Source organism: Coloeus monedula, assembly GCF_965178545.1.
Source record: "Coloeus monedula genome assembly, chromosome: 14".
NCBI classification, from domain to species: Eukaryota; Metazoa; Chordata; class Aves; order Passeriformes; family Corvidae; genus Coloeus; species Coloeus monedula.
Genome location: NC_138794.1, coordinates 1,631,142 through 1,775,320, shown reverse-complemented (window position 1 = coordinate 1,775,320; position 144,179 = coordinate 1,631,142). Strand labels below are relative to the sequence as shown.

Genomic DNA, 144,179 nt, shown 5'->3' with positions numbered 1-144,179 from the left:
GTTTTAGGGGGCGGGGAGCATTTTATAAATGTTAATGACAGTATATGCCATTAACAATCATCAAAGCTATTGTAGCCATAAATAATTTCCTCTCGGAGAGAAAGCAGCCTCAAGGGAAATAATGCCTTAGGAAGCAAAACTTGCATATCTGCAAAAAGAAATGCTTAGGGGGAAAGCCTGTCCAGTCAAAATGATCTGCTGGGCTGTGGGGAGGAAGTGACCCAGGGGACAATCTCACAGAGTATTTATGGTGCAAATATGCAGCTTGGTGTTTTTAAAGCAGTGGAGTTCTGCATATTAAACAACATGCAAATCACAGGCACTGTTTTCACAGCCTCCGAATTTTCAGACCTTCATCCTTAATAATCCCGATGAAGACCAGTGCCACAACCCAGCAACAACAGGTATGTCTAAGAATGAGCAAAGCTGCTCAGTGAGACCTCACCCATGGCGACAGCCAAGCTCAAACGTTCACCACTGTTGGTTGAGCAGCTAAAAGCACATGTCCCCTGTCAAGTGCCAGGCTGGCTCACACTGGAGCAAGGCAAAGAAATGGGCACAGGGAGCAGGAACAGGACCATCAGCTGGATTATCAGGCATTAAGCACAGAATATACCAAAAGAAATTCTCCTTCACGTGACATTCAACTGAACTGTGAAAAATTGCATCTGTGCCACAGGTGTTGCAAGGGCTAAACTATAAATGTCTTGGAAAAGGTTTAGACAAACTCCTGAAGGAGAGGTCTATCATTGGATATTTGATGTGACAGTTCGGATATAACTTTTGACTTAGAAGTCCTTAAACTATTGATTGCCATAAGCTGTAAGAATATAAAATGACCCTTTTCTCAAAAGGGTCTTCCAATACTTTTCTGTAAGAATCTGCTGCTGGACTAGATAGATCTGTGGTGTGACCTAGTGACATTTTTCTCATCTTACCCATCTTCTGTGAGAAATACTGGAATATCATTGAGAGCTTTTGATTTGCCACCTGCCATAATCACTTTAAGCTGAATTGAAGAGAATACTTACAAAGCCACAAGGTATATACATGCTCAATTACAGTACAGAAGCAGTAATTTTAAATTCTGACAAAGAAATAATTTTTGATGAAATAACTTACTAAACAATTCAGCTTGTACTGAGTTGTTTAAAGGAGTACTATGCATAGACTGTTCCTACTTACATATTTTCTTATGAAAATTTTCTTCTTCTTTATTTTCTTAAGAAAATAATTATTTCAACAATACTGTCTCCATACAAAGATTAAGAATTCAAATCTGATTTTTCTAATCACAAAGCTAGGATACTGGGGCTAGGCACAATTTAATCCTGGGAATGGTTAAATTTAAAGAAATCCACAATTGTGAATTCCCAGTTCTGGACTGAACAGACGCATCCATCATCCTGCTGACTGACACTGGACAGAGCAGTCCCAAAAGAGACCACACTAAGATACCCCACTCTTTACCACATTCACCTTTTATGTCTAAATTATGCAAATCAAGAAATTAAATAAGAAATGCCATCTCTCTTAGAATGGCATCAATTTGACCACACAACTTAATAAATGAGAAATACCATTTCTGCCTTCCTTTCATACCAGCATTAAATATTAACAAGAAAAAAATCAGTTCAATGCTAAGAATCACATTGGCATAAATCATGCCAGGAGAAACCTCTGTTAGTGTATAAATGTTTTGTGTAGGTAAAATCCTGGTTTACTTACAAAATTGCAGGAAAACAGCGTTGGGTTTAATGTGACCATGGCTGCTGACACACAACAGAACCCGTATTTCTGTGGACTTTGCTCTCATAAGAAATACATAAATATTTCTCTCACCACATCCTCCTTTAAGTAGCACCATAAGATCTGGTATGTGTGCAAGTTGTAAGAAAATGTCTCTTCTTCACGAATTCTTGACTGTTCAGTGAAATATCCATTCATCTCCACTACCGAGCATGGGAAAAGTATTTATTAGAGCATGACTGCTGGTATACTACAGCTAGTGTGAGGATGTGTCAGTAAACGTGAAATGGTACCTCCAGATGGATTTTGCCTCCCACAATACAGCACTTTCCCTTCTAATAAAGGGAATTGGTGACTGGGAATCTGATCCCAGAATCACAGAATATTCTTAGCAGGAGGGGATCCACAAGGATCATTGACTCCAACTCTCACAGGAATGGCCTTACAGGGATTGAATCCACACCCTTGATGTTATTAGCACCATGTTCTAATCAACTGAGCTCACACTGAAACCTCAGGAATAAAATCTACCATGGATGGAAAAACTATCCAACTTACAGTTTCTGTGCCTCAGAGTAGGCAGAATTCAAACTGATTTCAGGTTTGGTGGGTTTCGGGTTTTTTTGAAAGTTAATTTCCAGCACATACTGAAAATTACCTAAAAGTACAAAACAATAAAACTCCATTCTTCCATTAGGAGTGATTTCAAAGCGGATATTTCAAATACCCCAAGCTTCTTCCTTATTAGCAACATTAGGGCATCTAACACAAAAGTACAAGTCAGTGATCTGCTAGAGAAATACTGGTCAAGTGATTACAGTTCCCTTTATCTATATCTCATCTAAGGGAAGACAAAGGCTGAAATAAAATTCCATTTCTGACTGGGAGGTATTCCATAGCAATCTTTATCCACCTCCACTCTCTGAGCTGCTGAATTCTCCATATCCCACTGCAAAAATTGATTGCTGCCTTTGAATGCAGTTCCTTCCATGTGTATGTCCCTGTACGTGCAGAGACACGATTCCGAGTACAAAGCCTTATGCAATCTCGTCAGGGCAACATTTCCAGCCAGCCCTTTAAGTGAGCTTCCCATTGTACACTGCTGTGCTTGAGGACAGAAAGCAAAATAAAAGCACATCCATTTTGCCAGGGAAATGTTGCACTTCTACCATGTAGACACAGTGGGGTTACCAAAACATTATGAAAAAGAGTGCAAAACTGATTTACTACTTATTTTGTATTCTGAAAACTGGTAGATATTATTATATTAGAAACTGGAAGGGAAAGTTCAGTCCTTAAGCAGGTGATAACTGGGAATGGGGCTGGGGGACAGAGCAGCCTTTTACTTTGTATTAACAGAAATAAAGTATCAGAGGGAAATCTTTCCATCCCACATTTATAGTCCACATACTAAACAATACTAGTGTAAGATAACCCATCTGCAATTAACATGTAGACGTCACATATATGATACAGCTTAATGCCTTCTCAAATTCTCTAGCCTCGACATTTCAAATGCAGGGAACTGACATGAAGTGAATACTCTAGCATGCTTTCCTTTTGGAGGTGTAGGAGGTGTTATTCTGCTTTTTTTTTGGCTTTCCAATTTTCCTACAGGCTGAACTGGGCAAACATTTCGTGAGTTAACAGTGCCTCACTACACCATGTGGCTACTTGCACAGAGATACCCTTCCACTGATCAAACCTACTAAAGTGTTTGTTGACTGCCTCAACCTGCCAGACACACGACAGCTTCATGTGGGAGCCTAATACAAAGCAATTATCAGGTAGCAATTAAACAGCTATGTTAAATGTAAATTAAAGAAATCAGAAAACGTTCAGCACCGAGCAAGGGTGTTTGAACAATACACTTTTCTTGGCCAATCTCTTTTGAGCCACTGAGCCGAGCTCCTGGGCCTTTTAGGGCACAAACATGGCACGAACCCCTCAAAGCATCATCTGCAGGGGTGACACAATCCAGATGCTCAAGCAGAAGCAGCTTCAACATGAATGTGAATAATGCCATGGGAATTGCACTGAGCAGGGATACATCCCTCTGCACTACCCACATGCAGACCTTGCACAAAACAGGCCTAATAGCTGAGCATCACTCCAGCTTTAAACACTCCTTGCCCTGGGGCTCTCCGTAGTGTTTCATTTCTCGGGTATCAATAAACATTAGAGAAATAGCATGCTGAACAAGAACAGAACTCTGGTTTTGCATGCCAAAACAGTAGTTGAAAGCATAAATACATTTTGTTAAGAACATCTATTCCAAAGTTTCCTTACATGGTTTATAGATTACTATAGGAAAAAAAAAGATGACATCAGTAAAGGAATGTAAAATTTGACCTTCAGCTAGACAGTGATTGGCATTGACTGTAATTCTTCATGAGATTCCACATAATCAACATGCTGATGCATGCAGGGAGAGTACATAATCAGTTGCTCTTGATCACAGATCATTTTGCCTGAGAAAAAAATCCAGCACTGACTTTCAAAAGTGTAAGGTCTGTGACAATTGCAACTGGAAACTAAAGTTATGGGGAAAATATCAAAGGAAAGTTGGAAAATTACACTATTTGAGTTTGAAGAAAGCAATACAATCACACAAAGTTTATAAGCTTCAGACTGAGAAGAGATTATTGACTTCATTGGGTGGTTTGGTCTATGGGTGTTTGTTGCAAATTCACTGAATAGATTTATCATCTTTTCCTTTCACCAACATAGACAAATGCAGTCCTTTCCCTACTGACTCTTTGTTTTATTCAGCAGTTCTTGGGGACCCTACAAATATGATGTCAGAGCCACAGACAGACATCAGTTCCAGATGGTAACAGTCAGGCTGGGAAACAGTCCAGTTCCTTCTCCATCAAAGACTTTAAAAACTATATCCCAGTTAAAAAGATATCTACTTACCAATCATGTTTGAGAAGGATTTTACATCCTTGCAATGATATAGTCATTTATTCTGCACTAGTTCATGCAGTCTCTCCTATGATGCACATCACCAACAAATGTTACCTACATTACCAAAAGCAGGGTATTGCCTAACTGTACAATTGCACTTGTAAATTCAGTGGTTGCGTATAAGCAGTTAATAATTGACTTGGGTCATTTTTCAATATTCATGTGTATTTGCAATGACTGCACAGGCAAAGGGATACACAGAGTAGAATGAAACCTGGCCCTCAATAACAATACAGCAATCACTATGGTTAAACAGACATTTTTAGGACAGAAGAACAAGAAGTGTCACCAGGTTAAGTCAACTCCCAATACAAAAAAACTAAGTCTTCCACCTTTTATGGCAACTAACAAAGTTCCAGCGTTAATAGTTAAGGAGAAACAGAATTTTTTTAGTGCTGACTAGTTACAATTAAAATTTCCCCTTCAACAGATGAGAGTTTCAGGAGGAAAAAGTAGTAACACCTTAACAAATGAGGAAAGCCTGTGATTCTTCCATCTGTATAAATAAACTTCCCACTCTAAGTTTTACAAAGACTGCAGATGCTATGCCACACAGTTCAACACTCACAGGTGCAAGCTCAGAATCAGCATTATGAAAGTTTTACACTTATATACTAAATTTGGTGACTATGTTAAATGTGGAACTCAGCTGAGCTCAAGGTTCAATACAAACTGTTGACAAATTGAGAAGAATCTGTACAAATCAAAATAACTTTCCTCAGCAACAATATGTTCTTTATAAAATACTTGATATGAAGAAAGGGAAAGATGAAAATGTCTCCCTCACCACCCTGCAGTGTGTTGGATTTGTAAAAGAGTTGATCAGGTCATCAAAAACTGAAGAGCAGCTGTTCACACAGCAGTTAATCCAAAAAGGAAGGCAACTGTCAATTTAAATTCAAATAGGCTTTTTCTTCCTCTGGTCAACGAACAGGGGTTGTCAATCAAACCTCATTTACACTCGTAACAGTTTCAACCAACTCAGTCGTTGCTCTGATCTTACACGTACATATGTGCATTTTAATAAAACTCATGTCCCTGTTTCCTCTCTAGAATAAAAGAAATATAATTTGCCCCATGTTAAAAGAGCTCCTAATCAAATAATCTTCCTCAAAGAATTAAAGAAAAAAAGTGCAAAGGTCAACAGAAACTTCCACTTTACTAACCTCAGCTTATACTTCAGTATAAACTTAAAACGACCCATTTTCCAGCCTAGACATGTAATACCTTCATGTTCCCTGAGTGGAACTCCAAAAAGAGTAGATATAACTGTATGACAAAACAGTTTGGATAACAACTTCTGTGCTGAATGTGTAAACAGAAGCAACTTAGAAAACATAGTGAAATTGTGCACCTTTGCAAGGAAAAACAACATTCTTTCTTGGTTATACACACACATAGAAGGAAGGAGGGCACTTCAGCTGGCCCTTTTTTAAATTATTCATCGTTGCACACACATCTTTTTAGTTCTAGAAAAGGTCAGTCTTCTTCTGATTCCACAACACTTTCTTGTGGAGTAAAGAAGAGTCCCATGAATATGCAGACGCACACCCCTGTAACACTTCAGTCACTGTGCATTAATGTGTGTTCTCTGTATATTTCAAAGTCAAACAAATAATACCTGTCATGAACATGAATTTCTAATATCTTCTATATTTCATTTTAAATGAAATGTCAAAATGATGGAAAATATTTTCTAGAAAGTTGCAAAGGGCAGTGTCTAGTAAGAAGCTGCAATATGTAATTCTGCACTAGTGCAAAACATCGTTAAAGGGACACTGCCACAAATTGAATCAGATTTTTTAAATCATTATTTTACTTACCTTTGTCAATCCTTACACAAACATTTCTGAGAACAGAAATCTGTTTCTAATCCTGATTTGTCATTCTTCAATTACAATAGCCAGCTAGATTTCCCTACAGCTGAGAAAATGGATGCCAGTATATTATTTTTCCTTTGTTATGCAGTATCATGTTGACATAATATTTACAAAACCCACTGAGCTGGAAGCCAAATTTGGATGGGTGGTGTTTGCAAAGGATTGATTTTTCTGGCTCTGTCACCTGGCATGCATAAAAATGCTTTTATACATTTATTCACCAATATTGGTTCAGCTGATTAAGCACCAAGAAAGTCTTAATCAGTTTATGTGGGTATTCCAATCACTCACATTCAAAACATAAGCTGCCTTTTACATCCACGAGCCAGGCCCAGCCGCTCTCCTCAGCTCATTGACTTGACATCTTTCTCCTGTCCTTGGCATTCCCACCTTCCCCAGAGCACTCAGGTTGCATTTTTTGTAGTCTCTCCACACCCATCTGGTTCCTCTTTCAGCTCACACACAGCACACTGCGCTCTGTCAGGGGATCCTTGTTAACCCACTAAGTTCATCTTTCACTAGATTAGCTGTGTTCATAAAAAGAGAAGAAGTCATTAAGGCAAGTGACATAATTTTATCATCAGCCAAGGAATGAGGAGAGTGGGGTTTGGTGGTTTTCCTGGCGGTAGGGTATTGGTTTTTCAATGTTGGCACAGTCTTAATTTCTTTCACCATTGTTATTTCAGACTTGTGATCCATCCAAACACAGTTCACAGAGATGAAAAGATAAATCTTAGCAAAAAGAGAAAGCATTGATTTTCAGGCAGCAAATGAATCTCTAATGTCCATAGTACCTTCACTGTGATCTCTAGCAGATAAATTATTAATGCAAGTGTATGAACATCATTTTGTTGTGATTAGATTTCACTTAAATTTTAATTTAAAAAAAGTCACAGGGGATTGAAGAAGCAGTCACATAAGATAAGCGAGTCAGTCAAAGTTTTATTTTTCATGTTTGTGTGCTGGGATTATCTGGAATCTTATCATTCATGCAGCAAATTACCAAGAACTACATTAAAAATGTGTATAGCCATTTTCATTTTTGAAAGATTCAAGACTATAAATAATTAAATGGGTGAGACATCTGTTATTTATGAGCTGAAATGACAGTTTTAATTTAGTTCTTCGTTTAGCTGCGCCTGACGTATTGAGACTAAGTAAGAGAAAACAGGAAATATTTTTAAATGACATCTCTCCGACTTTAGAACTTCCAAGGGTGCAAATCACACACTTGGTTTTTTTGTTTGTTACATTTTCCTTCAAGACCCATCAGAAAACACTCTTCATTTATGACCTAGTATTGCATGTCCACGAGAATTCTGATGACAAGGTAGAGAAACCACAGTGGCTTCACAAAATAAATCAGCCCAGTTACTTCTCTGTAAACATTCAGGAGACAAATTGTTTATTTAACACATGGATACCAGTCAGACATGTTGCTTAAACCACAACACCATTTTGAAGCAGGTATTTCCCATGCTTTTCCCCTTTATTTCTCTCTACTACCGTACTAGTAGAACATTTATTGTTGTGAATCAAAATATTCCCTGTGAGAAAACAGAGAGCTCAGAGAACTCTGTAGCAAGGTTTGCACAGAGCTGGTTGTGTCAGATAAAAGGTGCCCATCTCCCCCTTGCCAACTTTGGTCTGAGGAAGAAAGGTCAGCTTGTTCTAAAACTTGCTTTTCTCTCTCTTTTTTTTTTTTTTTTTTTTTTTTTTTTGCTTGTTTTTGGTTTTGCTCTTGTTTTAATAAAACATTTACATACCATGAAATTATTCTTTAGGAGCAGACCTCTAATGATTCTCCCTCATCATTGACTGTTGAAACTACTATCTCATATGTCTGCTAACTTTGAAAGAAAAGAGATTGGGCACAAATTATAGATTTACTATTCAAAGGATTTTTGCAGGCTTCAGTAAACAAAAAAAAACAAAACCAAACAATTAGAATGTAAAAGCAATTACTTTTTTAGTAAAAAATAATTGGTTTTTTGTGATTGCAACTATTTTTGCATACCCCAGCTTCAAACAAGCCTCACGGCCCCCAAAGGACCCAGAAGTCAGAATGTGGAAAGTAAATACACTGAAAATAGATGCAACTATTTGTATAAATCTATCACTACAATTAACTTCAGCTCAAGTTTACCTGGGAAATTACTGTCCCCATTCTCTATATGGGAAAAGCAGGTTCATAGCTTGAGGGTAGCACAGGGGCTGGGGAGGTGTGTGAAACTCCTCTGAGATGGAAACTTTCCAATAGACAGGAATGTCATCATTCTTCTCAAAGCGAGGAGAATGAGCTCTGGGCTTCCATGTGATCAGTCTGGGACAGATGGGACAGAACTGCTTTTCAGAGGTGATGGACATGAAGAGTTTTCACTGAAATCCATGGGAGTCATCACAGCTTTTTCTCTGAAAAACACTGCTCTGAGAGAAAGGGTTCATGACACACATTGAATGACAGAGGTTGATGGAAAGAAATGGAAAAAGGCCTAAGTCTAGAGACTTGTAATAACAAGCTATCCTTTACTACATCAGTCAGGAGAGGCTGGAAAGGAGAATATTCTAGCTGATCTCATACAAGACTTTATCTGTCCCTATGAACTCTGCAATTCTTAAATCCTAGGCCATCACTGACACAACACCACTGCCGTGTCTAGAACCTGCAGTAACTTTCTTTTGATATCTTACTGTTCCACAGAGGAACATCTATATATTCAGAATCTCAGGGTATAACCCTCCCAATGTTACAGGACTGTATTGTTTAGTTTTGGTGAAGCAGATAGAAAACCAGTGCCTCAAGGTTTTGTTTCTTCACCTGCTGCAATGCAAGGAAAAAGGTATTTCAGAAACCTGTATATTTTACATCTGATCTCTTAAACAAGAAAAGGCAAAACAAAGTAATACTAACATTTCATTCCTGCAGAAGAAAGTAAAAGAGTCTTTCTCAGCATCTTATCTTATTTCTCATTGGTCATTTCCCATTTATTTACTAGGATAAAACCAGAAAGTGTTGGGTTTTTTCCACATACAGACAGGAAAGAAAAAAGAAAAAAAGAAAAAAAAAAACCCAGTGAAAATGAGGTGGGGAAGGAATCTATTCCTTTTCCACTGGAAGATTAGCCTGTCTATTTAAAAAATATCACAACTTTTCACATAACATAAAAACAATTACCTTACTCTCCCCTCCCCAGTACATAGCAGTTGAGATATGTATTAAAAGGGAATCACAAGAAGGTAGCAGGTGTGGAGGAGCATTCAGGCCAAAGGCACCTGCTGTAGATGTCAAGAAAATTGAGAGAAATTAGGGACATCTAAGAGGACAAACACAGGTGAAAGCTTGATAAGTAACAGGGTGCCAGGTGAAAAAATAAACAGTACTAATCAGACTGATGAAATTAAAAGCTTGCAGATAAGCACTGCTGAGATGCCCACCCCATGAGTATAACCATTTGTAGCCACAGAAATAAGCTTCAAAAGTTGCAGCCTGATGTAAATATCATCATATGCACCCTATAACATCCTAAAGAGCTGTAGGAGTTAATTTCAAATCCAGCCTTTTTCTCGATTTTTTTAAGAGGAAACTATTATATGTCCTGAAAACAGTGACTAAAAGATAAGAACATAGGCAGGACTGCACAAAAGAGACTGTTACAAGGTACCATTTAAGAGCATCTGGAAATCAGATGTCAAGTGGGTGGCTTTGAGTGATGAGACAAACACCTGCTCCAATCCCAGCAAGTGGCAGCTCTTTCAGCAGTAATCTGTGGACTCTGGTCTGCAGAAATGTACTGCATCTGGAAAACACTTTCTGTTTAGGTGTATTTGAAATGGAGATTCTTTTGAAGGTCACATATTAAAAACGTACAAGTTTACTTTTGTGAGTCAAATTTTATCAGGAAACCCTAAAAGATAAAGCAAGCAGGAATCACATATGAAACTGCCAATAGCATTTCTTCTCATAGTTCTGTAGCAAAAGAAGAAACATGCAAACACTCTGAATCAGCAGAACAGTTGTTTATCTGAGCTGAAGCCCAAAGCTAGCAGTGAGAAGGGACTGGCTCTCTTTTGAACAGGAAGGGGACCAACTCCACACTTGTTTTGTGTGGGCAGGGCCCAGTGTTTGTCCGTAACACTGGGCAGGTTGATGGAGGCACTGACAAAATGTGCCTTGCCAGTCAAGCATCCAGAGGCCTTTGGGCCACTCAGGGCTGAGCAGCACCGAGGGAGGAAAGCTCCTGCTCCCTCGGGAGTCCCAGCTGAGCCTCTGCACGTGGCCAGTACCGACTGCTTGGGCCACTGGGCAGATTTCTCCAGCAAGTTTGGGGGAAACCACTGCTGGCACTGAGGAAAGGATACAGAGCGAGTATTTGCTGTCACTTACCAGCCCAAGGACAGCAACTAATGAAAAGAGTTTTGAGAGGTTAGGGCACTGAAAATGGAAGGCAGGACCACGCTCAGATTAGTAAGAAAAATTGCCATCGCAGAAGATACCAACTGACCATGACACACAGCCAAGATAGAGGCAGATGGGTGCTGAAAAGGGATGAAAAGATCCTGAAAAGGATCTGCCCTGCAAACAGGTCCAGCATTCAGCACCTGGAGAAGGTGCCTCAGCTTATTGCTGTCCTGAGCTAGGTGTACGTCACACACTACAGAGATTCACACAGCTTCCTTCACTCTTTTGACTACCAGGCCATTCCTGCAGAAAAGCTTTTGGGCACCACAGAAAACACCGCCAGCTTTAAAAACAGCTGTATTTGTTATACAGGTACACATTATATATTAAAAGCATCACAAAAATGTTCAAGATGGACTAAAGGTTTTAATGCTTACTGCAAACTGGCTTTCTTAAAAAAAACCCAACAACTACAATAATGTAAATAGCATTAAAGCAAATAAATTGAATACTCCACTATCATTAACACTGATCTTATATTAAAAATTAAGGGAAAACATGTCAAAAAGATCATAAAGTTAATCAAGTTTTCACTTGTCTTCCTAATGTACCACTGAAAGAGCTTAAATACTAGTGTGACCTTTGTAAAACCAGGGATTATGAATTCTGTAGTTGTATTATAGGTAATTAAAACAAACTACAGAATACCTATTTTCTCCAGATTAGTGCTACAAAAAGAGTTCACCAAAACTTGCCAATTTTGCTTCCCCACCAAAAAAAGACAGAATTGAAAAAATTCCCAAACTAAAGTCTGGGGAAAAAAAATGCCATTTCCAAAATAAACTCAAAGATTAAGATTAATTAAATTGATGAATGAAAATGAATTAATATGAATTAGTCTTTTCAGGAAAATTTAAAAAAAACACCAAAAGTTTTCAAAAAATTTAGAATATTATGAGCTAACACAAAGGTTTTGAAGACAGCTTAGCCTCTAGTTTAGTTTCTATTTTCCCATCAAGTGTCAAAATATCAGATTTTGTCATTACAAATACAAATGTGAGACCTTGATTTTTAATTACAGGATGTTGCAGTGAGTGCTAAGATGGGGATATCAGAAAAAATAAATTAAAAATACAATACCTTGTCTGTTTCTTTGTCAGGAAATATCAGCAAAAGGACATACTATATCCCAGTGCAGTATCCCAGGTACATTTTCTCCTGTGCCAGTACCACTGACATGTCAGGAAATCACAGAAAACATAATGTGATCTCCTGTCCCAATAATACTAACTTAGTAGGATACCATGAAAAAATAAATTGATATACACCCGAATGCCTTTCTAATCCACCCATACAATCGAAAGAACAACACATTTCCCATTCCATAACAATGTTTCTAAAATGGGGGACAGCAGCTTGCTAGGATTTTAGGTTAGTTTAGTTTTTAATTATTGTGACAGGAAGAATGAAAATCCAACTATAAGCTTTGACAGGATGAACAGCTCTGCATGTGTAAATCCTGCTTCACCACAGTTTAAGCACGTAAGTAACTATTTCCAAGTGATTGTGTGCAAAACAAAAGTAATAGAAATTTTGTATTCTCCTCCCACTTGCATAATAGCTGACTGCATTTAATTGAAACCTTCCTTAAGACTTTTGAGCTGAGACTAATTATGGCAGTTTTGAGACAGCAGAATTTTTAAAAAATGTAGTTGGTGGAATAAAAAGAGGGCTTTAATAAAAGACTGTTTGCAACATTAACTAGGGTGTTTACTGGTGCAGAAATACCAGAAATTATCAACATACATCTTTGCTCAGGTAGGCTGCAGATAAAATTTATGTGGCAAAAAAGGAAATTCTTCACTGGATTTCCACAAGTACAAGGCACATTATCCCAAAAGCTGAGTGTGAAAGGAAAAAAAAAAAACCAACAACTTTGATTTCTACAAGCCACTTGCTTGAGTTCCCTGAAGCAGAGAAAAATGCCTGTAGATGTACAACAAAAAGTCAAGGGCAAATCTCAAACAAGTTAGAACTGTGTTAGCATTTCTCGTGTGAGTTGTCCCAGGCGTTGTTCAGGCATGAAATAAAGGCTTTGTTGAGCACAATAACAAGTGATACTTCATTATAGGGTACCAGAAACGAAAATTTCTGCATCGTTCAGATATTTACCATCATATCTGGCGGGGAAAAAACCCAACAGATATTTGATGGAGAGACAACCCATCTCTGAAATAATTCAGTAGTCTCTAAGTTAAGGGAAAAGGTACTGAAAATTACGGAATTTTCAGTATTCCCAGTGCATACAATTTACTGTTTGCAGGAGATGGAGGGCTAGATGCAGTAAAGGACATAAGCTCAGAAGCCAGATTTTAACTTAGTACATAACCCTGTAATAAATGGTCTTTCTGTTTTACTTAATGTTTTCAGCCCCAGTATCAGGGCACATGGGACATGGACCCGCTGCCTGCATGCCTAGAAGCCCTCTGAAACACAGAAATTAAGCATCCCTTTGTCTTAGGAAGCCACCAAGTGAGCAAATTTAGGAAGCCAGAGCTCTTGTTCTGTGAAGGCGTCATGCCCTCTATTGCCAGAAGTGTGATCTCAGCATTCCTGTTACCCAGCTGCACACACAGCACAGGCTGGCACTGGCAAACCTGAGTGTGACATCCTTGGGTGGGTTCTCAAATGGGCCCAGGAGTATCCGAGCATGAGCCCTGCTGCTGGGTGGAACAGACAGAGACACCAGCCAGAAGAGGAACTTTAACACACAACCAGCCACGCTGCAGGGAATAATGTGGGTCTCAGAAACGTCAAAAATGGCACCAAACAAAAATTGGCATTATTCCCACTTTTTGTACATCCAGCTCCTTACACTGATTCTATTTCATTTTAAATAACAGTCTTCCTGACTTTGACTATATAAAGCATAAATAACTGTCTAAAAGATGAATAAAAACACCCAGGCTCTCCTTATTTTTGGAAAAGAATTAATAAAAAAAAAGGCCCATCAAAAAACACCCACCAAAACCAACCAACAACCCCATCAAAAAAAAAAACAAAAACCAAAACCCCGAACTGCTTCAGTGTCTACAAATAAACCACACAGAAAAAATATCTGTTATTGTCAAGCTCCTTCCTTTGGATTTCTAGCTCCAAGAATCCACTTTAGAGGTATATTTCTGTAGTGCAATGATGCTCATTCACCTATTAAGTTAATCAGTGGTATTTGTTCCCGCCGGATATGTTTTTGAAAAATTCTTTTAATCCAAGCTTTCTTTTCAGAATTGCAGTCAAGACTGGAGGCAAAACAAAATTAACTCTAATTGTACTTGAGCTACCAAGTTGCATGACTCAGCACTTCAGATACTAAAAATGCACCCGTGGAAAAGCACAAAGCTCTTCCAAACGCCTGACAGGACCTGCTTTTCTTACTTGACAAGCTGAGTCTGAAAAGACTCTTAATGGACTCTCAGCAGTGAGGACAGGGAGTTAAGGATACGTTTGTATGGGAGCTGATCCAAGCAGCACTTCTGCCCAGTACAGCACAGTCCCACCCTGCACAAGAACCTCAGTGCAGTGCTGCACTCAGGGCAAGATGCATCACCTGCACAGCTCCCCACTGCAAGAGAAACCTGCTTCACACAGCCCAGAGATACTTGTCTAGCTTGGCTAAAGAGTATAAAAAAGCCATCCAAAAGTGTTGTGTCCCTGCTCTCATGGGATATGGAAACTACTGCACCCTCCAGAATTTCTGTCATCATGCCCCCTTTCCATCTTGGCACACGTGACCACAGAAGGATCAGCTTGGTTCCTCAGGGGATGGATACTCAAAAGAGTGCAGGGAAAACTGGACCTGCAGGTGCCCCCCACAGCTATGGGTTATTTAGCAGTGATTATATGCAGCTGGCAACAGACTGCTTCATGGCATTTCAGGGAGAGCACCTACCATATCAGCTTGTCATTCTGTCCAGATAATAAACTCTTTAATGCTAATCAGCTGAGTTTTGCTTTGTGTGTATACACAATTTCGCACACTGGATTCCTGATTTCATTTAAGTCCTCAGTGCTACTATGCATAATAAAGACTAGTAATAACAGTTAAAGACACACCAAATTTTTTTAAAAAATTTTTAAACAAGTGATGTCTTGAAGACATTTAACCTTTCCTGCTTATGAAGAAAAATTAAGAAAAAAAAACCCAGCCTAAGACTATTGATTTCATAGCTTGTGACTAACCAGGGAAGGGGAGTGGAAAGGATGTGCATGCTATGATTCTTTAAAAAACATGATCCAGGTCATAAACCTGCCTAGCCAGAAATGGGAATATACTGCACTCCGTAACTCCAAGGAGTAGCTGCCCACATTTAAAATCTTCGAGTGACACAGCAGTGTACAACAACTGAACTTCTGGAGCAGAAAGCCCCCCCAGGTCTGAGTGTCCATGATATGTGAAAACAAACAGCAAGGCATCTCCACAGAGAGGCCGAACTCCAGACTGCACAGGTCAGCCTGCTCTAGTCCCGAGTTCCATGACCTTACACAGCTTCTGTTCCATGGACAACTGCAAATCATTACAGCTTAATGGAGCTCTAACAGAAGGACCAGCTCTCTGCTCTGCTCCATGCAGCTCCAGAGAGAGTGAACTACACCCAATAGAATGGTAATCAATACATACCTGACACGAGCAATGTACATAAATTATAGATGAAGGATCATTTAAATACATTCAAGCAGCACAGTTAGCCCTTCAGATGCACTTGAAATGTAGATCTTGTTATATGAAAATTGGTTTGTAATACATAATTGTATGGGGAACCTTTTTTCAACAGAGGCAGGTCGCATTACAAGCTCTGGGACGAGCAAAAGACCAGCTGCTTCAGAGAGAATACCATCAGCCTAAAAACACTTCCAGGTATTTCCTGCATTTCCAGCTCCTTTACATTAACTATAATTTACCTGAAGGTATTGATTGCCTTCACCAAAGTGTTTCTTGCTTAGTGATTCTACCTCATTCATTGCCCGCTTCTACTTCCATGTTTCTGCTCGTTGGATCTCTTGCACCGCCTTTCATGCCAAGGAGTGCTGAAGGCATGGCTAAGACCATTATTCATCTGTTGTCCATCCCTCTGTTCAAAGACCTGATCTAAATAAAGGCACCCATCATTTTCATCTTACTTACACCACATATGCCCCAGAATAATTCCTCCCAGAGCAGTTCCTCAGCCACATCTCTCATCTTCAGCAGCGCTACGCTGATTTACATGAGTTAAGCATCCAGTCTGTGAACTCTATATAAGCCCAAGAGACAAATCAAGGCCCCAGGAGATCTGTTCTTTCTGAGGTGCCAGTGAGAAATGAACTGAAGCAGTCCATTTGTCATAAGCAAACTTTGTTTTTCATCTTTATTCACCTCTCTCACACATTTTTCCTTCAGTCATCACTTGTTTCTCTTTTCTTCTTTAAATGCTGACTGAGGAACGTGAGAAAGAGCAATCCAGTTTGATTCAGAGATACTCCCCCTCAGCTGAACAAGGATTGAGCACTCCCAAAAATAGGAAAAAATGTAAGTTCATTTTGCAACAAGTACCAGGGAGTAAGTTATTACTCCAGGGAGACAATTCAACCTAAATCCCAATAGCTGATATTTCAAACATAGATTGGTTTATCTCTATTTCATCATATGCAAGGTGTGGACAATTTCACATGGTAACTAGAGCACTAGACAACTGGTTAGCACTAATTTGCTCACTAACCAAAAGTGTTAGATCAGTGAGGGAAACACCAAAAAAAAAAGTTTCTAATATCTTTAAACTTATCTGGAATCTCTTTCCTTCTATTCCAAGTATATAATATACAATATAGTCACAGCTTGTATGAAGAAACTGCAGAAGGAGGCTGTTCCAGAGGTAATCCAGCACACTAAGGAGAAAAAACTTGCAGGAGTAACTGATACAGAAAGTTTTGCACCAGCAAACACATTTTTATCACTGAGATCATGCCCAGCTTTTCTCACAAAATTAATCCTTTTCTTGAGGAATACAACCTGATAGCCTACCTCTAATACAGCTCTTGCAGTCAAAATTACTTCATTCATACTTTAATACCCACCAGCTTTTAATACCTATTCATCCATATGCAAGAGTGAAATATCCCATTAAAAATATGATCAAGCAATTCTACTGAAAAACTTAACGTCGCCCTCACAGTAAAAATCTTGTCTAGCTTGAATTTAAGCTAAGAAAAATTGCTCTGCTCACAACAATGTAACAATGAGAGCCCGTGAGAACAAGACTCAATTGGTTTCAAGAGTTTTACCCTACACAAAATGGCAAAAAGCTGATAGAAATGTGCTCGATCTTCTCAACCCTGAGCATTCCTGTAGCACAGAGGAAATCCCTGGCTGGCATAGAGCTCCTTCTACAGCCAGCACATGTGGTAGCTTGGGAGATAACTGGAGTGCAGTTCCTGCAGCTGCCAAGAGCCTCAGTGCAAGGGCAGAATTAGGGCAAGAAAATGGGCTATTACAGTGGCTATGGAGCGTGTGGCCCATCCGGAGCTCTGTGCTGCCACACAGCTGTAACCGAGGTCATGCAGATGAATTAATACACACTGCAGTCACCACAGCCATACATAGACAAATTGGATCCTTTAGATCCCAAGTACCCACAAATGCATCAAATCGGGAGCTTTTTAATTGTTCAGAAGTCAGTCTAGACTAGCACATGGCATGAGCCCTTTCCAGTTCACATCTGGTCCTGTTAAGACACTCAGCACACAAGCGCAGAGGATGAGGTCTAAATAAAATAACATGGACTTCATGAAGTCTTCCAGCCCAGCATGACCTTACTCCATCTTTCCCAGAGGGAACAGGGGAGCATCTGTTCTAGCCAAGGACAGTCCACAAAATGACTTCTCTCATTGCCAACTGCCAGCCTTGGGTGCTGGGGTGGCAGCTCCTTCTGTCCAGCCATGTTGGCCACAGGAACCATTCATATTTCCCCATTCTGCAGCCCTATTCTTCACTTCCCCTCTGGGAGAGGGGAAAACTGTTGCCAGGATTATTTACAGAATTACTATATAACGTGCATTTTTAAAAGGAGGTGCCTGTGGGTGCATTTCCTTTGTGCAGGATGAGAAACCAGTTACATAACAGATACTCACGGAGCAGGGAAGGCACAAAGCATTAATAAAGCACGTTGAAGTTCACTCGAATTGAGGTGATGGGTTTGCACTGCCAGCTGGCAGTCAGACAGTCTGGCAATGTCAGAGGTCTTTGTGTCTCCTGATAACAGAGACAGCAAGGGCTACATGTAACCTCTCTGGAGCAGCATTTGATGTGACTGGTGGACATTTGGCTAAGTGCTCATTATGCCTTTTTAGCCAAGACTTCAAAATGCAAATGCCAGGTACTGTATCTCGCAGCAGATCAAGCTGGAAATTGTATCTCTCCATGTATTAAACAGCCAAAATACCTAAGAAAATTCTAGATCAGGCTACAATGTAGATTTACATGTACAGATGAAGCACATGAAACATGAGAACACATGCAGATGCTAACTAGAATAAAACTGCCAGAGTTTAATTGGTTGGCAGTCAGTATGACTCTAGGCAGAAATAGCTGCAGATTGTTCTATATTGTGCAAGAAATGAAAGCAGCAAAACCAAATATGTAAAAGCAGGTTCACAAAATGAAAGCAGAGCCACATTCCCAGCCACAACTGTAAATCTGGATACAGTAATTGATTAGTAGCAGTAAAGAAATTAACTGAATGATAAGAATTTTAATACCAATAATGACAATGTACTGAAAATTCAGAGGAAAGCAGGTAATGCCTAACATGGAACAAAACTTTGCCCAGACCAGTATTTTTCCCTCCCATAATACACCAGGGTAAGAGAGTGACAATGCAGTCACACCTTTACACACAACTTCCTGCCATGCATGCCAACATTTGCAGCACAGACGGGATTTTATTCCGGGTTTAGTGGAGCTGTGTGTAAGGAAAGAGAGAGATTGTGAGATCAAACGATGAGCTCAGCAAGCCCTGGCATGAGGTCCTGGGCTTAAAGAAAAGCTCAGAGGTCAGAGAAGAAAAGAGAAGAAGTTCAGAGAGGCAGGGCTATCCATCTCCTTCAAGTATTACCAAGGCATTCAGGCCACTTCTGCTTCCTGGCAAAGCCTACCAAATATTTAAGGAAGCACTAAGAATGTTAAAAGGGACATTTCTCCTTTACTTCCTTCCTTTCTTCCTGTTTTCCCGCAAATGATTGCTATTTCATTTTTTTCACCTTTTGTTTTACTTTCCCTTTAAATTTACAGTAGTGCAGACTGATCCTAAAGGGAACTGCCTTGCCAAAGAGCATTTAGGCCAAGCTTGACTATGCATGAGTCTGTCCTCTTGATGAGAAGGCTGAGTGAAACCAGAAAAAATACTCATTGCACAAAGAAAGAGAATCACTGGTAAAGGCAGTTTCAAGTCAATCAAAACTATTCATGAATAGAGCAAATATTTTTGGCCAAAGAAAGAAAAACATCTTGCATGGACTAAGAATGAAAATACTATGTCAAATATTTAGATTGATTAAGTATTTTAAACAGGGTTCCAAAGTTTAATTAAAAAAAACCAAAACACTGTTGTTGACTAAAGCAATTTTAAATCTTTCAGTTTTATACTCATCCACTATCAAAAAACCTCTACTTTCCACAAGAGAACATTGCAAGTCAATGCTGGAACATAGAACACAGAACCCCAAAAGCTGTACGACTTCTTTTATCAATCATATGAGCTGCCCACACACTGAGGGTGATGTTGTCACTAGAATTCAGTCAGCTGTTTCATTACATAAAACAATACAGGGAGGTTTTTTCTGAAATATGTTGGCAAACACTAGCAAGACTTCAAAGAGAAAGGGATTTTGGTACTGTACACATCCTACAGTTGGACTTCAGATATTGCTGGTCTAGTGCTACACTAAAACAAATTCTTAGGTTTTCCTGCCTTTCCCTCATCCTATTACAAGCTTGATTTTCACATAATTTCTACCTAAATAGAGTTTCTTTGGCTGAGATTAATAACCAATATTTCCTACAATTACCTCAACATCTACACGAACATTTTGCTTTAATTTTCGAAGATCATGGTCTGGCCAACACAATCTTCAAGCTAGTGCCTAACTACTTTGAGTGAAAATAAATGCAGCCCCAAGAATCACGAGCCTCTACTTATACCTACACATGCTCTGAGCATCACTCCCATTTGCCAAAGGGTGTCACAGCAGCTCTGCCTGCACAAATAGTCACAACAGTAATCCATGGATGACAAGAGGCCTTGAGCACAGCAAGCTGTGGTCAGCAGGACCTTCTGAAAATCAAGATTATTGTTGAAGTCTTGCACTACAGTTTCTTCCCAGTTTGGTGTGTGTAGCAAACGCTAACTCACTAGGGAAATTATTATCCAGGAAAATATTTCTGAAACACTGAGAAGCATGATCTGTTAGGTCTAGTCTGAGAATATATCTTGCAGTAAGCCTCAAAAGGCCCAAATGATGGCATGCCACAGTCGTAGGCACCAGACTGTTTTGCTTTATCAAGAACACTGAACTACAAACATGACCAAGGGATGTCGGAGAAACATTACTGAGAAAAATTGTATTTGTCTGGGTTTCAAGCAGACTGTTCCAAGCTTGGGAAGGAAATGAGATTTTTATTTTTTTAAGGACCACAGTTTAGGATTGGACTCCTAAATCCTTTTATGTATCCAGATTTTTATCTTATTTTGTTCGATCCCAGCCCTCAATATGATTTTAGGAGAGCTTTCCGTGTCCTCTAACAGACATCCAATACCTGCTCAGTGCTACTACACTCAGTATCAGCCAAAGCAGGCTATATCCCTGGAAAGGCCTGGAATCATCTAAACAGTTGTTATATGCAAATTCCTGGTAGAAGGGAAGCAGTGGGATATATTGCCATTTTGTATGAACAAGCAAGTTCACCTTACATAAACAAGAGCCTTACTAGAGAGCTACAGTACCCCCAGACTCAAAAAGCAAAACATCGGCCATATTCATAAATCCCAGCGAGCCTGTGAGTCCCAAGAGCTACTCTGAAATGAGTTTCCACCTTCACAGGAACTACATTATTCAAAGGACCTTGCACTCCTAATTTGTCATTGTAATGTGTTCTTCAATACCTTGCACTGACATTGTGTAATTTGACAGTGTTACATGAATTGCTCTCCAAGGACAAGTTATCCAGTAATATTCCCAGTGCGTTAGTTTCACTGCTGAACACGGCCACTTCCACAAGGAGGACAGAGGATGGAGTTATTGCGGAATAACTATTTCCATATTGGTTAATTTTGTTACAGAGAGTAAAAGCGGCCTCCATCACCCCCTCTCTCTCTGACAGTCTCTTAAAACAAAGCTGAAACTGCTGAGACAGCAGTGATCAAAATTTATCATGTTCTGCAACAGAATGTTCTATTGCTGAGAAGTCCTGGGGATGACACTACTCTTTCTCATAAAATAGCACCTAAAATGCTTCACGCGGTTGCTCCACAGACTACAACACATCCTTTAAACCACACACTGCCAACAAATCACCAAGCACCAGTAACAGCACATGGCTAAAGTGCTTCACTGAGCCAGGAGCACAGAAAAGAACCGATCTGAGGCCACTAAAGGAAGAAGAGTGATGACAAAACAATGCACCAAGTCGGGCACATCCAGGGCCTTGCTCTTCGTCTGGAACATGCTGCACTCTTCAGCCACATTTCTCTTCCAATAACACACTGTTCTAACACAGCTCTGGGTTTTGGTGGTTTGGGTTTTTTACAGCTGTTATCCATAGATTACTCTGATAATGACTAGGCAAACAATGTTATCACACATATGTCCCTTAATGCATATTTTAACATAGTTTAATTAAGAATTAAGAAACAGCTATCACTGCAATCAGTGAGAAGTACAACTCATTAGACCAGACTATTATGGATGTGGAAAAAACACTTATAAAACAGGCACTTAGATATTTGATTATGTTTTTTAAAATACCAAAACTATGATATATAAAAATTACTGATAACAAATTTGGCAGAAAGATATATTGACATTTCAAAATAACAGCAGTCAGAACAAATAGGTATGTCTCCTAAGCAAAGTATTAGGAATTTTCATCGAACTAGAGGTTGCAAAATTATAGCTCTGTTCCCAATAATACAGTATACTTCTCCCTCTGCTGGAAAATGCATCCTACTACACAATCCAAGACTGTATAAAGATGAAGTATTATTATAACATACTTCTCTGACTCCTCCTGCTGGGAGAGGTAAAGACTTTAATCTAAACACAGCCCAGTGTTTTTATAATGAATGCTGCATTGCCTCGATAATTTATTTATTTGGGTAAGTGCTTCATTTTTGTGCATGACTTGCAGTCTGAAGTCAAGGCATTGTAACTGTTACTACTCAAACTCTTACTTGATGACAACTTTAAAAATTATCATGCTTGAATTTTCATGGTTACATTTTCTCCTTCCAGACAGATTTTTTTCAGAAAGAAGGGAAGGAATTATTTGAGCAAAATTCTATAAACCCAAAATGAGTTGGTATGCAGTTACTTTCTAAGAATGTTCACACACAGACACACACTAGATGAACTCACAACTCTAGCTTCTAGAGATGCTGACACTAGTGCTTAGGTACCAGATAATGTTTGGAACAAGTAGTAAGTGCAGCAAGTAACAAAATTAATTTGGAGAAAACTGTTACTAAGATGGACAGGTGGAATTAGTTGCTCTGTGGAAATATTTCACAACTAGCATAACTCATGCCACTATTTAACAATGCAAAGAGGCTTCCCTAACTTATTAAAGTACAGAGGTTCTGGGTAAGCATGTGCAAGCAAACCTTGTAGCAGAGGAAATGCATATGCATACATTAATTTTTTAAGACACATCTATGCTGCTGGAAGTATCTGCTGCCAAAATCCAGATAGTGATGAATTTGGGTTGGATAGGCATCCAGATTTCAAACCATTCCAATGCTTCCAAAAAACAATTACAAAATTCTACTTGACTCATCAGGAGAGCAACCAGAGAAGGAAAAAACAACACGTCCAAAAGCAATTCCTTAAATGTGCATTTATTTTGTTTAATAGCTACATAACACAGTTTAGGATGACAGTCTTCAACTTAGTTATCTAAATGGCATCATGATTGAACCCATTTTCTGAAAAGAACAAACTGCAATGAGCTTCACAAAAGAGTAGCCTACTTGCAAGTCAAAAAGATAAGATCTTATTAAATGGAAGAGTAGTCCCCCATGAAATGCTGAGAATTGCTTTCAATTAGTGAGGCCCAATTCAGACACCCTCCTGTGTTATGTCTCTTGTGGAAAAAAAAAAAAACCACTAAGAGACAAAAAATTATTATCACTCCAGCTCTCCAGTCCTTTAAATCCTTTATTAGCAGCCATGGGTCACTGGTAGGCAGCTGGCTGAGATAAAGCCCACCTTCTACCAGGTCCGTTGCTGAGAGGTTTAAAGGACAGGAGGACTTTGGCCCTAAGAGACAAACATTTTCAAATATTTTCTGCTTTTTCATAAAAAGAAAATGAAAAAAAAAAAAAAAAGCTAGCCAGACACAAATTCCATCTGGATCAACACAAATCTTGTGACAATCTCAAGTCTCTGGTGTGGGGATATACATGAAAAACATTTATAAGACAAAACTATCATACTTTGGGAGGCCAAACCCCTTTGTGTCCCCAAGCATTGGTCAGTCTGTGAAACACCCAGCATGTACGAGGTGCTGTGCTCTTCAGCACAGCCCAGCCCGTGTCCCCCTGCTGGGCTTTGTCAGTGCTGCCCACTGGGACTGGCACTCCATGGCTGCCCCCGACCAGGGATGGGTCCAGCTGCCACAAACCATGGCAACAAGCAACAAAGAGCCTGACAGGATGGACTAACTGGGGTCAGTGTGCCAGCCCATGCTGACGGTTTCCTATTGCATGGACCATGAGGAATGACAACCAGCATTTAGTGTAGAAATCCTGTTCAACTGAAGCCTGGTAAAACACCTCATCTCTGCTCCAGAGGCCTTAAAAAGAAAAAGCTTGTAGTCTAGCAATAACCATTAAACACTACAAAATTACATTTTAAACCTGTCTGAATCACTAATTTTCTCTTGCAAGCAGAAGATCCTCACAAGGCACACAAAGTAAGCAGTTCTGAAGACTGGCAAGCAAGCTCCACCACAACGATCACAGGCAATGCTGTAGAAGTCCCTGAGAACATCCAAGAATGTTGGCATCTTTGCAATTTGTACTTTTGTGGTCCAGGCAACAGCTCTTAAGTATGAGTTTCAAACTGATGAATTTTATATGCGTGATAGACTGGAAACAAGAAACAACAACAAATGGAAAAGTGTTCACAGATACATTCAACTCAGAAGCAATAGGTAGAGGAACTTAAAAATTAATGAAGGAGATATGAGAACTGAGATAACATCAACAGAAATATGCAAAGTGAACCAAACCAGAGAGGAACAGGAAACAAATTACCCTGCAAGTTCCACACACAGCTGCCCAATGTTAAAAACAGAAACCTCTGAGCAGAGGATACTTCTGCAGAGCTGTTTCAGAGCAAGTCCCAGCTCTGAAATGCAGAAATTTGGGAGTTCGAATTTTACAGAATTAATTTAAAGAATATTAGAGAATGCAGTATTTTCTGCCACTTTAAAATGTGATCACAAAAGAAGTTTCCATGGCTGCTCCTCAGGGCAGTCTCCCTTTTTCCACAGCACCTCAGATTTGTTCAAGTAAGGTATTGGACCAGGAATCAAAACTCATTAAACAATGTAGGTGCTTTGACAGCCTGCATTAAACTGCCACAGGCCTTTGACCAAAATGTGAATAAACCTAAGACCAAAAAGGGTACTTAAAACAGTACCTGGGAGACAGGACTGGTCTAGGCATTGCCTACATTTCCCAATGAGTCACCATGTGCCAGCTACACTGACCTAACAATTTTCACAAGAAAAAAGCCAAAACCCAACAAGCTACTCCTTCAAATGAGCAACACTGATGATTTTAATTTCTTTGTCATTCCTCAGCTTGTTCCCATCAATTGCATCCAAGTTTTATCATTTTAAAAAATAAAATCAATTTTCCTTCAAACCGATCTTTTGCAGATTGCATAAATAGCACAGATGCCCACCCAAGTAATCTGAACATTTCCTGTAGACAACCCTTTCTTAAAGGGTTTTACCTTAAAGCATGGCCAGGTGACTTCCAAATTAAAAAGGGATGGTCACTTTTAACTTAGGCTCTTTTTTCCAAGGATTATTTTTTGGAGGACATAAAATAGCCATCAGTTATTAGAAGTTTAATCCATTTAGCAAGCCTATATAAGCACTCTATTGCAAGTATGATTCTTCTCAAGGGAATGTTATAGTGGCTGCCCTGCCATTCAAAGAAGTAATAATTCAAATGTGTATTTCAGTTACAGCTTTTGTGAAACATTTTTAGAGCTTTTAAAAATTTCTGGGGTGATGCCAGAAATTAAAGTATAAAAGAGAGTCCCATCAAATGACTAATCAATATTTTGTATTTAAGTAATCTTTGGATCAAGGTCCAGTATAAAACTGCTGAGCTTTTTCCTAATGTCATTGTAAGATGTGTTAGAATGTGCCACAAAAATACATCACATTAATGGATTTTGTCCTATCCATAAGTACTTTTCAAGAGTTTCAGTAAATATTTTAAAATGCAATACAAATAAGAAAAATTATTTGCTGAATCTCTGTTATTTAATAGCAGAATATTTAAAAAGGTTCCCTTAATTTCAAGTCCCATCATTTTGCTATGTTACATTTTCAAATCTGGAAATATTTTTCTCCATAAAAGTACCTGTGCACTCAGCTCCTACTCTCACGCTGGGTAAATCTGTGACTATGCACCTGTCTAAATCTCATATATTTTCTTTTCATAATGGGCACAGAATGAATTCAGAACAAGCAGTAGGGCTTATTGCATAATTATTAGCTCCAGTAGGAGATTGTGTATGCATGAACAGCTTTGGAATTCTTTTTTTTTAAGGACTACTTCACATCTAAATCCTGAGGTTGATTTTTATTTTTAATTGAATTACAGCATATTTAGTTTGAAATTACTGCTGTGCCTTATAAATGCTAATATTTCTTTTTAAAATATATAAACCTGTAATTTTGTAACTTAGCATGCTGATTCCCTTTGAGAAATACGTATTAAATGTAAATAAATACTTCAGAAGACTCTAGCAGTGACTATGATGTTTGGAAACAGTTTCTATACATCAGAAATTAGGGATACTATTATTTGTAATAAATAAATAATTTGCTAAGTTTAAACCATTCTTTTCCTGAATTGTTCACGTTAAATATTATTGAGCAACTATTAATTGTGAATAATGAACGAATATTTGAATGAATATATGTGAGCCTAAAGATTGATCAAGAATTGTGTGCTTTTCATTCTTTTCCCTTTAATATGGTGTAATTGTTATCTACCTTGCCCCTTGGCAGCAAGATTTATTATTCTGCGTTCAGAATGATAATAAGAAAAATAGTTTTAAATTAAGGCAACCGATCCACGTTCTGTGCATGTGTGTGTTTCTTTTTCCTACAATAAGGATTGGAATCTGGTGTACCCAAAGGTAGAAATAACAAACAGAAGTGCCCTATGCAAGACCAACCAAGCAGCTGTTTAGAATTAAAATTGAAAAGACTCTGTTGTATTGGTTCCAACCCAGCAGAGCAACTCCACCCATTTGATTTACATACAACATTTCTTATATGCATTGTTTTTTTAAGCATGGGGCTGAAATTGTTCAGGCATTCTCTATATCCAAAAATGAAGTCTGGCCAAAAAAAAAAAAAAACCCCACCCCTCTGCCTCAGCCTGCTAGTGCCAAGAACCTGTAAACACTTCTCTACAGAAAGATACCACTGCTTGAAAATTGGATCCTTGGTACCAACTTCATCATCTCTGCTGGCTGGTGTCTATGTCTGATTTGGACTCCAAAAAAAGTAACAACACTTAAAAATGATGTCCTGAGTGCTCATTAGTTAAGACTTAAAATATTGGTAGAGTCTAAAAAATTCTTGAAATAACCCACAAGCTCCTCATAAAAAGTTATTCAGGCCACATCACTCAGATGTGCTTCTATTTGAAACAGAAAGTGGTTGCTGCAGAGGTGCTGTTGAAGATGCCTGCTCCTCCTCACAGTTGTTCCTCTTCACACTCATGTTCCTGTATTTCTTACCATTGGCTTCTGTGAGTGCAGATTCAGTTGCCAAAAGTCTTTTACCCACATTCCATTCTTCCAAATAGCTAAAGCTAGCCAAGAATTTTAAATACATCTCCTCAGCTGAAGGTTTTTCATGCAAAAGCAGAAGTTCCATTGTAAGTTTATTTAAATTTTTCTTATCAGTCATGATTTGAGAAGAGAAAGGTTCTTATTTAGAGGCATTAAAATCCAATTTAAACTTAGAAAGTGCATACACAATCAGTCAGAGTGAACGTGTTATTTCATTAACAGCAATAAGTCTGTGCTGCCTGAACTGAGACCTGTGTTCCTGTCTGTCACAGGTTAGCAAACCACTACACTGTCCAAGCTCTGCCTTGCAGCTGAACTCTCTCAGCCCAAACCTGTACTCAGCCATTGGATAAGGCAGAAACATTTAATCCCACAAAACCGGTGTCCTCCACATATCCATACGCTCTTCTGGTGATGTCCAGTGATCAACAGCAGGCAGATAATTCATTTAGAAAGATCTCCCTTGAAAGATCTGGTAATCAGATGAAATTTGTACACAACCACAGCACTGACTGTCTTTGTAACACTGAGAAATGTCACACTGAACAACAAAGTCCCGTAGCTGTCACCGCAAAGCATCGTTGCTTCATTTGCTGAGGTGCACAGCCAGGTTGTTGCACTTGATCTCTCATTCCCTTATCTCTTGTCTTTAAGTCGTCTCCCACATAGCACCATCTTTTTCACTGAAATTCCTGCTGTGCATAGGAGTTGTCACATTTGTAAGCTACAGGCTGATAGCCTAAGGCCATGTCTGTGTGGAAGAGAGACTCTCCATCACACCTCTGTTATTGCTGCCAGGCTGGAACACACAGACACATCACACCTTCACAACTGCAGCTGATACTAGCTTGATTTTACATGACAGCAAAACAAAACATATTGTGCAACTATACCAAGAACTGCTAAAACACAGAATAGGCTTAAGATTTCGAGGTTTTAGAGGTTTGGAGCTGACTGACTGTGACTGTCTACCAAGTTTCATAGCCTAACTGAAGATGTGCTCTTTCAAAGTAAAAGCAGATTAAATAACTCAGTCACCTTCAGAATATTCTTAATTCCAGTCTCCCTGACGAGACTGGATCCCAGCACTGATAATACGTGAGATGTATCAGACATCAGAAATAACTATAAGTTAAAACTTTAAGTTTTTATTTCTAAATTTAGTTAATAAGAACAGATGGTGTTGCTTCTCTCTATTCATATCCCAGGTTGTGTTGTTTGGAAAGTACAGGCTATGTTTACTGCTTTGTAAGTAACTATGAATCTGACACCTTGTTTCCCAGCATTATTTTTCTTACTCCATGTTGACTGGCACTGTCAGAGCAGTGCAATCTGCAGAGCAATCTCCATGCTCATGATTAAATAGCTCCATGTGGTATTATTCATTTCTCTGGGAGATATGATAAATATATTCTGTACTTAAAGGTATGAATTTAAAAAAACCACAATATTTGAATATTTCAGCTCAAGTCTTGATAAAGCAAGACAGATATAAGAAAAATCAATCCCCAGCTGGTCTCATTTCAATTTCATGGATTCTCCTCTGCAACCATAAAGCAGAGTAGTAGCCTGAATGGAAATATTACCTTTTCTAAACTGATCAATATTATACAGAAACAGACACTAAGGGCTATAGATACTAAATGCTCGAGAGACAAACTCTGAGATCTGAGGAGCTTTCTGGTTTGTGGTCAGTGCATTTTGCTGCTGATTCCAAGATTGAAAATCACCCTCTTCTTAACATCATCTCTTGTGAAACAGATGCTGAAAAATGCAGCCATGGTCTCCAAGATTACCCTTAGCACCTCCTCAAAAGGGACTAGCACACCGCTAGGCAAGTCTTCCCTAAGAATAGTAGGCTTTTATCCTGAAGGAAACCAATGAAAACATACTCTCTTCCACAAAGCCACTCCTTATGCCCCATTAGTAAAAGATTTCTTTTCTTTTGTCAGTGAGAGAGAAGGCACAGTTTAGGTCCACCAAATCAAGCATGTGCACACTGCACTGACCTGGCTCCCATTAAAAACCCTGTCTCTAGGCTTTAATATATTTATTCTCAAATCTGGGGAAACACTGATATCACCACTTTACACATGACGACCACATATATTCCACAGTCCCCAAACAGTTTTTTATGGAGTTCTCTGACCTCCAGTTTTTATGAATTTTTTAAGTTTAGAATAAACTTTTTAATGTCTATTAGTCCGTAACTGGATATAACCACTGGGTGTCACTAATGCTCTATTAAAAAGGCAGCGAGTTACTGCATTTCCCACGTACTTTCTGGTGGAATTATTGCCGCATTCTTTGGCAATCCCCGAGCCTTCATAAAACACCCACATATTTAGGACCAGCATTAAATTTAAACAGATGACTAAGTGGGAGTACAGACTCTCAGGAGGTCTGTGTTTTCCTGAGAATCAATACTATCTGTGCCTCAGCTCTGACTGAATAGGATTCGATTTAGCGAGCAACAAAATCCTGCCATGGAACAACAATACATGAAAGTGACTGTTTCTGTGCAGTCATTCTGAGAACAGAACAACCTAATTAATTGGTGTCAAATAGAACAACAAAGCCAATGTGCTCCCAGGGTAAAAATCAACAGATCCTTTGTTATCTTTTTTTATCAACTGATACTAAAATCCAGCACTGACAAGAACTATTCATTGTGCTTTGCATGTCTGTGGGGTTGATCTGTAAGCGAGGTTTAGAGGCAAGGTTCTATAAACCAGTTCTTTTTTTTTTGCTGCCAGTAAATTAACTTTCCATTAGCAATGCTCTATGTTAGCCTGAATAAAGCAAATTAATTAAAACTATTTCCTTTCATCAGGTTTAGGAAAAGGGCTTTGTCGAGTGTCAGGTTGTCAGCTTTCTAACTGCTTAATAAATGATAAATCACTCAGGACAAATATCAACCTTTTTAAAGCGTTTTGAAGTGTTTTCACTATAAAATAGGATATAGTTTCTGCCAGAGTGGAACTGTATTTAACATTCAGTTTTCCAAGTGCAATACTAAATAGTTCCTTTGATTCTCTATTGGAAGGATCAGCCGTGAAAACATCACTTCAAATATAAAACTACTGAGATCAAGTTTATCGTTGCAGTTTAAGCACTTTCTTTTCTCATGAGTAATTCTGATTTTTATTCTCTTTGATCTTTTCAGTCTGTAAAAAGTAGAGCATCACCCATTCCCTCGACTCCTGAAAATTGATTATTATTTAAAAGGAATAAATTTTTTACGTCTTTTTCACAATCATTCTAGAAGCCATTAAGTGTAAGGAATAAAAAAAAGTTACACTCACAACAATACACCTCAGTGTAGTTTCATGCCATCGCCAGCAGCTCCATTTCTTTCATACATCATTCCAAAGCAATCACATCCACATGAAAGCTGCATGCTTCTGACAGAAGACAGAATGTTTCTTTCCTGTTCCTCTCCTATTCTGGGATTTAATTTTAACAGCAGATGGCTAACATTCAGCACAATAGGGTCAGAGCAACACAAATGTAAAGTATGTGTACATCAACCATTTATGTGTGTTACTGCTTGCCCTGCCACAGTGCCATGGCACTGGAACATCCACAGGTGTCACTCACTGCAAGAAACCTTGCAAGATGACACGAACAGAAGCAGTCTGCTTGAAACAAAGCACAGATAAGCTAGCAAAGTTATCCTGCAATTTCATCCATACTTATATTTTTCATTACCTGTTAAAATATGTTGGCTATATTTCTATCAAAAAGGAAGAGATACAGATGTATGTATAAAGAAAATACAGATATATATCTGAATGACATTTCTATGAGGCGGGGAATGATCCCAAAATGATGTAAGCAAACAGAGGTCAATCAAATACAACAAAGTGGTACCGCTGCACATCAACTAAAGTCTTAAGTATCTCTTTTGTCCAGGTTCTTTTTAAATACATTTTTCTTCATTAGAGTATGAAGAAAGATATTCTGGGATCAAAAAAAAAGACTTCGTAACTGAAGGTTCTCTGGCATCAGTCCATTCCAAAAGAGCAAAAACCACATACTTCTGGAAAGAAAGAGAGCTAAAAGCTTGACTGGTACTAACAGAGAAACTTGAGGATCTTGTCTCCCTCTTAAGAATAATCAGTTCTTGACATAGGAAGCCCTATTCCTAAACAGGTGATTCAGACTATTTAAGTTGTATATTCTATGGGTTTTGTACTCTTTCAGTTTTATGGGTGGGAGGGGAATGGGTTTGCAGCCATCTATCTCCCTAGATATTTCCTTTAACTTATAAAAGCTTATAAAATGTCTAAAAGGCTTCTGTTGTGTCTCACTAGACATCCATCCTGTCAGTATATGTCCTTCCTGAAACATAACACATTATGTGATGCTGCCTCTGAGGATGCTTATTCATCTTCCCAAGGCAGCTACCAGAGTATTCCTTGGGAAATTATTCTGATCTATTTTGCAAGATTTTTACTTACTAATTACTAGCAAGGAGGAACAGGTAAGAGTTTTGGGACACTAAACTAGAAACTGAAGAACAAATGTTTGAGAACAGAATAACTGAGAAATAAGCATACAAAGGGGCTGGTTTGTAGGTTTTTTTGGCTAGCACAGATTGTCAGAATACCACCTTGCACATCTTGTCCCCAAAGAGTTAGCAGAGGAAAAGAATCCAGGATTTTTCCAGCCCACACTCCTTCTTTTTGATTCTACCAGACATTCCATTCCTGGGCTAATCTTCCTACTGCTTGTTCAAAAATGGGGAGGAGAGGATTTAATGAAAGAGAAATTATCCTTTGATCAGTTACTGTAATCATAAGAAAAATTTAGTGAATGTTTTGATATTTTTTAGGAGACATGTTAGGTTTTTGAAATAGAAAATGTAAGGTCTGCTGAACCCTGAGATGGAAACACAAATGAAAAGAACTTACAATTACATCTCACTGGGCAAAGTAACCAGCCTGAAAAGCAGCATCATGAGACATTTGTTATGTCCAGCCTCACATCTGGTGTCACCAGTGGTGGTTTCTACCACTGACTGGACCAATGAGTCAGAGGCTCCTCAGTTGCCATGACAAATATTTTACCAAATGAATCACAGAACTTACTCACAGCTAACGCCATCTGGCAGAGTTCTGAAACACTGGTGGTTGTATTAGCCCATGGATACAACCCTTACTAAATACAGCAGCAAAGACGATTTCCCTTCCCTCTACATCCAGGTAGTAACTGAAGAAATTTCTGAGGCATGGACAAACAACACTCCAACCACACCTGCATATTTTTGCTGCCTTTTCTGCAGTAAATGCACTGTCCTTGCAAATTAAAAAAAAAAAAAAAAAAAAAAAGCAATCAAACACACCAAAACCCAGCAAATTATTCACACTGTCTGCACTGGCTCGTCATTTTTTCTCCCACTCCCATCTGCTCAGTTTCACTCAGCTGGAAAGAAGAGAAAAAGCCAGCAACATTCAGCCACTCTGTTACTTGGGAGTTGGAGCAGTCAAGAGACTAGAGTTTAAAAATGGACTCGTATTGTAGATATGGTTTTTTAAATGCATTGGAAAATTACACATATATTGGATATATGTCTTTTACCACAAAAAAAAAAAAAAATTACCAATTGTAATGCCAGGTGAACATGACTGTAAAATGGCTGAACAAAAATGCAGATAACAGGATCATTTCCTTAGGCCTTTGGGCTCTATAATGCAAAATACATAAACCCATAAACATATTTTATGAATTAAAAAAATACTGGAGTTGTTTTCAGTCTCTGCAGTTGGAAGGGGAAAGGATTCCTGGGCTTTTCCAGCATCAGCTCCCAGGTTTCCCAAGTTACCCCCCATGGGGGGTGGGGAGAAACTACATTTCAGACAGTTCAGTGTCTAGTGCTCAAAATGATAAAAATAATTGTTATTTCACATTTCTTTGAGTTTTTAAATTCCTTTTCAATAGTTGTTCTGGTTTATTTTTCAATAAAATGCTTCATTTTTCTTCAGAACAGAGATTCTACTCAACAACCAGCTCTATAAATTTATCTGGGTTCTTCACATTAGTACAACTGCACAGTCAGAGAATTTACACTGGTGTTAGAGGTCGAAGCACCCAAGCATCAAATTAAGCTGTATAAACCATAATAAATGGACTGCAAAGTAGATGATTTATATCTACTGTATTTCTTGGGGATGGCAAGACCAAACAATCCAATCATTTGAAATGCTGACCCAACTCTCCTAAGCATCTCTCCTTTTCAACATTGTATTCATTTATTTAGGACCAAGACATAATGGAAATACCTAATCTTTGTGCTGGAACTGGGCCCAGTACAAGAACCAAACAGAAACCACTTTGCTGCTTTTGAGCCTGTGAGCATTACTTCGACTCTTTGATACAAAGCAGGCCAAATTCAAGATTTACCTAATCCCTGCTTTCAGCAACAGTCGAGTTGTACTCTGGTGCTACTGGTAAAAACTGCTGGAACAGACAGAAGTTCATCCTGGATGTCTCCTGCTCCACGGATCCCCAGAAAGAAGAGGCAGAAGGTAAGAGGTAGCAACTATTCTTCTCATCACCAGCAAAACACTGACAGACTCTAGCGAAGCGAAAGCTGATGACTCCAAAACAAATTAATGAGGCACAAAGAAGAGTTAGGATAGAGAAATTCAGAGAGCATTTGAGTACCAGGATATAATTCCTACAGAGATCATATGCTGTGCCTGAGATCTTTTAGCACAGCTCAGTATGGCTGGTGCCCAAACCCTCCTTGCAATAGAGTATCTGACACTAAAGGCTTGTAGCCTGAGAGCCTCTACAAACAATCCACCCCACAGACTCACTTGGGTTGCACAGTCAGTACTCAAAATAAAAATGTTTTAAATAGGTTATTTGCCCAAGAATAATGCCAAACACCCAGCAGAAACAAATGTGGCAGCAATTGTAATTACTCCACTTGATCTGCTTAACACCAAAGATCAAAATATAGACTGATAACGATGACTACAAGGTCATTCTGAAATGATCCCTTGCGGTTACTACATCAGTAAGATATAAAAAATACTCTGTGATCCACATAACGGACTGCTTGTCCTGCTGCCTTAATTACTGCAATTACGGATTTGCTGGAATTGAGGAAAAAAACCCCAGTGTTGTTGAGATATAGAAAAAAAAGTATTATTTCCTTAGCTGAGGCTCCTCTACCAAAATTTGCAATATCCATGGAATTTCAAAGTATTGTGAATAAAGACACCTGATCCGAATTCTGAGATAATAAACATCCAGAGAAAAAACAAAAGCAAGTTTTTCCACAAGTTCTAACATAAACAAAATGATATAATTTTCTGCTTCTCTTAATGTAGCAAACCTTTGTGAACAGATGGTAGCAGATCTGTGTGATGCAGTGGGCAGCATTTCCATATCACGCTGCTGGCAAATATCACCACCATTTAACTCATTTATTCCTGTGCACACCCTCACAACACATGGAGACGTTGCTACCTGTCAGAGGTGCTCAGCACTTACACTCGAGAGTAATTAGTGCTCAGTTCTGGCTTCTCCCTGTATTGTACCCAATGAACAGCCAGCTGTTTTATCCCTCCTTCAACGACTACAAAATTAACATTGCCCTCTGCTTTTCAGGCAAAAGCAGATAACCCAAATTCAGCCATTCTAATTTAGACAAAAAAACCTGAGGTCAAAAAAACAGCTGCTCTGTGCTTTAGGCTGGTAACATGAGAGGAGCCCCTTCTGTGAGATGAGGTGTTACATGAGCAGCACACTGAATAAAGCCTGTCCATGGCTGCCACCTCCTCAGTCCCCTTCTTACTGCCCTGCCACAGCCCTTGTGACATCAACCTTCTCTTTAACAGCATCACTTTCACTAACTGAAGGTACTGACATCCATTTCTCTCCTATGCCAGACTTTCACCACAGTTTTTCCATCAGTGGGGGCCTAATTAAAGTCTCTTCTCTATGCTGTCCAGAATTTCCTGAATATGTATAAGGGGCTTCAGCATTTGTTTAAACTGAGTTAGGGAATTCAGGAGTTTAGGGAGATGGAGAGGGGGAAAAGGGAAACCAATGGATGGGTGGGACACGAACTAGGCAATCACAACAAAATCTCAAGGAAATATACACAAATTAAAGAAAACCTGCACTCTTCCCAGCAACCAAGTCACTGGCAAAACTATTTGCTTACTTAGGCTCAAATTTCACCCTTTATCTTGCCATAAGGTATACGACTGGATAGCCAGAGTGCACTTTCAGTGTATTTGTTGCAGAACATAATTAACCATGGCCAGCATCACATTCATTTCTCATATGCCATGTGCAGCTATAGGATGCAGAGAATGTCTCTGACAAGCATACATCGTTATTACAATCTCAGCATTGTCTGCAAGATCAGAACACACAGTTCACATCCCAAAATAACCCTTAGAGATTCTCAGTACTATATGAGGAGCCAAGCAAATTTCACTTTAACATGTACCTGCAGCATGCTGCAGATCAGTTTGAAGAGCAGAGAAAATCCACATGTTCCTCACCAATGTGTTGATACAGGAACCAGCAATCCTCAGCTGTCTCGGCATTGACAAACTCCAGTTAGAAACCTCTACAGGCCTCTCACATTCCCTGGAGAGAAGGTACAAAGGACTGAGTTATTGCACATACAACCCTCTTGGGGAAATATTTATTGTCAACAGTTACTTGCTTTTCATTATTTATTAGAGTAATACAAATCCCAAATAATTCAGTCACCGGTTTGAAACTATCAAGTCCATAAAGCTTTGCATATCACCTGTCATCCTTAAACTTACTGCTGCCTCTTAGAAACCTTACATGATTCATTTTAGCAACTGAATGCTTAGATAGCACTTTGTTCTCGAGATACCCCCCAGAGATGCCACTTTTAGAATACTGCATATACCTTAAATATTAATGTTCTTTATGTATTACTGCAAGAAACTTTCAAAGGCTTTTCTGTGGACACAAATTATGGGCAGGTGTTAAACCAAGATCTGCTGCGAGGCAGCCAAACTGAAGTGGGGGTGTGTATGGAATTTTAAAAAGTCTTTTATTTCAGTTTTCCAGAAGATTTTGTATTTTCAACTTTTTACTCTGATTGGGAGGCGGAGGATGTGGAGGAGAATATCAGACTTTCATACAGTCCCTGTTATTATTAACTATTGTGGTCTGGCTTATATCCTCAGCTTTTTAAGAGTCAATTAGACATAAGAAACTCCCTCAATATCTTGAAATAAATTTCCACACTAAGCAGAGTTGAAGAGATGCCTCAGAGTTATGATAGTAAGATGGAATATTGATAACTACTTCACTTCATTTTGAGTGATTCATATCTGTCCTGACAGGCTGCCTGGTAATGCATAAAGCAAATAAAATACTTGTGGTCTCAAAATTACCCACAGTAAACACTTTCATACTGCCCAAGCCACAGCCCACAGAGAGAAATTGCACTGTTGAGCTCAGCATAGGAAAATGCCATTGGGTTAATTAGCAATGGGTCAGCTTGAGGGCTTATGCAAGAGTCAGGAGTACTTTAGAGTTAATGATTAGAGACTCAAAAAACCAAACTAAACCCCACAGCGCATCCATTACACCCAACAGTGACATGTTGCACAGGGGAAAAATTCAGTCTTATTTTGCACGCTTCTTTTCATAATGCATTCCCTGTACAGACAGGAAAACAGTGAGATATTCCAGAGGGCACTTTGGAAGACCTAGCTAGGTACACTCAGCATGAGGTGCTGCTTTCAAAGCCTCTGCTGAGCATATAAAGAACAAAACAAAGTGTGGGTACGCGTTCCACTCTTCTTCCTCACCAAATGCAAATATACCTTTAGATTAAAAGACAGTGTTTATTGGGTTTTAATACTGCAAACAGAACAATATAATAAGAGGTTCACAGTGGCTTTCAGCAGCTAAATGCACACATGATTGCATATGTTACTTGCATCTGCCGTTCAAAGGAAGCAAGACTGACAGCTATAATGTTACAAGTTTGGTTGGTTTTACTTCCAACTTAAAAACCTATACAACAATATTTGGAAGCACGGATAATATTACAACAGCCTTAAGGTAGTTATGGTATTACCAAAAGCAGGTGAGTATAAAAATGTTGGATTAGGATGCATTCAGGTACCTGCAGAAAATGTTAGGCAAAAAGCACACAGCACGTAACAGGCAGATCTGCATGTTGTTTCAAAAACAGCCTACATAGGCGCCAGGAAAATTCAAGAACGGTACCATATGGAAAGCTAAAAGAAAATAGCACAAGAGGAAAATCACTCCATTACAGATTCTTAATGACTCCTATAAAGTGAGGATGTATGAGCAACAGGGTGCCTTGAAGTTGAAGAAATAACCAGAACAAGAGCTACCAAGAAAACAACTCATAAGAAGATTTTTAAACACCTATGCACTGCCAAAAGTGTTCAGCATTTAGATATCCCTAGGGAAGCAAGAGTATCAGTTACCATGAACTTTTAAAAAAAGAACAAGCAAGAGTTGTGTTGTAGCAAGGTCTTTTCAGGAGTACAGAAAAAGTGTGAATGAATGCCCTTAAAGCCTTCTAGAGAAACACACAGAGAATGAACAATGGTTCACAAATTGAGATCATTCTGGACACAAACTTGTTCAAACAGTAACAGCAAAGGTAGAGAAAAAAATCACATTACAGTCCAGAAATAAATAGCAGAGAACAGATGCTGCATCTTATGCATTGAAGAACATGATTTTCTCCAGGTTAACACCTGAATTTGAATTCTAGAGAAAAACAGACAAGTAGCTTTTCTTCATGGAAAAAATACTCTTCAAGTACCCAGTGAAGATCTGAGACAACCATTAAGAATCAGGAGGAAAATATTCATAGATTCATAAAAACATGGGGCTCAGAAGCTCTCTTTTTTTGTGGAATGGTAAATGCCTTCAGAAGCACAAAACCCAACAAAGTGGCTAAAACAGGGGGTGTTCTTCAAGTTTCAAGTTATCAAGGCTGAAGTGCAGCATTTCACCTTTAAAATAAAAGGCAGTCCAGCATACATATTTACCTGGCATAATGCCTCTTATGAGTGTTTTCTCTCTCTAGGCTGATGTCACCATAAAACCTTTTGAATTTTCTGCCTTCCCATTAAACACACCACCTCTTGCCGAAAGCAAAACAATCCTCCTATCTCTTACCCCTAAGCAAGACTAGAAAAAATAGTTAGATTTTTTAAATACAGAATGATGGTTTCTATATAGAAACATCATATTTACTTCTGATTATTTTGTATAATACCACTTTCTTCAGCTAAGTGAAAATTCAACTTCCTATGGCAAATGGAACCAGTTATTTCTCCATAGCACATGTGTAGTTCAGTGTTTGTTCTCTAAATTTGGACCCCTTTCCTCTACCTCCCTCTCTCTCTGGGAGCAGCAGAAAAGATGACTGAAGTCTCAGCCTTTGAACACCTCTGGATCTGTACCTGGAGAAGCAGGGTGCAAAGCCATCCAGTCACCCTCATACATGATGCAGACAGCCTGGAGAGGTCACCTAACCCATCCTGCCAAACCAAGCCAGGAGCAAAGAACTCTCAGCGTTCCTAACACGTTCTTAAAACACCTCCTAAGGCAGCTCCAGCTTATTAGCATAAATTGAATAGAGCTTTTGATTCTATACAGCTGCCGCTCTCCCGAGGTGCTGGAAGTTCCCTTCTCACAAAGTCAAGCCAAAAGAGGGAATTCCACAGGCACACAGACTCTAGCAGAGGGACTGCAGGAACTTCTGTTTAGAGTTAAAAAGAAAATAAAGTAATAGAATAAAGCAACAAGAATTAAAGAGGTCAAGAATTAAAGAGGAAATTAAAAGATTGAAGGCCCCTTACTTACATGCTTTTACTCTTGTTTACATTTATATATACATGAAAGAGAGAGATTGTTTCATGGTCTCAGGTATAGAAATCACAGTCACATGCACTAAAAATTACTTTAATGTGAGGTATTTAAGTCACTAATAAGGAAGAATGATTTCAGGTGGGTAAAACAAGCTATCAACAAAACTCAGGTGAAAATATTTGCTTTCAGGAAGAATGTGCAGATACTTGCAATGTGATTCTTAATCAAAGTTCTGTGCACAGAGGTACCCATGTCTATAAGTTTCCACAGCCACAAACCCAGTATTTTACACAAGAGCTACAGTCAGTCTTACTCTCATTAGGTGACAGAACACTGAGCTGAAACCAAAACTCTCCCTCACCACGTCTCTACCCAGCAAGACTGAACCAATCCTGCAGGTACTCTGCTTTCTTGGAAGACTTTGTGCCAGCACAACCAGGAAAACCCTTTCCTTTAGATTATGCTGTTCGTTCCCATTACAGCTGCCAATCCAAAAGCCAGCTGCCCTTTTCAGGCATTGGGTGGGCTTTGTTCCACTCGTTAAAACAAACAAACAAAAACCCCAACCAAAACAAAAAAAGCCCCACCAAACTGGTTTTGCCTTTAAGTCCTGTTGCATGCTTTTTTTTTAAAACAATCCTATTCAAAATAAAAATCATTTGTAAGTTATTACACATCTTATGTGGAAGAGCTTTCAGTCAGAGAAGTTACAGAATAGTGATGGAAGCACACGAACATTATTACATCGTGCTTTCATGTGTAACCAGGTCAACTGAAGATCAAAATGGTTTTTTCCTCTTTGCCTTTCACCCCAGCTAGAGACACTGCTCCCTTTACAAAGGGATTGCTTCTAACAAGCACGGGAGTAAACAAAATCAGAAGTATTTTCATGACAATGTTTTTTCCATTCAAATGTCACTTGACTTTGTGTTTATTTACGTCTACACTTCGAGTAGCATGCATTTGTGCAGTAAGAGATGAGCACTTCTAAGAAGCAGTACAAGGTAGGATGAATCCTGCAGTCCTGACTCAGGCAATAGCGCCACAGACATTAAAGGAGCGTGAGCTTTGCAGCTTCAATTGTTAGCAACAGTGAGACCACTCTATCGGCCCGGGACAAGAAAACTGAGAATTTTCCTTATCTCATGACACACAGCAAAGAGAGTATTTTTCTTCCCCCACTCAGAGTTTAGAATCTCTTCCAAATAATTTTCAGGATCCAGTCTTCTCTACACCTCTGAGACAGAGAAGGAGCGGCAAAGGCTTTAGGTTTCAGGAGTGCTTGGCCGTTATTACAAATAAAGCAGCAAAAGCCTCTCCGTATTTTCTGTGAGGTCACTCACTGTGCGTGAAATTCAACTGAACACCTTACTCAAAGTCCCCACACTGCGGGCACTGCTGGAGCGGCGCTGGTGCATTCCCGAGAGCATCCCAAGCTTTCCGGGATATGACCAAACCAGAGGACCCTTAACGGAAACAAACCCATCCTCCCTCAGAAGCACCATATATATATATACATGTACACACAGGCATATATTCATACATGTATGTCCAACTACCGAGAGAGGCACCCATGCGAGCAGGGCAGCAGAGCGCCCGCACCTGCGGGGCCGAGCACACCGCTCCCCTCAGCGCCCCGCCCGCCGCGCTCCCGGGACACGCCTCCCCGCCGGAGCGCCGCCGCCGCGGCAGCCGCGCCCCCGCAGCCGTGCTCCGGTGCCCGCGGCCCGTGAGGGGAGTCCCGCCCGTGAGGGGAGTCCCGCCCGTGAGGGGAGTCCCGCCGGCCCGCCCTGCTCACCGCACCGGCCGCGCTCCGCCGCCGCGGGGGGGCGCTCCCGCCCCCGCTCCTGCCCCCCCCCGGCCCCGCGCGCGCCCGGTACGCCCCCCCCCCCCTCTCCGCGCCCCGCGCGCGGTCGCGCGCACGGCCGGGCCCGCCCCGCCGCTCGCGCAGAGGGCGGTGCCCGCGCGCGCCCCCCACCTGATCCCGGCGCCGCCCGGCGCGTGCGCCGCCTCGCGCGCCCCCCCCCCCCTCGCCCCTCGCGCGCGCGCCCGCGGAGCCATCCGGGTCCCGGTCGCGCGGCGGGGCCGGGGCCGGGGCCGGGGCCGCGATGCATCTGCACCAGGTCCTGACCGGCGCCGTGAACCCCGGCGACAATGGGTACTCCGTGGGCAGCGTGCAGGACACCCCCTTCACGGTAACGGGCGCCGCGGCCCGGGCACGGCGGCCGTAAGGCCCGGGGACAGCGCAGGGAGGGGGCAGCCGGGCGGGCGGGGGGCGCTGCGGGCGGACCCGGGGGATGTGGGGGCATCCGGGGGTCGCCTGCCAGCCCTGGCCGGCGCTCCGTCCTCTGAATGGGCCGGGGAAACCCCTGGGTGTGTGTGTCCTCGGGTTTCGCTGGGTGCTCCTGTCTGTCTTTCCTTAATTTTTTTTTTAAATATATTTGTGTGTGTGTGCGTGTGTATGTCTCATCTGCAAAGCGCACACAGTCACTTGCCCTGGGGTTCTGACGAAGCCTGCCCGCTGTTGATGAGCGTCTGCCTTCCATTACTGAGGTTGATAAAACACAAATTTGTCAAACGCTCCTCTCAAACTGGGAAAGAAACAGAAAGAGATGATAGAGATACACTAAGTGAATTTCAAGGGCCCCGTAGTTTACAAGACAATCTGTTTCTCATTCACAGGCTATACATGTTTATTGTCAATTTCTAATGGCAATTTCACTTCGTTATGTATGCTTGGTATGCTTTGGTTTTAGTGAGTGATCAGCTTCTGCAGTGTTTTCCTGCTGCCGTCTGATCAGTATCTTATTCTTTGGGAATCAGTTTTCTCATTGCATTTTATATTAAAAAGATTATATCCCAGGCACAAACCAATTCCAAGCAAAATGATGCAGAGCATCCTTTTTGGTGTAAGATAAATGTCTGCAGACTCGTGAAACATTTAAAGCTTACAATGGATTCTCATAGACTTATTTCAGTAATGAATGCTGGAGAGTCTTAAGAAATAAAAGGTGCCATGTTTGTCTTTATTTTCCTCATTCTGCTGCTATGCAGCCATACTGCTATTAAGGGGACCTCTGTTACTTTTGATATTTATATAAGAAGTCATTTACACATATTCAGATTCTAATGTGTTTCTTTTTACTATGACAATTTGAAAAGTCAGTCAAATGGTATTATGCAACACAACGTTATGCTAATTCTTTTCATGGTTTCGATAACATCAGTAATGAATGATAACGTATATTGTGGTTTATACAAGAATTTTCCAAGAGCAAAAGTGATGTCTTCCAAAACAATGCAGAATTGCTTGGTAGGATGTTAATTAGGGAACTACATATAACAGACCTCACTGTCTTCTCTGGCTGCTGCATCCAATTTTTTATAATACAGGAAGCAAGAAACTAAAGAGATAAGTATGTTCTAATAAGTATGTCTTCCAGACTTTCATAGCTGTAACTTTCTTCTTTGCTTTTTCTTCATTCTCTGTCCTTGTAGTATTATTTCCTGCCATTTTAGACCTTGATCCTATAGTAAACTGTATGGTTAAGAACTGTTTAGGGTCTTATATCCGGATTCTTAGGGAATTAGTTACCTGTGTGGTTTAGTAGACTCATAGTCTGCCATCGACTGCAGGTGGTTCATTAGTGCCTAACCTCAAATTCTGTCGGTCGACATCACCTGTATGGATGTAGCTTTGTGCCCCCAAACCACTGAGCTGTTTGGAGTCGTAACTTCAGCTCAGATCCTGAGGCAGGTTTTGCAGTTCAGGTGACAGTCTGACTCTGCAGAGCAGAGTCAGCTCTGAAGCTCCAGCGCCTGTCAGGCACTGGCACACAGCACCAGCAGGGCAAGGAAAGAGCAGGAGAGCAAGGGAGATGTGCCCAGCGAGCTGTGAACCCATAGGTGTCTGTGTGAGCCCACAGGGCTGTGGCACAGGAGCTGCTGTTTGTGTGCGCATGTGCCCACTCACGTTTTGGTTGATGTTTGGGCGTTGAAAATGCGTGAGAATAGTTCAAAATTGCTACAACTGATTCATCACAGGCACTTGAAAATACAGCTTCTTTGTGTGCAGAAGTGAATCACTCGTGTTAAAAATACTCCACTTAACAGCAGAATAATGGCTTGGGTACATATATATATATGTACCCACTAGTTAATAGTTTTGGAGATATTTCCCTTTTTTTTGAGGAGGAGTAGGAGAAGAAACTTCCTTTTAAGATGAATGTGCTTTAGATACCTAAGTCCAGAAAAAGACTGAGAATTCTGAGAGAAGAAACACATTTTCTTCTAACGTGATTAGGGACATTGCTATTCTCAGGCCCTTCATTCTTCCTTTCTGTGGTTTGTCCTTGGCTTGTTTGCATGACTCCTTGCTGGGGATAAAGGTAAGCTTTTAATTTCCAAGTCGGTGTAGCTAGAGCTAGGATGATAACACAGTCTGCCTCAACTTTTTTAAAGCTTTGGTAGAAGTCATCTAGTTATTCTGAGAACAAGACAGGGAAAAGAATTTTTCCACTGTTTTTTTCTTTGCCTAATAAAAACAAGTATTAGGAACTGCATAAAACTATACAGATCCAAAGAAATAGAGAGAGTTGCTGTAGGTTGGCTACAAAGGATTTGTCAGTGTTTATTCTGAAATGTGCAGGGTTCTTTCCTCCTCTGCTCCCACATCTGCCTGCTGCAATCCTGACATCTAATCCAGCCTTTCCTAAGGAAGGGGTGAGGCGCAGAGATGTGTGGTAGCAAACTGCCTTGTGGGTGCTGTAGCTGTGTTGTGGCCAGACTGGCAGAGCGGGTGATACACAGGAAAAACTGTTTGGAAGGTGATTAGAAGCAAAATAGCTCCATAATGCTGTCTTGCACCAGACAGTCTCTTCAGCCCCCTTCGTCTGGGCTCTGAAAACAACTCTGCTTAAGCAAAGGGTTGAAATACTGAATGACAGAAGTTCTGGGAATAATTCTGTGTGCCTTTCAGCTTGCTGTTAATTCACGTTCTCATTTTAGCAGATATTGTTAACTGTGTTCCACAAGTGGGTTTACAGAAGGTTCAGAGTTGAGCTTTAAGCAGTGCCTCACAGTACATACCCTGCCTTGACAGAAGAGGTGTCTGTACATCACAGTCTAACTGGCAGCTAATAAGCTTTTAAAGGTAGAAAAGGCGTTTTTCATACCACAGCTGATTTCATTTAGCTTTTGTTCTGAAAGAGCTGGTTAAGCAGCTACAGCAGAATGTAGCTGTTTCTAAGGTTAGTCTGGGTTAAAAAATAAATAGATAAAAATAGCTATGTTGTTTACCTAGAGGCTGGATTGTATAAATATAAAAATTTCAAGTGTCAGACAAACAGGAAATAATATTTACTTCTGCACTAATTGCACAAAACTATAAACATTCTTAATGAAAAATCAGAATGTCAGATTTTAGGGGTATCTTAGAACTTTATTGATGAAAGTGAGAAAAAATTTTTTTTATTTTTGAAAAGGACAAGCTTCTTGACATGTTCCATGCCAATACTGACACTTGGCCTGGAGCTGCGTGTGGTGAATTTCAGAAGCTGTTGCAGATGAGTCTCCCACACCCATGTAAATTTTTTTACCTCATTGAAAACAGCAAAATCTTCTTTCACACAGATGTCCACGAGATACAGCAACTGAGAATAGGTTTTCTCTGCTCTGTAGGGTTCTCCTACTTTTTTACTACTCCATCCTTCTTAAAACACTTATTTGCAAATCCCTCTCCGTTTATTACCATTTACATGTATCTATATGTTCTGCACGTTTTTGTGCAGAATTTGTGTTTAATTGGATTAGAGACACTTAATATCTGAATCCTTACTGAGTTCTTTTATCTCTGTATGTTTAAGCATATTGTAAAGTATTTAATCATGAATTTTTCTCATGTCAATTTAGGAAAGCCTGTTCTACAGGCCACGGGCTAGTAGTAGGTTAGGAGTTGTTTCTCAGTTATTTTGCTAGCTTGCATTAAGGGTATGTAGTTCTAGCAGTACTTGGAAGGAGGAGGGGGAGGAAGTGTAAGTGTTGTGTCCATTGATGAGAGTTTGGAAATGGTTCAGAATTCAGGTGTCTTCATTGCTAAGCAGAAGGGGGAGGAATTTCTGCATCTTATGTTTACTATTCATAGCCACAAACTTAAGGACGAGTGTTGTTTTACTAGAGGAGTCCTTTAAGCCCAGCACAGACTTGAATTCAGGTTTCAGTAGAGATTTTAGTTTATGTTATTTTAGATGGTTACGAAATTATTTTTTTTTAACACCACTGTGGGCTGATTCTGTTTCTTCCACATCATTTACCATCTTGAAATGCCTCTGCATCCCTAATAGTACACACAGGAGCTTGAGGACTTGTGTTTTATTACACTTACGCAAAATTTGTAAAGAGTTGCAGGTTATAGGAAGGCAATAATTTTTTCGGGTTTTTTATACAGAATAAAATATTTGTATAAAGAAAAACCAAGATGAGAATGTGAAGGAATAATTGTTTCCCTGTCTCTTAGTTCCAGAAGCAAACCAGAAAACGAGCAGCTGAAAGAAACAGATGCATGTGCTTTCATATTACCTGAAAACTGAGCATATAGCACAAACTCTTACAGTAGGACACAATGTCCTACTTCTGTGTGCTGCTCCTGCATTCAATTAAAGCTTTGTCATTGTTCATTTCAGTGGTCCCAGATCTTGACAGATAGAGCAGACATTGGCAAACTACAGCTTATTAGTTCCTTATGGATCCTGCAAGTCATCCTTGCATTCTGGTGGTTTTGCAACTCCATTTAATTTTCTCCTTGAAGTTATCAGTGACATTAGAAATGGAGGTTGGCAGATACTCCATGTGGGTGGTTCTTAGTGCACTTGTTTTGTTCAGCCACTGCTCATAATTCTGCTTATTTAAGAGCTCTCTGCTACTCTCATCCATTACAGTACCTCAGTGCCTTATTTTCCATCTTTCCTGTCTGTATGGCTTACCAACTTTCCATTCCTTTTATCAGGCTATGCAGATTGTCAGCCTGCTGCCACCAATATTGTGGCCACTGTTTCTCTGACAGGAGAGACCTGTGGTGGCGTGAATGACCTCATGCAGATGTCAGCTGAATCCTTAAGAAGGAACTACTGATGTTCAATATTATGACATTTCCCTGTTCTTTGTCAGTGTGGGGTGTTTCTGCTGCTTTACCAGCTTAAGGACTGACAGGACAGAAGAAAAGAGAATTTAACAGAAAAGTGTTCTCTTCAAGTATAAACATGTTAATATAATGAAGCCATCAGAAAAGCTGCATGAAAGTAATCAAATTAAAAACTTGTATTTAAGCATATAATGTGAAATATGAAACTATCTTTCAGTACATAAAAGTATATGGACCTTTTTCAAAGGTGCGTTCTAATGAATTGACTTCATAAAATAATTTTAAGATCTAAGGTAAATATACTTTAATATACTTTCAAGAAATAAAGCACATTCTCAGAATAAATGTCTACACTCAGAAAATGACCCCAGAACCAAGAGATAGCAGCACTTGCTCTAAGAACCTCGAGCTGAGGGCTGGTATCCTGCTGCTGGGAATGGGTTCTGCCTAAGCCCCTCAGCGAGGGATCCCCTCTGTTGGCACAGGACACTCAGGTCTGCTGAGTCACTTGTTGGTGCAGCAGTAAACACAGGCAAAGAGTAGGATGGGTACAAGTGACAGTAATAAGATTTCACAAAGGAAAGAGATCTCTGTATCTTGATGTTTCTTTCAGGAAAAAGAGTTTGACTGTAAACCACACTTCTAATTCAGAACCACTTTTTAACTTTGTAAAAATATGCTAAATAGTATAATTGCCTGGAAATTTAATGCTTTGTTGCTGGACAGTGCAGGTAGGGGACAGGAGAGATGAATAAAATGTTTAAAGAGAAAGACACTTAATTCTTTTGGTTCACAGAATAAACAGACATAACCAAGTATAAAATATTTCCTGTTTCATGCATTGTGAGTTGTACACACACATACAAATGGGCATGTTTAAGAACAGTAAGCACAAGGAAACTGAAGTTGAGAAGTCTTTTCTTTTATAATTTCTGAGACACACATACATGTCTCTTGCCAATAAAATTGCAACTAGTGTATGACGTAGTCTGAAATTTGCAACTCAAGTTATCAATACTGACAGTGAATAGGGGATTTGAAAGGTTTAAGTCCTCGTTTTAAGTGGATCAGCACTGTCGGGGTCCCACTGTAACACAGCACCTCTTTTTACTTAGATAATTTAAGTCACGTCTTTTAGTAGGTTTGTATTAGTAGTTATGAGGAAGACTGTTGAAAAGAAGAAGAGTCAATTCTTTTCTGTTTTAATTGCTCACCCTTTGAAGTTCAAGTAGGAGAATCAATTTCTTGTGAATATTAGAATTCTGAATAAATTATTGGAACAAGAGGGTGTGCTTTTGTTTTCCTGTCTATTTCTGGACATTCACATCCTGGTCTCAGTCTTCTTCCTTCCTGCTTGGGAGCCTTTACTGTTTTGTCCAGCATTCAACACAACTGGCGAAGTTTGTTTAGTAAAAAATCCCACTATAAAAATAGGAAAATAACAAAGCAAAAAGAGTTTCTGTTCAGTGCCAGAATTTATTTCAGAATCTCGTCTTTCATTCTCTTACATTCTGGAAATAATCCTATTCAATTTTAATAATAACTTATTCCCTTCCAGACTGGGTCTAATAATCACATAGCCTAGTCATCAAGGAGCTGGGATATTCTATTACACAGATAATCTCCCTCCAACAACCTTTTAGCAATCCTGCTTACATTGTGAATCGCTCCAGTATCAGTTCCTCAGAGCTTCCCAGAACAGCAGTGTGGGTTTGATGTCTCAGACAGCACCGTGTCACTCTATTTTTGTGAGATGACCTTGGAAATCTTTCAGACGATCTGTCTAATCTGCAGTTTTCATTTCTGTGTGTGCAGTTGTATGGTGTGTTAATTTCTGGGGACTGATTTTCTGCTTTGCTGCTCGTATTGCTGTTCCTTTCTGTTTCATGCAGTGATGTACTTTCACTAAATGAAGCCCTTTTTTTTTCAGCCTTTCTCACTTGTTGCTCCTTCCCAGGAGGATTAGACATAGACATAGAAAGTCATGAGGCCTAAACTGTCCATTCTAGTTCCAGTGGTGATCTTGCACCATTATCTTAGTGTGACCACCAAGGGGCACTGGTCATGTAAATCGATACAAATACTCTTAACTCTCATACACTTACAATACAAGTAGCCTTTACACTGATTGATCTCAAAGGAGAGAGCAAGGACTGACTCAGTATTTTGGAAATTCTTGTGAAAAATCCAGTGGACAAGTTAAAATGAAAAGTAATTTTGTACCATGTGGAGGACTTGCACTCTTTGCTTAACTCAGCTGTTACAAAATTTCTGCCTACTGTATTGTAACCAAAGGAAAACTTACTTTAAGGAAAGAGACTTCCAGCTCTAACTGGTTACTGTAAAAGGCTTAGTGGTAGATTGATCCTAGGGAGAGATTTCCACACCTGAATGTGGGAGCTCAGTGGGACAGATAATCTGGAGTGATTAAACTTTTTAGAACAGGTGAAAGGTTGGCAGACAGGTGTATATTTATCCTGCCAGTAAAAAGTGCTGCAAGCTATCCTTGTTCTATAGCTATTTCATAAACAAATTCTTTAGGATATAGTGTGTATTGCACAACAGTATATCCAAGAGAAATCTTTGGTTTACAGTCTTACAGTAATGTGCACTTCTTAACACTCAGAAAAGCCCAGCAATTGCATTCTTATAGAAGAGAATAACTTAACAATCTTTTTAAAAATTAAGAATAATAAAAAAGGCAGGCAGGGAGGCAGGACACACACTTATTTAAGAAACGTACATGGAAGTTCATTAATAAATGCTCCTGGCTTGGCTGCCTTCCTCTAAGAAGCAACCAGAATTGGAGGGGAGAAAAAAAAAAAACAACTAAAATCTAAAATAAACAAAAGAAAAAGTAAATACAGAGCTCAAGTTCTAGATTTAAGTGTGGGGGGTTGCTTGGGTTTTTTACTGTTTCTGTTTGCCGTGGTTTAAACCCCAGTGGAGTTATGGTCTCCTTCACTACTGTGTTTCTGCTTTTTGCTCATTGAATTAGTGAGGAACAAACCCACTGCTTTGTGGCTTCTTGTTTAACTGGGGTAGTCACAGCTTCCCAAACATCGGCAGTGTAACAAGCATTCAGTTCGTTTTTAAAATAAACATTTCAATTTTTTTCTTTTAAAAATTTTTTCAGGCATATGGCTCTGGTTGTGACATTGTCATTCTGGCAAATGACTTTGAATGTGTGCAAATTATTCCCGGTGCTAAACATGGAAACATCCAGGTCAGTTGTGTGGAGTGCTCCCAACGACAAGGCAGGGTAAGGATTTTAATAAATCTGTATAGAATTTTTAAATTTTCAATACTCTAAAATAATGAAATGGCAACATAATACTTAATGGAATGAAAGAGTTAATTTCACAACAGAGATCATGGTTTACTCATCTGGGACTTTCTGAGTAACACCTCTTGTGTTAGTCTTATGTTACTCTAAGAATCCTTTGGGGGAGGGAAGAGTGTAAAGGAAGCAGGAGACATCTTTGTAAGAATGGTTTTTATTCCTTTCCGGGACCTGCAGTAAGAGGTGTCACAAACTGTGGACAGATGCATTAGTTACAGAACAATATCAGAACTGGAATGTTCCAGCTTCAGAGATGGGCCCTACAAGATCACCACAAACCCCTGGGTGGTTCTGCATTCAGGACTCTGAACTCACAGTCTGTTCTTTACTTTGGGATTGGCTGTGTTGTCGCAACCTTCTCTCCCCCTCCCCCTACGGAAGAAATGAGATTTCGTAATAAATGTCATGAAACTTGTGGATCATTTCTATATTGGGGAAACCAGATCCTGAATGGGAAGGACTTAAACAGTTTTTCTTTCAAAAATCTTTAAAGAAAAAGAGGAATTTTAAAGATAGTCAAAAGTACTTATAAGCATATGAGTATTAGGAACAGACCCAGATAAATACCTAATAAAGACTGTTTTGTGTTTAGAGGTTTCTGTGAAATAAGTGGCTGAAAGAAACTAAGGGATTCAATAGCATATGTACTTCAGACTTTCTATTTGCCATTTATCTCTTCTCAAAATGTATTTGAATGTTAAATATAAAATTGCATTTCTTTCTGCTTCCTGTAACTATTATTCAGTGATTTAGTGATACAAAATGGAATCTAGAGACACAGACACTAATAATTAATGCATTAGTTAGCTGTGAAGTACACAGAACATGAGCAGAAGCAGTGAAGGCATCAACTTTCCCTTATGCATTAAGAGTAGTTGCCCTAGAAGGATATACTACATCTGACTGTGTTTGTGCCATTGAATGAGATGTCTGCCCTGCTTAGAGTTAAAATCTGAAAGGTGGGCTTCTTCAGGAGTTTGTTTTTCTCAAATGACCTAAGAAAATATTCCCATAACACAGTTAATTACATTTGTATTGATTTCACTCTTCAAAAACACTGGCACATAGAAGAGGTATGGGAAATTCTTTAGCTGGTTTGGAATACTGAGGAGCACTTACTCCACTGACCTCCTAACCTTACGTTTTGAGTCTTCAACTTTTTTTTTCTTTTCCTAGATTGCAGCATCATATGGAAATGCTGTTTGCATTTTTGAACCGCTTGGTATAAATTCTCATAAAAGAAATTGTGTAAGTATGTGTTTCATAACTGTAATTCCGTTTAGGCTCTTAGAAGAGACAGAAGTCTGTCTGCCAGTTATTTTTATTATGTTATGTCAGCACACAACAGACTGATGGATAAACTATTTCCACCATTCATACTAAAACTGGATGGGTACACTCTTCCACTGCATGAATTGAAGTGTGGACTGCCCTTTTCCTAAGTTCCCAACATCTTGTTCTTGAATCTCATACTGGATTGACATGGTGACGAGTTGGTATTTGTCCTTTGAAGATGCAGTACAGAAACACGACACAGACTTTAGTGCACCCAGACTTGTTTTAACAGCACAGCCATGGCCGAGGACTCGAGCATTAAGGATGTTCTCAAGCAGGTTTCACAATCTTTGTGGCATCTATACTTCCATCCCTTATGTTCCTGTAAATCTGTGATTACAGTAGTACAAAATAATCTACAGATATATATTTGTATGTGGGACAGGGCCAGATCTGGTTTGCAGGGCACCCTGGGATGCATTTACATTTTACAAAACAATCTAAAAGCATGTTAAAACTAGATTTAGCAATCTACCACTGAGTACTTTTGCAACAGGCCTCATAGCAATTTCATATAGAAGGAAATAGCAATACCTTTATATTTGGTTGTTGATGTGAGAATTAATCCTTTACTGTTTTTATGCTACAGCAACTGAAGTGTCAGTGGCTAAAAACTGGGCAATTCTTCCTCAGTTCTATGACCTACAACCTGGCCTGGGATCCTCAAGGTAATGCATCATTTGTGAAGTATTTGTTCAACATTTGTAGTTAGAATGACTTGAACACAAAATATTTTTATTGTAATAAAGTGAGAGCTTGAATATGGAAAATTTAAATTACGTCTTCTCAGGCAGTGTTGCATAAAATGTGAGGCTACAGTTAACATTTGTTAAGATGCTGTGCCACGTGTTTGAGTCTCTTATGTAAGATCTTAGTTTGGGAATCCCAGTGTTGTTAACTGACTTAATTATCACTAATAATCATTTAAATAGAACTTCAGCACAATTAAGGTCAGCAATGTACCTAGACATGGATCTTTATAAGATGACCCTGTCATATTCAAAATGGACTTAAGTTTAGCTTTCAACCTGTTCTGAATAATTCACAACAAAGTATGACAAGAGGCTTGACCTTTCAACATGCCTTCATCATCTTGGTTCCATAGCTCTGTTATCACTCCCTTCCAGGTAACAGGTTACTGACAGCAACAGACTTCCTGCAGCTGTGGGCCCCTCCGTCCGATGACATTCTAGAGGAAGATGAAGATGAGGATGCCAACAATCAGATCAAGGATGATAAAGTTCTCCCGGTTCTAAATGACTGGAAATGTGTCTGGCAGTGCAAGTGAGATAATTTTTGTTTTAAGAGAAATTGCAATGCTACCTCACCTGTATTTTAAAGTATGCTTTTAAATACCATAAAATTCAAACAATGTAAGTTATTCCAAATAAAAAATCCTCACTCCTGTTGGATCTAACCTAGGCTTGCTGTACTTAAACCAATTTTTAATTTTTTTTCATAGAAGTGTGAAAATACTATTTTGTTTCATTGTAGCAAATATTTTTATGCTTCTGCTATTCATAAAGTATGGTTAAAGCAACAACTATAAAATACTTAATCTAATTCTTACTTAATTTTATATTTAATTTAAATAATGAACGCTAACACTGAATCAACTGAATACCGGTGGAATAATATTTTAGAATAAATAGCCCTTACTTAACTTGCTCTTGTATTCTGTAGGACTGCAACATCAGTGCATTTGATGTCATGGTCTCCTGATGGTGAATATTTCGCAACAGCCGGGAAGGTAAGGACAAAAAAAATAATTGAGTTTTTGCAGTATTTTTCATTTGTTTAACAAAAGTGATATGTTTAGTCCTAGACCATACACTCTATTGTAGTCTTAGCAAAGGTAAATTATGATCTTGTGTAATGCTGTATTTTTGTGTAATTCCATGAATTTCAGCAACAAGAAACTGGATTTAGCGACGTACTCTTACTGGATACTTGAATGACAGTGATGCAGACTTGTATATTTTTATGTGTATATATATATATTTGATTTTTTTTTAGATGAAGTATACTTAGATGAATTTTCAGAAGAATATAAACAATTTTTTCTACTTCTGCTCAAAGTAATGAGATCATTATGATAGAACACATACACATTTAAACTGGTATAATATGCACATGTCTGGATAAGTTAGAGAAGGTTTTTATTTAGTGAATTCTGGCTTCAATTACCAGGTCTATTTCAGACTGCAATACTTTTTGTCTAATCACTATTCAAGCTAAATTTTCAATTAATAATTCTCTTTAATGTCACCCTCTCATTTGAACGATTCCCTTTGGTTTACAAATCCCAGTAAGTAAGCATTTTTTGCTTGCACTTACTGTGAGTTAAATGTGAGATGAATTTTAGTTCTGGGCCAAGTTGTCATGAACAATACCAGAACAGCAGTTTCCTTATTATTTGGGATTTTCTTTTAGTTACATTTTTAATTACAGCTACCTAACCCCCTGGTTTTTTGTTGCTTCACCTAGGATGACTGCCTCTTAAAGGTTTGGTATCCTATGACTGGTTGGAAGTCATCTCTTCTGCCCCAGGAGAATGAAGAAAAGAAGTGCTCAGAGGATGTGCAGTTTTCCTTTGTTTATTTGGCGCATCCCCGAGCAGTGACAGGATTTTCCTGGCGGAACATCAGCAAGTACATGCCCAGGTTCGAAAGCTGCCTTTATAAAAAAGCAAGCAAGCCTTTGATCAAGTGGGTTTTTTAACACTCTGCTTAATGTTTTGCCATCAAGAACGTGAGATTTCTCTTCTTATACTTTCAAGAAACGAAGGGTACCAACATCTTCCCATAAACTTCTCTATCACCGAATTTAATAATGATGGTCAGGTTAACCTTCAGTTAGGGGAAAAGCAGAAATTTAGATAAAACAATAACTACTAAATACTTGTACACTCCCCTAATTTCTGCTGTGTCTATACTGAGCTAGCCAGGCAGTAATTTTGCTGTGTCTGCCATCAGGGGGTTGGTCTGTAACGTGTTACTCACATCATGCCTCGATGGCATCTGCCGGCTGTGGGCAGAGACACTGTTACCCGAAGATACTCTCCTGGGGGAGCAGATCTGTGAAACCACCACTTCCAGCATTGGCAGCACCATCTCACAGTCTGGAAAGCAAAAGGACACAATACAGCATGCCCTAGAGGTACAAGTAAATACTTCATTTGTCCAATTTTTTATTTCACGATTCTTAAAACTTTAAGGATATAAAGCTCTAAGAATGTATATTATGTAGGCCCTATATGCATTTCAGAATAGTCTGAATTATTTCATAATTTTGAAGTCTGTTACTAAACACTGAAAAAGTCAGAGACTGTGACTCTGCATCCAAGCACCGTGTTTTTAAAACCCAATTTACTTTTTCTATAGTTAACTGACAGTGATGGGAAGAGAAAATGTTTAATGTGGAATAGTAATGATGGTTTCCTTCTGATTGGGTCTGAAAGTCTGCAACTATAAAGACAATGAAAGGAGTAAATAAATGCTTTTAATTTTTAGTTACTTCTTTTGATAATTTTGTTTCAGTGACAGTCCTATAGTCTTAGGAAGTCTATTAACTTTACAGTAAGAGAAAACCAGTCTGTAGAAGTGGCTGCTCCTGGTCGACCTCAACAGGCAGCTTTTTTCCCTGAGAAGGTGCATACCAAAGATCATCTGCAGCCACAAATACCTACGTGAGAATGTTTCAGCTAAGGCTGTGTGGGATGTGTGAGGGTGCCTGAGATAAAAGAGCAAGAAACATCTGCTCTGCCATTTAGTTGTGTGATTGGTTAGTCTCCTAATCACTGGCTGTGTAGCTGATCCTAAAACTTGTACACAGAAGAAGCATATAAATCTTTGAGTGTTTTTAATAAAAGTCATCCTGCTAGATGACAAAGTGGTGGTCCGTTACCCTCAGTCTCTATGCCATCAGTATAAAACCAAGAAAAGATAAGAAAGCAAAAGAACACCCCATCACTCATTTGTAGACTATTACAATCAGACCAGGTTTTTACTTCTTAAATATCATGGCCATCAACAAATAGGGAGCTTGGGACCAATTACACTTTGGGATGTTAAATCATTTGTGCTCTCTACATGCTCTTGGAAATTTTCAGTCATACAAAAATAATTCATTATAAAATTATACCACAGAAGCTGCTGCTTTTAGATTGTTCTAATCTTGTTCATGAATGTTGTGAAAAATGCTGTGTATTTTTGTGGTGGTGTTGAGTAGATATTAAAGGAACTTTCAGAAGACTGTTAGAAGAACTTTGCTTTTGGACAGATCTGCTGTACATAAGCGTACTACTCTGTGTTGAAATCTATTTAAAATAATCCTTTTGAAATTAGCCTTCATTTCTTTGGTAGAAAGAAGCTTTAGGCTTTGTATAAGCATGACTTTTTACCTTACAGTGGTTTTAGCATTTACTGATTTATTTTTTGTAACTACAACAGACAATTCATCATTTGAAAAATATGAGAAAAGGACAAAGGAGATCTTCAGTTCTTGTTACCCACACAGATGTCCTGCCAGATCAGCAGGGTACTCATGAGGTTCAGCGTCACATTTCCCATCAAGCAAATGCACTTGGTCACTTCCACATAGCAGCAAGCATCAACCCTAATACAGGTGAAATACAACCATTTATTAGACTGCAATCATGTATTTTCACAACATGAAAAGAGTAAAGGTGGCTGAGATGCACATTCTTTGCTTTGCCTAATCGAATAGAGGGAACTTGTAGGAAGTCTGTTAGTTGACATAGAGTTTTTAAGACAAATGAAGCTGAATTTATTCTGAATGCCTTCAGCACCTTTATGAGCAAATTAAATTCATCTTTGCAGATCAGAAGTCAAAAGAAGCATAAATTTCCAGTCTCCTTGGTGTTTGATTCTTGGGTTTGGGGGGGCCATGGTGTGTGATGAATAGAGTAATTGCATCCTACAGAATATGTAGTGATTGAAAAAAAAGCTGGACCACTGGTTTTTTTTGTAGGAAACCAGCTGCATTTTATAGAACAATACAGAACATTTTTAAAGGAAAATTATTAAAGAGCAGTGACGTACTTAACGTAAAGTCTGTACGTGAAAGTCAACACTGCAGTATATGGCACTGAGCAGTTAGAACCATTGAGTTCTAAGAAGAACAGAAGAATAAATTTTCATGTAAATTCATTGACCTTAAATATCTTTGCTGTTTTTATTATAATTTGATGTAAAAACTTGATCTGCATCTTACCTTTTCTAATCTTGCAGGCACAAATTATGTTATACCTAAAATAAGTGAAAGGTGCGTGTACATACATATATGAATAAAAAGATCAGTGGTTAATATATAGCTTAATGTATAGCTGTATATATTTTTATATAGTTCAATATATAGCTTTTTTATTTGTTTAAAAATGCCCACAGATATTCCATCGGTGTTGGCTGGAACAGCTTTTAATACAGATGAAGGAAGTGGAGGCTTCGTTGTCCACTGGCTGAATAATAAAGAATTTCATTTTACGTCCTCTATTGAAGTATTCATGCAGCATCTAAGAAAAATTTCTGAACAACAACTAGAACAAGATTTTGATGTTGAAGCTGAAGAGGAAGAAGAAACGGAAGAAAAAGAGAAAGGCTTACATATGAAGTTAGATCATGGTTAGTAATCTGGGTAGTTCTGATCAGACAGTACTACTAGCAGATTGTGTTTTGAAAGGAAACTGATAGGGAGACCTTTGCAATGGATAAAATGGCACATTGCTTTTCCGTTGCAGATTTGTCTATAGACAGAGAATCAGAGACAGGGACCGGTACAGGCTCTTCAGAACATGAAGATGGAGAGAGAGAGGGAAGCCCCAAAGCATCTCTGCTAGCAGGCCCACGCCTGCCTCTTCCGACAGTTTTGTTAGACCGGAAAATTGACTTGCTCCTAACTGAATGGAACAGGAATCCAGATATGCTTTTTACTATCCACCCTGTTGATGGTACCTTTCTGGTGTGGCATGTGAAGTATTTAGATGAATACACTCCAGGCATCTTTCGACAAGTTCAGGTATGGTTTACTTGAAATGGTTTTATTATTTTTGGTATTAACAAACATTGTGTCCTCTGCTGTAGAGCTGAACATCGGTAGGAATTTCATTTTAAGTACTTCTGTAAAACACCTAGCATTTATTCAGGCTGAAGCTGAGTTCATGTATTCTAAATTTTTTTTTTTTTTTTTTTTTTTTTTTTTTTCTTTTTAGGTTTCATTTTCTTCTAGGATTCCTGTCGCATTTCCATCTGGAGATGCTAGTTCCCTTAGCAAAAATATTATGATGTATGCCTGCCCTGTCTTTGTAAAAGACAACAGCAGTGCTGCACAGCAGAAGACGATGGACTTTCCGGATAAAACTCTAGCAAATAGAGGACCAAGCTTTGCCCAGGACAGTGAAAATGTGAATATAATTTCTCCTGTGGTAATGATGATTTCCAAACATATAGATGGCTCTCTCAATCAGTGGGCAGTTACTTTTGCTGATAAATCAGCTTTCACTACTGTGCTAACTGTATCCCATAAGTTTAGGTACTGTGGACACCGCTTTCACCTCAATGATCTGGCCTGCCATTCTGTTTTACCACTGCTGCTGACATCTTCCCATCACAATGCCCTGTTAACTCCTGAGTCAGACACTTCCTGGGACTCGGACAGGATAAACAGGATGATGGATCCTATGAAACAAAAGAAAGGTTCTGCTAAGCAGCAGCTTAAAAATGCAGCAACCCGTACATTCCATGACCCAAATGCAATCTATAGTGAGCTGATTCTGTGGCGAGTAGACCCCATAGGACCTTTATCCTACACTGGAGGAGTGTCTGAGTTGGCTCGAATTAACTCTCTTCACACCTCTGCTTTCTCTAATGTAGCCTGGCTTCCAACACTAATTCCCAGCTATTGCCTTGGTGAGTATACCTGGCATGTTTCCATACAGACTTAACACTGTGAGTTGTAGAACTAATTTGTTAAAATAAATTACTGTTTTATGTGGAGTATATTTACATTAACTTTTCAAAGATTTCCTTACATTATGCAAATCAAGTATTTTTACTTCATTTGTGGCTAAGCTCCTGCAAAACACTTGCTGTGGTCTGAGTGTGTCTGCAGTCCCTGTGGATGAGCTGACACCCAAGAACTCCTTTGTGTGAGGAAGCACTCCTTGCTCCCACAAGGTGATGCCTTTCCCCAGCGCTTCAGGCAGCTTCCTTGAGTGCTCTCTGCATTGATGTGGTGTTGCAAATGCAGGTGTGCTGATGGCTTAGGGGTGCTAGCCACATGCAGCTGCAGGGCCAGTGGGTTGAACAGAACTAGCATTTGGACCACTTGAACATCAGAATTATTGGGGAAGATTTCCAGCAAAAATTGGCATTAACAGATTCCTTTAACATGCTGGCTAAAAACTGCTTAGAAGATCGAGAAACAATACTGAAATTCTTCAGACCACCAGAGGCTTACAAAAGCCCAGTTGGAACTCAGGATGTTTGTAGATACATAGACTACATTAAGTTTACAGAACTACAGGCAACACTTTTTCAGAGGTCAGACAGTACAAGATCTGATGTGTGATGTCCTTGGCCAATTCTTCAGTTTTTGTTTTTAATTTTAGAGCTTCCCATTGCAGTTAAGAAAACTACTTCTACAATAGTTACTCAATCCAGCCACACAGATACTTATTTTTTAATTATCACAAAGATGTGTTATAGTAGCTGTCATCTTTGGGTACAGTACTGAATGCCATTTGTGCTGTGGGCGTAACATGAAATTTTATACAAATACCAGGTTATAAATACTTAGTATCTTTGATTTAAAGTAAAACAAATCCATTTTCTCTGCTTACATAGTCACATTCTGGGCTGTCTGTATCCCAACAAAGTGTTCTAAACACAAATAATGAGCTGCATTCTTGTAGTTTAGAGGAAAATGTATATCAGAATAGAAAAATCTCGTGTCAAGCCTGCTGTATATACTGTTGAGGAGGAAAAAAAGACACTCTTACAATTTTAAGTATTTTATTCAGAACAGATCTATTTCTCCCTCCACTTTTATATCTGCACTTTTAACTTCAGGGCAGAAGGGAATATTCTTAGAGGTTAATTTTATGCAAAGAGCCTAGAGACAGTACGCAAGGAAGAAAGCTATGGCTGAACAGTTTCCTCTTAGACTCCTGCTCTAAATTGTCTCTGACAACCTCAGAAATCTGGAGTTGGCTCTTCCAAGCAGTGCCCCAGAGGTGAGAGTGAATCAAGCATCACCAGAGTATGGAATGGCAGCGTTCCCTTAGGGGTACTGCAGACTGGGGTTGGCATGTGTGAATCGTGTTGGAATTCAGCATAGATTATTGAACTTTTTTGAGGAGTTTTGGTTACATTCATGAACCAAATTCAGAAAGGGAATTATTTCAAAGTTCAAATGATGGTGTATTAAGGCACACATTTGCTTAGTTTTTTTGCTTCAATGCTTTATGTAAATTATGTTTGAAGCATGTTCTTATACTGAGGATTGTAACAGACTACCTGATGCCATTGAATGCCATTTTTTTCTCCATGATTTTTTTGTGTCTTCTCGTAGGTACCTATTGCAACTCTGCTAGTGCTTGCTTTGTTGCATCAGATGGCAAAAACCTGAGGCTCTATCAAGCTGTTGTAGATGCACGAAAACTTCTGGATGAATTATCTGACCCTGAATCTTCTGTAAGTTTTATGTAGCAATGGTTTGGTTTGAAACTATTAAAATAAAACTAACATAACTCACCTTTTCCGCCTTCCAGTAGTTTGTCTTCCTTTAGTTCTGTGTGATTTTTGTGCAATTCCATGTATGGGATCTTATGCATTAGATCTTGCATAATTGTACGTTTTGCAGCTGTCTGTAAGCATTAGCAGAAAAAATGCAGCTGTTATTACTAAAAGTGTCTGCACTGAACCAAAATTTCCCATACAAGTTTCCCTAACCTGCGGCAGGTGGGAAAAGGAAAAATAGCATTTCTTACTTAGTTTGTCCTCTCAGAAGAGGGGAGTCAAGAGTAAGAGGAAAGGTGAAAGCAGAAGAGCAAGACTGAGGTGTATCCACCTAAGTTACATCTATGTATGAGGAAGGGCAGAGATGGTGGGATATGAGGGAATCAGCTAAGGGACATATTAGCAGTTTTTTTCCAATGACCAATCTTTTCATTCTTTTTATCTTTCATTTCTCTGGCATTGAGAAAAGTAAAGCCTTTGTACTGTTATTGTATAAAGAAACACATCTTCCCTTTTTTCCCATTCTTCTGTTATTTTATAAACCATCCTGCAAGACAGGGCCTGTCAGTGTTCAGATCAGTCTGAGGAATCTGTTCTAGGAGCAATGACTGTGAACATTCCAGCAAAAATCAATAAAGCTTTCAGCTTATATGTCAGCTGTACTGATTTTTTTTCCTACATGTTGTGACAAAACCTGAAGCTTGAAAAAGAAGTGAAACACTATATTGTTTCTCATTGCACAGATACATTGTGTGGTGTTATGCAAGGATAAATCTTTAAATTAGCAATATTTAGATTCCATAAAAACTGGTGTATCATCCCCACGAAGAGCTGCCGACTCACAGCAGTGCACATGGTTTGATAAACACATTATTCAGGAGTGCCAAAGTGACAACTGCAAGAACTCTGTTGCGGTTTGTGCCAACAAGAAAAATTGAAGCATCAGTTTATCATAAGCAACTGCAATTTTCTTCTGTCCAAAGGAAAAATATATTAATTCTACTCATTTTTCTCTGTTTCAGAAACTCATTGGGGAGGTGTTTAATATTGTGAGCCAACAATCTACTGCTCGACCAGGATGCATCATTGAGCTCGATGCAATAACTAACAAAGTAAATAAGTGGTTAACTCTTTAAGGGTATCACATAAAGAAAGGTGTTTAATAACTTTGTTAATTAGCCTAATCTGTTGAAAAGAGGTAAAAGAGGTGACATTTCTCTATGGTGACAATGACTGCCTTGAATTTTTGTGAATATTGAGATACCTTGAGCATTTCACTAAGCCAACTTTCTGTTAGCTGCTAAGAGCTCAAAGCTCATTTTTAGAGTATATCTATGTTTTCTAAGCATAACTCATGATGAAAACAAAACTTTACTAAAGAATGGCTTCCAAGGTATCATAATTTAAAGGGAAATAAATTACAGTCCCTTCAAACCCAACCAAACAAAAATAACATTAAAAGCCCAAACCTAAGAAGTAGATCTAACTAGTAAGAATGATAGCCAGGTACAACTTGAAGGTTTTTGTGCCTGTATTGAAAAAAAAAAATTGTATCTGTTAATTAACACAGCTATACGTTTCAATCAATGAGCAGGTAGGATAATTAAACCTTGTTCTTACTCAATTATTTTTTTCATTCATGTTCCAGTGCTGTTTTCTGTTAGCAGCCTGTGAAAACAGCGAGTTTTACCACTCTTAATTAAAAAACTGTGGGGGTTTGACATGTATAAATGAGTATTTCTCCATTGTCAATAAATTTCTGTGTCTTTTAAGTATCAATAGCATAGAATCTTCAAATTTAAGTTCAGATCTACAAAACATTTTCCTAGAATTTTTATAAATGAGTACAGGGAATAGTGTCTTAACTTGCTTCTCTGGGAAAAAGGTGTTTTGCAGCATGATAGCTTTGCCATCACTGTTATTTGGGGGATGTATTTTTCCTTACCAGCAGGGAAGGATTTCACCATGAGCAGCCTTCTCTGTAGCAAGGTAGAGTTACCACAAAGAAATATGTCGCTGTCAGAAAAGACAGATGTTAAGATATCTGAGAGAAGGAAAATCTGTGATTGTTCCCTTTTTTAGATTTCCCAAGCAATTAACTGCAGACATGTCTTCCCACTGAAGAGGGATCAAAGTCTGACAGTTTTTGCCACTGTCATTTATTCAACACCAAAAAAATAAAAATGAATCAGATACTAATTCATCTGCCAATAACTGCAGCAAAAGTGTTATTACAGAATTTGTCTATCCTGGTAGGCCTCGATGAAATTATTGCAATATACAAATGATGAGTTCTAGAACAGGCTGTTCTTAATATGAAAGAAAAATATTGGGGTTTTCTGATGATAATATTAAACTTAATAAAAGAAAGTGTTCTTCATTGGTAGCTAGATTGCACAGAGGAAATAATTGCATTAGTACCAAATTTTGCTATACTGTTCTGGAAGCATAACGATTGCTCAATGTTTCAGTGTGGCTCAAACACACAGTTGCTTCATGTCTTCCAAGAAGACTTCATTTTGGGATACAAACCACATAAGGAAGATGTGGAAGGGAAGGAAACTGAGATATTTTTCCAGCCATCACAAGGTATAGCATAAACTATAACTAATATGAATTAAATAGGTACCAAAAAATGTTCTGAAGGAATACTAAAATCTATCTGGCATATGGTAATTTACTTTCAAATGTGAATCTGTGGAATTCAGTGAAATGGCTGTTGTGTATTGCTCATATGAATTGTTGCTAAATGGTGTTAAACAAAGACATTCTGGTTGCTTAGAGTGAAACAACTCAAATAACAAAGTGCATTTTTCGAAGTGCTTACGTTATATATCAAAATGTGAACAGAACAGAAGCACATTTTCTGCATCAACAGGTAGTTCCAGGTGATGATGTCACTACGTCTGGCTTTCAGGTTAATGCAATGGAAAGTCACTGGGGAATTCAGTAGTAGACTTGAAACTTCAACAGAAAAAGGAAGAAAGCAGGCAGTTAGAAGAACCTTTATAATCTGGCAAAATAGTTCAAACTGAATGGGAAGGCAAATATCTAATAAATTAGATTTGCCATTAATACTCAGATTTTCTGTAAGTCAGTATCTATTTTGTAGTTCTGTTGTCATGAGCAAACAAAATGTCAATTAAAGCATGCTACTAATGGTACTGTTTCAATATTTTGGTTTATAATCTTAACAATTTATTTTGAAGATGAAAATGGGAGTTTTATTGTCGATAGTTTTTAGAGAATCTTTTGTTATGGAAAAATTATTTAGGTTGAATATAAATTTCATTACCCTATGTGAATATATATGTTAATATGTATAATATATTTAAATTACAGGGTATCGTCCACCACCTTTCTCAGAGAAGTTCTTCCTGGTAGTAATTGAAAAAGATGGTAGTGGCTGTTCTGTCCTTCAAATGTGGCATCTTCATCTCAAATCTGTGCAAGCCTGTTTAGGTGAGTGAGTGATTGTAACTTTCTTAGAGAGACACATTTCTATCATATTACTTAAGATAAAACAAATTTTGGTGGTTTATTACAGAACAAATTGTGTCACCTTTGTCAAGCAGAAGCCTAAAAATCAAGAATCTTCAGAATAATATATGAATGCAGTAGAAGCAGTAAAATTCTTACCAACATTGGTTGCATTCTATACCAATAACAATATAAAAATGTGTTGATAGAGTGAGTAATGTACTTAAGCAGTGGCTTCTTTATTTCAAACTATCAGTATTTCAGAATATTATGGATGTCTTAAATGAATAGTCACAGCATGCAATAAAACTGACACAGCCTGCACACATCATATAATTATTTTCTGTGCAACTTGAGCTCTTGTAAAAACAAATAAATTTGATTATCAGATATTCATGCCTTGCCCTTATAAACAATATTTTAACGCTGTTGTCGAATTTTTTTACATAGCAAAACCAACTGAAGCATCTTTAGTAGATAATAAACTCAGTGTACCTGAGCAGAAGACTGTGGATTCTTCTCCAGATGTATCACCTGGCATAAGTCCCATTCCACGATCTTCATCGATTGCTAACCTTCAGACTGCTAGTAAACTCATTCTGAGCTCCAGACTTGTGTACAGCCAACCCCTGGATCTTCCTGTTGGTGTAGAAGTAGTAAGAGCAACTCCTTCAGCAGGTAACTTTAACATTTTTTTCTATACAGTTGGTCCACTGATTTATTTCCTAGTTTATAGGATTGTATCTCCCCAGACTATAAGATTCTGATTTACTGATACAGGAAACACAGGACTGAAAAGGTGCTTTCAAATCATCAGGCCCATGTCCTATTACTCTTCCATAAATATGTGGAGTCCCCACAGGAAAGCTGTTCCTGAAACTTACTCCTCTAATTGTTGGAAATGTGACTTTTAGTCTTATTTATTAGTGAACAATTTACACCCACTTGCTCATTTGTCAGCATTCCTGTGTTTGGTATAGTGGGATTTTTTACCTGATGCACTTACACCTTCTTCTGATTGTCTTTCTGTCTCTCCTGTTATTTTTTTCCCTTTCCCTCTTAGATTTCCTTTTGGTAGGCTATATAAACCTAATCTTAACTTCTTAATCTCCTCTGATTAGGGCTTTGAATTCCTGTCGTTGTACTAACAGCCCTTCTCTGAATTAGTTCAGTTCCAGTTTATCTTCTTCGACTAGTGACCAGGAGTGCAGATGATAGATAATGTTCAAGCTGCAAGACTGTTACCAGCCCTAATATTATTTGCCCTTATCCAACTCCAAATCAAAGAAATAACACCAGGTTGTAAAGTTCTCTAGCAGTAGGTAGGCAGTGTTATGTCTGCCTTAATCATATAGGCATTCTACTGCCTATTACTAAAAGTAAATATGTTTGTTCTGACTTCAGGTCACTTGAGTTCCTCATCAATCTACCCGGTCTGCCTCGCACCGTATTTGATAGTAACGTCCTGTTCGGACAACAGAGTGCGCTTCTGGAGATGCACTGTAGAGACAGACCTGAGCAGCAAAACTGAAGAGAAGGAAACGTACCACTGGAGAAAATGGCCTCTAATGAACGATGAAGGGGAAGACAACAGCAGTACAGTGAGCATAGTAGGAAGGCCAGTTGCTGTTAGCTGTTCTTACACAGGACGTCTTGCTGTAGCATACAAGCAACCCATACAGCATAATGGGTTTGTTTCCAAAGAATTTTCCATGCATGTTTGTATACTTGAGTGTGAGTCTACTGGAGGGTCAGAGTGGGTTTTGGAACAGACAATTCATCTGGATGATTTAGTTAAGGTTGGAAGTGTACTTGACTCAAGGGTCAGTGTGGATAGTAATTTATTTGTTTACAGTAAGTCAGACGGTTTTTTGAATAAAGACAAGTACCTGGTGCCCAGTATCAAGCATTTGGTGCATTTGGACTGGGTTTCAAAAGAAGATGGCTCACATATACTGACAGTTGGAGTGGGTGCCAACATCTTCATGTACGGAAGGCTTTCGGGGATTGTAACAGATCAATCCAGCAGCAAGGAGGGAGTAGCTGTCATCACCTTGCCTCTAGGAGGGAGCATAAAACAAGGTGTGAAGTCAAAGTGGGTGTTGCTGAGGTCCATTGATTTGGTATCGTCCGTGGATGGCACTCCTTCCCTGCCTGTCTCTCTGTCCTGGGTGAGAGATGGAATACTGGTGGTGGGAATGGACTGTGAAATGCACGTTTATGCCCAGTGGAAACACGCCGTCAAGTTTGGTAATGGAGAAAGTGATGTTTTTACTTCTGAAGACTCAACAACACAAGATCCATTTAAAACAAGCGCAGTAGTGAAGAAGACCAGTGTAATTGATGGGGCAGGTATTGTGGATGATGTTTTTGGCACTCCAACTGTAATTCAGGATGGGGGCCTCTTTGAAGCTGCTCATGTTCTTTCACCTACTCTACCCCAGTATCATCCAACCCAGTTATTAGAACTGATGGACCTGGGTAAAGTTCGCCGAGCCAAAGCGATTCTGTCACATTTAGTTAAATGCATTGCAGGAGAAGTTGCAATAGTCAAAGACACAGAAGCTGGAGAAGGGACTGGTCCTAAGCGCCACCTTTCTCGCACCATCAGTGTGAGTGGCAGTACTGCCAAGGATACCATCACTGCAGGGAAAGATGGTACCCGAGACTACACGGAGATAGACTCAATTCCCCCACTGCCCCTCTATGCACTGCTTGCTGCAGATCAGGATGCCACCTATGTTTCTGACGAAGCTTCTAAAATACCTCAGGGCTCTGAAGACCATGCAAAGAGAAAAACAGAGGATCAGTACTCGGATCTGTTCCAGATTCAACCTGTTACAACCGAAGACTTTATAGATTTTGAGCCTGAAAAGAGGGAGAGTAAATCCAAAGTTATTAATCTGTCACAGTATGGGCCAACTTACTTTGGCCGAGAACACGCCAGTGTCCTTTCAAGCCACCTGATGCACTCAAGTCTGCCAGGCCTCACTCGACTGGAGCAGATGTTCCTTGTAGCTTTGGCAGACACTGTGGCCACGACAAGCACTGAGCTGGATGAGAACAGAGATAAGAATTACTCGGGTTAGTAACTGGCTTATTCTTGAATTGACATTCTTGTTCTCAGCAAAGGTAAACTTAGTCCTTGGGTATTTTGGGATAACAAAGCTGAAAGCTAGCATCAGTTATTCAGGTTAGATACAGTAAAAAAGAAAAACAAATATAAGTGTCTGTGGGGTATGCCCAGCCACTGCCCTGGAGGGATGTCTGCTGAGATTGCATAATCGCCCAGCTGGACTCCCTGGAAAGGCAACCACTTCTTTAGTCACGGCGAGAAAAGTCAGACCCAGAATCTTCTAGGAGACCCTATGCAGATCCCTTGTAACCCATTGGCCTTTACCCCCTGTATCCCTATAAAAGCTAGCCCTCTGCCCCTGCAAGACAGAGATGCTCGCCCGTAGCTCCCGTTGGCTGGAGTATCTACTTCTAATTCATATGTCATAAATAACTTGTAGTTCAGGTTCTCAGCAAGCTTAAAAACATCCATTCCTCACACACTGTATATGATAATTTGTACATATATCTACTGTAGTCAGCTGCCTGTTCAGAAGTGTACTTTATATTGCACAGGAAGAGATACCTTGGATGAATGTGGCCTGCGGTACCTGCTGGCCATGCGCTTGCACACCTGCCTGCTGACATCGCTGCCTCCCCTGTACCGTGTCCAGCTGCTTCACCAAGGTAACCCTCAGGGCAAGGATGGCTTCACTCACAGCATCTGCTTACCTTCGATTTATAACATCATGTTTCTATTAGCTGCATGTTGATTGTCTGTTCCATTAAGGCCATTATCTTGCAAAGGCTTGGTGTAGGCTTCCCTACGTGCACTGTAAATAGCAAAAAAAGTATAGCTCAGAAGATTCTGACCTATCCAGTTTGAGGCATGAATAAATTCCCCAACCAGATAAAACACAGATGGTAATTCATTGTTTCTGATGGGAGAATTAAGACATTTCCTTACATAAGCATGGATTTATCTTATCTTGAAGAATATTTTATTATTCACAGCAGGTTTTCTTTTTTTGCTCAGTCTGAGTAAATGCTGTTGTGAAATACTGAAAATAAAAGAAGCTACCACCTAAAGAGTAGAGAGAAAGGTTTCTGACCCAGAATGGGTCTGTTTCTGTGATAACAGAATATTTTACCTTCATTTTTTCAACATATAATTCTTGTGCATTTATGGATGGGGTACTGGAAAATGATGAAAGTACGGAGGAGAGGACCTCCGTAACAAGCAAAAAGATATTTCAGCTGTTCCTTCAACAGCTCTGCTTCCTGTTGAGGGAATCGGTCTCTCTCAGATGTACCCAGCTCTTGGGCTGGAGATCCCACTTGGCATCCCTGACATATTGCATTTGCTTATTAACAACTCTTAGTCTTCTGGATTATGTTGGTTTATGTTATTGTTTAGGCCTGTCAACTTGCCATTTTGCATGGGCCTTCCATTCTGAGGCTGAGGAGGAGTTGATCAATATGATTCCTGCTATCCAGAAGGGAGACCCACAGTGGTCTGAACTGAGAGCTATGGGTATTGGTTGGTGGGTCAGGAATATCAACACTCTCCGAAGGTGCATCGAGAAGGTACTTTTTACCAGTTACAGATTCTAGCTCCGTGCTCTTAGGTGTGCCTACTGTACTAAATTTCCAAGTCATTTAATGTAAGAATACATTTTTAAAATTTACAGCTTAATCAAAGAATCCAGGAGCAGTACAATTATCCTAGTACTCCAAATCAAATACAATTACATCAGAGTCCTATATAAAACCCAAACAGTGTTCATTCAAGAAATACTGTTGTTAGCTTAAGTATTTTTAAATAATGGATTGCCAGAGGCATTTCACCTAATAGTATGAGTTACTGTAATAATTTTAAAGAAAATATTTTTATTTGCACACTCCTAATGTCCCACTGTGCTTGAGAGGGGTTGCTATTTGCAATAGTGCTGTTTTTCTGACTCTTAAAAGCATTTACAGTGTAGAGCTCTGTTACACAGGAATAAAACATCTTCTCAGAATTACTTCGCTGCTTTGTAGGGGTGATACAGTCTACCTGGCCATCCTCTGTGACAAAGAACACAGGTTATTTAGCTAAAAGCAGCTTTTATATTTTCATTGATAATAGTAGGCTTTGTTCACTACAGGTTGCAAAAGCTTCATTCCAGAGGAACAATGATGCCTTAGATGCTGCACTTTTTTACCTTGCTATGAAGAAAAAGGCAGTGGTGTGGGGTCTGTTCAGGTGAGTTCTGCTAACTTTGATTAAATCTTAATTGAACCAGGAATGCAAAGCAGAACTCATTCAAGAGTAGGGTTTAATTTCAAGTAATGTTGTTCAAGTGACTGTATGCTAAGATTACATACTAAATAGCTCTATATATTGCATTTCTTTATGCAGGTCCCAGCATGATGAAAAGATGACTGCCTTTTTCAGCCACAACTTTAATGAAGACCGGTGGCGTAAAGCTGCTTTAAAAAATGCTTTTGCTTTGTTGGGAAAACAACGTTTTGAGCAGTCAGCTGCATTTTTCTTGCTAGCAGGTTCACTAAAAGATGCTATAGAGGTATCCACTTTTGAGAAATTAAGTTTCAGATTCTCATTTGACCTGTGTTACTGCATCCTCACAAGCTGTTCTCTGATGAAGTTTCCACAAATTGTGGCAGCACAAATGGGATGGTATGTCCACACAGGACCCCCTTGTGCCCTGCAGACATACCATTTACCTCCACACTACTGTGAAAAGCAGCTTGGAAGCTGATTTGAAGGCCAGAATAATTGTTCAGATACACCATTCCTCAGTGGAAGCACTCTTGGGAGTACTAGCTGTGACCCTTCTGGCCTCCAGCTATCCTGTATGACCTACTGATACAACATTAAGTAAAAAAAGAAGTCAAGAGTTCTCTTCTAAAGCAGCCCTGGGATCCCTTTCTAGTGGAGGCTACAATGCTGCTTGCCACAAGGGAGGTGGGAGCTGTGAGCAGGATCATAAGCTAAGCACTGTCTCTCAGGAGAGGATGGGAGTTAGGGAACCTTTAGTAGTCCTGCCTATTTATTTACAGTATGTTTGTCTTCACTTGAAAATGTATTTTCCCTCAGAGATGTAATTCTGCACATGATGATACGAAAAATATCTTACCAGTGATGTAATAGCATTAAAGTAGAGGGTACAATTATTCTAGATAAAATAAAATAGGCATCTTTATCTTTTGCCATATTAATTTTTTAATGCTATTTACTGCTATGCATATTAAAATCCCTAAAATAGAGAAAAGTACACCTCTTTCCAAACAGAAGAAAATGTTACTCACATAAATATCACTTACCACATTTTTGACCCAAAAATTAATTTATAGTTCAAAGAACAGATATGATGAGAAAAAAAATTATATGTTCTGTAAACATATATTGCTATTCACTTGATTTTATAGAACTCCCTTTCCCTCATAAAACAACCTCTTCCCTCTGCTTATCATAGGTGTGCCTTGAGAAGATGGAGGACATCCAGTTGGCTATGGTCATTGCTCGTCTGTATGAGTCAGAGTTTGAAACCTCTGTCACGTACACCTCCATTCTCTATGAAAAGATCTTGGGTTGCCAGAAGGATGGAACTGGATTCAGCTGTACTAAGTTGCATTCTGATCCATTTCTGAGAAGCATTGCATACTGGATAATGAAAGATTACACACGAGCACTGGATACGTTATTGGAACAAACACCTAAAGAGGATGATGAAAACCCAGGTAAGGGAAAAAATATTAATCTGATGGGGCAAACTTATTAAGAAAAAGAAGAGTGGGAGCAATGCTTTAAAACAATATAAATATCTGTTTCCAATTTTTTCCAAGGGTTGTCTCCAACCCTCTAAGACCAAACTTAGTTCCTGCTCTCAGCTAAGCTCAGGAGAGCTGTCTTTGTTTGGCACTTCCTTACAATACTTCCCTAGTAATGAGTGCTGGTTGGTCTTTTTTCCAGTGCGCTTAAATTCTCATTCTTGCTTCTAGGAATTAGCAGTATTGTAGCAGGATTTCCTATCCCATCTCTTCAAGATTAGTGTTAAGTGACAGGTGCCTACATAGGTTTCATATTCCCTATGGGAGTTTCCTTGGGAAAATCTCTACCTGAATGATCATCTCAGCTGCTTTTTAGCTTAGCTGACTGCAATGTAACTGTGAGGCAAATGAGAGAATTTGGTATCTTTCTACTCATCCAGCTCATACCTTTATTCTTTTTGTGGGGAATACGTAATTCTTTCATTTTATTTTGGTAACTAGACCCAAAATTGTCTTTGTTTTTGTGTTTTGGTAAATCTCTAGTGCAGGAAATAACTGCAAAACAGAGTAATACCATCTAAAAGGCATTTTCAATACATGTCATGTCTGTTTATTTCCTCAGTTATTGTCAAATCATGTAATCCTGTCGTGTTCAGTTTTTACAACTATCTTCGGACCCACCCTTTGCTCATCCGAAGATACTTCAGCTCACCAGAAGGAACTCTGGCCACCTTAGGTCTAAAAACTGAGAAAAGCTTTGTTGATAAAATTAATCTTATAGAAAGAAAATTATTCTTCACTACTGCAAATGCTCATTTTAAAGTGGGCTGCCCTGTACTAGCTCTTGAAGTCCTTTCCAAAATTCCAAAAATAAGAAAAAAGTCCACTGTAGCTGGAGAAAAAGATTCATCCAGTCCTTCAATCCAGGCTGATGTTTCAGATTCCAAAGCCCTACAGGATGGTGCTGGAAGTGGTGATATAGACTGGTCAAAACCCATTTCAGCTTCCTTTGGTTTGGAGAGTACTGTTGAATCTTCAGCACAATTTGACTGGAGTCAACCAGCAGTAAAATTTGACGATGAGCCTCTTACTCTTGATTGGGGTGAAGACAAAAATGGGTCAGATGAAGAAGACAAGGATGTTGGGATAATGATGAAAAAGTCCGATTCTAAGAGTGAAGATGAGAGGACCTCAGACACCAGCATGGCTCAAACACCACATGGGGAGGTTTCTGAGGCAGGAGACACTGAGGTTGATGTTATTGCTGAGCAACTGAAGTTCAGAGCTTGTTTGAAAATCCTTATGACTGAACTGAGGACTTTGGCTACCGGTTATGAAGTGGATGGAGGAAAGCTCAGATTTCAGCTGTACAACTGGCTGGAAAAAGAGATTGCTGCTATGCATGAAATCTGTAACCACGACGCAGGGGACAAAGACTACTGTAAAACATATACCAAAGTAAATGGGGATCTGCTTGACCCCGAAGATATTATGGATAAGCCAGACATTGGCTCCTATGAACGGCACCAGATCGAAAGAAGGAGGTTGCAGGCAAAGCGAGAACACGCTGAAAGGAGGAAGTGGTGGCTGCAGAAGAACCAAGCACTTCTCCGAGTTTTTCTCAGTTATTGTAGTCTTCATGGGGCACAAGGTGGAGGTTTAGCATCTGTGAGAATGGAGCTGAAGTTCTTGCTGCAGGAGTCACAGCAGGTAAAGCAAGTTCAACTCCTTTCTGTTGATGAATGTGAACAGTTCTAGATGTCAGTTATGTCAAATGCCTAAGTTTGTGTCTAGATAGATGCTGCTAATGTTCTGCAAGTCTCATGGTCACAATCACTTTAATGTTCTTGGAGAAAGAACTTGGTATTTAAGCACACTGCTTTTCCCAGTATGGATTATTTGGTTCTGAAGAATCTGCTATGTGACACTGAGGATCAGGCTACTTATGACTATGGAATATAAATGTTGCTGTTTATACTATAGCTGCAGCATTGTATGTGTGCTACTATGATGTAATTTTGGTGACAATATTCTAGGTACCTATGGAATAAATAAAATTCACACTTACTGAAATAAAACAAAATCTCATTCCTAGACCTCTACAAGGAATGGGGTCTTAGCTTCAAGGCTCAACAAATAACATCAAGTCTGACAGGGTACTGCTCTCTTTTACTCTGTTATGGCATTTTCTACATTTCATACAAAAAGCGGTATTTTACAGCAATTGTTAATTACTACACTGAGCTACAGCAGATAATCTGATACTGGGCAAGTCTTTTAACATGCTCTAGTCGTAGATTTCTCCTGTTTCAAATAGGGGCAACAGACAGCTGTTGGTGGTACTTGGCTTAGAATGTATGTTTAAGAATTTTAAAAAGTTCTGTTTGTTTCCCCTTGAGAAACTCAGAGGAGTACAAATTTGGATTTATTACTAAACTCAGACCAGTGACTGTTGTATCAACTTGTGCTACTGCAAGTACACTTTTAGTTAGTGTTTCTTAATAGACAATCTCCACACTTCCTAGCGAGCTACATGAAAATATTCTTCCTGTACAAAATCAAAACATGCTCCAGCAAACTTGGCTGTTGGGTCTGAACCTTGTTATTATAGTAAATGATAACTTGCTTTTGACAGTAAAATCTTGTCTATACTGAGTAGACAGCAGTAGAAGAGGATAAATGACCTGGGAAATACATTTAAAATGTAAAATTATCTCTGTCTTTTTCTCAAAGCAGTAATTTTAAATACAGTCTTTTCTTTTAAACAGGAAACTACTGTAAAGCAACTTCAGTCTCCTCTTCCATTACCCACAACACTACCATTGCTTTCTGCAAGCATAGCATCCACAAAAACTGTGATAGCTAATCCTGTGCTGTACTTAAACAACCACATCCATGATATACTTTACACTATTGTGCAGATGAAATCGCCACCACATCCTAATATTGAAGATGTCAAGGTAATTCATAGCTTTAATCTAAGGCCTAATGTTTGATGAAATGGAAAGATAGTAGGAAAATGTAGGAATGAGCACAGGGTGGGTTTAAGTAAGTTTGCTTTTTTAACAGTTTGAAAGTACCATTTTCTTCACTGCAGATTTCACTGAACTTTCCAAAAAATCCTTGCATTTCCTCTTTTTTAAGAACTGGGCTGGTTTTGCTGCATTGTGGGGCAGAACCAGTTATTTTGTTATCTGGAGGCTAACGGAGTTTATAAGCACATAACTGCGGTAAAAAAAAAGAGATTTTAGATAAAACTATTATATAATGACTACAAAAACTTTTTGTATTTTATGCATATTGAGTAGCTACTACTACATTGAACTGCAGTGTTATATAGTACAATTTCCAGGAACCATTCCATCAAATTCATTACCATAACAGGACATGCTTAATCACTGCTTCAGTATGCTCATTTACTGTGGCTGTTCTGTATTAGAATCAAGTTAATTATCTTGACATAATATTAGAAGGTGTTGACTGCCATCAAATTATCTTGAACAAAACAGTTGTGATTTTCTAAGCACTCTATTGTAAACTTAGAGTAACATTCAGTTACTACTTGCACTTGGTTTAAAGCTAAAAGCTAGGACAGTCCTGCAGAACACATTTCCAATATTCTTTAGAAAGAAATGTATTTTATTCACCTTTTGTATAAAACATGTAGCTTATTGGTTCTCTTTATTTTAGGTGTACACACTTCATTCTTTAGCAGCTTCACTTTCTGCATCCATTTATCAAGCACTATGTGACAGCCACAGCTACAGGTAAAGAGGGAAGTTTTCATTTGCAGTATACTTTGTGTATCCTGAATGGAAATTCTTTCTAAATGGAAATTCTTTCTAAATGGAAATTCTTCCTGCATGTGACTTGAAAAGGGATTAAATGTTTGCGTATGGGTAAAGATACACATCACACATTGCTAACTTTGATATGCCCGATCCATTTTATGCAGATAAAATAACACCAACCATTCAGGGTTTTTCAATAAACAGTAGGAAAATATGCTGTCACTCTCACTTGGGACACTCACTTTCTCATCAGAAAAAAATTTATTTGTATGTAGCAGTCAAACAGAAGCAAATCAGTTTACTGGGATGGTTTATCAAGGACTGCTTTTGAGTGAACGACGCAGACTGAGGACAGAAAGCATTGAAGAGCACGCAACTCCAAATTCATCTCCTGCTCAGTGGCCTGGTGAGACTAAAATAAGGTTACTTTTAGCTCCATTGGACCAGCTCCATGTGCCAGAATTATTTCACTGTCCTGCATGAGGGAGGAAATAGTGGATAGGAAATCAGTGATAGATGTTTCTAACTTAGTTCTCAAAACAGTAACAGCCTTTCACTTTTTCATGTATTAAAACAAAAATAAATTTTCTACATGGTCAACATCTTGCTTGAAGAAGAGACCATGATCTTAAGGATAAACTTAATGATAATTTGTCATCCCAGAATGTTTTCCTCCAGTCTGCCTAACCCCCTAGCAATGCTACTTCTATTAATTGTCTCCACAGTGCTGTCCTACGTGTATGCTGTACTTGGTGTAGCTATCGAAGCAGCTAATTCTGATGTACTAGCATAAACCATGGAACTGGTGCAGGAATTTCATATGCATGCTGACCTGCCCTTAGTATTTGCAGGGAAGTGCAGTGCAAAAGTCCCAGACCCAACAAGGCTTTTTTGTAATTTGATCTTACGATGATTTTAAGAAAACTGTTAATAATGTGCTGTGTCTGAATAAAAGCATCATGCGGCTACTTGTGTTTACCATAAAACGTAGAGGTAAAACATCATCTTTTTGTCCGTTTAATCCCAGAATTTTTCCTCTTTGCAGGCGTGAGTTCACTTATCAACCTCTTAAGTTCAGCTCAGGACGAAGACCAACCGAAGTTAAACATCCTGCTGTGTGAAGCTGTGGTAGCCGTGTACCTGAGCCTCCTGATCCACGCCCTCGCCACCAACTCGTGCAACGAGCTGTTCCGGCTGGCGGCGCACCCCCTCAACAGCCGCATGTGGGCCGCTGTCTTCGGCGGCGGCGTGAAGCTGCTCGTGAAGCCGCGGCGGCAGTCAGAGAACATCCCAGGTGTGCTGCTCCCCAAAGGCCACGCTGCTGCTCTGCACTGCATGCCTTCTAGTAACCTAGCAGGACAGGCTTCCTGCCTTTTAAAGACCGAAACCAAGCAAGCAGAGTTTCAAAATTCTGGCAAGAAAATTGTTACGTTAACTAAGGAAGCGGAAACAAGTCATAGCCTTGTAGATGTCCTCTGTTATGGCACCCAGCACATTTTGAGTTTGCCATAAAAACTGTGTAGTTATTATATTAATAATAGAAATATTAGGTGCTTACTTATAACATTTGTCAGAAGTTTCAGCCATTTAAAAAAACAGGTGGTGTAAATGAGTGTTAATACCTATGGGTTTTTGTATGTGCAGTAAGTATTGTTGTTGAACGACTGCAGTAACCTGGAAACAGCATTTCTGAAATCAGTTTCGATTGCAAGGTAGGATTTCACCTAGCACAAGTCCACAGAGAAGAAATACCAGCTTTGTCTGGCAGAAAAACAGCTCATGCATATGTAAGCTCCAGATAAACCCCAGATTTTTACAAAGACAGATGAGTAAGTGCTAATAATCTGCATGAGGAAAAGCAAAAGTGAGAGATTGGATTCAACTCTGAAGACAAAGACAGATACAACCATTTCTGATAAGATTCAGCAATACCAAAAATTACGTCCCGCAGACTTTTAAATCACCAATTTATGCAAAACTTATGCAAAAATCAGACATTCCCTCTCCAGAATATAAAACAAAACAGTGATAAGGCATTGCACCATTACAAGTATGCACAGCAGGTATCAGTCATGCACGGAATAACTTAAACTCACTAATGGCAGTTCTTTTCATCAGGTGACAGTATGAATAACTTACATAACTCGTGTTCATTTGAGATGTATTCTGTTTTCCTTTAACCTTCAAGCTGCTACAGCTTCTGATGTTTCAGAGGATGGTAACGAGGGTTTGTAAAGACTTGCAGTGTAGATGAGTGTTGGTAGTGGCTTTTCTGGATGAAAAGAATAGTTGTTAAATACCTAGCTCCCTTGTTATAAAGTAAGTGTGATCTTCAGTGTTGCCTGGCCAATAACACTTTGAAAAACAAATTCCACGTTAATATTTTGATTACTATTAAGGCATTTTAAATCATAACACTTTAAAGTAGACTTCAGTCCTCAAAAAGCCTGCCTTTCTATTCAGATTTCTTCGCTATCCTAAGAATTCCTTGGCTTATATTTGAGTAACTGCTAATTGTACTGTTTAGTGATATTTTACATATTAGTTTATTTCTCAACAAAGCTTCTGAGTTTCTTTATTTTTCTTGAGAAATTTTTCAGCTAAAAGACTTTTTAAAAGCTACATCTCCTGAGAACTTAATCCAGTATGTAAACGTATGTAAAGTAAATATTTTTCATAATATATCCAATGTCTGAACGCCACAGTTATTGAATTTATCATAAAGGCACTTTCTTGTGATTACACTTACTTTATTTAGGCTGGCTTTGATTCTAAACCAGTAGAAATTAGTACCAATAACAGTGGTTGTTAGTTGCTTCATTTATCAAATAGAGACATTTTAAAGATGCAATATTAATATCAGCTTTTTTAATTACCTGAATTTAGCACCTCCTCTTCCATCAGAAGAGATGGATAAACACCGCCGTCGGTTTAATATGAGAATGCTGGTGCCAGGAAGGCCAGTAAAAGACAGCAATGTGCCACCACCTGTACCTGCAGAAAGACCCTCTTACAAAGAAAAGTTTATTCCTCCAGAACTCAGCATGTGGGACTATTTTATGGCCAAGGTAATTTAAGATGGAAAATGAAAGTTACAGTTCATAAAAGCTTGTTTCTTCTGTTAATTTTTAAAGGACAAAAATAAAGTGAAAATTTTGAGTGCTCTTAGTAGTAAGATGCAGAATATTATCATCATGATGAAAGATAAAGAGCCTAAAAGTCTATTATTCACTTTCAAAATATGCCTCCTGTCAATAATAGTGATCAATGCTTTTCCCCTTGGTAATTCCTTATATTTTAGGGAAATTGATTCATAGCTTAAATTGCTGTTATTTAAATTCTGTGAGAGCCGTAAGTGAAGTAAGAGAATATGAAGAGATGAGAAGATTGTTTTTATAGCAGACCTTTACTTTGCATTGCAGCCCTTTCTCCCTTTATCAGACAGTGGTGTTATATACGACTCTGATGAAAGCATTCACAGTGATGAGGAAGAGGACGATGCTTTCCTCTCTGATGTGCAGATCCAGGAGCACACAGATGCCAATTCTTACAGGTCAGCAGAAATTGTCACTGTTCTAGAATAATTATGTCATATGCTTACCTTTGCTTCCAAATTTAAAAAAAAATGTGGATCTTCTGCCCCATCCAATGTAGTCAAATAATTTTAATACTGTGGGTAGATTTATCTGTGGCCACGGAAGTGACAAATTCTCATCGCAGCAACAGTTCCCCATTTACTTGCCAAAAAAAAGGGATTAGGAAGTCAAAGCTGTGTAGTTTGCAGATTTTTGGGGAGTGGAAAACAAATAAGAAACACCCATCGTCATTTTTAAGACTCAACATAAGGTACCATAATGCCAGCTCTAAAATTATGGCTTAGACTGCTGATTCAAGCATGTAGTTTTTAAATGAGGTGCAGATGAAATAGAACCCTTCTACAGTGTTTTTCTAACCTGGGAATTTGCTTGAAGAAGAAAAATACTCTGTAGATAAGTCTTAATGTTTATTTATCACAACTAAATCTATTCTTTTCATATAGCTGGGCTCTTCTACATCTGACAATGGTAAAATTAGTTCTGCACAACATTAAGAACTTCTTTCCCATTGCTGGTCTGGAATTCACTGGTACGTTAAATCCTGCTTTATATTTTATTTGTCTGTATATGTGGCTTTCTGTCAGACTTTGCTTTTTAATTCTAACTTTAAAATTTAAATAATTAACTACCTTATTTATTACAATTGCTAATATGTACATTTCCTTTCGAGAGTTTTTTTGGACCGTTATGTTATTATGGGGTTTTTATACTCACTGTAACTTCAGTAATTTTTTTTTCTTAAAGCCTTACTTTATTAATATTTCTGTTTAGATCTGCCTGTAACATCTCCATTGGGCATTGCTGTAATAAAAAATTTAGAACACTGGGAACAGATTCTTCAAGACAGAATGGACCAGTTTGAAGGCCCACCACCAAACTACATCAATACTTACCCCAGTGAGATTGGTGTAGGGGCAGGACCAGCTATTCTCCGCAATAAAGCAATGATTGAACCTGAAAACACACCCTTCAAGTAAGTATTTTTTTTCCTAGCAAAAACATATTCTCTGATCACAGAAATTCTAAAGAGTATTTCCTCCTCATGTTAAATAGCCAAACAAAGGTTGTCTAGCTCTTGGTCTAGTAGCCAATGTTGTACAGAAGCCTTTCTTGCACATCCCTTTGTTCATTCTTATGCAGCTGCCTGTCTCCTGCAGCAGCCTTTACTTACTCTGCTGCACTTTCACAGCTGCAGCAAGAAAGGAAAATGAGGGAAGAGCAGAGGTTGGAGGAATCGAGGGCAGTGGCTGCTGCTGGGAACACCCTATTCAACCTGTTTTACTATTCCTTCAGTAGCAGTTTTCTCTTACCCTATCTCAGCAAGAAAAGAGTTGTATAATACTTGCAGATGTCTGGGGGAGGAGAAAGACAGTTGTACTAAGGTCCTTTTAAGGCTAATCCTTCTGTGTTTAGACAGTGTCATGCCTGGAGGTGTCTGTAAATGCAGATAGTGAGCTGTGTTTTCAACTCAAAAATAGCTTGCTTTTCTCAATATATTAAAATACAACTGAGTCAACAGCACAAAATGACTCAGCAGTGCCCTGGCAGCCAGGAGGGCCAAACACGTCCTGGGGGTTGTCGGGGCCAGCATCGCCAACCGGGCAAGGGAGGGGATTGTCCCACTCTGCTCTGCACTGGGGCAGCCTCACCTCGAGTGCTGGGGCAGCCTGGGGCACCACAGTATCACAAAGATATAAAGCTATTAGAGAGATCCAAAGGAGGGCAGTGAAGATGGTGCAGGGTGTGGAGGTGAAGCCATGTGAGAAGCAGCTGAGAGTGCTTGGTCTGTTCAGCCTGGAGGAGACTGAGAGGAGACCTCACTGCAGTTACAACTTCCCCGTGAGGGGAACAGGAGGGGCAGGCACTGATCTCTGCTCTGTGTCACCAGTGACAGGACACGAGGGAATGGCCTGAAGCTGTGTCAGGAGGAGTTAGGTTGGTAATTAGGAAAAGGTTCTTCCCCCAAAAGATGGTTGGGCACTGGAGCAGGCTCCCTGGGGACGTGGGCACAGCACCACCAGCAAAGTTCCAGAAGTGTTTGGTCAACACTCTGACACACAGTGGAATTCTTGGACTTGAGTTGGACTTCATTGATCCTTGTGGGTTCCTTCCAACTCAGGATATTTTGTGTTTCTTTCCTTCTTCTGCTTTATCCAGATCAAAGGATTACTCAGCTCTTCCAGCAAAAAGGCTCTGGCATTTTCTTGTGAAGCAAGAACTTCTTCAGGAGACTTTCATAAGATATATATTCACAAAGAAAAGAAAGCAGAGTGAGGTAAACAAAGGATGTAACTTTCTTTTAAAAAGAAAGCTCAGTTATAACTGTTCCTCAGTCTCCTCAGTATTTAATTTTTCTTCCCATTTTTCATTGACATTTCAGTTTCTCTCATTTAACAGTGTTTGGATTTTTTTCAAAATCAACATGACTGTCATGTTGTTGATTGGGATATCAATTGAACCAAATGTTTTTAAACAAGACATACCTCATCTTCATGTATTTGAATACTGTCCTAATAAACAGAACATTTGCAGTAACAGTAATAAGCAAAGAAATTTGAGTATTCTTTTTTTTTTTGGTGTGTCATACTGAAAAAGAAATTTAAATGTGCTATTCATTTGTGTATATGTATATATGCATGAGTAATATATACATATAAAAGTAATATTATATAGTAATATATAATATGGGGCTTTACAAATTGTGCCGGTTACAACTGCTCTGTTCTAACTGAAAATTTAAGCCAACACATAAATATCATGGGAAATAAGTAGATTATTTAATATCTTTTAGAATTCCTGTAAGTATGGAGTTTGTGTGTGTATTACTCCTCCATTTATTTACTATATCATACATTTTGTGTTCATCTAGGAGGCATTACATTTTAAGTGAGTTTGTTTAGATTCCTGTCTTAGTTTCTGTGCCTTTTATAAAAAGTTAAAAATACATTTGTCATCATTTACTGACAGAGTGGCCTTTAAAATCTAGTTTGGAATGTTTCATTCTTTTTTTATATTTGTTTGTGCATGTGTTTTGTGTTTGTGACTGTGTGATGTTATGTAGTCTGTAGAAGATCGTGTGGAGCAGGTCAAACAAAACTGCGTAGCAGAAGATCACAAAAACAAGGTAGTATCCCTTCTCCCAAACCTCTAGCACATTCTCAAAAGTTCTGTGGAACTGGCTTTTCTTTTCTAATGTGACTAACAGAAGCTGTGTGTTCTGTGTAGTCTGTGTGACAGGCTTTTAATCCGTGAACTAACTTCGGCTGTCCTGATAATTGGGATGAGTGAACACCTTGTAAATAGTGTTGCACACACAACTTCGTGTTTCTTACACTCAAATACCACTTTTGGCTTCTATAGAACACCAAAGAGTATGAGAAGTCTAAAGTTTAGCTACTGAAACAATGCTAAGGCCACTGAACTTTTCTTGCATGAATTTTGTATAGATTTTTGCACTCTGAATGTACTGCTGCAAAATGGATGTTCACGCTAATTGAAGTCTTCTATAAATGTTTTGTAGGTTGAAGCAGATCTTGGCTACCCTGGAGGAAAAGCAAAAATCATTCACAAGGAATCAGATATGATAATGGCATTTGCAGTTAACAAGGTAAGCCTCAAATGCTACAAAAAATATAATAAAAGATCTTAATTATAGTTAGTATAAATTTTGTCTTTGTGCTGCATAGGCAAACAGCAATGAAATTGTTTTGGCATCTACACATGACGTTCAAGAACTTGATATTTCAGCTCTACTGGCTGCTCAGTCATTTATATGGATTGGGGAAGAATATGACAGAGAGTCTAAAAGGTAGGATTGTTTCTTTGTGGTTATATTAATGAGAGTTTGATTTTCTGTGAGGCTGCATCTATAGTACCTGTGTAAGCACAAATGGAGCATACAAAAAATGTTAATTACTCTCCTTCAATAGGTTTCAGGTTGGTTTGAAAGTGAGGGAAGGCAAGAGAATAATTACTGCCTTTAGGCACTTTTGCACTGCACAGCAAAGTAGAACCCTGTGTGGTGCATAAGGTAATGAAGGAAGTGCTGCCTTGGACAGCCTGCAGTTCCCTTGCGCCAGTGCAGTGTGGAGGCAGCCGTGGGAGCTGGTGCTGGGTGCTCCTGTCCCTGCATTACTGTGCTGAGAGCTGTGAATGCATCAGCTGCAGCAAGCACTCCTCTGGACTGGCTCCCTGCACGCTGCACACACAGGTCAGGAGCAGCCCAACAATATTCTTCTCAAAGACACTTACATTCTTATCTTGGGATCATCTCGAGGTTAAACATGGGTAGATTTGGGCCACGTGGAAAGGATTTGTACTACATAAGTGCAGGAATGACCAGTTTATAGTCTCGTTATTGTCACTTCCTCTACCCACTGCCGTTAGACTCCTGACAAATAAGCAAAGGTCATTAGGAACAAAGAAGCCTTTGTTTGAAGCAGAGCTGTTCCTTCACAGTTCCGATGATGTTGACTTCCGTGGTTCTACCACAACGCTGGCTCCTTCAACTGCACCATCGTTTGGAGTGAGTCAGATACAGCCATCTCCATCCATGCCCTGGTTAGGCACTGGGCAAACCAGCACTGGAGCTGGTGTGGTGAGTACTTCTGTGTGTGCAGCTCAGGAGAGCATGACTTTCATCGTGTGTTATTTAGTAGAGACACCCTAGTGTGCATTAGTCATCATACTGTCAATCCAGTACTGACATAAAAGGCCAACAGGGACCAAGACCTGACCACAAAGAAGGCCAAATTAAGCATTTTCTCATCTACTGTGGCACAGAATTATTGTGATAGAGAAAATAATGGGACAATCTGGGTGTTCTTTCTTATGGGAACTTTGATTGTAGGACCATACAAATAATGTTAGCTCAATAAATTTTTTTAATATCTCTTTGTTTCATATAAAGCTGATTAAAAGAAATCTGAATAACGTCAAGAGAATGGCTTCACATCCAGTCCATCAGTATTGTAAGTGAATCACTAGTATGGAATTGATCATTTTCTACAAAATACTGCACTATTAATGATCATCTTTTAATGTTAGATCTTACAGGAGCACAAGATGGAAGTGTCCGAATGTTCGAATGGACAAGACCACAGCAGCTGGTGTGCTTCCGGCAGGCTGGGAATGCCAGGGTGACCAGGATGTATTTCAATGCCCAGGGAAACAAGGTGAGTACAACACGTAGGGTTTTGGGGGGTTGAGGTTTTTATTCATAAGGAATCATTTGGTCGTGCTGCGACCTCTAAAGCAATTTTGACCAGTGCCATGCAGAACTGGTAGGATGCCCTAGAATGATGGTATTTTATTGTGCATTTTGGCTGCATGTGGGAGCTTTGTAATAAACCCTGACCCTTATTCTCCTTTCCCTTCTCTCAGCTTCACACTGCTATCCCGTATCCTAATTGCTGCATTTTCACACTTTTTATTCTCCCTCTTCGGAAATCTGTGTTCCCATGTGGTGACCTTTTCAAATTACTACAGTGGAGAGCAGCAAGAGTACAAAAAGACAGATGCTTTGGCCAGAAGTGACTCTGTGAGGGATATGAGATACAGCAAAAAGAGTGGAGAAAGAAAGAAAGAAATTGGAAGGAATACCCACCTCTTCAGTTTTTTGCCTATTCTATTATTTTAGCAGGTCTTGTCTGCATTTTTATTGACAAAATATTTAACTTCATTATAGTTAAAAGTCATAAAAAGTGAATTAAAGGAGTTTGGACATGACTGTACATAGCTATAAAACAGCAAAGGTGAAATAGCTGGAAATTTAAAGTATTTCTCAGCATATCTCTTTTCAGGTGGCATAGTCTGTAATTTAAACTTATTCTAAAAACGTGTTTTGATTATGTTTTGAGATATTGCAGTCTTACCATTATGTGGGACTCAAGATTGAGTCAGAAATTAAGATGTACTCGTTGTTGCTGTGCTTCACGTGAAGGTCACTCAGGCAGGACTTGTGAAACTCAACTAAAAAGAGAAAATACAAAAAATAATTCTAAATATTTCTAAAAATATTTTGTAAAATACTTACAGAACATGCTGCATGGACTATACAATATGGATTGTTACTCATTTTGTTTAATAAATATAGCTCAGTCATTTTACCATTTATGATAGAATACAGTCTTTCCACAATTGCTGTCATCATGCTTTGATGCATCTTCCTTTTTTAAGCATTTTCAAGGAGAGTCATGGAGTAATGATGCCTTTGTTAGCATCTAACACTGGGATTTGAAAGATAAGCTTCCACGCTTTCTCCATCTCCAGAAAAGAACTGAGTATGCAGGAGAGCATCAATCATTAAATAATCATTAAACAATTAGCACTGAATTCACTTGGCTTCCAAACCAGTTTTTTTTTTTTTTACTTGACCATCATTTTTATTGCTATTCAATTTGCAGGCAAAGGTTTGGTGGTTCAGGTGGGTTTTTCCTGAAGTCAGCAGTTTATGATCATGCACTAAGCATCCAGTCACCACTATGTATGCTAATAAATGCAGTTTGTTCTTTGCAGTGTGGTGTTGCTGATGGTGAAGGTTTCCTAAGTATTTGGCAAGTAAACCAAACCACCTCAAATCCTAAGCCCTACCTGGTAAGTAAACAGAATATTATTATTATTATTATTATTATTATTATTATCATCATCATCAAAGTCTTTGAAACTTGAGACAGGTCCAGAGCATACAACTTTACTGAGACATATTTGATTTTGCTTGGCATACTTTATCAAAACAACTGACGAGTTTCAGTGATACATCTTTGGAAAACTAACTGCACAATAACAATAAGCTACAGTAATTACAAATACTACTTCAACATTGCCCTTGTTTAAATTAAAAATCTGAGTCACAAGTAATGACTTTACAACCCCAAAACTTAGTAAAAATACATTCTTCAATACATTTCACTGCTTTTTAACAGTACACGAAGACCATGGTTAATTTAAAATTCAGCTGTTGTCATACACTATACTGTGGACTTGTTCTTTGTCACTTATTGTGTATCTTTTCATTTTATACTGGATTTTAATCCATTGTTCCATTCTCAGTTTCAAACTGTCAGTTTTTAAGCTTTGTTTCAAAGACTCTTTGTGTTTTGCTATCACTGACATCCGACTGACAGTCGTTACTTTTGATGCAAACAATAACTGGTAAGATTGCACTTTTCTGTTTGTTTTGTTTTTAATAGAGTTGGCAGTGCCACAGTAAAACCACAAGTGACTTTGCATTTATAACCTCTTCAAGTCTAGTTGCTACATCGGGACAATCCAATGATAACAGGTGTGTTTAAAGAAACAGTGAAGAATTTCAAAACTAGTTACTCATCTCCCTTAACTTGCTAAGCTCTTGGGCATTAATGTGTTGCTGACATTTTAAGGCTCAGTGTTCTAAGTTTTGTTACAGCTTGAACTTGCCAGGTAATCTGAGTATCATTTCTTCAGTTGCTTGTTTCCCAAGTTTAATTTGTGAGGAGAAGTCAATAGTTAATCAGTTTTTTCAAGTTGTATTCTAAATGCAGCTACTTTGACATCATTCTGTTGCTGGGGGTAGAAATGTGTTCAGCAAAGCAGGATAGTTCTTTTTCTCTGAAAAGAATAACTTCTATAATTTCTTGACACAACCTGTGATTATTACATATTTTAAAGGTGGAAGGTATAGTTCCACTAAGAAGCATAAAAGAGCAAAGAATTAAAACTCTTTGTTCTTTGCAGATGCTCTCCACTGACTAGAGAGTGTCAAGGGCTCCTTGTTCAGTTCTACCTTGTAGACTGACATAAAATGTGAGCACTTTTGGAGTCATGCCACCCCATGGATCTCTTAGCAATAACTCATAATGATTTCTGGCTTTTTCTCCCTCAGAAATGTGTGCCTCTGGGACACCTTGGTTTCATCTGGTAACAGTCTTGTACATGGTAAGTGCTGTGGTGAAAATTAAACCTCTGCTTCTTACTAAGAAAATAGAGCTTGTGTGTGCATTTGGGGCAAGGGGACATCCTTATACTGGGGAGCAGGTCTAAGTACATGGTGCACACTAATACATGCACCAGCCTAGTTCTGTATATTCTCTAGCATGATGTTATCTGCTCTATATAGAAAAATACGAAGAAAGAACATCATAGAATGGTTTGGGTTGGAAGGGGCCTTAAAAATCATCTCTTTTCACTCCCCTTGCCATGGGCAGGGACACCTTTCACTAGACCAGGTTGCTCAAGATCAGCTATACTCTTTTTAAATCAGGAATTTACCTGAACTTCATATTTTATATAAATTTTGGACATATATAAAATACATACCTAAAATTTATGTGAATTTTATGTTTTCTCAAATTTTAAATTCAGTACTCTAAAGTAACTCAGACTGCATATCATGTTTTCTTATGCATTAGATCTAGATATCTCTTATGAGAGCAATAAGCTGTCAGCTGACATTACCCATATGAAGGAATGTGTCTGCAAAGTTAGAAAATATTCAGATAGCAATTTATAGAAGAAATGCATTTTAAGATTGAGAGCTACTTACAGTTTCAAATCTGTTAAATTCTGACATCCTTCTTCTTCAGCCTTCACTTGTCATGACCACGGTGCCACAGTACTTCAGTATGCACCCAAGCATCAACTGCTCATTTCTGGAGGTAGGAAGGGATATATCTGCATCTTTGACATCAGACAGAGGCAGATCCTTTTCACCTTCCAAGCACACGAGTCAGCTGTTAAGGCCCTTGCACTGGATCCTTCTGAGGATTATTTTGTTACGGGCTCGGCTGAAGGCAACATGAAGGTAAGGGATGGAGGAGCTGGGTTCTGCACAGGGTGTTTGGCTGAAGCAGTGTATTGTCATATGTAAATAGCCAGATGAATGCAATAACCAAACAAAACCAAACCCCAAACGTACTCTTGATGTACAGCCTGCTTGCTTTACGGTTATAATGTCAACTGAAACACACTGGGACACTTCTAAAGCAAGTAGGTTTTTCCTCCACTAAAGATTAGTCTTTTTAAGGTTGTGAGACGGAATTTAAGTGGATAAAGCAAAGTGCACAGTTCTGAAATCTTACCTTTGTTTTTCTCTCTCTTAAAAATGTTCTGGCTTTGCCGTTGGACATTACTTTGTAACACAGGGGGCGCTCAGCAACTTCAACACTGTGTACAGTTTCTGTATCACCAAGTTCTGGTTTTTCTCCTGATGCTGTAGCCCCAGACAGCTACTGAGATGTCAGAGTAGCAAGAAACAAACACCAACATGAAAACAAACAAACAAAACCAAAAAAAGAAACCAAACCAGAAATGCAGTCCCTGTTTTAAGGGGCTTTTTACCTGTAATCTAAAGGAAGGAAATACAACATGGTAAAGGGAAGGTGAATACAGTTTTTTTTTTCCTTTTAGCTGGAGGATTGTTTAATAAGGGCTTTCAGGGCCTGGCCTTGATGAGGCTCCTGCTACTTAGGACACAACAGGCAGCTGTGCCTCCTACCACTCTGCATGCTTATTAACTGTGCAGCTTACTCTCTGCAGCATTCCTTAGCAGGAAAGCATTTGCAGCTGCTGGAAAGCTGACAGTAGTCATCTTGGATGAAAATGCAACCTGTCCATTTCTACAGCTTTCACGGGGGGAAGCTGGGAGGAGGACTCTGATCAGGTAACACAGGGAAGCTTCACCCTGCCCAGTACTCAGCTGGTCCACAGTAAGGCAGCCTTACACTGCATCAGGAGCCTCTCGAGACTCTTGGACTTGTAGTAATTGTTGTAATGAGGCAACAAAAAATATCCTTTATCTTTGCTGAACAGGGTTTAGAGCAGCCAGGAATCTTAAACTTCAGTCATGAAAATACAAATCCTTTAATATTCATCTCCTTTTGTCATTCTTTTGATACAGGTGTGGAGACTGACTGGCTACAATTTAATTCATTCATTTAAAAACGAACATGCTAAGCAATCCCTTTTCAGAAATATTGGTGCTGGTGTCACCCAGATTGAGACTGTGCAAGGCAATCGTATCTTCTCCTGTGGAGCAGATGGCACACTGAAAATGAGGGTCCTTCCCAATGCTTTCAATGTACCTTCAGGCATTTTTGACATTCTGTAGTGTTCTGTGAGCTAATCCTGGTTTCTATAATGTCCCTTCAAGTAGCTAAAACCACAGTGATATGCACTGTGGAAAGAAAACATTGTGTTTCCTTTCAAAGCGGTTACTGCAGCATTATTATGGGGAGAACGCCAACACTTTTACAACAGGTGTATTTTGAATATGCCCATAAGGATCCCTGGGGTGGAAATGCATGTACTGGATTGTAAAAATGAGGAATTCAACCCAGTGTTGTTGGTTGTGGGGGGGTTATTGCTCAGTGACCCACAAGCTGCATTTACGGAGTGTTGTAAAGATGCTGGCAGTTGTCAGTCGCTTCACAAGCACTGTGGCTCTACAAGTCAGTAAGCATTTCTGACGTGATTCTGATGACTTTTATTCCAGATTTTCCCACTAAATGAAGCATGTGTACAACTTCTCATTGTAAAATAGTTTAGTTTTAATTAAGGGTACTCAGTGTATTTGATTTCTGCAGAAAGTGTAATGGACGCAAGCGCCGTGGAACATGTGCAATCAAGGACGTACTGTGAGAGATGTATCATTTTATGCTGAGATTTTTCCCCAGTTAGTATTATTGCACAGTTGATACTGTAACTTGCACACCAACACATTTTTAAATGCGGTGGGGTTTAATTTGCACACTATTTTCCTTTCTTTCTGAGCTATGTTTTCTATTGGACACCTGCCTTTACTTTAGGAATGTATTGTAAGAATTAAATGTTTGTAGTGAAGACATCCATCTTTCTAGTCAGCTTTTAGTTTTGAAAATCATTTGTCCAGAAAATACTTCATTAAATGAAGCTGTTAAGAGAATACCAATGGAACATATAATGCCACATTTCAGATGAATGTCAGGCTTTATGTGGCCAGCTAGTAAATAGTGGATAAAACTGGTAATTACGTTATTACCAGAGTATATTGTATAAACTATGCAGAGTTCAATATTGTTTGCTTGTAACATAACTAGCTACTGTTGTCAGATGTATTTTTCTGTTGTAAACAAAAAACATGTTCTTCAAGGACTGGAATGGATGTCTGTGTATTTAAATGTTAACAAATTGTCTTATTCCTCCAATGAAAATTTTGATGTCTGTGCTGTATTGTAAGATATACTAGAATAAAAAGCACCTTTCTCCAAAGGTGATTTTAAATTGCAGCCTGTGAAGTAGGAGAAGTATGAAAAGAAGGAAGGGTAAATGTCACTGTTTGGTTTTCCCTTTGTAAGTTAAATAAATTACTTTTATTTCATGGAACAGCCCATTCTAGAACTCTTGCTTATATTTAAACAGATTTATCTAAATCTCCAGTACATGGACTGGGTATTTCCTGAGTTAGCTTTAACTTGACCTCGGACTGTACTGATATAAAAAAGATTAGCTGTTTACATTTTATTTTCAGCTGTTCTAGAAAAGCCCAAGGTTAACAGAATGAAGTTCCCCAGCTGCAAGAAGAAAAGAGGTAGAATTTCCTGGTCTTCCTGCTCCAAGAGGTTGATCCAAGTGTTTCAACTATGTTATGCAGAAGCTTACCATGCTTTGAGATAGGTACATTATCTAGAAAATATCACACCTGACTTGAACAGTGTTTGCCCGAGTATATTGCTGACTTGGGGGGTATTTTAGCTGAAAATGTTTACTTTATTAGTACACAATTCAATTTTTGAAACAACACCACAGTCAAACAAACATGAAAACAACAACCAGCCAAAACCCCCACACCCCCCCCCCCAAAAGTGAAAAGCAGCCCACAGAACTGTAGCTCTGCAGTGTGGAGTGTCACACCCTTTATACAGGCGTAGGTAGAATCATTAGTCTATGAGTTTTGATGTGTATACAAGTTCAAGGTATTAATTATGATTTTTTGTTCCCTTCTGCATTTCTCTCTAGCATGCAAGGCCTTAGTGATAACAGCAAGTATCCTGAGAAGAGCCCAGCCATCCCTGTATCACACACTGGAGCTTAGCTGCAGCAGAGGAATTCTTCCAGCACATTTGCTAGACCAGGTTTTGCAGGCACAGACATTCCCAAATTCATTAGTCCCTTTGATAGTGCCTGGATCACACAGGTATTAAACAGCTCAGTGCAGTTCAGGATTTAAATAACACTTTGCTTCTAAATATTTGGGTGTGCTCCATGAACTTTAGCAATATGCACAGGCAGCTTAGAAAGTCAGGTGGAGATTTTCCAAGAGCATGATTTTGAATCTAGATACAAAAAACAGTAGAGAGTTTTGTTCCAATGTTAAATTTAGAAATCTGAAATACCAGAACAAAATTAAAATCAAAAAGTTCCTATGATTTCTCACCTCTAGCTCTCAAAAATTTGAGTGTGAATTGGCAGTCTCTGACTTATGGTTAATAACAGATTAGGTCATTAAGCAGTGTGATAATTCTAAAAATAGCAAGAAAGTATACCCTTCATTTTATGATTTCAGTTGTATGGATAAATATGGGGACTTTTTATTTTAGAAATATGCCTTATTCTAATTAAATAGTTATAAGCAAGTTACACTGGTATACTTTGTCTGGCAGTAGGGGGCAAGGAAGAGTCTGCAGCAACACAAGAAACTCAAATATTGTTAAAAATGGAATTTGATTCATAAAGGTTATGTCTTTAATTCTAAACCTTGCTACTTTTTATCCAGCTCTCCATTTAAGAAGTACAGTTCATGTGTATTCAGTATTTAATGTCATTTATTCCTATTTTCCTTGTACTTGAGCTGGATTTTGCTTTTGATTATTAACACTTGATTTGACTTGTCAAATTTGAAGCTTTCTGCTTTTTTTTCTATTTAAACAAGTATTTCCATCCCCATTATTTTTAACAGATTTGTCCAGAAAAAATGTTCACAGAGAATCCATGGAAATTAAATGAAAGTAACAAAGGTATTTGTACACAAAAGTTCATTATTTAGATGTTTGTATTAGACCATAATCACTGACTAGGAAATGAGTGAGGAGAAGATGATCGTAAATAAAAGTTACAAATAGTCTCTGCTGAGCACATGACTGTGGAATAATCAATGTACATTAGACAATTATCAGCTGAATAACAGGGGAAAAACAAAAGTATGTCTATGCTGTGTGCCAGCTGCAATAGTGAACAACCATTTTTTAAAAAGATGAGGATGGCCTATGTGATTGAAGTGTGTTTGCACAAAGGCTCCTGCTCTCCCTCTTACACACACTCACAAACCTCCATCAGCAAACAGAAAATGTTACCAAGCAAAGAGACCCCCATGCTTGTGTCATAGAGCTTTAAATAGATCCTTTAGTCAAAGGTGGCATGTGAAAATACATTCATCTGCCAAAATGTACAGGGTACACCATCAAGCTCCCATTCTCCCACGTGTACAGGTTCTTGTCCCGCAGACTGTACGACAGCATAGCAAGAACAGACTGGGAAGACCGTAACTCAAACCTTGCATCAATCTGCTTCTCTTTCAGTAAATCAAAAGCAAAACTTACTGTCATGTCCTTGGTGTCAGTAACATACAGAATGCCACATGCTATGAATGCATTACCAGCCTTGGACTTAGGGTAGGTGGTATTGATGATCCGAATGACTGAAAACCTTTCTTCATCAATGTGTGCTACCATTATAGTTTCATCAGTGCTTGAGGCATATATAATCCAGAGACCCTTCTCATCCACTGCTATGTTGAAATACGTCTTGGAGTTAGAGAAGAGGTAGTTCCGGCCATGGTGTAAGGCATTTTTCATGGGCAGGGTGCCCATCGAGGCCTTATCAAGCCCGAATCTGAAATGAGATAGAGCAGGGATTCAGTAGGAGTGATCAGAGCTCATCTCCACACACATGGGGTGGGGAATCACTGATAGAGGTGCTGTTGAAAATACTGGTTCAAGGACTATTCTGATGTCTTTTAGGATTAAAATCTCAAAGAACCTTCCAAAACATCAGGAGAAAATTCCAAATAATAACAGTCTGAAAGGTGCACAAGAGCATGGATTTGCTTTGGTAGGTTTCACTTTATTTAGTCTATGAGCTTTATTATCACTAGGATGAAAGAAGCAACTAAAAGGAATGGGTATGAAGAAGAATGGGATACCAGGTGAAGGCCCAGAATTGGCAAGTGGAATCTGTACAAAGTTTGGTTTTGACTAGGTGGGAACTAAAGGGGGAAAATGTGATTGACCAAAGCAGCATGAATTCTGGGCAGCTTCACCTAGTCTTAGCGTTCCTCTGATGAAAACAGTTAAGATAATGCAGTGATTTACTCAAGCTGACATCAAAGGAATAAAAATTCTACTTTTGCAGAGCCAAAATTGTGACCTTATGCTGGCCTCAATAGGACAGCCTGCATACTTCCATCTCTGATGTATAAAATTGTTTTTATTCCTTGAAATTCCATAGTAGGTTAATAATCTGAGGGCAGGAGCAGTGAGCAGCTAAATCATGTTCCTCTACTGGTTCAGGAGGGTAATCAGCTCCTCCTGAGACACATCTGCTGTCAGCATTTAATCACCCAATAACACTGCTGCAGCAAAGGCAGGGAGAGCGTGGCTTCATCTTTTTAAATAATGCCCTCTGCAAAGAAGCACATTTCAGTGTCTGACTTCTCTCTCACTCTATATCTCCATCCTTCAAATAGAGGAAGGAAAAATACTGCTCAATAAAGGAATCTGCTACACTTACAAGACAGGCTTAATCACAGGCACAGTTCAGATCCAGGAACATAGAATGCTGAAAGGTCAGTTTTTCTGTTCAAGCTGCATTGATGCATCTATTGGAAAAATCATTCTAAGAAAAGTCAGGAATAACCAATTTAGATTGTTCCCCTCAGCTTTTGTAAAACTCACATCTGCAGCAACTCCATATTCCAGCAGCATGTTTGTGCAGTAAAAAAAAACAGTTAAAGGCTGGAGAAGATTTGAGAAATGCACGTGTCAATCCTGTTAATCTTGTTAATTGCTTCACATCTATAAATAACCTCATGCAAGGGGTAGAAGGACAGCCCTTAACAGGACTAGCTGCTCAGAAATGCAGACTTTTCTTCAGGATTCTTTTCTATAAAGAGCCAACAAGATAGAAAGCATCTCAAGACTCATTAGAAATCCACAAATTCTGAAGCACACAACACCCTGTCTTTTCCTGTTTTATGTGAAAATCCTGAAGGGAGCAAAGAAGTGAGGCTTCATTCCCAGGTTCTCTTGGGCTCCCCCAGTTAAGGATAGCCCAGCCTGGAACTCCAGATGGTTCCAAAATTCTTTAATCTTCTGATGTCTTGGGGTAAATAACAAGATAGAGTGTGATAGTTTCATCAACCACCAGAACTCAAGCTACAGACACTTTCCTGATCACTAATATCGATGAAGTCAATCAAAAATAACAAAGAGATAGTAAAGCATGTTATGAAACAAAGTGATAAGAATGAAACAATCAGAGTGTTGGGGGTCTGACCATCATGAGAAAACCTGCCAAAGGTCAGACCTCATCTACCAGCTTCTAAATGTGTGACAAGAAACTCCTTTTGAATGTTTTTTTTCAACATTTGCAAAATGGACTAACCAGATCCTCACCTATAATTTCCACTAAAACAATACAGAAACTCCCAGAAGCTTTTATGAAGCCCAAAATCAAGGATTTCACTGTCACAGAATCCATAGTGCCTCATACTGTCTGTGCTTCACTGAACAGAGTGAAGAATAGAACAGAAATGCCATTCCATAGCAGCTCCTTGAGACAATTTGAAAATTCCACTAATAGTTTGTGTTCATCTGGAGGTGAAGCATTTCCCAATTAACAGGATCCAAGCAAAGGTGAGGAGTCTCTGCCCTATCACTGTGTATTGCTTAGACAGTGATGGTCTTTTACAGACCACCAGAGAAAACGCCAGAAAATATTAAAAGGAGGCTGCCAAAAAGTGAGCTTGTGCTTGGCAGGATAAATATTATAGAATCCTTGCAGCTTGCTCACATTCCTTGGCATCCACATGAATATAGGAAGGCAGCACTCACACCTGCTTGGGAACAGACATCAAAGTATAGTAAATGTTCTTGGCTCAGACATCAGAGTTGTGTAAGAACTTGAAAGCACAAGCTATCTTTCACTTGCCCTTGGACTGTCTTTGGCTCTTCCCACAAGGTGAGATTTTGGGGTTGATTTGTATTGTTTGTCTCTGTCCTCAGTAGGAACTGAAACAAGAGATGTAATTCCCAGTTCCAGTTCAGGGAGATACATCAGGAAAGTAGCAGAAACTTATGAGGAAATCAATCACTGGAGCCACTCATCCCCGTGGAATGTGTAGTTCTCCAGGTCGCCCTGTCCTCAGCAGGTGCCTCAGTGCATCCCTCTGTGCCAGCAGCATTCCCTGCTGCCTCCAGCCAGAGCAGAGCAGAGCACAGCACAGCAAGGGCTCTGCACAGCTGAGTTTCATGAGCGGGCCCCAGTCACAAAACCACCCACCTGTGCTTCCCACACTGCAGCTGAACCACTTCTGACTCAGATGCAGGTAGATGCACAGCTTACTCTTCTAAATCTAATCCCTTCTTCTGGTACTCAAATTCCTTAGTCAGTTCTCACTTCTTTCTTGTGATTATGAGCACAGCAAAGAATCCAAGCTGAAGAACACCCACAGCAATGTAATGCACAATAGAACTGTTGGATGCCAGGATAGCCAAGAGGAGCATCTGTTGTCCTCTGTGCATGTGGCACATTGCTCATCCTGGGGCCCCTCTCTGACATGGTAACTGCAGAGGTGAACCCGAGACACAGAGCTGAACAATGCCTAAAGAACTGTCACAGCAGAGTAGTGGTCCAGGGCTACTCCCCCAGCTTCCCTCCTCCCACATCTGCATGCACAAGTGGGAGGCTGGTACTGTACTTTAGTTACAGGCTGGAAAGAATGAGTTGTTCTGTTCTGGGAAGAGCTCTGAACCATTTCTCCATTCTTCCCATTTAGGCAGGGCCAAAAAGAAACACAAAATGCTACAAGAATGGTCTGCTTTTCTGAGGTTCCCCTCTGGCACTAACCCATCGCTCCTTCTCCCACAGCATCACTTGTCTTAGGCCAACTATCTTTGACTTACTTCAGAATGTCATTGGTTCCTCCCTTCTGATAGTAGAGATGATTGTTTTGTACTGCATGACCACATCCATAGAAGAATCCTGTGATGTTAATGATCCTGTAGCTGTCATTCAGCAAGGCGTTGGAATTTTCATATTCTTTTATATAGTTTCCTAAAAAAAGGGGAAAACTTGTTTAAAAAAAGGATTATCATTTGGATCATCTAATTTTGAAATCTCTATCCTAAAGTTCAGTCTCTACTGAAAGTCTGTTTCCATCACCTATCTGACAGATAGCAATTGTGTTTGGATTTTCAATAGTGATTCTACTTGCTGGAATGTGAGAAAAGAATCCAGAGACACCCAAAAAAATCTAGAGAGGAGATGTTAAAGAGCCTGCTTTCCACAGACCTAACAGGCCCTCATTCTGAACGCAGTTGTTGGGTATGCAGAAATATTTCCTTTTCCCACTTAGGTCCTGGACATTTTCCGGCTCTAAATGTAGCTTATGCAGCATCTGACTCATTCTCATGCCTAGCTAAATGAAAATGCAAAACTCCCAGCTATAATTTAGGGAAGTAAAGCCATAGGAAACAGAAACTCTTGAAAGAAAAGGATAAAAAGCCATAAACAATAGGCATTTACACTTGCATTAGTTAAAAAAAAAAGCTATTTTCAAATTCTGATGTTGACTCTGAAAATGTCTAAAGATACTACAAATGCCTGCAGCTGTATGTATAGTCAAGTATGATACAGGTAATATGGAAAATATTCTCGAAAAGATGTGGGTAAAAACTCATCATGCTTAGGAGTTTAGGTTGAAGGGATTAAGGAAGCAATGTCAGGGTAACAATGGATTTTTGGTCAGTGACTACGACTAAAAATACCTGAAAAATGCATGGTGAGCCAAATCCTTTCATCACTTATGTTTGCAGGTTCCCGCATCCAGGTTCCAAACGTTTGCTGCACACTGACAAAGTGCACAGGACTTCCTACAGACGTTATGACACATTCTAGTGGAGGAAAAAAGGCACATGTCCATGATCTGTGACACTGAGAGGGAAAGCAGCACTTAGGTCACACTGTGTAGCAGGTTACCAGCTTTTTTTGAAGGACTGGGGGTTCTGTCTTCAGCTTTTCCAGCCAGGGTATCATCATTTGGTACAGCACATGTCTCACCTAGAGTCGAGGGAGAAAGAAAAATGGCATGTTTTAGCCTATTTGACATGACAGATGGGCACATCAGTGACTCCACAAAAATGAAGGAATGACTACTGGGATTTTGCTTCATCTGGGGAAAAAAAAAATGCTTAGGTTGGTCTGGTCAAAAAATGAGATAAGAAAAGACTTGCTCTGACTTCTGCCAAGGAGATGGAGTGTTCAGGCTGACAGTCAACTTTGAGGAGTAACTAATTTAAACAACAGATTTAGTTCCTTAGCTGTGAATTTCTGAGTAGCCACATAGGAAGACAGAGTTGCCCCTTTTATAAGATAACTTCAGACAGCTGAGGTAGCTGGCAAATAGCTGATTTAGCAGTAAGACCAAAAGCATTTTCTTGGGAAGGGGGGTGGTGGTTAAACTCTAGAACTTCATGCCCAAATCCCCACACACCAGCAGAGAGGGTGGATGCTCATGCTGCTGATGCCCCAGACAGCAATAAAGCACTAACACATGCACTGAGTGCATAGTGCACGAGGTTGGCATCCACACCACAAAAGAAGCAGGGTGAAATACTAAAGGAGATGACACATTGTATTATTTACACACACAGAAATGGTTCACTTTAGAATCAAATGCCTAGAAGTATCTTTCCTCACCCTGCAACAATTTAAGGACTAACTGGTTGGATTTTCTCTTAGCATTTACTGTTAAAACAATGCCTGAATTAAATTATTTATGGACCCTTTTCTATAAAGCCAGGTATCTCTTCTGCCCTTAAAACAATGTGCCACATTTCAGTTTGCTTAGAATGAATAACCACATAGAACAGTTCTCGGCTTTTGGCTGAGGGTTTTCTTGATTTCATTGCAGCCTTGTTTTCTAATTCCATTCTTAACTTTTATCTCCAGCATTTCACACTGCTTGACACACAGGCTGCAAATTTTTTTAGACTTGGATTTGGATTGTTGCCTTCTAATATGTTTCTAGGATTTACAGATCTGTGATGAAAGTAAGTGACAAAGATAGTTAAAAATAGGAAAAAACTATAAAGTAAAGCTACAAGGCTACCATGACATTCAGGAAAGAAAGGACAGATAATACTGCCTTGTTGTTTTCTCCTTTAGGTCATATCCTCCTTTTGTTCATGCAGAAGAAAATTACTCCAAGATAGAGCAAGAACAACATGTATTTCTCCCATCCATTATCTAGGGCATTTGGTGAGATGGCGCTGGAAGTTTGCAAGTGAGCACAGTGTTTCTCCAAGTAAGGCACAAACAGTCCACCCAACCATGGTAAGCTGAATGCCTACAGCTAGAATTACCAATCCCTCAGATCCCCTTCCAGCTTCTGATCCCAAAATATTGCCAGAATATTTCAAAAAACAAAATTACCCAGCAAAAATTATAAATTGCAACGCACAAGTTGATTTTCTTGGGCTGAGTCTAATGGCTGCAGCTGACTGAAGGAGCAGTTCCCTCTACAGTAGTTTATCTAAAACTATAGAGTAATCAAGGGCCAGGTCAGTGTCTGTAGCAAAGCTGAGTGCACTGTTTGCCTTTGAGAATATTTGCAACACTTTCACAGCTGCATGGATTAGAAAACAACTCCAATTAAAGAGACAGTTTTCAATCAGAGATTCTTATGGGAAATTTTCACTACTTTCTTTCCATCAAATCCAAGATAAATATCCTGCTGATTCCTATCATAAAATATTCTGGTTGAGAGTTAATGGAGTTTACAAGACATTAAGGCTATTCATTTGGTCTGTTGGGGGAAGGTGGGGAGGGTGGAGCAGAGATGTTTTGTTTCTTTCAGAATTCACTAACAGTACCATAGAGAAAAAATACACCTGCACTTCCAACTAATTATTCTCTTCTCTTGAAGAAATTAAGTTTTACCAGATTAAAAATTTAATTTGAAAAAGCCAGGCTTGTATTCTTATGCAGTAAGTTAATTACAGTTGTAAATCAGCATATATATTCTCTTTCCTTGAAAGAGAGATGAATATTTAATTACAAAATCTGGATTATTCATTGAATTTTGGTAATAAGATCTCATGGTTTGCTGAGTCATGAAACATAAAACTCATTGAGGAAGGTCTCATCTTTATTTGAGTGTAACTCCCATTTTCACACTGTGATTTAAAATCCATCAGAAATCCATCAGATAGCTTATCCTCCAAAGGATTTCATTTTGCTTCAACACTCGAAAAGAGCCCACCTGAGCAAATGGCCCTGTTATCTCCTACAACAGTTCATGCATTTCTGAATTTCAAATAAGATGAGATTTCTGCTCCAGCTCTCTCCTGTCCGTTGTAAGGAGCCTCCCTGGGCTCTGTTCTGACACTTCAATATCCAGAATCAGGGGTTTATATTTATAGCTAAAATTAAAAATTCATTATTTAAAAGCCAAAAATTTCAACTGCATTGCTCTTACTTTCCAAATTTATCCCATCTAATAGAAAACACCATTTGTAAATGCTCTGCCTGAGCATGAGCACAACACAATTTAAAGACCAATACTGTACCGAAGGTAGGGGTAACCTGCTGCCTTATTCAAACTCTATTTCAGCAAAGCACCTGAGCACACGTTCAGCTTTAAGCAGTTTTATCAATGCCAGCAAAATGAAACACATGCTTACTGATCTGTGAGCCTTGAAGCAATGGTTTAATCTTGAACTTGTTCATGACACAGGAAAGAACACTGGGAAGCACCAACCTGTGCATTTGCTGCTGTAGACGTTCTCCTGAAGCTCTGCTTTGGCTTTACTTTTACGTTTACCTGGAGGCCCTGGGGGTCCAGGAGGCCCAGGGAGCCCAGGTGGTCCAGGCTCACCTTTTGCACCTGTGTACAAAACACAGTGTCAGGACACAGGAAAGCAGGAACCCTGCAGAGAACTGTGCATGTCCACAGGACATCCACAGAACAGCCTCTCTTAAGAGGTTTCTGAGTACAGAAGATGGTGCCATAAACTCTCTGAAATGCTGGTTGTCAGAAGGTGAACCAGCCAGAACTTCACAAGGTGTGGGACATCAATGCATTTTATCTGTCTGGATTACAGGCCCATTAGAGAGTTACAAAGTATTGTTGCCTTTTACTTACTGTATTCTAAGACCTCAATTTCAGATGCTACACTGCTGTAATTTTACACAGCTGCTTCACGTATTCCTGAGTGGGAATCTGCCCCTCATTTTCTAATAGAAAAATAAAACTAAGCTGAAATAAAGAGCAGGAGGAGGTTGACTGTATGAAAGCATTTTGGAAAGGGTGAAATTCACATACACCTCAACCCAAAGGCCAAGCAGACAGGTTTTTGTGAAGACTTGCCTTGCAAAGAGAGCAATCTCCTGGGCACAGCAATACTCAGGCTTCCCTATGGATATAGACCACATTTATACAGGTTGCTCCTGCCCTTGCAGCTCACATTCATGCTTCAGAAGTGGAGCATAGCTCTTCCTGCCAAGTACACTGTTGTGAGAGACCTCCCGAGAGCACTCCTCCATACCTTCTAATATCACATCATTGTTGGCATCCCCCTTTTGTCCCTTGGCTCCTCTTGCACCTTTTCCTCCTGGCATACCATCCTTGCCAGGTAAACCCATTTCTCCTGGTTCTCCTTTCTGTCCTTGATCACCTTTTGGTCCTGGCAAACCTAGAAATAAAAAACATTTCAGTATCAAGGGCACTGTCCAGTGTTAAGCACCAATTAATACATATTTTTACTACAAACCAAATTCACTCTAGTTATTTTTTTCACCTGTATTTAGCTGGATAGCTGTAATTTGTTTGGATTTCAAAGCAGCATTGTAAACTAATATGAAGGGAAACTGTACCTATTTTCCCTCTTTTTCCATTTATTCCTGGTTCTCCCTTTTGTCCTGGTGTGCCTGGGACTCCATCTGATCCATTGTAGCCAGGCAGTCCATGAAGTCCAGGAGGCCCTGATCAAAGCAAACAACACAACTGAATTCTCACTGCTGAATGCAGTTTATCCCTGTATCTGCTGTATGTTTATATCTATAGTTGAACCCCAGCAAAACATAACTCATATTTTTCTGATACAGAGAATTACTCCAAGGAGACCCACAGGATAAGCAGCACAGAAAGAAAACAAGTAACCATTCATAATACAGCCTTGCAACCACCTGAGTGAGAACTGAGACAGAATTAAGTAAGAAGGGAGGAAAAGTTATGGGGGAGGTGGGAGGGTGTAATCAGTAACCAATATTTTTTAAAAATATGGTTTTTATGTTAAATTATAATATCTGCTTCCCTGGGGGTTTAATGTATAGATTCATCTCCTCATCTAGATGTTACTTAAACATCTGAATTTGGTTTTGATCAAGTGTTCTACTCCCTCTACTAGAAAACTAAAATGTCTAAAACCTCCCCCCTCTCAGAAGGGGCATGAGCTGACTTAAATACAAGCATTATAAAGGCAGGCAAACATTCAACCCTACCTTAATCTAATTAGCAAAGGAAGACAATTTTGGGAGAGATGCATTTCTATATTTCAATATTTTGTACCAGCAACTGTTTCAATTAGCCCCAAATGTTACTGCAATTGTCCTAGTGTCTTACCTGGGGGGCCTGGGGGACCTACAACAAGAGGAAAAAAAAAACAAGAAAGAAGAAATGGTGAGTTTAACCTAACAAGAAAATGAAGCAATTCCAAACTGAACTGATTAGAACTAGATCAGAACAGTAAAAGGGGAAGAAAACCTCTTAAATTTCAAAATTAACATCTGTCTATTTAACTGCTTTGTGTTATAAATAACTACCTGAGCATTAGCAGTAACTCAGACTTACCAAAAGAGTAATACATTGACATGTAAATGATTTGCTTTTTTCAAATTTCAGTCGAAAAAGGTTTGACAACAACATCTGCAATGAAACCTCACTGTCAGGGGCTTTGGTGCCTTCACACAGCCTTGGATGCAAGCTACCTCACAGTCAGTACATTTCCTCTATGTAAGTGTTCAACAAAAACTTGTTCCAGTAGAAGAATACTGGCTTTGCAATACTGATGAATGTCACAGTTAAAAATCCTGGTGAAAATACACATTAAAAATACATGCCACACTTCTCTGTGTTTTACAGATATTTCATTGCAGTTCAGGATTCAGGCTATTTAAATAGGAAAAAAAAAGACACCAGACCAGGTCATCACTGGTGACATGTGAGACATCCTGCAGCTGAGGAAAATGAGTGTTCACTAAGCTCCACTGCAGTTGTAATAATGGGAGCAAGTTTCTACCCCCTCCATATTCCTCCCATGTTAGGCCTGAAGTGTGACACACACAAAAGTATCATGACTAGACCTCAACTACTATTTTAAACAGCCAAAGATTTGCTTGTGAAAATTACATGAGAGAGAAATGGCTCCAAGTAGAATCAACTGAGTTCCTTAAATTCTAGCATTTATATTAAGAGGGGACAGATAAGTTCCAAAGTGGTACCTATTAATCTTTTTTTTAAATTCTGATAAATAGCAGGTTTTTGACATAGTTATCACCCTCAGGTTTTTTGAAAACACTGGGTCTGTGTTCCTGGAGATAACACAGGTGTAAATGCTTGAGGCAACAAACATACCTGTTAAGCATATTCCTTTGGTGCTGTTACACAAATCCACCATCACTCGGACCTAATATTGCAGAGAAAGTGAAGTTGAAAACAGGTTTGCTTTACCTACAGAAATAATTCCAAAACCAAAGATACAACTGTCCCTCTGTGCTTGTTAGAATGAGCTATTTAGAATTACTTTAATACTGTGACACCATCCATCTCTTCAGACAGTGTTCCTCTCCTAGGAATCTGTCAATAGACCTAATTTTGATCCTTACTGAAAATATGAATAGAATGTTGGGCTATCACCTAGTCATTAAATTTCACACATTACTGTAACAGGTGTGCTTGTCCGTGTGTGGACTCTATCAGTGGAAGGTATTAAAAGCCAACACCAGCCAATAAAAATTACATTCAATTTTATTTCCTATTTGTATTAATGGATGGAAGCTTTTCTAATGCAGCATATGAAGGGAGAAAGATGACCTGTGTTCCAAGTAGGTAATTTCTTATCTTTGAATAACCAAGATCTGCAAATTTGACATGGACCTTCATCCACTCAAAATAATTCAAGCAAAAAGACAAGACTTTATTAAACCAACTGGAAGACACATTCATAAAGATGCTTTTAATCTAGAGTAGACTAAAATTTATCAATAGAGAAGTCATCTTTACAAAATACACAGTTCCTGGCTGGGCAAACATTCACATTACATGTCCTGCATAATGAGAGTCAACACTAAAATATTTTGCAACTTATCAAAACAAACAGCAGAAATAAAAATATTAAGACCATGAACTCTGGAAGTCCCTCAACTCTCTATGGGAAAGTCTGGTTTTTGTAGCCAGAAAATAAAGGGTCACTATTTCAGGGCTGTGCAATATGTGATAATTTATAAACCATTTACCCAGAGTTGCACATCTATTCATCTTTGTACAATTACTCTGTTTACTATTAATGGAATGCACTAGTCCCAAAAGACAGAAGAAACAAGTGCAAGGCAATCTGAAAGGCAGATTGAAGTTTAATCCCAGCAAGGTTATTTGCCACTGTCAATCATTATTTTTAAAATTAATGCATCATTATTTTCAACTGCCAAATCTAACAGACTCAAATAGAGGACAATTAGTTTGATGGAAAGTATCCTTTTGCTGCAAAACCAAACCCTATTTGACAATGAGCTCCTGTTCTGTCTGATACATACTGAGAATGTACTGATTCCAGACTCTACTGGAACAATATATTTAAAATTTTAGTCTCAATTTAAATTGGCTGAGAAGTGCTAACTGGTTTTGAATATCAGAATATGCTTGTTTTCTTCCCCTCACACTCCTCAAAAACACTTGGCTCCTACCCTGCAATTTGTAAAATACACATTGTCCATGTGCACTCTAATTCTAACTGCATTTTAATCTAAATGGGTCTGTTGAGGTTGTTGAAGTGATTACAGCTCGCTTTGGGGCCCTTCAATTATCTCAGCAGCACTACTTTCACCAGTCAGTGCAACTCAGGTGACAATTAAAAACCATGGCACTCAAGAAGTGCAAATAGCCTGTGACAGAACCTCCAGCTTAGCTATGAAAGATGAGCAGACCATTTTCAGCCAGCATCATCACTAAGAAAAGCTACAGATAAAAATATATTATTTAAATGCTAAAAACATAGTTTTCTCATGGAGAAATGGTGGGGGGGAAAAGAAAAAAGATAACCTAAAATATGAAACAACAACTCAGATAATTGGTAGCCACCAAAAGCCACCACCTCTTGCACGGTCTTAAATCACACTTTGAACCTTTCTGGCCTGTTACCCTCCCATCAGTCTTTCTGCAGCAGCAGATTTGCCAATTTCCTGGTTTTACTCTCTTACAAAATAAATATATGTACACACAAACACATAAACAGGCCCTGAACAAAAAATATACTCCTGTTACCAAAGCTAACATAGGATTTTTGGTACCTATGGTTATGGTTATCTCGAAGTTTCATGAACAGTGGCCACAACAGATGTGTCCTGGGCAGGGGCTGTGCAGAGCAGAGGGACACTGATACCTGCAGTGCCCCTGCAGAAATGCCCCCCTGCCAGAGAGAACCTGCTCAGGCCAAGCCTCCATTCAGGCCCACATTCAGCAGGGCTGGAGTGTCATTCCAAGGCCCACCAGTGTAGCAGGGGTCATCTCACCAGCTCTAAGGAGCTTTGTCTGACACTACAGAAGTAGCCAAGTCTTCAAATTACATTAGTGGGAGTTAGATTCAAAATACAGAAATGCAGGAGTGGGAGGACGGGGTGCTTAAATATTTTTAAGGATTTTTTTCCCCTTGAGCAAGTGATTCTGCACACAGTTACACACTCTTCTGAGCAGCAGCCAGAATGAAAAATGTTTGATGGGAGTTTTGTAAGAACAAAAAGGCATCAAACCCTCTCAAGCAAGTCCCTGCAGGATGCACAGATTTGAATGAAGCCCATCACACACAGCAGTAATCACAGTGGACGTTTAGAGGCACAAGGGCACAGTCTGGCCACACACTGTTAAAATACACAGCAAGTGCTCAGTGCCATTGGGAGAGGGCAGCAAAATTCATGTAATCCATCCGTGGTACCTGCTGACAGCAGAGCAGCACTTTAATGGCCACTGTCAAAATTATCCAGACACCCAACTGCAACTAATGACTGCAGTCTGAGCACCTAGCAGTAACTGGCATTGGCACTCTCCAAGCCCTGTCAGGATCAGAATCCTTTCCCCAATGATTTTGTTTGTGGATCCTTTGAACTCAGAGAAGCAATTCATATCAGACAGAGCAAAACAAACTGTGGCTGCTAAACTCAGGGATGACTTCTTAAAATAAGTTATTTTAAAGACAGTTTTGAGTCCACAAGCATGTGATTTTACAGATTTTTACTTTTGCAAAGTCTTGTACTGCAAATTCTAAACTCAAAGCACAAGAACTTAAAGGGCCGAGCTAAAAAAAAATATTATTCTAAAACCCAAACAATATCATTATCAAAACTCTATGCTTTGAATACCTGTGCTTGACACTCTCATTAGCCCTAATATTAATGGAGATGTTATCACTGTAAAATGAGGATTGTAATAGTTTGTTAACAAAAATGCCATCAGAGCATTACTGAAGAAGAATTTTCTGTAAATAATTTTTTAAACCAGCAATATTAACACATGAGTAAGAGCCTGACTGACACTTTCTTGCTTTTTCGTGGGCCTAAGACCTGTAATCTTTACTGGGACACAGTTTCCACTAAGGTTCCCTCAACAGTAATATTTTTCTTGCATTTCTTCTAGCTCAAACCTTAAAAGCTCTTCAATCTATTCAACTACATGACTTAGTTCAATTACATGACATAGTTCCTACTGAGCAAGATCATCTTTTCACTGATGTGCAAAAAACTGTGCTGTTTAGCCAGAGAAAGGACATACAGTTCTCCTGATCCATCAAAAACCACCTTAAATTTAGCACTTACTGGAAGGGCATTATCAGTTTCAAAGAGATGCGAGCTGAAGTGATGTCCAGCGCCTCATGCTGAGATGCCGAACAGCAGAAAACGCACGGGGGTTCTGTTAGTGGTGTTAGTTTTAAAAACCGCAAGACTTGGAACCTGGCAGTCTGGTTATTGCACCGAAATTCTGGAGTTTCGCCAAACCCGCCACTTCCCTCCCTTTGTTGGTGTAACTGTCGTCCGTAAAGTTTGATGCCACCCTGCGAGCTCAGTGATACCCCAGGAGCTCTGAGCCCGCAGCATTCACCGAGCAGGGGAGGAGCGGCAGCGCTCGGGGTGCGTGCGCTCGCTCCAGGAGCGCCCTGCTGGGCCCAGCCCCGGCCCTCCCCGCGGCGGGGCCGTACCGGCACCATGGAGTAGGTCAGCATCATCAGCATCTCGTCGCTCTCGGCGCGCACGTGGCCGCGGGCGCGCTCCCCGCGGCGGCTGCGCTTGGTGCGGGCGGCGGGCGCGGGCGGCAGCCCCCGCACGGAGCCGTTCCCCGCCGCCTCCAGCTCCCGCAGCGCCGCGCCGAGCTCCCGCCACTGCGCCAGCAGGAACAGCGTGCCCGCGGCGCTGAGCGCCGACAGCAGCCCCACGGCGGCCAGCAGCGCCCGCCCGCCCGCCGCCTCCATCGCCGCCGCCGCGCCCGCGCCGCCGCGCTTTTATCGCCCGCCGGGGGAGCGCCGGGGGCCGGGCAGGGCAGGGCAAGGCAGGGCAAGGGCAGCGGGGCCGCCGCCGACCCCTCCCGCACCCGCGCTGGACGCCGTCCCCGAAAAGCCGGGCGGGACGCGGGAGCTGCTCTCGGTCGCTTCCAGAGGGGGATGCGCCTGGGACAGCCTGTGACCAGGCGGGATGTCAACCGCCTGACACGGTACATGGCTTTTTCCAGGTGTCAGGCAATGAGACTGCGTAACAAACAACCCTCCTGTCATCGCACAGGTCCGTGACACAGATCCTGCAGCTCATACCATCACTCTCTTAAGAATTTCGTACATCATTCACTGATAACAATTGACCTGTTGCTTTAGATGTTCAGGCAAGACCTTTCCCAAATTACTCCTGCTAAACCTTCTGTGACGTGGGATATCTTTAATATAACAAATTTTGTTAGCAGTTAATTCATAGCCAAGATAAGGAAATTAATGACAGCATGTAGCAGAATCTGACTGAATACCAAAACTTCATGAAGCACAGGGAAGCTATTGAACTCAAAACACTTTTCAAAAAAGTTATTTTTAAAGCTGACATTTCAAGTCAAAGCCATGCACTTTCTTACACTGATACCCCTTCAAATCGACCTCAAGAAATTCCCAGCTTTTAAATGCCAAGTTTCCTACAAGAGAGAGCTTTGATCCTTTGTCAGAGTGACAGTTCTCTGCTGCAACTGATCACATCCATTTTGTCCCCATTCTAATTATGCCACTGACCTGTAATTCATGCTAATGCCACACTACATTGACAGATGGACTCTTAGGTCAAACCAAATCTGAATGTAATACACTCTGTACAGCTGCCCAAGCACAGTAGAGAAGCAGACACAGGAAAACAACTCCATCATATTAAATTTCTCATCTCTCTGAAATAAAAAAAAATACTGCAAAAAGTGCTGGTGTCCTCAGGCATTGCACTGGAGACTCTTTCCTTATGAAACTGCCATGATAGGTATAGGCAGGACAAGATGAAAGAAGAGGGAACAATCATTCCATCTCATCCCATGATGGCAGATGAGGTAGAAGAAAATCCCCATGCACCCAAAGGCGTAAGGCTTACCAGCACGGAAACAAAGAATAGTTTGGGCTGAAAGGTACCTTTTTAAGTCACCTAATCCAACCCTTCTGCAGTGACCAGGTTGCTCAGAGTCCCATCTAACCTGGCTTTGAATGTTTCCAGGGATGAAGCACCTGTCACCTCTCTGGACAACCCGTGTCAGTGTTTCACCACACTTACTGTAAAATATTTCTTCCTTATATCTAGTCTAAACCTGCTCTAAGATAGTCTAAGGAATAATTACAAAACCAAATACACAAAATCTTCCTGAAAAATCATTTGAGGCTTCAGGCCTTGCCAAACTGTTCTGAAGGTATCACAAAGTTCTCCCCATACGCCAATAGCCTTCCTGATGCCAGCGAAGGCTCCAAGAATAATTACATCCCACAATATATCTACACCAAGCAGAACATTCCTGGGTGTGGAAAATCCCCTTGGCCAGGTGGGGTCAGCTGTCCTGGCTGTGCTCCCTCTCAGCTCCTTGTGCACCTGCTCACTGCCAGAGCAGGAGGATCCCACACGTCCCTGGCTCCAGGGAAGCGCTGCTCAGCCCCGGCCAAGGCGTCGCTGTGGTGGCAGCGTTCTTCTCATCGCTCCAAAATGCAGCCCTGCACCAGCTGCTAGGGAAACAAATAACTTTATCCCAGCCAAAACCAGGAGACTTCACAGCTGAGGTCCTAGCTTAGCACAGAAGTGCATATTTGAGTTTTGCTTACAGTATTGCTATTGTGAAGGAGAAAGAAGAGAAAGAAGTAAGACCTTGCACAGAAATTCCCAGAAGACAGTAAGCAGGCTTAGTTTATAATTCATAGACATAACAAAATGAGTAAGAATCTATCACACCAGCAAACTAAAACTTTCTGTCCAAGAACAAACAGAACTGCACTCCAGAGACTATGCAGCACAACAAACAGCAATTCTTCATCTTTATTGTCCATTTCAGAGCATAATGATTGAGTAACAAAAGAGTATAATAATTATGAGCTACCATTTGGAGAATAACAAAAGCAATACAGCACTCTTAGCACTCTTGCTTCCCCATCTGCCTAATCTTGCAAGGTTTTCTCTGCATTACAATCAAAAAGCAATTGAACATTGTTCATTAAAAAAATGGGCCACTGGATCACGACAGACATCCTAGCCAAGGCTGCAGTCTGTCTAGAACCTGCTTGGATGGCAGAGTAGCAGAATTCTTTCCCAGGCCTCTACCTATACCACAGGTTTCTGCCAGTGTGTGCAGTACTGCACTTGGCTTGCTCAGACACAGTTACACCTCCGGCAATAAATTGCCCATTTTTTGAAAGTCAGGGATCAGTTGACTGCACAGTTTTGTGGGAAAGAGGTTCCCAAGCCTGCACTGGAAGTCCTATTAGCTGCTCCAGTGGCAGGAGTAGCTGACTGACGGGGCTGTGGACATTCCTGTCCCTGCTTTCTGTCCCCCATCCCATATGAACAGCAGTTCATTCAAATGTCTCCATGTTATCTCATCCTCTGCTACCGCCTGATAATCCTGTGTCTCCTTCTGGATCTCTTGCCCCTCTGTAACACAGCTCAGATTTTGGTTCATCAGCTGCAATGCACTTCCTGCTCAGTGCTGCTGTTCCTTCTCCATGGCAAAAATCAGTGGTCCTAAAGGTGATCAGCAAAGCAGAATGGAGGCTTGGGAATGTTGTTGGTAAATTCTAGAAACCTTACTGCTGTTTTTTACCAAAAAACCAGAAAAATTTGCTCAGGAGCAATCTAAACCCACGTGAGAAAAGTGTTATCCCCCTAGATCCATCATTTTCTCAGTTAAGTAGAATGCCAGCAAGCAGCACTTCAGTTATTTCCTGGCATTTCACAATGTGTGTCTCTAAAGCACGTCCTAACTGTGCATCACAACTGACAGGTCATGTCAACCTGTCCAAGTAATACTGGAGCCAGAAGGAAACCATCAATATGCAACCTGCAGATGCAACACCAGGTTTGTGCTTTTTAGAATTCCAGCTTTGAAGAGCTAAAACAAATTTTTAGGAAATAAAACATAGCCCTACCACAAGGGATATTTTTGTATCCAAATTACTCACTGTGTGTATAATAAAAAATAGTCCTTGATTATTCTCAAGCTGACAATGTATTCAGATAGTGTCACACTTAACTAATGCTCCCACTGATGTTTTACTTTGTAGAAGTTGTTATTACTGAAATCTCATCTATTTTGGCAGCTGTCCCCGTGATAAAGCACACAGGGGATTGGAACACTACTTTCACTTGGGTGGCTAATGCTGGAAGATGGACCAAGCTGCTGAGCATGATGCTCTCATGAGACAGTGAACCAGCCTGCCTCTGATCATGCCACGAAAAGATTAGACATAGTCTTTATGAATGCTATTAAAAAGAAGATAATCTCTTCTCCTCAATGAGTTAAAGTGAAAAAAAGGTCTTTTAAAGCTTTCATAACCTGCCATGATAAATGACGTTTTATTGGATCTCCCTTCTCCTTGAGAAATACACCAGAGATTTAATACATTCATTTTACAATTCCAAAGCTACTAGACTCTCCAAACCTACAAAGTAGAAGGGGAAGATCATTCTTTGGCCTGTCAAACTGATGAACAGTAAAAGCTTTTCAGTAAATTTCTCACGCTTTCCTTTGCAGCAGCTGATGCTGGTAACTTCTGCAGCTGCATGTTCAGCGTGGAGGTACTCAGGGAGGAAGTCCCAGTCAGAGCAGCAAATGCCCTTCCTCCTCATCCCTGCTCCCATTGCTCAAACCAGCAGCTGAGCAGCTGCAGAGTTGCTGCATCCAAATCACAGCTGCACTTTAATATTGGCACTGAAACCAACATTGTTTCTGCAGCAAAGACTTAGCTATTAAAACATTAAAAGGATTCTGACTACATGCAAAAAGAGAGGCTTGATTTTGAAATTCATATTAGGTCCTGGCATATTCATGTTTGGAAAAACTGGAACACGTAGGTTTGAAATGCCTTTGCAGTCGTTGTAGGTCAGCCACAACAGCAGATTTAGTGATTCAGACCACACTAAGCTGTGTGATCAACCTCACCCCACAGAATTAATTCAGGCTTCTATCAGTGACACACACCAGAACACCTCCTACTCCATTTCTGCACATACATTCCACACAGATTATGGCATATTGGATACAGGCTTGCTTTTCAGGGAAAAAAATTATTGGAGAAAGAGAAAAATAAACAGAAAATACTATAATTCTCGTGGTTTTGTATCAGAGGAGGTGTGGAAAAGCTGGAGTTACACCCCGAATCCTTAAAGCTTGTATTCTGCTTTCAGTGGCACAAGGATGTAAAATTCCTCAAGGAATCAATAACAAACACCTTAAAAATTACTTCTGATTTCAGGAAATTCCTGCTTACTACAGACCTGCAAGAATAAGCAAATTTATGCAGAGGAAAGGATATGCCAGCTGTTACTTTGGAATATCCGGTCTTAAGATAAATCATAAATTAGGACCCAGTGAAAAAGTGTTTCTTACTAGGTAGGCCAAGTTGGTGCTTGAAGTTCAAAATAAAACCCATAAATATCTGCAAGTGCTGCAGCACAAAGAGCACTATTCAATGGCATCAGCAGAATGTCTCATTGTCTTTGAATGAGCATTCAATAAATTGGAGGAAGATGCCTTAGAGATGCATCATCAGGGCACTGGCAGCTACAGACTGTTTTCCCAGAAAACTGCTCAGAATTCCTCCAACACAACTTAGAAAAAGAAATCAAATGACTTAAGGAGCAAAGAAAGAGAACAATTCAGACACCACGGCTACAACAACCCATTCATAACCTCAACTATGGCAATAAAAGCAACTGATCAAAACACGTGACAAATAGTAAGTGGCTTAAAAGATCACATCTTTGTACTGCCATCAAAACCAGAAAACAATGAGAAGAACTGGAGAAACCCGGATAGCTACCCTTGAAAAATAGTCCCTGCTTTTTGCAGAGGATCCTGCAGTTCAGTAAGGAAGGAAAGGAAGAGGACACTCCTCAACTGCCCTGAAACACAGCCAGGAATGAAATACTAAATACTCAGCATCAAACAAATCATCAAACTTAGATTGTCTCCGTATTGAGATACAAAACAACAAAGAACATTATTTGGTAAAGGTATTCCAACAACACAGAATAAATTTGGAGTCTGTGTGCTATGGAAACTCTTTTATGCCATCCACTTTTAAGAAGTCTGTCCAAGGAGCAAGAGTGGATGTCTCTGTGGTCCAGGTACAACAGACTGGGAGAAATGAAACAGCTGGATATAAAGCAGAGCAGAGTTAAGATTGCCTCTCTACTTCAAAAACTTCTTTCCACATCGTATCACCGTACATGGCATCCACCCCCTTAACAGCTACTAATTCTACTACAGCTAATAATTATGAGCATTTCAGGTACTAAAATTGACTAAATTCCACCAAACACTGAAGAGGATTTTGCACCATTTCCATGATGCTGCTCTCTTAGACATAAGCACACAGTTGTAATCAGCTCTTTGTTAGAATCCACTCTCAGTAGCTCTTGGTAATTTTCAATCAGGAAGCATTGAACACAAGCAGTATTCCAGCTTTTTTCCCCCTCAACTTTTTGTCATTCATATTTACCACTGTGATTCACAGAGGATTAAACATAGCTTTGCCTTTTTGAGCACTTCTAACTTATTTATTTGATATATAACTATACACACCATAAATATACATTGTAAGACTATTCATGAAGCCAAGAGAAAGAAATAGCACCATATGATAGCACTGTTTAATATGTCATGGAGAAGAAATGTCAAATAATGAATTTACTACCTGTATCTTTGACTTTCAGAAAACTGCACACGGTGATAGCCACAAGCAGCTGAAAAACAAAGGTACCAACTGCACTGGGATAAATGGAGAAACAGCAGTGGGATCTCAGAACACTCACAAGACAACTGCTGGCTGTATTAGGTAGATTATTACAGGCACTAGATGCCAACTCATATGAAAACCACAGGATGTATTCTTTGAGGTCCTGATAGGAAAACCCACTGCAATTTTAAAGACACAGAGAGGTAGCAAAGACAATTAAACAGTAAAGCCATGAATTAGAATGACATTAAAAACAGCTATATTAAAGCAATTAAAACCAATCTGCCATTTTCATCTTTAAAATCTACCAATAATCTAGAATTGGACCTTCTTCAGCTTGAAGAGTTAAAGCCTCCATCAGTAACCAATTGCCTATTCACCCAAAATCAGGAGAAAAATCACATACACTGGGTTAACTAAGGAGGAACCTTTAACGAGTTTATCCATGACCTGCCAGTGCCTCTTACAGACAGACACAGGAACTCGGTGAGCACAGAGACCTGAGAACAAGGGCAGTCACATCCTAAAAATGCCTGCTTTTCCTCTACCCCTAACGAAGCAAGACCAGGACACAGGTTTAAAGATATGTGTCTAGAATTAAGGAAAATGAATCATATTCATAGGTGTATTACCACTCAGGGAAAGTCTGATACTAAAACAAACCTTATTCAGACACATTTCCTAAAAGGCTCTCTCTATTCCAGTGATTTTATCATCTCAACATAAGGCAAGAAACAGGAGATAATATATGTTAAATTTTTATTATTAGATTAGACTTTAGATATGGTTTTCTAAATATAAATTATCTGCAAGCACAATTTTCAGAAAAGCTGCACATCTAATAACAGAATGTACAGACATAAAACTGTATTTTGAGTATTTTGCCCTATTTAGGGAGAAGGTATGGAAGACACTCTGGTTTTTCCAGGTGAAGGAAGGGGTACATTCCCTTCCCTGAAGCACCCTTGTTACAGAGCTGTGTGTGCCTTGATTTGCGGAGCAGAAAATGTGCAAGTCTGTGCAGATCTCGAAATGGCACATGGCTGTGCCACAGCATTCAGATTGTTCTGGGAATACAGGATGGAGGGGGCACTCTGGCAGAATACTCAGTTCCTTTGCAGGCATTGTTGCTGCAGCCCACGTCAGCCAGCAATTTGGCAAATTCCATGTCTGGGAAGAAACCTCTCAGATTGCTCTATCTGAATTTGTGTTTCTTGTCTCCACAGTGAAAGAGCTGAAGACACGACAAAAGGAGGGGAAATGCCACAGCTTGTAACTCAAAAAACCAGTCATTTTCTAAACAAGTAGATCAAGTCAGAAAGACTTTTGGGAAAAGAATCATTCTACCAGATTTGTGGATGTGAATGACAGACTGGAGGCTATGGCACTGCATTCTCAGAGGTGCTGAGCACCTGCACTTTCTGGGGGTGCAGAGGTCCTCCTTTAAGGAGCAGGTGGGATGTAACCATGACATAGATGAGCACAACATTTAGTATATGCAAAGTGTTTATTATCTGTGTGTAGAGTTTGTAACTAATGTTAGGATGGGCTTAATGTCAATGTAATTAAATATAATTGTACAGTTCCTTCAGGTGGGAAAGCTGGAAATCAGTGCTTAAGCTATGAGGTAAGGGAAGTGCAGCAGTGAGGAAGAACTGCAGCATTTCCCCAGCCACATCAGCTACTAAGGAAAAAAAACCCCACCAAACAGAAAAATTTACCATTCTAGAGTGATTCACCACAATGTATTACTCTTCAGCAGAAATGAGATGCACCTGATTGTGGGCTAATCATAGATTATTATTTTATTTTTTTAATATTCTACTTTTGATGCAATTTGGTTGCTGGAAAGTGTCCTTGCATAGCTAAGTGACTACTCAATGCCACCTCACTTGTCTGTTTAGATACTAACTTTAAAATGCATGCATGAGGGATTGTCATTTTTGCAATACAGAATTAGATCAGGGTTTATTACAGGTATGAACAGAGTCTGTCAAGTAGAGATGAGGATTATTTAATATATAAATATTTATGTAAGCGAAGCCACAATGATGGGTTTGGTTATTCATTAAAAAAAAGAATATTCATAATCTAAAACACTGTAACCTGATTTTTACTGCTTATCACTCGAGCCTTGGATCAATTATTTGTTTCGTTTTTATGGAAGATCTGTTGGACCTGGCCTCTCCTGAGCCTAGAAATACAAAGGAAAATACAGACCTGAAGATTTCCTCTCAATTACATTCACCAGCCAGTGGTTTCATTTACCCAACCACAGCTGAGAAACGTCCATCTGAGAGCATTTACTAAGAAGCAGAGAGAATTATCACAGGCAGAGACTGAACTAACACAACCATTCTGCTGCCAAGGTGTTTTCTCCAGAGTTAGCTTAGCTATTACTGTGGAGTACTGCCCTGTGCACTGCTATTTTCAGACTATTTACAAAGCTTAATTCAGAACTGCCAATAATTCTGAGCATTTCAGGTATTAAAACTGACTGGATTCCACCAAACACTGAAGAGGATTTTGCTCCATTTCCATTATGCTGCTGTCTTAGCCATAATCTTCAGCAAATATATGTCTTCAGGTGAATAAATTTCAGTACTGCTGCTTCAATTTGAGTTTCTCTTGTTACAAGGAGGTTTTCAGAAAATACATGGTGTTTAACTTGTGTACACACACCAGTAGCTATGAGCAATTTTGCAATGGACAAGCAAACATCTCATTGTATGACTGGCTGATAAACAAAATTACAGATAATTCTTACCTGTGCAGGTTATGACACATTCAGCTTTGTTTGTGTTTCTGAGCTTATCAGAAATGGCCTGGACTAAGCATACTTACACACAGCTTTAAAGGAAAAGATCATTTTTTTACAGATCATGGCATTTGCCATACATTCTGGGCCATGAATTCTGAGCTCACAACCAAGGAGCAATTCTGGTTGTTCTGCTACATAGCCACAGGTAGCTATTTTGGTTTTGCCAACAGCTTCTTCTGCAGATGATTACAATTATTTCAATGTGTTGTGTAGCATGAAAATAAAATATTCTGTCAAACACATAAGAGAGCCTAAACCTACAACATGTATTTCTACAGAACTGACTTGCAGCTTTTACAAGGTGGAGCCATAATAATGCAGGAGGTTAAAAGAATATTTTTCAACACAGAGGGAATTATTTTAAAGGAGCACTTTCAACGTGAAATTCTCTACACCTTTAAGTTGGACTCATTCATTGTTATGGTATTTTTTTTCTCCACAGACCATTTCAAAACATTTGTTACTTGTATTTGCCATGACAGCATAAATTAAAAGCGCAGCATTCTATCAGAATCCGATGAGCCCCAAAATACTTCATTATTTGGTCTGATATACAGGCAAAATTCTGCAGTCCTAAAAAATCACTGAAAAACCCTGTTGCACCAACCAGAAGCCCAGTGCACAGAAAATGCTTTTGCAAACCTGCTGTGCCTACTCTGGATGGTCCAAAGCAGGCGCAGAGAGGCTTCTCTGAAGCCTCTTCTCTTCAGAGATTGTGCAGCCAAGGCTGTCTGAACTGGGAAATTGATATCACTAACAGCACTTGAAGAAGCAGATTAGAGGATTCAGGAAAACTAGAAGTGGTTAGCAGCATTTTCACGTGATGGCCACGTACCTTCTTTCCAAGCTAAACTTTAGAATGGCATTCAGTGCTTTAATTCTACTGAGAAAACGCCTGCAGCACCTTCAGCACTGCAAATGCTCTTGCTCTGCAAGCACTCTTGGCAGGGCTGCTTTGACTGGCTGGGAGGTTTGGTTATACTTTCATTTCAGCAAAAGTTTCACAAGTTTGTTTAGAACTTTCCATGGAAAGTATCCCCACTTGTTAAAAAAATGTTGCCTGGATCATCCCACAGTGTATCCAAGTGACCATTAAAAAGAATTCCATGTGATACAATGAGAGAGCAGTGGATTCATGCTCCTGCTATAACTCCCAAATAACAGAAATTTGCTTAGAAAAAACTGAGTGGATACTGGGGCATTCTTCTAAATGTGGCACCAGTAGACAGCAAGTGGGGGAAAAATAGGGGAAGTAGTTTGAAGGTTTACATTTTTGATATCGCCTTTATTGCAGACATCACATAAAAGAACACTGCATGAGACCTGCAGAGACATCGCTGTGGCAGCAGAGCCTACTCAAAAAAAAAAAAAAAAAAAAGGAGGAAAAAGACAGTATTTAACTGAGAAAGAATCCAATAACAATCTGAAGACTCATCCTAAACTACTCTGAACAGCTTACACATTTTCCCATGACGAGGGAACAGATTGCCTGTCAATGCATCTTTCTCCACTCCCCAAAGTGTTGCTCTCAAATCGGTCTAATGCCCACAGACAAGGACAGAAAATCTGAGACAGTCCTCACTAGTTCTTGCACGTCAAGGACAAAAATCTTCACACACCTCTTTCTTTTTCTCACCAGCTGAAATGCCAGCTCTGGAGAAGGAGTTAAATGAAAACAAGTTGACCATCTAAGAAGCTGAAAGCGTGGATGCTCAGGCACTTAATAGAGAGTCAGTTTAGACATTGCATCCGTGACCTGTTCCCGTAACACCCCATTTCAGCTGCTTCTGCCTGTGACAAGAACACACTGTCCCCTTCTTCAAAAGAGGTAGTACTTCTTGAATTAGCAAGTGTGGTCTACGAGAGTCTGAGGATTTGAACTTCTGTAGGCAGATTAATAGAAGAAAAATATCTATACTGTTAACTCTTTCCATTTTGGCTTTCGTTAGGAGTTTTTAATGCTGTCCTATCAATCTGATATGGACAAAACAAGAAGAGTGATTTTGGGGGGGAAATGCAAGAGGTGCACTTGACTGCTTAAGAAAATGAGGTGTTTGGTTATTGGCTCCAAAGGAGGTAAAGGCCTGACCCACAGCTGGGCCAGAAACTCCTTCAGGAAGCCCAGAGAGGAGGAGCGTGCGCCGGTGAGCAGCAACGCGTCGGAGTCCCCTGCGCGCCTTTCGATCGTCTGTCGTTTTACTGTGGGCCAAACATTTTATTCCATAGCTATGGGAGCCTGCATGAGCTGCCTTTGAGCCCTCCCTGCTGGGCTGCAGGACAGTGATCTCCCCATGAGCCTCCCCAGGTGGCTCCTCAAGACAGAGAGACCTTCTACTAATGACAGATCTTTGGATGAGTCCAACTCAAGCTTTCTCTGACTTGCCACTGGACTGCATTCCAGGTGACTCTCCCCTTGAGCTGGGACACATCTCAGGGTTTGAGCTTCCTTACCTAAGACTAGGAGATTCTTCCTTAGACATCTGGTGTGAAGATGACCCTCAAAAACCAGCTGAACCAACTCACTGGCTCCTGTGCACCTCCTCACACACGGATTATTCGGGGGAAGAATGGGTGTCATAAAGCCCAGAGCACACAAACATCACGTGAGACCTGTTTCTAAGAAAATCAAAACACACGTACACAAATTAAGGAGCCGCCTTTGGTCACCTCACTAACGCTTTTGCCTGCATTTGTTCCAGATAAGAGAAACCACTGAAGAGATCTTTTTGAGTGTTTAAACCCACATGGAGCACCTTTTACAAAGCCCCTTCCATCAACAACACTTGCAAGCAAAAAGAAAACCCACCAAAAACATAAACACCAAAGCCCAAGTACCCAAAGGTGATGTCTGAAGACTGGTACCTGTCTCCAGGCAGTTTAGGCAGAAAGATTTCAAGAGGCACTTATGGACTGTTTTGTACCTGACAATATGATGAGCTTCTCCTAAAGCTTTTCTTTCCTTCCAGAATAAGAGCTAATGTTCTTTACTGAAACTTTGTGACTGTGACACCCTAGATGTTGAGCACCCACACTTCCCAACACCCTCTAAAGTTTGGGGGTTTGGGCAATAAGCTAGAAAGAGAATGGTGAAGAATTGTGATACAGAACTGCCAAATCTGCCTGGTGTTAGAACTGCAAGCAGTGTAGACCTTCTGAAGCTGGGCACGAAAGAAAAAATGTGGGCAGTATAAATGGGTTCAATCAACTACACTGATACAGGAGCACTTAGGTGATCTTTTTAAAATGGCATTACCTAGGGAAGCCAAACTCTAGTTTGCATGAAGAAAATTCTGCTGGAGAGGCCAAAAAAGTTCATCTCTGCACTGAATATTATGGTAGAAAGGCCAAAGGCAGCTCCTTACAAGACACTGCACAAGAAAAATTCATGTACAAAATGTGAAATGAGTGATTTCCAATATTGTGTGTTACTAACTCCCTCAAAACACACCTGCCTATGTACACCCTGTTCCTTGAAAGGGTCCATTTATGACAAAGAATAGATCTATTCCTGTAAATGGATGAAAGAATAACTCAGAGAAACAGTCATGCAGGGGATATGAACAGGTTTCAGAGAGCAGTGGATGCTGCCAAGTGAAGGAGATGGTTAGAGGCAGCACCCAGGCACTGCCCAAGGAAGCACTGGAAGTGTGGCTGGAAATGAAGACAATGGCTAAAAGCTGGTTTGTGCTTTATTAGTTCTTATTACTTTAACAGTGGACTGAAACCAACTCAAAATCTGCAAGCAGTTCATTGACACGATTTTAAGGAATTGCTAAGTTTTTACACACACAGCAGATGTTTTGTTGGACAATTTTGCTCACCAGTGAGAGAACCTGGCAGGCTGAACATCACCTGTTCCCCTGGCTGATACACATCTAAATTATAAAGTAGCACTGGAAGTATTTGAAGACAGATAATTGCAGTAGTCTCAGCTCTCTCAGTAATTGATAACTGCCTCGTTAAGGGTAAGAGGAAAAGAGCATATATAGGAAGCTAAAAGAAAAAGTAGGAATAAAATAGCCAGTTAAATTACTCCAGTGTCTTTCTTCAAGTTCCTAGGACAGACAGGTAGCCATTATTGCAAACATAGGGATGGCTAACAGTGCCCCTTTGGGTTCCTTTATATTTATACAGGGAAGGAAAGGCACAGAGAGGAAAGTATACACATCTGTCCCATGCTTAAACTCCCCACCTGGCATCTGATTTTGGCCAATATCAGAGATGGAGCAGCAAGCTCCATGGGTCTCCAGCACGACTTTGTGCTGACAGTCCATGTTCACACTGATGTCTCTGCTTCCTCTTTCCTTCCTTTGCTCACACAACATGGAGTACATTAGGGACAGATTCACCAGTGGCTAGCCATCCTCAGGGTAAAGCAAGCATTTCCCTCCTACCCTTGAGATTGCACTGAAACCATCAGAACATAAAAAAAATTCAGATCTGAGCCTGACCCCTTCCTACCAATTTCATAATAGTGATTCTTACACTGGTGATTCCATTGCCACTGAATCAATGTAAGCTATTTTCTTCCTACAGTTACTGGGGGAGATTCAAGTCCTTATGACTAGAGCAGAACTCTAATCAATGTTATCATATGAGCCACAGGGCCCCTAGAAGGTTACATACCCTTCTGCTCAACTATGAAGAGCATTTTGCATCCTTTTCCCTGAACAGCCTACTGTGAAATATTTAGAACAAAAAAAATCCTGCTTTATTTTTGTTTAATGGTATAAAACCCAACTTTGTTAATTCAGTGAATGCCTACTCAGGCTCTAAAGAATTCGTAGTGTTCAACCACAGACCTTTGTAGTGAACAACAAGTCCAATCATTCTGGTTGAATTATGCAAAGTTCCAGGCATTCTTTGGCATGAGAGAAAGATACATTTTCTCTGGTATATGGAATTATTTGATTTAAAGCTGTATCCCACAGAAGTCAATCTTGACAAAAATATAGTTTAAATATAAACAACCATTTTTGTGCCATTGAACTCATTTTGAGACTACTTCATGACCAGATTAATCAGCTTCCTGCTCCTGAATTCATGCACAAATTCCTTGTATTAGTAAGTAGATACATAGCACTGTCAGAAGAAGGAACTCCAACAAAAACTTTAGCAGGTTTTTCCTTTTTAGACATGCATGTTTGGTTAAATAAATTATCATAGAGCAAGGAATAAAAATGTGTTTGTGTGAGAAGTTGGCCATTCCTGGCCTCCCCTAAACCTCGAGCAACACTTGCTGACAAAGAAAAAAAAAGAATTTGTTTCACATTCCTTACATTAACTTCTTATTTTGCTAAACTCATCATTCTGATGAGCTTTTAAAAATGAGTACTTTAGTAGTCTATTTTGTGCATGTATAGTAAAGAATATCTAAGGATTCAGGTGCTTCCAAACAAAACTAATATTTGTTTTAATTTCAATTTAGCACTAAGGAAAGCAATGCCTCTGAGAGCTCTTTCACCAACAGCCAAGTTACTCTCTAATGCCAGTGCCTGACCCATCACCAATAAAACAAACCATCAGTGAGGGGTGGCTGCAACCACACGAGCATTTGGAATATCGGGACTTCCCTTTGCATCCTTCCCCAACAGAACACAAAAGCAGTGGTGTGCTTGCAGTGGCAACAAGGACCAAGTTTGGCTTCTGAAAAAACATGTGGGGAGCACGAAGGAAAAACACAACCAGAAAACCAGCACAGAAAATCCAACACAGGCTGTTGTTCTCAGCAGCTGAAACCACAACTACACAAAATGCCATAAGCCAGTTCCAAGTCATGGGAAGGAGCTGGAAACTTTCTGTGACAGCTTTCTCATACAAGGCTTTCTTAATTTGGTCTCTCTGAAACAATTATCCATCTGCTTCAGAACTGACCACTTATTTAGCTTGGCCACATTAACAATCTGTAAGAAATACATCATGCAATGGACCAAAACCAACCCCAAACCCCAGCTCCTCCTTAGTCTACAAGCAGTAAGAAAACACAGTTGGCTTGTAAAAGCAAAACAACAAAAATACTAATGCATTACTTCCTCCTAAACTTTTAGGTAGGCTCAAAAGTTACAACCAGCTATCATCTCTTCTTGAAATAAAACAAAGTCATTTTAACACTTCCAGAATATAAGATACTATGCCACAGCTTGTAACCATTACTGTGTCCAGCTCTAAGCACAGAACACAACAGAACTGAACTTCTGCCCGTTTTTGCTTGTACTGTAAACAAGTCTCTGCTTAATAAATAGAAATGGAAGAGTGTGTCCACATGGAAAAAGAACAAGAGTTCAGTTCTCAAATTGAAATTATGTTGGTTTCTGGTTGTGTAAGCTGGAGTCTCTTCCACGGGGTTGCAGTAATGCCACAAGAATTTGTGCATGAATTCAGTCCTTATTCTCCCCAAGCTGTCTGCATTATTTATTTACTTAAAGAAAGGCTTCTCAGAAGAGATTTTACATTCAACAAAATTCTAGGTCTCTTTCATCCTTCCCTGAGTTAAAAATATTGTATCACTGGAACTATTGTGCATAACACTAAAATACCTTCTGTTTCAAGTGAGATCACAGTCCTTTAAATGTAAGACCCTTTTCCCCATTAGATGAGTTCTCTTACTAAGGAAATGCTAATGCTAAAGCCTTGAGTGAATTCAGAAAAAGAAGAATGAAAACATTTTATGAGAATCTTTTACGTTTGTGGCCTGACAGTGAAAGGCAAGGATGCACAGTGTCTTACTGCCACAGGATAGAACACAGCCTTGCTGAAAAGAGAATTGAGTCACTGAATTTTCTAAACTTGAGAGTACTAAGCAAAAGAAGATGATTTTGACCTATTTCCCAAAGCAGGCTGTTTGGACTCCTAGGGGTAACCTACAGAAGAGGCAGCTGAGCCAGCTAAGGACTGCCCATAGCAGACATTGAGACAATTTGGACTTCTCTTGCTTCGAACCAGTAACAGGCACGAGTACCTTATTCATGCCTCTGTGTTACTCTCCTCTTTTAACAGCAGTCTCCTCTTTTAAAAGCATCAACACCTTTTCCTGTAGATCTTTGGACATCACTTTAACATTTCCTGTAATCACATAATGCAATTCTTCAAAACAATTGGAAGTTAAGTTTGAGTCGCCCAAAACTACTGCAAAAAGGGAGAAGCATCACAAAGCAGAGAAACCAGCCTTTCGTTGTGTAGCCATTCTGACAAGCTATCAGACCAACAGGGACCATGAAGCAAGCAGCTTTCTGTACACAGCAAAAGTATAGAGGATAGCCAGTTAGTCCTCTCCAGTGCCAGTGAAGGATTGTATCCTGCAGAATGTTACTGACAACTTTATACGTTTTTATCTAAGAATAAAACCTTTGGACTTCCTTGTTGTTGGAAATTGAAAATACCTTTAGATACACTCGGCGAAGAGTTAACATAATTTCTGCTAGTTGTATCTCCTCTTTCCTTGTTCAGAGCCACCAAACACAAATTAAAAACTTGGTTTACTTCTCTGTTTTACTCTCCAGTCACAATTCTAATCAGCACTAGGCATGTGTATCTCTGTCACTGGCTGTTTTGCAGCAGATACACTGAGCTGGAGAGGTAAAATTACAAAATTTTCTTTTCAAAGCAACAGCCCCTGATCTATTACAATAAACAAACTTCCATCTCTAAGCAACTGATCTCTTAGCAACAAGAAGCACCTGCATAAAAGATGCTACAGAGAGTGATCACCAGAAAACCTATCCAGACCTTTAAGAGGAGCACATCAGGAGCCAGGATAGCACTCTCCACCGGCAAAAACCCAGAAGTAACAAGAACACACAGGTAAATTTTCAATTCATATTCTAGCAATTTTCTTCAACAGCATGGGTAGGACATTACATAAATGGGATTTATTTTTGTTTTGAGTGGGAAGCATGTCTTCCGGAGCTGCTTTGATCTGCTACTGTAATTATCTTTGTGTAAATTATATGCTGTCACTATCTAAACACAGAAATCTTTTTTAGTAGAAAATATGCAGGTCTTTGGCCAAATTCCTGGTATTAAAACAACAGTAATATGCTATATATTTTGCAAGTGTTCTACAAAGTTTCTTTTTAAAAAAAAATGGCATAACGTTCTTGCAGGATAGCTATCCTAAGAAAGTGTATTCACTTTGTCCAACCTTTTCAAGCTCTTTACATTACATCCAAAAATATTAAATAATCTCAGTTTTTATAGATACAGGCTCCCCAGATTAAATAACTAAACCTGTTCAGTGTTTCTGTGGTATCTGATATAGTTCTTGAGACTCTCAAGTGGATTTTTGTTCGTGTATACCATGACACAGTTAAGGTAGAATACACGGCATGGGACAGACACTGCCAGCTGTTGCTGCACAGCAATGTAGAATTAGTTGGGAAGTGTGTGAATTTTGGACAAACTGTCATTTCCAAGCATCACTGACACAGCAGGGAAAAACTGATTGTGAGTGAGGCTAAAAAAGTGAGGATAAAAATTGGGTATAACGAGTCTGGAACTGACCCAGAGAATTTTTTATTCTACCATAGCTGGAGCTCTCTCAGTTGGTGCTTACTGTGGAAAAGTGCTGTCTTCCTTCTAGCTGCCCTATATCAGTTAATTATTATATCTGATTAATAAAGTCATTTGCAAAAAGAATGGTTTGAGAATTGTCATGCATTCTTAGTCTCATTTTTTCAACCACCAAGATAAACTTTACTTCAGGATTAATTTACATACTTTGATAAAATACTTGATGTTTATAGCCAGAGAAAAAAAAAGCCAAAAATTTAATTTGTGTTTCTTAGATAGTTGTCCTCTCTGTGTCAAGTAACTTGTTGCTTAAATTGATCAAGGTATTTGCTAGCAGTAAAAGTACAACAGCAGAAACACAACTATGGTAGAGAGAGCAGCTTTTTATCTGACAAATTAGAAACAAAACACCTGCCCAGTAGTAATAGAAACCAATAGCAGCTACCTACAGAAAACCCTCCTCATACACGGCTGCTTTGCCATAGTCACCAAAAGGAGTCTGATAAACAGCACTTTAGAGAGATTTCAGTTGTCTACCCATGACTCATTTTCTGGTTAGTTTTGAGTTAATTAGAGCTCATGGTGTTCTAATGAAACTTTGAGGTAGACAGGCAGTAAATTCCAGTCCTGACACCACTGCAGAAGTTTGCACAACCCCACAGCTCTTTCTGATGGCTTACAAGCACTGACACACCTCTTCTGCTTCAGGAGAGGGTTTGTTTCACATGAAACCCTTGTACTGTCCTGTGTGGATGATACCTCTCATGGACGTCGTGGTGGTTCACAGGCAACAAGACCTTTTGTGAAACGTGCTAAAACTGGCAAGTTATTTTTCCAAACCACACACCAGCCACCATACAAAGGCACAAAAAAGAGGCACTGCTCTTACTACAGTAATCCAAACAAATAGTAACATTCAAATGCAGTCCTACATTTATAGAAGATATTTTTAATGTATTTCCTTCCCTGGCCATGGCTTCAGTCCGCACTGGTAATTCCCAGTCACATGCCAGTACTGGGTGGTGCTAACAAGACTGATTGACCAAACTGACCCCAGACAGCAGGAATGTCAACATTTACAACAGTAACTGGAAGTTTGCAGCTCCAAACTTCTCTGCACCTTGGAACTCATCGTACACTTTGAGTAGAAGGGGTGACAAGAAGTCGAGTTCAGTGGACGCTGGAGCAGGTACAGCTGTGACCACCACCAGCACTGCAACGCTGCAGCAGCATCTTACAAGTGCTGTCAAAGGCAGCTGACAGAAATTAAATCTCAGAGAAGCAGGCTCTCAGGATAGATCCCCTTCAGCTGCGAAACAAGGCAACCCTGTCATAAGAAAACTCACCAAAATTGAAAAGCAGAATTCCAAATAATAGCAGATGCATCAAATGTAACAATCTTTCATATCTCATGGTACAGACATTTTTTCAACACACAGAATGGTGGCTATGTTCTGCATTTCTGTTTCACTTGCCCTCTGACACAACGGGAGGCTCCTACCTCCTCATTTACTTGTCAAGAGCCCCTTTAGATTGCCAGGATGATCATTACTAAATTCCCACTTTCAAGCTTCTGTTGAAAGCTGTCATCTCTTCCTTCTCTCTTCCTCCTCCTCCTCTAACCTAAAAAACAGATGAAGTTGTAAGTGCTATTTAGATTAGATTTCATAGTAATCAAGTGGTACAGGATTATTCTACAAGGCTATAATAATCATTCAACACTGCTAGAATACATTTCCATAGTAATTAGATGTGATAGACCTCTTCAGCTACACAAATTCCAGCCCACTGACTCGAACTCTAGAAATGACTGGAAAAGGGGTTTATTCTTTCATTTTCACATTTTACCATATTTATCTTCCTTTTGAGATGCAGAGGATTGAGTAAGAAGTATAAACTAGTCCTAAAAAAGGCCGAGTGCTTCAGAAGCAGAGTAATGAAATCACCTAACTGCACATTGGGATTGCAAACCCATCTGTAATGAGAGATGTCTGACAGATGCAAAGGATCAGATCACTAAAACACAGTGAAAAATAATTAAGTGATAGAAATAATTAAGTAATAAAACAAGTGAAAAGTAATTAAGAAAAAAGTACTGTGAATCAAAGGCAAAAAAGGTCACAAGAGGAGTGCAACATGAGATCACCACCAAATTGTGATGGAAAACTCTCAGTGACATCCCCATTGCATCCTGAGAGAATTACAGCATTAGAAGAGACCACAGAAACCAGGGTGACACTAAATAAATGTGTCATCTGAAGCTTACAGAGTAATTTACCTCTCCCCTTACAAGGAATGATAAACACTCTCGAGTTTAAAAGTCTTCTGATGTGTCCTCAGCTTTAAACCCCACAGCCTTTCAAGAAAACAAGATAATCCCTCTGTCAAGGATGTGACATATGCTGGACACCTGGTCCTAATTATCCACTTCAAATCAATTAAGACCTACTCTTTTATTTTCCAGAGGTACTGTGTTCCCTCAGTCTGTATCAACGTTGGCAAACGCTGTGGTACAATGGGAGCAGATCTGTAGAACAAAATGGTTTATGTGTAAAATGAGCCTATTTATTTTTCCAAACTGTTCAAACCTAGATAAGCTGCTTCAGATGCTGGTAGTACTGGTCACTAATGCTTGGGAATTTATAACAAGTAGCAGATTTTCTTCTCCCCTGACAGATGAACCAATCCAAAGGAAACAACTCCAGGACACAAGAATGGCTCTTCAAGAGTTTTCAGGCAGTTTTATGAGCTCCTCCTTCTCAAAATTAAGAGAGATTTTCAGCTCCAATTCTATAATATGATTTTATGTATTTGCTCTTTTACTGACAGAGTCAGTAAGTACAAAGCTCTAACTGGAATAAGAGATGTCAATACAGCTGTCCTTTAGATACATGGCTTGTCTCGTTACTGTGGACCTTGTCATCATCCCTCATATTACCTTTGGCAAGAAAATGTTAACAGCACCTAGAATTTTCTTCTAGAGCTTTGTAGCCAAGACTCAAAAATCAGTAATCTAAGGGGCCCTCTGCTGGCAGCTGCTTCCCCAGGTGTTGAGATCCATAATTGCTGTCAGGTCAGACAGCCTGGGCACATCCATCTATTCTGTCACAAAAGCACTTTCTTATAGTAAAATCTCTTTTCCCCCACTTGATAGTGGGATTTTAAAAGCTTTTTTTGCCCCATCCTTCCTCCTCCACGTAAGTAACGATCAGAACCCACAAACCCCTCTGATCTGAGGCACCCCTCAAGCAGCTGCAAGGAAAGGAAAACTGCTTACAGCAGACATGACAAACGAGCAGGACCAGTGACCCCTTCCTTCATGCACAGTGGGCACTCTAACCTGCTTCCACCTCTGCCTTTCTCAGTCCGTTCAGCGACTGCTCCCCATCCAAACGGGGTTGGCTGAGTTTCTGTGAGGAGCGACTTCACTCGTGGGCAGTGCTTAAAAAAATGCAGTGGGTAAAAGTAGGATAAGCAGTTCAGCTGAAATATTTCTGAGGTGAATTGTTCATGGCCCAGCTGGCTTTTGCAATGAAAAAAAAAGTGGTTCAAATGCAAGCCCTGCAAATCTGCTTTGATCATCCTCACTGAAATAAAGCAAAGGACTTCTCGATACATGAAATGTCAACTGTTTAAGAAGCCACTTTGACTAAAAATGAGACTGGTTTAGATCAGTTCTAGAGTATAAAAATGACTCAAACTTATTGCTTTGCCTTTAATACTTTTATCTACATGATAGCATGATCCAGGATATCAAAATTATAGATTTAACAGTAAGGTGCACACTGATGCGTTGGACATACGACAAAAAAAGAAAAATTTTCTCTTACTAGAGATTATAAAATTATAAAAGCTGGGGCAATCAAGAATCTAAAACCCAGTCTATTGCTATCTGTATATTTTGAAAAAACAGAAACCTGCCTCCATTCCTCTGTCAAACAAAGATAAGCTTTAGCTGTGAGTATTTAAGAGCTGAACAAGATCAAAACTCGGGGTTGATTTTTAGAAAATAAAAGGGGGAGACTCATACTTGCAAAGTACACTGTGCAAACATATCAGCACCTTGAACTCTGCCAGGGCTCACCCTGCAGATATAATATTCATAGATACATGTTGGGAAGTGTGAAATTGGTTCATTTCACAGCACCCAGATGCATAACCAGCTCCACGCTTCTATTCAAGGGGAATATGAGGCAGTGAAACTACTGCATACAGACCAGAATGTCTTGGAGATAAAAAATACCCAGAAAAAACAATGCACATCAGAGCCTATCTGTGGTAATGGGGTACAAAGATGAAGCTTATGCAGATCAAGAGAGAAAGCAACAAAAAAGTGGAACCATGCGCCAAGTGTGGCTCTTTCCCTCTCTAATGCCCTAAACTCATATTAGTAAAAGGGACTGAAGCTGATAAAATATTTACATATACACAGGGATGCTTTGGTTGTGGCAGTGAACAGCACTCAAGGAAATGTAAACCAATAAATACCATTACATGATAACAATTCTTGTGGTTACTAAACTTTTATTCACTACATGCAAGACAAGACACCAGCTGGATGTGTCCAGGATGTGACGTGTCCCTGGCCTCTCAGAGGAGGTGGGCTGCTCTCTATTGCAGGAGCAGGCATGTTTCTAAAAGGTCACCCAGCAGATTGGTCATTTTGGGTCACAAAAACCCCAGAGGCCTGGCACAGAAAACATCCAAAAGAGAGCATTGCATGCACCTGCAAGGTTTTAAACCACTGCTTACTCCCTTTGCCCTTATTCCCTTCCTACACTCCATACATCTCCTCCTTTGACCACAAACACCAGGATTCTCACTATCTAGAAAGCATCTGCCCCATTCTTGGCTCGGTCTAACATAATTTTAGCACTGAGGGTCACTACAAAGCAAGCTCTCACTATTTCTGCAATGAGACCGAAGCACAAGACAAACAAGAAAGCACTTGCTGAAAGCAAACTGTATCAAAAAGCTTACTGCTAAGTAAATATATCCTTCAGCTTTGAAATATTGTTGCAGGAAGAAACAAAGCAAATCTATTCTTAGTTATTGCCAGAGCAGAATTCAGGTGTTTTATTAAGAAAATACTGTGCAGGTTCAAGCAGTAGCTTTCTGTGGTTAAATGAATTCTCACTCATATTCCTTCTCAGGTACAACAACTTCTTATATTTTATGACTTAATTCAAAAACATGCAAAAAAACTTGGAATGAATCCTTCTATTCCCTTTAAGAAACCTGTTGAGTGTCTTTGGGGTTTCCTTCCTGCGCTGAGTGCCGGTTACAGCCTGAGTGAAAATACGGCAACAGACAATCTATGATCCTGTTTGTTATGGCATATGTTACATTTTTCTAAGTACTTAGCAGAAGAACCATAAAGGAATGCGATACATTATAGTACTTTATGTTACACTCAAAACTTGGCAGTAAAAAAGAGCCATGTTTCAAACAAAAACTGGGGTCCTTTATCTGTATCATTGAAAACAACCATAGTTATTCTGGAAATTCAGGAACTCTGGAACTACAGGCATGCAGGAAGGGCACAGCTAAGTAAGAGAGAAAAAAGCTGGCAAGTGAACTCATTCAATGCTTCCACACATACTGCAAGTTTAATTTCTTGTGTTTTGATTAGAGATTTGCAAGGAGTAAACCTCAGTGTTGGCCAGCCAAGTCAATATCAGAGATAAAAGGCCTGTCAGCCAAAATATCCAAAACTACGCCTCAACATCAAGGTCAGAAAACCTCTGTTATTCCCAAGCAAAAAGAGTGTTTGCTTCATGTCTCTTTTGACTTGTGATGAAGCCTGTCCTGGCAAGCACTCCAGGAGTCACCCTCGTTATAAAGCTACATCCAGAGCTGATTTGCTCATTTGTAGGAACTACAAAGGGGGTGAGAGGTACTGAGCAAAGCTGAACACATCTGAGCTTTGACAGCCTCTGCCTCTCTCCCCCTTTCTCTCTCTCTCTCTCTCTCTCTGTCTCTGAAGCAAAGCAGAATCTCCCGGAAAAGATGGTCCTGGAAACTCTGAATCCGATGCACTACAACATCACCAGCCTGGTACCGGACACGATGCCAGTGGCCACAGTGCCCATACTCATCCTCATGTGCTTTCTCTTTCTAATATGGAATCATGAAGAAACTTCATCAATACCAGGTAAATTAACTTTCACTATAGTGCCACATAAAAGTTTTCAGAGTAATTTTTGTTTGTTTCTCAAATTTAAGTGAGAAAGTAATGCTGAATAATTATTGTTTGACAACAAAATTAATCATGAATCAGCTTCAATAATACGGACTTTTAAAAATTCCTGATAAAGGAAATCAGGCTTATTCTAACTTCAGAACTTCCATAACAATCGTGGGCTGGCCATATGACATTTAGTTTTCAGCTTTATTATGTGTGTGCTAGAAGGACATAATACTGCTTTGCAAACTCTAGATGTTCACATTTTCATGTGCATTATGTACTACTTTCACACTTTTTTTACAGTTTAAGTCTTTCTAAATTGCCTTTACTCTAAACAACTGTCTAAGAAGCTATTCAGATCTTAGTAGATTATCAATTTTTTTCTCCATCTTTAGCACTGAAGACTCTCCAGAACAGAAAGACATCGAATTCCCTTTCCCTTCTGTCATGTTTTGGGGGCTTGTTTAGATGTTACTGACTCAACTCCTTTTCCACCAGATGCAATGCCCTGCTGCATGAAGGAGAGCAGTGCACACATCTCTCACAGGAGCTGGAGGGCAGTAACCCTAAACCAGTACAGTGACTCCTGAAATTCTGAGAAAAAACCCTTGCCCAAAAGATCATTTCCTCTCTCTAGGACATAGCTGCTGTCCCTCCACGTGTGAGCAGCAGCTGGGAGCTGCACAGAGCAGCAATGGGCATCGTTTGGTGTAGGTACCACTGAGAGCACTCCAGGCTTCCTCAGCTACTGAGACCTCACCAACACAGCTGCAGCTTCTGAGACAGTTTCAGAGCAGGATTGTTTGTGTGAACTGCCCAGTTCAGACTGTGACTGTCATGGTAAAAAGCTCCTTGCAAAAGGGAGATGCTCCGAGGTGTTTTCTTGTCCATGAGCACTGCTGAGACCAAACCTCTCTTACCCTGTTTCTTAGGGCCAGGATACTGTATGGGAATCGGTCCCCTCATTTCACATGGGAGATTCCTCTGGATGGGAGTAGGGAAGGCCTGCAACTACTACAATAAGACATATGGAGAATTTGTGAGAGTTTGGATCAGCGGTGAAGAAACATTTATAATTAGCAAGTAAATCCTTATTTTCTATGCTTAATAACTTGAAAAGCCTTATCATATCTTTACAACCTCTTTGCTACATTTTTCTAAAGTAGAATTGAAGTTACCATTTTCAAAAATTTTCCTAACAAAAACTTTTACTTTCTGCTATTCACAGACCTTTTTCTAATCTTGTGTTTGTTTAAAGACTCTGCTATTGAAGTTTTAGTGAATTCTCTCAATATTTTTTGGTGGAAAGGAAAGTACTGTGGCTCAATCCTAAAAATAATTTACCATCTATTTTACTATTCCATTTCATATTAGGATTACATTCAGTTCAGGGATCTAGACTGACTGCAATGTGGGATAAAGTCAAATTTTCACTTTCTATGTTCTTAAGTTTCTCCTTAAAGCAGAAGTGAATGCTTGAAGGTTATGGCTCCAATTCAGCAATTTAATTAAGTAAATACAGCATTATAGTATTATGAGTAATTCCACTCCAATTAATGGGATTATTCATAGGCTTCAATTATACACAGTATTAAACATAATGCTAAACTTCAGTCTATCGTTTCATTAGCTCCAGTGGATGATTGCTTTCTTCTTACACTAGATTATTATAAATCATGCCATGAAAAAGAAAAGAAAATAGAGTAGTAACATGTTTACCACATGTAATTGATAAAGAATCAGAACCTTTTTAGTAACAATGTCAATCAATTCATACTTTCATTAAGTAAAAGCTTCTGAGAGGCAGCACAGCAAAGAGAGTTACCACAGAGTTTGCCATGTGGTGCAAGGCAGCTTCATCTCTATTTTAACCTCTGTAGAAAGAGGTAATCATGACAGGAAAACTGTTTACATTCCTACCCTACACAGGTGCTGCAAATATCAACTAATGCAGTCAAATGTTCTGATAATGCCATGAGTGCTTTGAAAATGTTACAAACTCTTATTCCTGTCTTTCCCTGTCTGAGCTACCAATCCATCAGAAACAAACCAGGACTGCTGCTAAACGATGCCAGATTTATACTCAGTACATTGCTCTTCTTCAGGCATTTTTTGTTTTACATCATTGACTGTACACAGAATACAAGTATTTAACTTTCTTTTAAAGCAAGAATGTAGAATAAAATTTTCAGTGGATCCTAAATTCACAGCAAAACTAAGCACAACCTGGCTTCTGTAAAAGAAAACCAATGTCATCCTTTTTTAGCCAATGTCATCTGAACTTTTAGCATCAAATCTAATGTTGTGGTGCTACTGTGCAGAGAGAGGGACTTGCAGTCTTGGTTACAACAGCTGAAGTCTTTTGGAGGGCTTCATTAAATCATTTCATAGGAAAACCTGCTTATGCAAGGTCCCTTGACAAAACCCTTCCTTAAAGCACTATGCTGTGTCTCCTGCGTAGAGACACGTGGGATGGGAGGAATTAAAATGAGCCTGCTGCACCTTTTCCTTTCTGGGGACAGCTGTCAGAATTCAACACCATCTTTTCACTTTCAGGGAAATACAGATGGTGTGCCCTGACATGGGAAAAAAACTTTATTGTTAACTTTACCTCAGGTAAAAGCTAAACTATAAAAACCAGAAAACTATAAAACCCAGAATATTTGCAGTCAATAGCAAAAATCACATTTACATTGCCTGACTGAAAAATGAATTAAACCCATGTAACAAGCCTGAGGTTTAGCCCACAGACTATACTACATGGTAAAGAAAGAAGCATAGTGCTTCATTTCCATCTTTGTTCTGATTTTCTCTCTTTTGGTTGAATTCTGTTCGATCAGGTTTTTATCACATCCACATTTCTGAAATGCTGGCTCCCTCTAAAGGAAATGATATCTTAAAGCAAGAATGCTGCCTGCCAGCACCTGGAAATTAACCTTACTGAGTTTAAAAAGAATTATGCATAGCATGGATTTCCCTCACTTGTCTATTTAAGAATATTTATTATTTATCCCACACATACTATCATATCATGATGATGCATATACGTGATGGATGTGTATTTATGCTTTCAGTATGTGTCTGGGAATGACCAAAGAGCTACAAAAGTATAAATACTATTGACTATACAAAAATAAAACTAATTAAACACACATCAAATATTTTACCTCATCCTCTGAAATGTCTGACATTGGTCACTGACAGAGTATATCATATGTATCTACACATTTCCATGTATACACACTAATCAGTTCAAAATCCTTTGTTAACCGTTTGCATTTTAAATGAAAAATAGTTTAAATCTGAACAGAAGAAACTATTGCTCTAATATAAATTCTGAAGGCATTGATCATCAGGATTTTTAATTATGTAAAAGGAACAACATTTCGTGCTAAGCATTGTACTTCCTGCTAAATAAAGAATGCAAGTCAGCACTTGGGAGCAACTGCAGAATGTCAGAATACAAATGCTGTATTCAGTCCTTGAAACAGTTGTTTATTTGGGGCTTTTTCCTCCTTCCTTTCCCAGATCCTCAAGTGTGTTCCACGTAATGAAGCACTGGCATTACGTGTCTCGGTTTGGGAGCAAGCTGGGACTGCAGTGCATTGGCATGTATGAGAATGGGATCATATTTAACAACAACCCAGCCCACTGGAAGGAAATCCGGCCCTTTTTCACCAAAGGTAACTCAGTGTGCACTGACACCCTGCACCCCTGTGACACACACACACACCCAAATCTTCTCTGAAACGCTGCTGGGTTTGCCTGAACCCCTGTACTTTCCTTTCAAACGATGATAAACCAGTTCAGCTCCAGGATGGTTTTACCCCAGGCACTGCCACAGTCACGTTTGCCCTTTTATTGGCACTGTTATCACCAGCTGCAGCGTGACAGGGGGTACCAAACTAAGGAGCTCTCGTTGCTTTTGCACGCCCGCTGCAGCTCTGTCCGGCCCCGGGCTGGTGCGGATGATCGCCATCTGCGTGGAGTCAACCATCGCCCACCTGGACACGCTCCAGGAAGTGAGGACAGAGCTGGGGAACATCAACGTGCTCAACCTCATGAGGCGGATCATGCTCGACACATCCAACAAGCTCTTCCTTGGGGTCCCTCTGGATGGTACTGACACCTTCTGTTTCCTGCCTTGGGATGGGTCTGAAGCACATATCCAAGGAACATTCATTGATACCACTCAGCAGTTTTGTCTCAAAAACCAGAGCAAGAACAGACTCTTGTGTCACCATATAATGAATTAAAATCTATTTATTATCGTGCTAGTTATGAAAAAGAGTTTTATATGACCAAGAGTATACATTAGCTTGTCACCCACCTTAATGAATTGTACCATTTAAAGAGATTTTTATGCACCAATTTGGTACAATTCTGATATTGTATTCTATTCATGCAAGAATCTGAAATCTTTCTACCAAACTAGATGATTGCTCCAAAAAATTAACTTAAAAATTTATGTCTTCTTCAATTTCTTCAGCCTCAAACCCTATGACAGAAATAATATTATCAGGGTGTCTAAACTGCCCCATTTCAGTGTTCTGCAAGTGTTCTGCTCTCCTGTGGGAGACCCTTTGGCTCTGGCTGACACACCTCTGTGCCCTTGTAGCAAGTTACCAGGAGTTTCTACAGAGATGCAGACCCTTTTGACAGTGTGCTACAAATGTTACCTACCAGTTGCTCATCAGATTCCCACTAACTTAGCCGAGTAGGGAACACGACCTTTCTCTGAAGGATTTTTGTCACTTGACTATTGACTTTTTTTTTTCTTTTCAGAAAATGCCATTGTGCTTAAGATTCAAAACTACTTTGATGCCTGGCAAGCACTGTTATTAAAGCCTGACATATTTTTTAAGATCTCTTGGCTGTGCAAGAAGTACGAAGACGCGGTGTGAGTACCAACCGCTCTCCAAAGCGTTTGCGCCGGATTCTTCCTTTCCGAGGAGGAGCCTTTCCCTTGATGCTTCCCTTCTCCTTTTCAAACTGAGCTGTGACCCTTGCAAAGGTGGCTGCTGAAGTCCCCTGTCCACAGGGCCAGGACAGGACCAGATTTGTCTCTGGTGGTACAAGTAGCTGAATTCCTGGGCCACTTTAAGGCTTTGTCTGTGCACCCCCAATTTATTCACCAAAGTAGCAGTTCATGCACACTCAAATGTGAAACCAAACTGAGATTGCTGGTTCATTTGCTTTGTAGTTTCATTATGGCACTGATTACTGTTTTATCCTGTGATGCTAATAAACTACTCTGGCCCAGTTATTACCAGAAAGTCCCTGCAGGCAAATATTGATATTTCAAAAGCAGCCCCATAAAAAAGGACTTAATAATAAATTTTTACTGCAAAGAGAAAAAGAAAAAATTATGGACTTAAAGCAATGCAAAGAACGACCACAGGATAGGAAGGCATCTAATATTCTTCTGATAAAATTTGCAAAAAAAGACCACTTGCTATTTCTAATACATAAAATATTTATAAATACTGAGATCTTTATGGGGATTGAAGTTTTAAATGCATTTACCCTACAAGCACAGTCAAATTATCAATCTCAACAGTAAAAAAAACCGCTTTTGAAAAACCTGAAGATTTAATTCAAAAGCTTTTCGAAATACCTTTTTAAAAGAATTGCCTTCAAATCTGTAATTAACTGAAAATCCCCCCAAAATTTATAATAACATTTGAAAGTTGCTGTTTCCACCACTGAAACACAAACTGTTAACACAGTATTATTATTTAAATATGAAAAATTTAGATCAGCTCTACCTCAAGAAACAATTTTTCTAACACTTGTCTACATTTTTCTAAAAATCATCCCTTACATTCTCTAAATTCATTTTACTCATTAATAAAATACAAAGAAAAAACCAAATTTTTTGGAAATGGTAACAAATCTTTTAAAACTCTAGTCTTTAATAGTGTATATAGACACCTTTTTTCCTCTTCAGTCTATTCTATAAAAAGAGAACAAGATTTCATCCCAGACTGACGAGCAATTAGTTAAGAATAATAAGAAAATACACCTTGCCTTAGTATTACTACTTTTGCAGAGAACCATACAACCATTCTTAGGAATACTTAATTTCTGCCATTCTTAGATGCTTTTCTTGGTATAACTTGTACTTCTAGCCATACCCAAGCGCAGCTATTTATCAATATGTTGGATTTCATCTGTTTTCAGCAAGGATCTTAAAGGAGCAATGGAAACCTTAATAGAACAGAAACGACAGAAGCTTTCCACCGTTGAAAAGTTGGACGAACACATGGATTTTGCATCCCAGCTGATTTTTGCACAGGTACAGGGAATTTACTCAAAATATGGCTAATTCTGCTTTTTCTGACATTCTGCTGAACACAGGCTTTGCAATTTAAACTTCACATGCCTCTGTAAGTCATGTCATCATAAAGGGATGCTGATGTTGGTGCTGTGGAGTCCCTGGCAGTGGCTCAAATAGGAATACTCATATTTCAGGGTCAGGTGCTTTTCATATTTATTTCATGGCTTAAACAACATCCCTAAAATTCTTGCATCTATCCCTGAGTGTCCTTCAGTCTTTCCCTAATCTCTGTATTTCATTTAACACACTGTCTTTTGTTTGCAAAGGTTTCAAATGCTATATAAATCCTATCCTGTGGAATCTCTGACAGCTCACAAACTCCGTGAGGAAGTGCAGGAAGCTAACAAGAATCCGAGCTAAGAGCACACATTCCTGCTTTTCTGTAAGACAATACACACCCACCAGAACATGAGCTTTCTATTCTTCTCTGAAAGACAAAAAATAAATGCTATTTAGCATATGATAGACTGTCAAGAACCGGTGCAGTCCATTTCGTTGGCATCAGAGGTCAGCAGTCAATATTTTCTCCAAAATTTCCTATTTTTCATTTTCAGAACAGGGGGGATCTGACTGCTGAGAACGTGAACCAGTGTGTGCTGGAGATGATGATTGCAGCTCCCGACACCCTGTCTGTGACTCTCTTCTTTATGCTAATCCTGATTGCAGAGCACCCCACAGTGGAAGAGGAGATGATGAGAGAAATTGAAACAGTTGTGGGTAAGCAGGAGCTGCAAAGTCAGCAATGTGGGAATATGATGTTGCTTCAGCAGAAATCTAATTTCATTTATGCAAACCTGAAAATTTTAAGCAATTTCTCCAGAAAGTGTTTGCTGTAAAACATATGAACTATTATTATATGTAAAAATCATATTCAAGAGCAAATTAAAAAAAAAAAAAAAAAGATGGGCAATTTGCAAACTAAAACAGGAATCATCAGAATTGATAATCTATTAGAAAGAATGTGGTATATTCTCTCCTCAGCAACCACAGTGCAAATCAGCATTCACCTCAAGTTTCATTGAAATTATTTTCCATTTACCTTGAAATAGCAAAAGGGGGCATTTGTTTCAAATACTTCTAATCACCAACATTTCTCTGTGACAAAATACAGAACTTCTCTAAGTTTCACTATGACTGTAGGGGGGGAAAGACTAGACAAAATTAAAATTATATTCTACTGTCATCCATTTTGATCTCAAATTGGCCTCCTCTAAGTACTAATTACTAACTATTCAAAGCACAATCAAGATGTTCCAAATTTGTATTCTTCCCCTTCTCTAGACTTCATCCAAAGCCTGACACTGAACCAATATAGAATCTAATTTCATCCACTCTTATTTAAGATTTACTTCTGGTCTGTTAAACACTGGAAAATGTATCACAAGTCTTTCACTCTTTATCTAAGGTACTTTTAACAATCCTTATTTTACTGTCCTCATGAAAGTACTCACTTGTTCATTTTCCCTATTTCTTTCTGAAGCCTTACCCTCCAAGGCAGTAGAACGTTGTCTTTTCCTTGAGGAAATGCCCAGCCAGGGTGGCAAACTGCCTTTTGCCTGGCAAACCTGCCACAGCAGCAGGGAGCCTGCAGCCCCTGAACTCTCTGGGGCTTGAAAGCAGCAGAGAGGCTCCCACTGGCAGCACAGGACTGGCACTGCTGCTGGAAGCTCCTCATCCCAGCTGGAAGAGCCAGACCCCAGTAGGGCCTGGAGGGACACAAAGCCAAACCCAACCACATGGGGGAAATTTAAGGTCCCTGCAGAGTTATCTCCTCTCTGCAGCCCGTCCCCAGATTCCATTTGCTGTCAGCTCTTGGAAGATTTATTTGTTGTGCCTTGCTGCTCTCTCGTGCAAAAGCCAGGGGAGGACTCCCAGTTTTGCTGACAAGAACAGACTCGGTGTATTAAGTAAAAGGTGGGAAGACTGTTAATTAATAAACTAGGGTTTATGCTGATGAACAACATACCAGATTTCCTCAGTAAGATAGGCTACATAAAATTCCTTAGAAGCTCTTGGATCCTTCCTACAACTTCAGAACCTGAAAATCTTCCCCAAATGTTCTGATATTTGTATAACGAAGCTATTAAATTCCTAATCAACTAATGTCTTCACCATCTGCTTTACTCCACAAGGGGACAGAGACATTCAAAGTGATGACATGCCACACTTAAAGGTCGTGGAGAATTTTATTTATGAGAGCATGAGATACCAGCCAGTCGTGGACCTGATCATGAGGAAAGCGCTGCAGGACGATGTCATTGACGGCTACCCCGTGAAAAAGGGCACAAATATTATCCTCAATATCGGGCGCATGCATAAGCTCGAATTCTTCCCAAAGCCAAACGAGTTTTCTCTTGAAAATTTTGAGAAAAATGTAAGTTTTCCATCTTATTTCTTATGGAAATTTGGATATTATTTGTTGCTAACGTCTTTTCCTCTGACTTTGCTCAAGAACTCTGTGACCATAGGACTGTTTTCCCTTTGTCTAAGTGCCTAGTTAGCTATACAACCTGCTTATTACTGTTATTATTATTATTAGAGCTGGGCAGATATTTTCCTGTCAAGCTGCCTTTTAAATAAAAAAATAATTGTAATATAGAAAAGAGTTTTCCCAGACATAATAATTTTGATGAAAAATCTCTGATTAAATTTGTCAGATACACATGGTTGCCATTATATCCCCTGACACTGGACAAAAAAAAAGAGGATTTAGGGGGCTAGAGTCACAAGAGCAGCCAACACCGAGCCGAGGTTGCCTGAGGGTTCTCTGGAGAGGTGAAGCAGTGCAGTAACTTCCAATAGAATGAGGATCTAGTACCCACGTTATTTTTAATTTTTTTAAATTATTATTCCTAAATAAAAATATTTTATAGACCACAATGAGAGTTTTAAGTTGTACTAACTTAACACTGGAGATGTTGAGTAATTAAGTTCCTGTTCAGCACTGAATTTCAATTGAAGTTACATTCTAACTACCAGAAGAACTATAATCCAAAGCAATATGTGAACTTTCTTTTCCTGCTTGTAATCCCCTACTACTCAAATCATCCTTCAGATTATTTACTTAGACCTCTGCTCTTCTGAATTCTGAGGAAACAATTGGTTTTGTGAAACTGTATTTGCTCAGCAGTAATAATCTGGAGAGATTAAAACTGAATTGATATGTTAGCAGCTGCGCACATAAACATCCACAGCAGCAACTTCATCTTTGAAGAATTAAACAGCCTAATTGATACACCAACAATGGACTCATCAGAAAAACACCTGAAGAAACAGCTAAGGAAAAAAAAAAACCCAACAACCCAGAGATAGGAGTGTTCAAGCCAGAAAAACACCTTTAAGGTTTACCTATTTCTTCCGAAAAAAGCTAAGGGCACACCACGTATGCCACACACAAAAATGAGCATTCATCCACCTGGATAATATTTCTAAACTGCTGTTTGGTCACCCAGAGCAAACTCTGCACACAGCATTAAAAACAACAGCTCAAAAAAAGTCTTAGAAGAAAACTCAAGAAGAGAGCAAGCAATTATGAGAATTACAATTCTCTGTGAACAGATTCCATTTTGCCACCCATTATTTACATTCCAAGCATTTCTACCAAAAATGGATATCTCGCTTAATTTATGAGTACATTTTGCTACTAAAAATATTTCCCCTTGACCAAATATTTAACCACACATTTTCTATCTGACCTGATGCATTCTGTTTGCCACATAATTATTCTGGCAGGCACAATTTTCCTCCATTTCTCTAAGAGAATAGCAATCCACAGCATTATTTATGATAAGATGCCATTGTTAGAATCTAAACATTTTTCCATTTTCCCAGGCTGTGCATTTGCCATTGTGCTGTACTGCCAGCTGCTGTACTTGCTCTGTGTTATAAACACTTGTATTTACATACCATTTTTCAAAAACAGCTCAGTTTATTTGAAAAAAAAATTAGACAGAAAACACTTCTCTCCCTCTGAAAATAAGAAAAAAGGGACACTTTTTTTCCAAATGATTTGATATAAAGCAACATTTTCTGCCTATTCTTGTTAAATAGAAACTCAGAACACAGTTAATATCCTGCTTTTTTAAAAGGAAGTTACACAGATGAAGAAAAATAATTTATTTATAACCAGACTTTCTTTTTAACTGATCTATTCAATGGTAATAAAAGTAGCAGAAACTGGCTGTTCATTCTTCAGTAGTTCTGGGAGTCCTGCACTTGGTATTTCAGCTGACAGGACAGAACGCAATGATTTTATAAGTGTTATCTCTCAATTAGGTATCAAAATTTTTAACATTTAATTTTATGACAAATTAGCTCTCAGAAACATTAGCTTTATCATTACAAATGGAGCACGTGTACAGCTTAGTGATTACCTTTAGACAAGGCATCAGCCTGCATTTCAGGTATTTATGAGCTTTATAATAGACTTTTTCTGAAAAGCTTTTTAAATGAACTTTAACGCATTTGATGAGCAGAAGCTTCTCTCCATTTCACAGCTTGTGGTAAAATCCCTGTAGTTCCCAGGACAAACAGACAAATAAACAGAATTCAACTGCTTGACTGAACAATCCCTGCTGCCTCAGTCCATGCTTCCGTCAGTGGCTGTGGCTGGGCCTGACTCGGGTGGGATTTCCAGGGTGAAATGAGTAATTGCTCCTAAAAGATTATTTCCACCGGTTTTTCAGAATATATCTACTACCCATTTCCATCACAATTTTCACTACTTTTATGGAGAAAAATCTGTCCCTGAGTTTATCCCTCACGTTGTTCTCTGCAGGTTCCTTCACGCTATTTCCAACCATTTGGCTTCGGCCCCCGGAGCTGTGTGGGGAAGTTTATTGCCATGGTAATGATGAAGGCAATCCTAGTGACTCTTCTGAGACGGTGCAGAGTACAGACAATGAAAGGAAGAGGCCTGAACAACATCCAGAAGAACAATGACTTATCCATGCACCCCATAGAAAGGCAGCCTCTGCTGGAGATGGTTTTTACACCCAGAAGAAACGGGAACGAGAATCAGGGTGATAGAATGGATCAGCACTAAAGTTACAGGGTTTTCTCAGCCACTAAGAAATACTCATCATTCCCAGTTAAACATGTAAAGTTAAACATTTTGCTGCCCCTAAATCACTACAGCTTCAGGTGACAACTTGTTCTGCCTGTACAGCAGAGCCTCAGGCCACAGTTGGAAAGACTGAAAGTGCAGAATAGTCCGGTTGTAGATGATGCCCTGCTCCACAATTCCTGATTACTTTTTAAAACCACAGATTTCAGACAAAGTGATGTCTTGCCTTTCAAACACTGCCAGTTCAGGGGTTTGAGGGTCAACAAAAGAACATACCTGATGTATATTTAGTTCCAGGACTACATGAGTCCCTTTTCCCCCCACCTCCCCAAAGATGGACCGAGGAGCTTTTGACTGCTGCAAAAGCTCCAATTACTTGTTTTCAAAACAGCTGAATGAATAACATTAGTTCAAGACTAAGAAACAATTTAAAATATTTCAGACATCTATAAGTTGTAAAGAAATGTTTGAACAAGAAGTCATTCAAACATTTCTCTTTACCATGTTTTGCTGTCCTATTGAACAGATACCAAAGATTTACGGTGTCCCATAGATTTTACCAATAGCAGTAATTTTCAGAGTACAAGGTAATAATGGCCGTTGAGACAACTATTCTCTGTTTAACCCAGTGTCCTGCTGCAGGGGATCTGTAAACACCTCAGCAAAGACCAGGTGAGAATGAGGGAATGAACATGAAACACTGCCACCAGTATTACGTGGGTGGGGTAACTCTCAGCCTGCCCCACCTCCTCACCTCATTGACTGTAGAAATTTCCCACCTCACCTCCGTTTGGTGAAGAAGGTCAAATTCCCTCTAAGCTGCCTAAGATGTGCCAAATCTTTTTTTGACCTGGTTTTAGTTGCTCAATCCTCCTTCAGAGAGTAAGATTTGGAGTTGCTGCCCATGTTCCCACACCACAGCAGGAGAGAGTGTCCCTCCCTAATTATCCAAACAACTCTTGCTGCTTCTCCTGTAAGAGCTCTGGGGCTGTGTCCTGCTCTCAAGCATCCTGCCCCATGCCCACTGATGGAGAGGGTTCTGTAGCTTGAGAAACATTGCCACAAGAGGCAGATTTCACTGGATAAATGTTCAGAGCTTTGCAGTGACAAAGAGGAGTTATGCAGTAACAAGGAGATTTTTAGAAAATGTTTTTCAAGGTGTTTTGCATACACAGGTTTTTATTTTAACTGTAAACCAGGCTGAGGTTTATACTTAATCCTTAGCAGGAAAATGTGACAACTACCCAACATTTCTGTTCAGAATCAACCCATCTTGAAATCTGTACAATCTGGACGTTGATATCTCTACTAGCCTAATGAGGAGTTGCTAGCTTGGTCAAGAAGAAAAAGATCTTCCTGGCTTAATGACAACATTCCTTGACAGAGACTTTCCATTTTCATTAGGCTTGAGTTTTCATACTGTGTAACACAAAGAAAGGGATTTTCCAGATAAAGTGCCTTGATAAAGACAACCAACCAATGTACAGTGGGCTTTATGTTAACCTTTTCCTTCCAAGCCATTTAAACTATAATAGAAGGCAAGAAAAAAAAGTGGGGGGAAAAGAGAAAAATTGTCTTTACTTGGAAAATATAATTTTAATTAATTAATATCTATTCCTTCAGACCACTGATCTCAGGCACAAGTCCAGCAGCAAAAGAGCTATCCAGTAGCACAGAAAAACTGCAGAAACCCAACAAATAATCATGTGCCCCACCCAAAGGTAATGAATTATCCTGGGAATAGTGACAAAGAAGAGGAGCTGCATATTTAGGGTAATTCTCAGAACAACATAATTTTCTGCAGTAATTAAAGGGGGAAAAAAATCAAACTTGAAAGCAGAAGAATTTATTGCAGGTAGGTTACTTATAAAACTTTCTCCATAACATTTACATTATACCAAAAATTATGTTAGTGAAGTGCAATCCTGCACCACCTGTACATACATACAGATAGAAATAGGATTTAATGGTAAGACTCAATGGTCTTTTCCAAACTGAAGGATTCCATGTTTCTAGAACTTCTATTTTTTAAGTCATGAAGTGACACAGTGGTATGAATCTGTGGAATATCTAATGTAACCTCTGCTTCTACATTCTTTGTACCCTTTAAAATAGGAAATTGTTAGAGCAGTTGGGAGAAGCAAAAACAAGAAACAAACCCAACCATGTTTAAAGCCTTTTTACTCATTCTGTATCATAAAACACATCAGGGTACTTCAGTGGGCAAGCATCTCTTATTTGCATAAGAACTCTGAAAAGAAATCCCCAGAGGGTTTTTTTTTCTAGGGAATAAATTACTATTTTATACACAGGGTACATATCTTTGCTTATTTCACACACAAAACCAATTTTGTAGTGATAATTCACTCTCTGATTTTCCCACCTCACAATTATAGGCCTCCTCCAAGTAAAATTTTTCACAAACTTGAAATTAATAAATTATCACTCAAATTTTGAAGTAATTTTATGAAATCAAACAGACAAAAAATGCATGCTGCTCTGATTTCTTGAATGTATTATATATTGTTGAATTTGTAGGCTGGAACTTCAGAAACATGATTACCACAATTATTCTATGGACAAAATAAAGCAGTATCATTTTGTACTCTTTGTCAGCAAGGCAACGGAGTTACTTCCCATTGTGTTTGAAGTGCATTCTTTCTGATATGTTTTGAACACAGCATTCCTGGTCCTCTGGTTTCTACAGGATTTCGTTTTGTCCACGTTTGGACAGCAGAGCTGTAATTAATCCGAGCTCTCAGCTTGTCTGAGTCCCGTTCTCCCTGACTTTATTCCGGCTGTTCCTCAGTGGTCTACTTGCATGAATATTTGCACTGCCAGGTCCATTTCCCCATCCCATAATCTCCCACGTGCTTGAGAGCTGCAGCTGGGGAAGCAGCATTTCCACACTTGCCATGTGGATAGGAACAGCTTCAACCTCCCCACTGTACAGAACAGAGCTCTGATTTCAAGCAGTGTTTTACTACTGGGTACTGTAAAAACTCACGTGGCTTTTCAAACCCCAGCAAGCCCACGGCCATCAGGTGGCTGCTCCATTAATGCTCCATGCATGGACACACCACAAACCTGACTGTGTTTTATACATCACTGTGATTATGGGCTGCTCACAGCACATGGATGTGGATGTTGCTAGAAAATAAAATGAACGCCAAATAAAAGTTGTATGCGAAAGAGTTTAAGGTCACGTTTCATCATGTTTTCCCAATCTGAGAGTCACAAGAGAGGATTAAAAGGTGTGTGAGTGTGTCTGCATGTGTGAACTGATTACTAATGAAATCTGGGATGTTCTAAAATCAAAATTACCACTGATTTTAGAGGATATATTATTGCCAAGCTATTTTTATAGTACTAAGAAAGCATAATTAAAATAATTTAAATTCATACAAGACTATTTGCCTAGGAATGCCCTTTATGAAAGCTTTAAAAGAAGGGAGAAGAGGTAGGTTTTGATGGTTCTTAAGACAACAGATATTTGTGAATACAACCAAAAAGGTTGGCTTAATGATACAGATAAAGGACTCACCTATCAGTGAGGAAAGTATCTAAAGTAATTTTAAAAAATGAAACAAAGAAAATAATTAAGCTGACTTTACAGTTCAAAGTAAATTTCATCTCAGTTTCTACTCATAGCAAGATGGCATGACAAATTCAGTTTGTATCCAATACCCAATTTATTTCACTCTCAACTAAAAGCTTTCAGAATGAAGAACCTTACATCTGGCCAAGTGACAGAGAACTGGAAGGTAGTAAATGGCACACTAAAAAATTTTTTTTAAAAATCCCAGGAACTCTTTAACA

At 39.5% G+C, this 144,179-nt stretch overlaps 3 protein-coding genes across 5 annotated transcripts; 2 read left to right on the top strand and 1 right to left on the bottom strand.

The window, feature by feature from the left end:
• The first annotated feature begins 41,325 nt into the window (after window positions 1-41,325).
• DMXL2 (Dmx like 2) lies at window positions 41,326-88,835 on the top strand. Of its 3 annotated transcripts, XM_082290971.1 has the most exons (45): window positions 41,326-41,426; window positions 49,506-49,631; window positions 50,889-50,960; window positions 51,637-51,715; window positions 52,175-52,331; window positions 52,731-52,797; window positions 53,535-53,710; window positions 54,023-54,206; window positions 55,499-55,673; window positions 56,456-56,689; window positions 56,806-57,083; window positions 57,277-57,973; window positions 59,637-59,758; window positions 60,826-60,915; window positions 62,275-62,392; window positions 63,146-63,265; window positions 63,734-63,961; window positions 64,688-66,367; window positions 66,914-67,024; window positions 67,755-67,924; window positions 68,485-68,582; window positions 68,739-68,904; window positions 69,817-70,081; window positions 70,734-71,821; window positions 72,880-73,071; window positions 73,802-73,878; window positions 74,178-74,308; window positions 74,948-75,196; window positions 76,091-76,129; window positions 76,789-76,970; window positions 77,325-77,455; window positions 77,942-78,027; window positions 78,270-78,471; window positions 79,656-79,773; window positions 80,560-80,622; window positions 81,019-81,105; window positions 81,185-81,306; window positions 81,957-82,095; window positions 82,408-82,468; window positions 82,545-82,672; window positions 84,015-84,092; window positions 84,689-84,780; window positions 85,360-85,412; window positions 86,060-86,277; window positions 87,373-88,835. In XM_082290971.1, the coding sequence occupies exons 1-45, from the start codon at window positions 41,340-41,342 to the stop codon at window positions 87,580-87,582; spliced, it is 9,246 nt and encodes a 3,081-aa protein (XP_082147097.1). In that variant the 5' UTR covers window positions 41,326-41,339; the 3' UTR covers window positions 87,583-88,835. The 3 variants fall into 3 exon arrangements, with proteins under 3 accessions (XP_082147097.1, XP_082147098.1, XP_082147099.1); XM_082290972.1 differs by lacking the exon at window positions 76,091-76,129; XM_082290973.1 differs by lacking the exons at window positions 84,689-84,780; window positions 87,373-88,835 and having other exon boundaries at window positions 86,060-86,199.
• A 2,045-nt stretch (window positions 88,836-90,880) lies between these two features.
• GLDN (gliomedin) lies at window positions 90,881-105,460 on the bottom strand (the record flags this gene model as incomplete). The annotated part of the gene is made up of 10 exons (XM_082290728.1): window positions 90,881-91,340; window positions 94,631-94,781; window positions 95,495-95,620; window positions 95,706-95,786; window positions 98,488-98,613; window positions 99,275-99,421; window positions 99,603-99,710; window positions 100,351-100,368; window positions 101,362-101,413; window positions 105,191-105,460. The coding sequence occupies 10 exons, from the start codon at window positions 105,458-105,460 to the stop codon at window positions 90,881-90,883; spliced, it is 1,539 nt and encodes a 512-aa protein (XP_082146854.1).
• Window positions 105,461-128,777: 23,317 nt separating this feature from the next.
• On the top strand, window positions 128,778-140,339 carry CYP19A1 (cytochrome P450 family 19 subfamily A member 1; the record flags this gene model as incomplete). The annotated part of the gene is made up of 9 exons (XM_082290542.1): window positions 128,778-128,922; window positions 129,888-130,038; window positions 132,484-132,638; window positions 132,898-133,074; window positions 133,741-133,855; window positions 135,139-135,253; window positions 135,850-136,012; window positions 137,428-137,669; window positions 140,073-140,339. The coding sequence occupies 9 exons, from the start codon at window positions 128,778-128,780 to the stop codon at window positions 140,337-140,339; spliced, it is 1,530 nt and encodes a 509-aa protein (XP_082146668.1).
• Window positions 140,340-144,179: the final 3,840 nt, after the last annotated feature.

Excerpts from the sequence above, each read along its gene's own strand:
- DMXL2 (XM_082290971.1), top strand. The coding sequence starts at position 41,340 with ATGCATCTGCACCAGGTCCTGACCGGCGCCGTGAACCCCGGCGACAAT. Across the intron at positions 52,798-53,534 it reads ATTTCGCAACAGCCGGGAAG|GATGACTGCCTCTTAAAGGT; the intron begins GTAAGGACAAAA and ends TGCTTCACCTAG. Across the intron at positions 85,413-86,059 it reads TGGTAACAGTCTTGTACATG|CCTTCACTTGTCATGACCAC; the intron begins GTAAGTGCTGTG and ends CTTCTTCTTCAG.